At 37.5% G+C, this 144,179-nt stretch overlaps 7 protein-coding genes, 1 long non-coding RNA gene and 1 other non-coding gene across 30 annotated transcripts; 6 read left to right on the top strand and 3 right to left on the bottom strand.

Moving 5' to 3' along the window:
- The first annotated feature begins 18,507 nt into the window (after positions 1–18,507).
- On the top strand, positions 18,508–25,311 carry LOC131328824 (eukaryotic peptide chain release factor subunit 1-3). 3 transcript variants are annotated; one of them, XR_009200545.1, is made up of 3 exons: positions 18,508–18,649; positions 23,132–24,609; positions 25,215–25,311. XR_009200545.1 is itself a non-coding variant. In XM_058361751.1 (2 exons), the coding sequence occupies exon 2, from the start codon at positions 23,176–23,178 to the stop codon at positions 24,484–24,486; it is 1,311 nt and encodes a 436-aa protein (XP_058217734.1). In that variant the 5' UTR covers positions 18,508–18,649; positions 23,132–23,175; the 3' UTR covers positions 24,487–25,268. The 3 variants fall into 3 exon arrangements, 1 of the variants encoding a protein (XP_058217734.1); XR_009200544.1 differs by having other exon boundaries at positions 24,929–25,268; XM_058361751.1 differs by having other exon boundaries at positions 23,132–25,268.
- Positions 25,312–34,760: 9,449 nt separating this feature from the next.
- LOC131329833 (F-box/kelch-repeat protein At1g22040-like) lies at positions 34,761–41,897 on the top strand. 7 transcript variants are annotated; one of them, XM_058363225.1, is made up of 4 exons: positions 34,802–34,913; positions 35,638–35,719; positions 37,428–38,976; positions 41,597–41,897. In XM_058363225.1, the coding sequence occupies exon 3, from the start codon at positions 37,508–37,510 to the stop codon at positions 38,951–38,953; it is 1,446 nt and encodes a 481-aa protein (XP_058219208.1). In that variant the 5' UTR covers positions 34,802–34,913; positions 35,638–35,719; positions 37,428–37,507; the 3' UTR covers positions 38,954–38,976; positions 41,597–41,897. The 7 variants fall into 7 exon arrangements, with proteins under 7 accessions (XP_058219206.1, XP_058219208.1, XP_058219207.1 ...); XM_058363224.1 differs by lacking the exon at positions 41,597–41,897 and adding an exon at positions 40,792–41,145; XM_058363226.1 differs by lacking the exon at positions 41,597–41,897 and having other exon boundaries at positions 34,803–34,913; positions 37,410–39,312.
- Positions 41,898–47,697: 5,800 nt separating this feature from the next.
- LOC131330162 (membrane-anchored ubiquitin-fold protein 6) lies at positions 47,698–51,114 on the top strand. 2 transcript variants are annotated; one of them, XR_009200987.1, is made up of 3 exons: positions 47,698–48,347; positions 49,171–49,780; positions 50,432–50,575. XR_009200987.1 is itself a non-coding variant. In XM_058363655.1 (3 exons), exons 1-3 carry the CDS (start codon positions 48,218–48,220, stop codon positions 50,485–50,487), a joined length of 351 nt encoding a protein of 116 aa, XP_058219638.1. In that variant the 5' UTR covers positions 47,698–48,217; the 3' UTR covers positions 50,488–51,114. The 2 variants fall into 2 exon arrangements, 1 of the variants encoding a protein (XP_058219638.1); XM_058363655.1 differs by having other exon boundaries at positions 49,171–49,335; positions 50,432–51,114.
- Positions 49,582–49,689, top strand: LOC131331625 (small nucleolar RNA snoR100). Its single transcript, XR_009201435.1, has one exon. It is a non-coding gene; the product is annotated as a small nucleolar RNA snoR100 (small nucleolar RNA).
- Positions 51,115–61,542: 10,428 nt separating the features above from the next.
- LOC131330747 (uncharacterized) lies at positions 61,543–79,811 on the bottom strand. 10 transcript variants are annotated; one of them, XM_058364431.1, is made up of 12 exons: positions 79,090–79,367; positions 77,563–77,737; positions 77,341–77,488; positions 75,384–75,584; positions 75,039–75,161; positions 73,091–73,128; positions 72,881–73,010; positions 66,191–70,837; positions 65,528–65,686; positions 65,274–65,372; positions 64,839–64,981; positions 61,543–62,208 (listed from the first exon to the last, which is right to left on the bottom strand). In XM_058364431.1, exons 3-12 carry the CDS (start codon positions 77,416–77,418, stop codon positions 61,926–61,928), a joined length of 5,901 nt encoding a protein of 1,966 aa, XP_058220414.1. In that variant the 5' UTR covers positions 77,419–77,488; positions 77,563–77,737; positions 79,090–79,367; the 3' UTR covers positions 61,543–61,925. The 10 variants fall into 10 exon arrangements, with proteins under 10 accessions (XP_058220414.1, XP_058220421.1, XP_058220417.1 ...); XM_058364438.1 differs by lacking the exons at positions 77,563–77,737; positions 79,090–79,367 and adding an exon at positions 79,593–79,811 and having other exon boundaries at positions 65,528–65,683; positions 77,341–77,499; XM_058364434.1 differs by lacking the exons at positions 77,563–77,737; positions 79,090–79,367 and adding an exon at positions 79,593–79,811 and having other exon boundaries at positions 77,341–77,499.
- Positions 79,812–85,511: 5,700 nt separating this feature from the next.
- LOC131329331 (uncharacterized) lies at positions 85,512–93,232 on the bottom strand. Of its 2 annotated transcripts, XM_058362421.1 has the most exons (8): positions 92,992–93,225; positions 92,411–92,466; positions 90,081–91,638; positions 88,225–88,280; positions 87,834–88,067; positions 87,424–87,715; positions 86,659–86,855; positions 85,512–85,934 (listed from the first exon to the last, which is right to left on the bottom strand). In XM_058362421.1, the coding sequence occupies exons 3-8, from the start codon at positions 91,488–91,490 to the stop codon at positions 85,781–85,783; spliced, it is 2,343 nt and encodes a 780-aa protein (XP_058218404.1). In that variant the 5' UTR covers positions 91,491–91,638; positions 92,411–92,466; positions 92,992–93,225; the 3' UTR covers positions 85,512–85,780. The 2 variants fall into 2 exon arrangements, with proteins under 2 accessions (XP_058218404.1, XP_058218403.1); XM_058362420.1 differs by lacking the exon at positions 92,411–92,466 and having other exon boundaries at positions 92,992–93,232.
- A 9,914-nt stretch (positions 93,233–103,146) lies between these two features.
- Positions 103,147–108,597, bottom strand: LOC131329384 (pentatricopeptide repeat-containing protein At4g18520, chloroplastic-like). The gene is given in 9 exon segments (XM_058362480.1): positions 103,147–103,971; positions 103,974–104,329; positions 106,118–106,206; positions 107,208–107,279; positions 107,282–107,550; positions 107,553–107,703; positions 107,705–107,785; positions 107,787–107,871; positions 107,873–108,597. Coding segments are annotated over 9 exon segments (1,836 nt in total). The 5' UTR covers positions 108,436–108,597; the 3' UTR covers positions 103,147–103,801.
- Positions 108,598–127,687: 19,090 nt separating this feature from the next.
- On the top strand, positions 127,688–137,945 carry LOC131329258 (uncharacterized protein At4g37920). Of its 3 annotated transcripts, none has more exons than XM_058362359.1 (7): positions 127,688–128,004; positions 132,085–132,497; positions 133,329–133,497; positions 134,501–134,742; positions 135,178–135,365; positions 137,110–137,282; positions 137,737–137,945. In XM_058362359.1, exons 1-6 carry the CDS (start codon positions 127,890–127,892, stop codon positions 137,264–137,266), a joined length of 1,284 nt encoding a protein of 427 aa, XP_058218342.1. In that variant the 5' UTR covers positions 127,688–127,889; the 3' UTR covers positions 137,267–137,282; positions 137,737–137,945. The 3 variants fall into 3 exon arrangements, with proteins under 3 accessions (XP_058218342.1, XP_058218341.1, XP_058218340.1); XM_058362358.1 differs by lacking the exon at positions 137,737–137,945 and adding an exon at positions 137,370–137,668; XM_058362357.1 differs by lacking the exon at positions 137,737–137,945 and having other exon boundaries at positions 137,110–137,668.
- Positions 133,504–134,383, top strand: LOC131329259 (uncharacterized). The gene is made up of 2 exons (XR_009200693.1): positions 133,504–133,859; positions 133,909–134,383. It is a non-coding gene; the product is annotated as an uncharacterized LOC131329259 (long non-coding RNA).
- Positions 137,946–144,179: the final 6,234 nt, after the last annotated feature.

Below are 144,179 nucleotides of genomic sequence, written 5' to 3' on the forward strand. Positions count from 1 at the left end.
TATAGAGACATGAGATTTAACCGATAAAAACTGAAATAAACGTGATATTACTAAGGATCTAGTCCGTAGTTACAATATTAATAAATGACAAAACATCAATCTAAGAAAGCTTACTTGAGTTCTTGAAGATAGTAACTTGAACAATAATGGAGTTTTTTAAATCGTAGGGAGAAGACTTAAAGCATAAAGTAGTTAGATATGAGAGGGAGAGAGAAGGGCCTATTTATACAAGGTTGCATCTCTCTTAACCAAATATTTAATAAAGTTGCCATAAAAAAAAAGTTTCTACTTATGGAAGATTGAAAAAGCTATCAAAAGCAGTATGAAACTAAGTTGCACTGATACACTATACAAGGAGTATTGATACCCTTCTATTAAGAAACCCAGGAAAAACCTACGTAAAGCTATTATATCGATACACCACCAACAGGTGTATCGATACCATGCTCTCTGTAGGGGTTCATTTCAGGAGGAGGGACCTTGGCCTGAACTAGTACTTCTCTTCCGTTGCTCTGTTCCTCCGTCGCTGAACCTGCAACAAGTCACTAAGGCTGGAATAGCCTAGTGACCCTTCGACGATCAAGTTAGATGTAAGGAGAGATGCTTTTAGGTCTAGGGTTAGGGAAAGATGGCATACCTCTCGAAGATGAATATCCCTTTATACTTATAGACCTAGGTTAACTTGGGCTCCAAGCTAGCGCGTAAAGGATACGCCCTGGTAACCGCCTTGGATGACATCACAGATGATGCATTGGATAAGGCGGTTTCGAAGCACATGGCCAAACCTGGCCTAGATGATCCTTTCCGCCACGTGTCGCTCTTGGTCCCCTCTTGCTATGGTACATTCCTTCAAGAGGCCTTAACGGAATGCTTGTACTTCGGTAATAACAGAAACGCCAACAGGAGACTTGATACCGAGCGAGTAAAGAGGAGAATATACGTTGTCCTGCCTGATATGAGACTTCGGTTAATGATGGTCCGGTTACATAACTGAGGCCATCACCGAAGCACCCACACTCTCTGTTCAGAAATTAACTTTTAAGTATCCATACACCACCAGAGGGTGTAGCGATACTAGACTGCTTCCCCTGCATCTTCAATCTAGCTTCCCAATCTTGACATCCAACGGCCCCGAACACACTTCAGTGCTTTGTTTCTTCAATAATGGCCATTGGTGGCGGCGTGCCATGTGACCTCGGGGCCTTGAAATCAAAACTCGGCCTTAAAGTAGGCCTCTTTATTGCACTTAACCTCTAAATGCCAAAAATGCATCTATCGCGCAATATCAAATAGGAACCATAAATTATGCCCGTTTGCGTGACAAAAATGAGACATTGAGGCACTAATATTTACAATATCATGTGCCTATCCGGTGGTGGTGATGGTTCGTGATGGAGGAGGAAAAAATGGTGGTGGTTCGGGTGTGAGAGAGAGAGAGTGTGTGCGCCCACGCGCACGCGCAAAGAGAAAATAAGGGAGGTGAAGGAGATAGATAAGCTATCATAGCAACTTCGGCAGCAGCCGCGCACGGCGGCGGCTGGTTCAAGGCTCCGCGGCATAGTTTTAAATATCGGCCGATACGGTACGTATCGGCCAGTTCGTACCGGAATTTTCGACTCCCGGTTTGGATATAGGCCGATATATCGGTGAGATTGAAATTCACAAGCGTATCGGCCGGTTCCCGATACGTATCGGTCTGTAACCGATTTTTGGACCGGTACGTATCGGTTCTGGAAAAAAAAAAAACCAGAAAAAACCAAAAAACAGAGCTAAAAAAAAAACAGAAAAAATCAAAAAACAGAACTCCTTCCACACATATGTATATATTTGCTTCCACGTCATTCATGTACGTATCGGTACCTCCACGTCATTCATTCTGGCATTGAAGTTGTATTAGCAAAATTATGTTTGACTTAAAAGCTATGAGCTTGAAACTAGTTGTGGCTAGCGATTATGTAATGTAAAACTTCTATGGTGTGTTTATTTTAATGTCTTCATCTTATTTTTGCTATTTATGTCAATTATATCGAAACTTATAATGTTGCATTTTTCTCATATTTGTAAAATCTTATTGACTTGCGAGTTTTGATAAATTATCGGATATTTCACATGAAGAGAATGGGCTATTACATGTCTTAAATTAATTAAAATGTGATAATTTAAGCTAATGTTTGGGGCAAAAGTATATTTTTCAAGTTTTATACATGTTGCTGATGATTTTTAAAAATTCACGACCGCGACAACCGATTCCCGTGACGTATCACCGATATGTCCCGATACCGATATACCGCGACCGATACCGCGACGGCGACCGATACCGCGATTTAAAACTATGCTCCGCGGTAATCTTTTTCGAGAAGGAAAAAAGAGAAAGGAAAGGAGGGAACGGAGGAGGGGAAATGGAGAGGAGAGAAGAGAAAAGAAAGAGGGAGGTAGAGGTGAGGAAGAGAGAGGTGAGCAGTGGGCGGCCGGCGGGTGGTTTCCAGTTGACCGTGGCTTGCGAGCTAGACAATGGTGGTGGTGGAGTTTAAGTTGGAGAAATTTCTGAGAAAAAAGAAGATTAATGGAAGATGAAGTTCGAAAAGGCAAATAGTTCTCTTATGGCATCTCGTGGTTGCTGTTGGGGTCGGATTTCGCAGCCGCGGGCGATGGGATTTCGATCAGTTTTAATGGTAGAAATGGTTTATGATGATGGGTCAGTCTTTTTTAGTGGTGAATCTTGGTGCTACTTGTGGTTGCTCTTGATCGGTTTGTATGGTGAGTCATTGTCGTCGGCGCCCATGGCGGTGGCGACCATGGCGGCAGCATGCTCTCGCTTTGTTCTTCTTGTTTTTTTTCGTTTTTCTTTGACAGGAATTTGATAGTGACAAAATGACGAAGATGCCCCTCGTTTTCATTGTTTGTACTTACGATGTTAGACTTGGGGACTTAATTGGTACAAAATTAAAACATTGAGGTTGGGGATGAAAATGAGACGAAAACAATACTTCGGAGATCAAAAAGGTTACTAAGCCTCCTTTTGCTCGGTAACATATAGGGAATGACTTCGGTGTCTTCACCTATTTTGGAAACACCGTAATTTTTGACTTAAACATTCAAAATAAGTTCACGAATATGGGATAATTACAAAGGAGCCCACTCTAATTACAGCTAGCGGAACCTCAGGTAGTTATACATAGTATTTTTTAACAGTCCTCATGTATTTAGAGTACTACTTCTTTTACTTGTCAATTGCCACTTCAGGGGCTTTTTGGACTAAATAAGTCAATTGTTTTTTTTATATCTTTATTTAAAAAAAATTCGCATTTGTTAATTTTCAATTTTTTGTCAATTTTTGTTTTAAATTATTGCACTATGACAAGAGAAATTTAAAAAGTAAAAAATTACTAATACAATCGAAACTTAATTTTTTTGAATAAAGACAAAAGTAAGCCAATAACAAGCCAAATTTTTCGTCTTTATTCAAAAAAATTAAGTTTTGATTCTAATTTTTTACTTTTTTTATTCCTCCTGTTGAATTGAATTAATAATCCACAAAAAATTGACGCGAAACTAACAAATAAAAAAATATTTAAATAAAAACAAAAAAGAGTCAATTGACTAATTTAGCCCCAGAGTTGTTCTGAATTCTAACCAATTATTACCTTTTCTGGAATCTACTAGGTGTCACCCGCAAGAGGTAGGGCGAAATATGTGTCAGACTTTCGGTTTGCCACTTAGCGGTACGTGTTAGTGAAATCCATTTGCATTACTTTCCTTTGTTTGGTTTGGAATTTGAAATTTTTTTTAAAAAATAGTAGAAATAATAAGTAGAGAGATAGAGAGAGAAAATGTTAAAAATAGAAAGAATTTACGAAAAAAATTTTGAAAAATTCTTTTTAAATTGCAAAGAGAACAAAGCAGTACGACACTTTACACAATTTCCATGCAATGCAATGTTGGTAGGGGGGGCCGGCCGGCCTTTGAATTTTGTTTTCTAATTACTAGTAATTGACATGTATCACATGGGGAGATTACAGTTGTAAATTTTGTTTTGCCCATACATATTGTAACCGTTTGTCTTTAAAGCGCACTTTGATTGGATATTTAATTTGTAAAGAGATTTATCAAAAACAATAAAAAAAAAAAAAAAAGAAGGAAAAAAAGATCAATGACAAGATTTATATTAATGCACATGTTTAGCTTCTTTCTCTGGATGATTTATTTAATAAATTTATGATCCAAACACAAGTTGAGTTCAAAGGACAAAAAAATGACTGCTTAGCCTTTCATTCATCGATCAAATAAAAAAAAAAAAAAGCATTGCATTTAGATGATGACACATCACAGGAGCGGCGGGCGTGGACAATAGCTTCTAAAAGTCCATATAATCTTTCTTTTTTTTATGTCATTTTTAAAATTTATCGTAAACTTTAAAATTGAATAGTTTTACCACCTTCCCTCCAAATTCTAAATAATTTTGAATTGGGGGTGGTGGGACCTCTTTGATTATAAAATTCTTGTATCGGTCTCCTATTCAATTTACCTAATTTCTTTTGTTTTTATCTAATTAAAGAGCTAGACGTCAGGTTAAAACTTAAAACCACTCCAAACCCTAGACCTCGGCCTATAAATTGAGCACAAAAATGTAGAGAAGAGGATAGAATTCTGTTTCCCTTGTGGGGTGTGAGAGAGTGGAGTTGAATATATTTCCTTTCACAAGGAAATTTTTGTGCATCCTCTCTCTCTCTCTCTCTCTCTCTCTCTCTCTCTCTTCAGCCTGCACAGCGCTCTCCTCCTATCTCTTCCCTTAAATTGGGATTTCAGATAGTCACATTTTAGGTCTTCTAAATCTACACTGAAGGTGGAGGGTAAGATTTCTCATCCCCTAAAATGGAAATTAATTTCAATAATTTAACATAGTAATTAATGTTTTCTTGCTTCTATACATGTTAATTTTGCTTCTTTTTTTTTTTTTTGCTCGGCATGTTAATTTTGCTATTTAGTTTGCACATAATTTAAATATGCATATATATTTCTATTTAAAAATAGTAATTGTGGCATTGAAGGTTCTTAATATATCTTGCAACATTGTTGTTTCGTATCTTTTCATGTTGCATAAGATCTCCTTGGGGTCCACCCCATGTCAAACAGTTGCCGTAGGTAATGAATCTAGATTTTTTTTTATCCGAAAATTTATTTAAAAAATGTCAAACGACACTTACAGCGAATCCATCCAAATACAACGAAAAAGAATATACGAACTACACATCACAGAAAAAATACATGAAAACACAAGGACAAAGAGACAAGCTAATGTTTAGATCTTATGCCGAGCCTAGCTCAATCCACACCGCTTCAAAGGGTCGGGTCATATGGTGCAATAATCTCTCCACCAAGCCACCTCGGACAGGCATAGAAATCCAAACAAAGACAGCAACCAAGCTCAGATGGAATCTAGATTATTTGATCCACAAAATTAAACTTGTTGGCTATTTGTTCTCTCTTGTTAATTCAATTTTGTTCCAAAAACGGAAGAGGAAGAAAATTAAACATTTCAGAATGAATCCGTTACTCAAAATTGAGAGAGAATTAATTCCTTCTTAATTTTAGTACTCCTCATGTACTTGCATAATATATAGAGTACTCAACTCATTAGATGAAATTTACGTTTACACGTATATGAGCAACCGATATATACCCATATGTATTTAGTGTATATATGTAACATAAAGATACATACATATATAGATAGTCGACGAAATTGTCTGTACATAGATCGAAGAGCATATTCTTCTAATATTCCATGTTACCACTGCATGCAGCTTTGTCATACATGATCTGTGTTTGTTTGTAATACAATAAATAAATGATCTGTAAATTAAAATGGAATCAATCCATAAAATAAAGACAAATTTAACAGTTTTTGGTTTTTGGTACGTACTGCAATCTCCCTCAAACACATCGATCCATCCATGACAGAGAGTGTGTGATGCCATTGCCAGATATGTACGAGTACGAGTGTTATTTCCCCCAACGTACGGCTAGGTGGCTGCTAGTTTTGACTGACAACCACCACATTACCCGGCCCCATGCACAACCATCTCGATCTTCCAAATTCCAATTCATTCTCCTAATTTTTTTAGAGATATATATATATATATATATATATATATATATATAGAGAGAGAGAGAGAGAGAGAGAGAGAGAGAGTCCTATTTTCCTAAGTACCACCTTAACTTAATAAAATAAGGAGCTTCTTTTTCCGATCGAATTTTCAAGATCCGAGCCGCTCAATGTGTTCAGAGTGTGATTTTAAGGGTACAAACGCAAAATCAGCAAAAAAAAAGATTGGGAAGGGCTTCATCCGAGCAGTTTTTGTTTATTTTTTATCAAACGGTTCAAATTAAAACCGCTCGGATGAAGAACTTCCTGGTCTTTTTTTTGCCGATTCCTCGCGGATACCCTTAAAATCACGTTCTGAACACATTGAGCGGCTTGGATCATCAAAATTCAAACGGAAGTAGATTATAACTTTAAGGTATAATGATCGAGGTCATAACTTTAATTTCTCCGCGGAGAGATCGGAATTTGATAACACTTGTTTGTTGGTTGAGTTGGGCTTACGATCCATAGTGTAAATTTTTTTGACATGTCAAAAAAAGAAAAGAAAAAGAAAAGTATTGTATTGCATGATATATAAACTACCCAAGTTTAGAGTAGGAAGTAGATTTCTAAAGGTAATTTTCAACTTCAGGGTCCATTTTCAAAAATATTGAATTCAGGAACTACAAATTTATCTGATTTAGAGTCCTACGGGAACTTGGGGTGCATGCAGCATGCGTGTTGATCCAATCCAAGCCGTTCATGCTTGGCGATATGGATGGCTCAAATTTTATCTCGGTTGGACAGCTAATTAGATATCTGTTCCGTCAAATGAAATCTAAGTTGTTCATTGCCGAGTATGGACGGCTCAGATGGAGCCAACACCCAGCAAGGTCTCCCAATTCATACTAATCACGATTTTTTATTTTTTTATTTTTTTATTCTGGTTGGCAGTTTGAAGTTATTAGATGAGGTATGTATGCATATCCACATTGCGGGTATTAACTTCTTTTTAGAAAGAGAAGGCGTACACAATCATTGGCAATATATGCATTTAACTTGCTAGTTTATCTAATGTAATGCATCTTATTGCCCTTAGCAATTTTTTTCAAAACATTCAATAGGATGTTAGTATATTAGTAGAGGTAGATTACTACGGCGCCAAACCAACGTCTTTCAATCGACATGAATCTAAAACTTAACAAACTGGCACTAATGTGTGCACTCATAACAGCTTGAGCTACAGCTCTAGGTCAAGATTCTTGCATTTATGTAGCAAGTTTTTTGTCTTTCCCATTTCTTAAAAAAACATTTGCAAGAAAAAACACTACTTATGAATAGTCTTATTTCATGTAGAGGGCGATACAAATAGTGACCAAAAAAAAAATGGTGCCGGTAGCAAATTTTTTTATTTTAAGAAGAACGTCGGTCAATGCATAAAACAAAATTACAAAAGAAGAGTTTATTAATTTGGGTTCTGTTTCTATTTTCTTTTCTTTTGCAGGTTACGATAACTACATTGCAAAAGGTGATCAAATAGCCAAAAGTCACCGCTAACTTTTGCAACAAAATACACAAGAAGAGCCATTCTTATACACATCTAGGGTTTGAAGATTTAAGCTTAGACATACATATATACACATACCTCGATCCATTCAACTAAACCTATCGGCAAAGCATGAGATACATGAAAGAAGGTCTACTTAGCAAGGTTAAATCACTGATTTCAATTATCTATGGTGTGTTCTTGTGGTTGACTAGATTATCTTCCCATCACCATTTCCAACTTGACCTTGATGCCCTAATTTTCTCAACTGCTAGAAACTTGAACCGTGTCGCGTACATTATCCATTTTTTTACCGTAGCACCACCACCATCTTCTGCTTCTTCATTGTCATCGCCATCATCATCTTTTTCTTCATCGTCCTCTTCTTGGTTGTCAGTGACCGGAGATTTGATAGGGACGGAGAGTGGGGTATACATGAGCTCGAATGAAGAAACATTACCAGGAGTAATAGTGAAAACAGCCAAATCGTCAACAAGTTTTCCTAGGAAGTTAAATCCAAGGATTGAAAATAGGAGTCGGGAGTATCCACCACCGATGCCTTCACTAGCAAGGACGACGAATTTGACTAGTCGAACGCCTTGGGTTCTCACTAGGCACTATGTTAATGGAAGGCTAATCCTAAGAAATGAAAGAGTGAAAAATTATGAATACTTCGAAGCAGAGAGAGATAATGGTCGTTTCATTTTGAATCTTATACCTCTCGACGATACCCATAAGTGTTCGCACATGGATGATGATCTGGAACAGGCAAAACTCCAATTCGTTGAAGAAGAAGATGACGAGGACAGTGACGACAAAGATGACGATATATACTGAAGTTGAAAGCAGAAAAAGAGAGCGAGAACGAGAACGAAGGGTTTCAGTTTTGATACCACAACCATCTATTTGGTTGTTTACCTTTTTAGTTTCTGAGTAAGTGTGGAAGTATGCGCCGCATGCCTTGTTTTGTTCTTTAGATTTCAAGTCCTATTTTGCATATGGTCTTGTTCTTAGAATAGAGCCATGGGTATTGTCTTTTTGTTTGTTTATGACTTCATTCTCTCTATTTGCAATACAAGGTAGGGTTGCTTGCAGTCCAGTTCAGTTCAAATTGACCGAATCACTAGTCACAATTTTTACAAAATGAAATTCGTCTCCGTACCAACAGAAAATTGGTCAAAAGTCCAAATGTAGATGCCTATTGGCACATTTAGTCTACGCTAGGTTTTAACAAGGTTTAGGCTTTGTACATTTTGTAACTTTAAGTATTTTAGTTTTGATAGTGAATGAAAAGAAAAATAGGGTAATGATTGAAGATATGAATAATAAGTAAAGAGAGAAATAAATTTTATAATTAAAAAAAAAGTAATGATTGAAAAATAAAAATAAAATAAAGTAAAATTTGAAAACGAATAAGGCCTTAGAGCCCATGGATTTAAAAGTGTTACTGTATGAGGTCCTTTAATTGACAAAAATGTCCACCTTAGCTTTTTACAAGTCATGGTAAAAGAAAAATGGGTTTACGAGTCAATTTTTCGATCCTCCGTTCTAACCATTGTAACTCTCTCTCTCTCTCTCTCTCTCTCTCTCTCTCTCTCTCTCTCTCTCTCTCTCCCTGTTGTGCGTATTAGCTGCTGCTATGGTGATTTTATGGGCTTCCAATCGCAGCCATGGTGATGTGAGAGGAAGATTTATTCAATAAGGAGGGCAGAGGTGAGAGAGAGAAAGAGAACGCATCGATTCGGATGAAAAACGGAGTTTTAACTATGGAGATATGAGAGAGAGATCCAAAACCCAGTTTTTTTACCAAAATTGCTATGGGTACATGGTGTACACCAAATGTACACTGTCTTCTATAGAACCTACTTAGAGATTTTATCTAAATAATCGGAGCCGCTCAACTTTTTCAAAATATTTTTTTAAGCATCCTTGTTAAAAATCAACTCCATTGGATATCGGTAAATGCTTGATCGATTCTACGCCTGATTTGCTGACAAGAAATTGAGCATAGAATCGATCAAGTCTTTACCGATATCTAACGGAACTGAATTTTTACAGCACTGCTTAAAAAAATGTTTTAAAAATATTAAACAGATCTGATCATTAGTGTGGGACCCTTAAGTGGGTCACATAGAAGGCGGTGTACACTTGGTGTACACCAAATGGTGTACCCATAGCAGGTCTCTTTGTTTACACGTACTGCATGAGAGGTTGAGGAACGACTTGAAATTATCCAGTGTGGTTGAACCCTCGGAGTCAACGGTGAACTCTACTAACTTTAGCTTAATCGGACTTGTCTTTGAACTCAGATGTGACCCTACCCATCATTTCTCGACCTGTAGAATCAATTTTTACCTCTGTTTTTCCGCATTCTAGTTTAAGAGAAGTGTTATTGGTACCGACCAATAATATAAAAAAAATGTACCGACGATCGCGCCGGGCCATATCCAGTGTGATTGAACCCTCAGAGTCAACGGTGAACCCTACTAACTTTAGCTTAATTAGACTAGTCTTTGACCTCAGATGTGACCCTACCCATCATTTCTCGACGTGTAGAATCAATTTTACCTCTGTTTTTCCGCATTCTAGTTTAAGAGAAATGTTATTGATATCGACCAATAACGTAGGAAAAATGTACCGACGGCCGCGTCGGGCTATCTCCGGTCATTGGATGATTGATCCGAGTCGTCCAAAAATTTATAAAATAAAATAAAAACCCGAGTAGGCCTATGCGAGAATCAACGTCATCCGACGTGCGTAGGTGCTCGATCCAAACACCTTTTTTTTTACATACATGTATATATATGTATACACGAAAAAAGGGGTGTTTGGATCGAGTACCTACGAATGTCGGATGCCGTTGATTCTCGCGCAGTCCACTCAGTTTTTTTTTTTTAAATTTTTGGACGGATCGGCCGTCTGATAGTCCGAGACGGCCCGACGCGGCCGTCGGTGCATTTTCCCAATATCATTTTCGCTAGTTTAAACACCAAACATTTTTTTATCGGCAGCATTCCAAACTTAAACGAGTAGTCTTATCTTAAACCAATAAATTGGTAGAGATAATATTATTTGTTGTTCTTTTTTCTCACATACTACATTATTCTTTGTTTTTCTTACAACACACACACACAAAAAATTATCTGTTACATTAATAAATAATAAAATTTTATTGTATTTCAAGTCGTCAACTACTCTTATATATATTTGATCCGACCAACTACTCTATAAAGATGACATTATTTGTTACTTTAGTTTTGGAAGATACAAGGAATACACAGGTAAGAAGGTTATTTGACTTTATTTTGGAGAGATAAAAGGGATAAATTGACAGAGATGACATTATTTATTGACGTTTGAAAATGGTGTGTTACCTATCTATGTAGATTTAGGATTGTAGAAACTAGCAATACATGCAAGAGAATTGTATTGTTGAAGGTTTTGAAGAAAAAAAGTGATAACTAGAACATATTTTCAGTAGACAATTGAGATTTGGGGTTTGTTCTTTTTCTCATATTCGCTGAATTGCTAGTTGGTGAAAGAAATTAAAATCAAAACAGATTTTTTTTTTATAGAAAGTGAGTGTAATTTGAACATATATTTCAGAATTGTGGTCAACAAATAGAGATAATATAATCTATTGATTTATTTTGGAATGATAAAATGTAAAAATTGATGAAGATAATGTTATCTGTTATTTATTTTGAAAGACACAGAGGATAAATTAGCAAATATAAGGTTATCTGTGTTTTTTAAAAATACATAAAATAAATTAGCATAGATAAAGTTATATGTTGCTAAATTTTACTCCCTCCGTCCCAATTTATTAGTCCTCTTTGGGAGTATATACGTGTCATTTTTCAATTGATTATGTCTTATAATCTATAATCTTTTAGGTGATTTTAAAAAAACTTTGTATAAAAGAGCTCATTAAGATCTATCAAACAAGATTAATATTTAATATAAAAAAATATTATAAATTAAGAGATATAACCAATTTTTTGAGACTTTCAAAAAAGGAAAGAGGACCAAGAACTTGGGACGAAGGGAGTAAAATATATAGAATAAATTAGCACATATAAGATTAGGCAGTTAATTTTGCCACTCTCCTATTTGTTAACGTCACTTCTCTTCTTGTTTTTATTAGGTGAATTTACTAAAACACCATTTCACTTTATGATACCAAATAAAGTGCAAGGGTGCTTTAGTGAATTCACCTAATAAAGTGTAAGGATGTTTTAGTAAAATCGCCTAATAAAAACAAGAAAGGAAATGGCGTTAACAAATTGGTAAGTGGTAAAATCACTTGCCTAAGATTATCTATTGCTTTATTTTGAAGAGATAAAAATATAAATCGATATAGATAACGTTATTTGTTGTTTTAATAGAGATTGTGGTCATAGAGTTGACGTTATTTGTTGCTTTATTTTAAAAATTCAAAAAATAAATTAGCTCATATAAGATTATCTATTGCTTTATTTTGAAATAGACAAAGATTAAATTAGCGCATATTATGTTATCTATTGCTTTATTTTCATAACAAAGAATAAATTATCACAGATAAGATTATCAATTACTTTACTTTAAGAAAATACAGATAATAAATTAGAACAGATAAGGTTACCTGTTGCTTTATTTTAGAGACATAAAAAGAATAGATTGGTAGAGAGAACGTTAACTGTCGTTCTTTTTTTTGACATGTACAACATTTTATTTGTTGTTTTTCTTACAACACAAAAAAAAACTTTAGTATAGATAAGGTTGCCAACTACTTTATTTTGTAAGAAGTCCCGAACACATCTCTCTAAAATCAGTCTCCCTCTCTCTCTACTAACTGCAAATATGGTTTCCATTTGGGGGGGCGGCACCCGCCGCTAGCTGCTCCCCCCTGCCTCTCTCTCCCTTCTCTTCTCTCATCTCTCTTTGTCCATCTTCCTTCCTTCCCCTTTCCCTTCTGATCTATTCCCGTTCTTTTATTCACAAAATGATTGGCGTTGCAACCGAGTTGGGCGGCGATGGTGGCGGCTGGGCGATGTTGTGTTCGATTCTCGGCGTTTGGTTCCTCCAATCGTTTTTGGGAGTCCTTTGGCATCGCTTCACGGCGGTTGGGTCCCGATTTTTGGCGTTGATGGCGGCTGGTATGGCTTCTCCTCCTCTATCTTCTCTCTTTCCTCTCTGTTTTTTCGAACCCCTACCCTAACCTCCGATCCCGCCTTTCGCCTTCTTTGATCTCAGTCGTGATTCTCTTGTTCGATTCTCCGGTTGGCGGGTTGTTGGACTCGCTGACTTTTGCCTAACGGCAGGGGCTTCCTGAGGGTGTTTGCAACCAGCGTGGCTCCCGCATGGGTCTTTGTCGGTGGACCTGGGCTTTGCTTAGCGGCTTGGTTGTTGCTTCCGCGGTTGCAGAGGTTCGTTGGGTTCCGTTTTGCTCTGTCGTTGGGTGACCAGTGGTGGTTTGGTGGTGGACGATGGTGGCTGATGGGTGGTGTGCATCCTGATCGGATGGGCGGCGGTGGGCGGTGGTCTGATCTTTTGTGGTTGTGCTTAGGTGCAGGTTGCAGCTCTGTTAGGTGGCCAGTGGTGGCTTGGTGGTTGGCGGAGTTGTTGTCCGGCGGTGGGGGCGAGCTGAGATCTGGGGTAGGTTTTGGTTTTCTTTTGGGCTGGGCCGTAATGTTTTATATGGGCTTTCTGGCTCTTTGGGTGTTTGTTCTTCATTGTATTATCTGGGCTTTCGGCCCTTTAGTGTTTGGGCTTCGGCCCTTTGGGTGTTTTTCCAACTTTTGGTTGGAATCATCTTTTCTTCTAATAAAATGTTTGCTTCGCCTTTCAAAAAAAACTACTTTATTTTGTAGAAATAAAAAATAAATTAAGGCTGCTGATTTTGTCACTCCCTTCTTGTTAACGCCACTCCTCCTGCGAGTATATTTTTTCACAAAAAATACACTTGCAGTGGAGTGGTATTAACAAAAAAAGAAGTGGCAAAATTATTTCTCTAAATTACTATAAAAAAAATGGAGGTATTAATTAAATAGATCTGTAACGGTAGGTCGACATATTTAGGTGGTAAAAATAACATATTCAAATTTTACAATATTCCGTTAAGGTTCAACTGTTGATCTAAATAAATGACTATTGGAAAAAGACTACTCATTTATTTATGAAAAAAAATTAAACTAGAATCTGTAAAAATAGATGTTAAAAACGGATTCTAATACTAGTGGGTAGGGTCAAATCCGAGGTAGAGACTTTGTTCAATTAAGATTAAGCTCGTAGTATTTTGCACCATTGATTCCGAGAATTCAACCACACTGGATAATTTCAACTCTTTCTTCACCCACTGTACGTGTTAGAAAACTGGTTTTTTGGGTCTCTTTCTCTACACTATCTCACTCGTTTTTACTCCGTTTTCCGTTCAAATCGGTGCGTTTCTCTTCCTCTTCTCACCCCTACTCCCTTCGTAGCATATATCTACCCCTCGCATCACCATGGTCGTAGATCCGACACGTGACGTCGATCCGACATTTCTCCATTATGATTCCGGTGGCGAAGTTTTGCTCGTGGGAGTTGGGGCGGCAAGCAAGGATGCAGTACACAGATGGCAGCGGCGTTGCCGATGATGAAGTTGAGCATCGTAGCGGACTGGTGTTCGAGGCTGTTCTGGTGTTTGAGGGTATTTTAAGAAAGTTGGGGCTATAAGGACCTCCGGCGTTAAAAACAGTGTGAATGGACTAAAATTGTACCTTAGCCCCTGTAACTATGGATTGTTCGCCGAAGCTCTCAAAGAATCTAAACACTAATAAATTATCGGTCTTTCTATTGTCAACCCAGTGGGTTGACAATAAGTACACAAGAGAATAAAAAAAACATTTATTTCTATATTTTTTTACACTTTTTAATACACATTCATACTTCTTATTGTTAGCCCAGTGAGCTGATTTTAGATTTTTCCATAAATTATATATCATTATAGTAAATAACATAGAAAAAATTTGGAAAATACATGACCTACTGAAACTGAATTAAGGTTATCCATAATTTATAAAAAAAACTACGATTTACCTCTTATATTTTATATGCATCTGCACTATATCTCATTATTAAGATAAAATACTACAATTGGTAGAAAAAAAATTTAGCATTACTAACAATTAATTATATAAATAAACACACACATATGTGTGTGTGTGTGTGTGTGTATATATATATATATATATATATAATAAATATCTCAAGGTCCAATTCTATTAATCCACGGTTTCGTAATGAAAATCCGTGGACTGAACCTCGAGTCACGGTTTTCTAATTTTTCAATTCATGTTCGGACCATTAATCCACGGACAAAATCCGAAAGGTACGGATCAGTTCAATCCGGACCGGTTTCATGATTCACCGAATTTTTTGTGCAGCCCTAGTACAAGGTTATACATACAAGTAGCAAAGTGGAGTGATAGTCAAAAGGTAACTATCATGTACTCTCATACATTTAACAGGGTATAAATCTCACAAATTATAACTAACAATACTGACTTTTGTCACATGGAAAAAAAAAAAAGAGTTGTACAAGTAATTCCAAAACTAGTTTTTCGACCTTCTTCACTCAATCGATCAATAACTCGAATCTAGGTTGTCTTATTGGAGTTCATACAAATGTTTTAAAAATCGAACAGGATCGGCCGATTAAACCAGTTGAACGGTCAACCAAGCCATGGTCTGGTCCGGACTGATTGCAAAACAGTTTTTCAAAACCGGCCTCCATTAAAACCGCAGTTTTTCAAAACTGGCCTCCATTATTGAAACCGCTTGAACCGAACGGTTGAACTGTCAAACTAGTCAACTTGATACTGGGTCAACCGAACCGAGAGATGAAAAACTTGAACTTGTCGTTTAAAAGAAACTTAACAACGCCTAATAAATGCCATTGAGCTGGCAGTAGGGGTGTAAACGAGGCGAGCTCGAGCTCGGCTCGTTTACTTAACGAACCAAGAACTCAAGCTCAAGCTCGGCTCGAGTCTTAACGAGCCAAGCTTAGCCATTTCCTAAATGAGCCTCTTTAATCGAGCCAAGCCTCCCTTAGCGAGCCGAGCTTTTGTCGAACGAGCCATGCTCCACTCGGCTCGTTTAGTAAACGAGTCGAATACTCGAGCTCGAGCTCGTGAGTAGCTCGACTTACTTACAGCCCTGGCTGGCAAGTAAGGTGCAAATGGTACTCTATTTGGGAAGCACAAGCCTTTAACCTTTTCCTCTACTCAAAAAGAACCTTAGGGTATGTTTAGTTCGATAGAATGTAATTGACAATGGAATAGAATTGATGTTGAAATAGACTTGGAAGAAATGAGATTGGAGTATCCGTTCTCATTCTCAAGTTTGTTATGTTTATGAATAGTTATTCTCATCCGCAATGGAATAGGAATATGGTATGGCAATAGTAATTTTTTGATTGACAATAATGAATTTTGGTGTGGCACTAGTAATTTTGGTGTGGTAAAGAAATAGAATGCCAATTCTTTTATTTTTTTAGTGAAATGACAATTCTTTTACTAAGGTAAATAGTGGTTCCATTTGGGGTGATCATTTCATTACTTAGGGTATGTTTGATTCGATTATCGAATCAAAGTTGAAATGGAATGATCATTTAATGGCATACTTATTTTCATATTTGGTTCAACACCATTAACGAAACAAGCATCCTACCTATGTTATGCACGAGAGCAAGAAAAAAGTTGTATTGTATTTAATGTTATTTATAGCTACAGGTAAGTCTTGTTATATTATTTATCCCTCAATGTTTGAGGATGGAAGAAAGTTTGAAAGCTTTTTTGCAAATTTGTTGTATTTTGAAAAGTGTAGGAAAAGAAAGAGAAGAAAATGATTATTAATAAGAGTATGCCACATAGTAGAGAGAATTAAGGAGAAAACTTGATTTTATTTATAGATGTTAGGATCCAGGAAAAGTTTACCCGAAAATGTCTGAAAAAATGAAATTAATAATTGAGGTTTACTTTGATGTGTAGGATCCAAACGTCAAATGAATATGAACAATTTATTTCTCTTTCCCGAACATGTTCGGAGAAACTTTTCCTTTACCCTAACAAGGGAACGATATTCTCTACTTATATTTTTTGTGTTAATATCTAAATGCACAAGTGATAATCATAAGCTACACACTGCCTTAAGAACAATTTTCATTAATGTTAACTTCTTCAATTGTTTTACTTTTTTTTTTTTGAAAAATGCTAACTTTAGCCCTTAGGGTGGAGGATAATGTGTAGAAAAATTATCGATATCCGAAAACGTTATTGATATCCGTAAAATGTGTATTAATATCTGAATTTGTTTGTTATTGTCTGCATATTATCCTCTGCCTAATGGCCGAAGGTTAGCAAGACCCTTAAATTTTTTGTTTGTTATGATCCATTGAAAATTTGACTGCGCACAGAAACTGTGATGCAATCTAATAGGAAGATGGAGAGATGTGAAAAGTAAAAGGTCCTTAATATAGTAAAAACTTTATAGTGAGAATGTTGATATTTGTAAAAAATGTATTGATCCGAACTTGTTTTTCCTTGTCTCCCTATTATCCTCCAGCCATTCGGGGAACATTAGCAGGACCTATTTTCAAGCACAGGCAAGGCGCTAGTGTATTTATATAGAGACAAATATTATAATAATCTATATCTATATATCTGCTCCATCCGTTCCAAAATGAGTGACCTTTTTGAGACTCCGTGTCATTTTCAAATTCTTATATCTTTCGATTTATGAAGTTTTATGTGATTTTGAAAACTTTATTTAATAAAACTAATTATAATCTATCAAACAAGATTCATATTGAAAGATATAAATAATTGAAAATGACACGCTTCTCTAAAAATGTCACTCATTTTGGAAAGGAGTGAGTATTATAAAAGAGGGAATTGCAAGTTATGAAAAGACCACTTTGCCCTTAATCTTTCTTGAACCTTCATCTTGTGTCCTTATTATTTTACGAGACCGACAACAATAAAATTCTAAACCGGAAATGGGACCCACAACATTTTAATAAGTAGGAACTCGTGAGCACCCTCTTACGATAATATTCAACATTAATTTTTGAGCTATTATAATAAATAGAAAAAGGTAATTTAATGCAGGCCATAAGTGCCCACTAAGTGATCATTATGCCTAAATTAAAATTGAAAATTTCTTAAACCACACACAATAATACAGTCACAAATTAAAAAACGAACCATGCTATTGGTACAGACAATCTATGCACAAACTGTGCACAGATTTTGTGGTGGGGCCCACCAAGGGTCCCACACAAATGATCCGAGCCGGTCATTAAATGTAAAATATTTTTTCAAGAGTCCCTTTAAAAAATCAGCTCAATCTAATACCTATAAGTACTCGATCCAATTATCTAAATTTTCATTCAGATTTCCGGGTAATGAAAAGTTAGATGATTAGATCAAGCACCTATAGGTATTGGATTGAGCTGATTTTTTATAGAAACCCTTGAAAAAATATTTTACATTTAATGAACGGCTCGAATCATTTGTGTGGGACCCATGGTGGGCCCCATCACAAAATCTGTGCACAGATTGTATGTACCAGTAGCATTTCGGTTAAAAAACACTCACATTTACCAAGTGGTCAAAAGATTTAATATTCGTTTGGCGAATGTGAGTGTGTGCGCAGTTTAGTGTATGGGACCCCTTAATAAATGTGAGTGTGTGTGTTTTGTACCTGACCCAAGTATTGTTGCTAGAAATTTTTAAGTAGTCCATAGAATTTATCCTACAAACCAAAAAAAAAAAAATAGAATTCATCCTTAAAAAAAAAAAATTTTCCTTACGAGTTAAGTCCTTCAAGATCAAGACTGTATCGTAATTAACCCAAAAAAGAATATAGGGGGAGTAATTTGTGACATAGATCAAGTTCTAGGGTTCTCTATGTGATTGTCGCAGTATATATTCAACTCCTTCGGGGTCTAGGGTTTTCTGCGAAATCAGCAACAGCCCAAATCGTAAGTCTAACAGGTATCTATCTCTCTCTCTCTCCCTCTCCCTCTCCCTCTCCCTCTCCCTCTCTGGGTTCGTCTCCCTCTGTCTCTCCATCGTGTTTCTCTCTCTGTTTGCTTTTGTTTCTTTATAGCATTTTTTTGGCGGGGCTGAAGCAGTGGCTTTCTAGGTTACTGCCCAGGCCCGGCCCTGATCTTTTATAGAGCTTACCCTAAGTTTGTGCTGCAACTTGATCTGCTGTTGTACCTAGATATTCAGATCTGTTCGATAGTATCGTCTGTCAATAGGTCCCAAAAACAATTTACTGCGTATGTACACATAGGTAACTGGGGTCTGTCAGTTTATATACTACTGCTCTTTGATGTGATTTCTTTTGATGCTTACGGTAACTCAAGCAGATTTACCTGAAATTTGAAAGTTATTTCATTCAAGTTTTGTGAAATTTTGAATCGTTATGACTTATTGTTCCAGTGGCAGGCTTGTATTCGTATATGTTATCTTCTCTTATCTTCAAGTGTAACATGGTTATGGCTTTGGTAGAGGGCTGGGATTTCAATGCCTGGATACAAATATCTGTGGAGTTCAGTTTTGTGTTTGATGGTTATTTGATCTTCTTGACATCTGGTCTTTTAGAGCATTTGTATCTCAACACGACCATAGGGTTTAAAGGATTCCTTGGGGACGGAGCTTACAATTGGTTTCAATGGTTCTTGTCTGGGTTTAGTATGGATGCTTGCTCTATGCTACCTGGACTCGGGTATTGGAATCGTGTGTGGGTACATGTCCAGGAAGTGAACCTACTGAATCCATTAGCTTTGGACACAAAGATAGTATCCCATTTTTAGTTATGGGTACATGGATATGCAGCGTATGCCACAAACATCTGTTACATTGTGTATTCTTTAGTATGTTGGCACAAGACTGTTTCACCTAGGAATATGAGATCTGGCAAGCAAGGGAACTTCTATCTTCCACCTTTATGAGAGGCTTACATTTTTTTTTTATCAGTTGTAAGTTTTTTCTTGGTCCAAGTCCAAGGTTCCACTCTGATATGGGTGTGTCAAACTCAAAACATAGGGGTGTTCAAGAAAACCGCCCAAACCGTAAAACCGGTCCAATCCGGACCGACCCGTCCTATTTGGTCTGGTTCTGTGGTTCTGCGGTCAGGTTATGGTTCCAAAAAAATAAGAACCGTTAATTTTGGTTCGATTACTGGTTCTCAATTAAAGAACCGTGGTTAGAACCGGACCGGACCGTTTAAAACTAATATATATAATTATATAAAATAAATATATGTGTGTAATTTGGTAGGTTAATCTCTTTCTTTCTAAACTTACTTTATTTGGAGATGAAATCTCATTTGTTAGGAAAGTTTTTATTTTCTTTCTTCTTTTTCTATTCTAATAGATTACCTTCCTATTCTTTCAATTTTTTGTAACCTTATTTAACGGATTAGTTTTTATAATTTCAATCTCACGTCTCTTTTTCTCACACACCGGTGATAGGTTTGGATGTTAATTGGATAGAATCGGAACCGGAACCGAACCAAAACCGGACCAGTTTTGCGGTTTGGTTCTGGTTCGGTTTCACTCATATATTGGTTAGGTTCTGGTTCTTAATTACCTAGAACCGTTTGAAATGTTTCGATTACTGATTTTCTAGAGAACCGGACCAATCCGGACCGTGTACACCCCTATCAAAACATATCCTATTACTTACCCTTACCATGTATGGTGATTCGTTGGAATTTGAAGAATTAATGGAGCATTTTATGTGCTATGCCTCGACATCCAAGAGTTGTTACAGGTTGGAAGGGTCTAGTTATCATCCTTGGGTTTCAAACTCTCTCAGTTGCAGGAGGTAGCACAAGCACTTTAGATAAGAGATGGAATCTGCTCTGCACGTTATGCAGCCAATCCCAGATGCATGTGCTTTAATAGACGTAGAGAGCCCTCTATGCCTGCACATGCATCTAGCGAGTAGTAGTTTGAAAAATGTTTTAGGGCACATTACAAAATTCTACTGCCTATGGAAATACTTTGTGGGAGTTTTTGGACTCTATTGCATGGTTTTATCTACTCATTAATTGATTTTTTTACTCAGCATTTTGCACATGCTTTGTGGCAATGTTTGTTACTGGAATCCACGAAATTGTCCTTATATCCAATATTCACTATTGCTTTAAGCTTTGCATGAATGTTGTGTTCTATGTTCTATAGAAATTGAGCGAATACAATTGCTGTGGTATATTTCGTGTATAATTGGGAACTCTTTTCCCTTTTGTATAAAGTAGTTTGTTTTTTCTGAGCAATTTACAGTAATTAAATGTTTCATCTTGAGTACTCAAACATTCCACCAATTGTTAGAAGTAATCACTTTGGCTGGTCAAAATTTTGAACTAGTTACAAAAAATGGAAACTAATTAAGTAGAATTTACGTCGATCAAAAAAAGTTAAGTAGAATTTACTTCGAATGGCTATAAGCTTTTTTTTTCTTATCTGGGAGTTATTGGAACGTTGTGAATGACATGCACTCTTTTGGTTTGTGTGCCAAGTAGAAACAGATTTCCAAAGTTTGGTTTACAGATAGTGTATATTTTGTGGACTTTATAACTTTGGTATTGAAGACTGTCAAGTACTTTGTGTTTTAGATGTTCCATATATTCTGTTTTGTACTATGAAAATGGTAACACATATAATCCTTCTACTAGTTGTCTAAGAAGCATGGCCACTTCAAAATTGGGTTACTTTTAATTTGACTTCTACTGGTTGGCTAAGAAGCATGGACACTTAAAAGATAGATTATTTGTCACGGATTTTATAACTTTGTTTTTAAAACTGTTATATGCTTTGCACTTTAAGACTATTGTATTCTTTGTACTTGAAGATATATGCTTTGCACTTTAGATGATCCCCATGTTCTGATTCTGACTATGAAAATAGTTACATATATATTAGAGTTTCTCATCTTAAAAATTGAGTTACTTTTGTTTTTGACTTATACCAGTTGGCTAAGAAGCACGAATACTTTAAAGATAACAGTATTTGTTGTGGACTTTATTACTTCGGTATTGGAGACTGTTATATACAATGCGTTTTAGATGTTCCATATGTTCTGTTTCTGAGTAGAAAATGTTAGCAGATACATTAGATTTCCGCATCTCAAAATTTGAGTTACTTTTATTTTGACTTGAACTAGTTACTTTTATTTTGTTGTGTGTTTTAGATGTTCAATACAGGGCCGGCAATGTATTTGGGGGCCCTAGCCAAAATCTTGGTTTGGGGCCCTACCTATTTTTACAAATAAAAACACCCATATAAAATTTATATAAATATTTATGTTCATATTGAACATAGTAAATTCTTTGGTTCTAGTGGTTTAGGTTGTGCCTTCTATTTTCTCTACACAGGTTCAAACCATAGTAGCTCAAATTGTCTTGTTTAAATTATTTTTGACAAATAAACACACTTCAAAAAAAAAAAAGAGCATTGCTGTCCCAAATTGTTGCAACATTACGGGAATTCTCCCATTTTTTTTGATTTGAAGGTTGTGTTGAAAAGTGTATAGATTTCCAAAAATTACCCTTTAAAACAATACTAGTACTTTAATACTTGTTAGAATCTTACACTAAAAGGGTATAATTGGAACTTTTCCCTTTTGGTGGTTTCTTAAAATAGAGTATTGCAGCAATTTGGGACAGCCCAAAAAGGAAACCTGAGCAAACAAAATGGGATGGAGGGAGTATTAGATTTCGGCATCTTGAAAATTGAGTTACTCTTATCTTGACTTGATCTAGTTTGCTTAGAACCACGGACACCAACATTCCTTGGACACTTGTCAGATACTTTTTTTTTTCAGCGTGCATCATTAGAAAATAGAAGTTTTAATTCCGATACGTGTCGGCCTCTTCTTTGATTATGTGATTGACACTTCCGAGACACTTGCTAACATGTGTTTACCAAAGATTTTGGAATTTGACATTTCACTATGACATGCAAAGTAAGAAGAATAGTATTTCTTACCGCTAATCATATTTAATTTAATGGGACATTTTTTGAGGATTCCTAAAGAATATTCAACAAAACAGTATAGTGTGTAGTCATAGCACTATTTGTTTTTATTCTGATAGTCAACCCTCCTAGTATCGTTCCATCAGTGGATAATATTCTTCTGTTTTTCTGCTTCTTGAAAGCCAGAAGAGAATCTGGAACGAGGCCTAAATCAGTTTCAATGGAAGTAGCATGTCTTCAGTAAAACATCTGTGTTTTGTTCCAAATGGACCAAATGAAATGGATAATGTCTGAACCAATGGGTTGTCATATGTCTGATTTGCGTGCTCATTATGTGGAACTTGCCTTTCTTCGAGGTTTATTTTCCGCTTGTATTGATGTGACTATCCTTTATGTGTGTCTAGCTTTTTTTGGTTGTAATCTTCATCCTACTTTAGCCCCCTTTTCCCTCCTTCCATTGGATGAGTTATTTCTTCTTCTTTTTTGGCAGGTGCACTTGCTTTTCTTATTTATCTGTTTTCTGTGCCCCTTGCAATGGCGGATGGTGAAACTGACAAGAACATTGAGATATGGAAGATCAAGAAGTTGATTAAGGCGCTGGAAGCTGCTAGAGGCAATGGCACGAGCATGATCTCTCTTATTATGCCTCCACGTGATCAGATATCTCGGGTTACAAAGATGCTTGGTGATGAATTCGGAACTGCTTCAAACATTAAAAGTAGGGTAAATCGTCAATCCGTTCTAGGTGCAATCACTTCTGCTCAGCAGAGGCTGAAGCTTTACAATAAAGTTCCTCCCAATGGTCTTGTTCTTTATACTGGGACAATTGTGACCGATGATGGGAAGGAAAAGAAGGTCACTATTGACTTTGAGCCTTTTAAGCCCATAAATGCATCTCTATACCTTTGTGATAACAAGTTCCATACTGAAGCTCTCAATGAACTTTTAGAATCGGATGACAAGTTTGGTTTTATTGTGATGGATGGAAATGGAACCCTTTTTGGGACATTGAGTGGAAACACAAGAGAGGTTCTTCACAAGTTTTCTGTTGACCTCCCAAAGAAACATGGAAGAGGAGGGCAATCAGCTCTCCGATTTGCTCGTCTTCGAATGGAGAAGCGTCACAACTATGTGAGGAAGACAGCAGAGCTTGCCACACAATTTTATATTAACCCTGCCACCAGTCAGCCTAATGTTTCTGGACTAATACTTGCTGGATCAGCAGATTTCAAGACTGAGTTGAGTCAGTCTGATATGTTTGATCCCCGTTTACAGGCAAAAATCCTGAATGTAGTGGATGTGTCTTACGGAGGTGAAAATGGCTTCAATCAGGCAATCGAGCTGTCCTCTGAGATTCTATCTAATGTGAAGTTTATACAGGAGAAACGATTAATAGGCAAGTATTTTGAGGAAATCAGTCAGGATACTGGGAAGTATGTTTTTGGCGTGGACGACACGTTAAAAGCTCTTGATATGGGTGCAGTTGAGATACTTATTGTTTGGGAAAATCTGGATATTCAAAGGTATGAACTGAAAAATAGCTCTACTGGAGAACTTGTTATAAAACACTTGAACAAGGAGCAAGAGGCTGATCAGAGTAACTTCAGAGATCCGGTCACCTCTGCTGAATTGGAGGTTCAGGACAAGAAGTCGCTTCTAGAGTGGTTTGCTAATGAGTATAAAAAGTTTGGTTGCTCTTTGGAGTTTGTTACAAACAAATCACAAGAGGGATCACAGTTTTGCAGAGGTTTTGGTGGAATTGGTGGAATCCTACGTTACCAGCTTGATATGCGATCATTGGATGAGCTTTCTGATGATGGAGAAGTGTATGAAGACTCCGATTAGCAATCAATGGAAAATCAACCAGATCCGGTGCAGGAGGATGGGGCAAAGGCCTGCACTGGGTGCTCGAGCTCGCGCCTTTGTTTCTATTGCTCCATTGTCAAGGTTCTAGTAGTCCTAATTAAGGTTAGTCCTTGGATTTCTGAAGGGTAGTAATTTAGCACTCCCCCTTTTGATGCCCGCACTCTTATTTTATTTTGTTCTTATTCATGTGATATTCATCTTTTTTACTCCTGAAAGGATAATATTATTAATTCCGATGAATATAGACACATAAGGTAGTGCGGGTAGTAAAAAAATAGAGTGTGAAAATCAATTACCATATTTGAACAAATTAGATTATTGTAGTGATATATATGGCTTAATTACCTTGGGTGGATCTTGTTGGACAATCTTTAGTTGTTTTTCCAATGTTCATGACCTTTCTTTCCTCTTCACCTTGAAGGAGATCACTGTTAGTGGTAATGCGGAGAAATTGAGGTAAATCATCTTGGAGAGTGGAGAGCTCTTCTACTGTTCATGGGATTTCCATAGGAAGCTTTTGCTTTTGCATCACCATGGTGTTTGACTAGATTAAGACGCTGAACATATTGTTATAGATGTGTAGGCAACTTTTTATTTGCGGCTTGTGGAGAACCTTTGTATAATTGTCTTGTTATTTGAAAAAGTTGGCATCTTTTAAGATTTATTAAGTTTGTTTTATATAGTTGAAGTGGACATCATTTATGCAGAAGTTTTCTGCTGAATGCTTGTGGCATATGATTTATGGGTGTCCTGTTCTGGCAGTCCTTGGTTGTTCTATGATAATTGATGCGGTTTACCTTTTTACCTTGTTCGGATGAGGTACTGTTCAGCATTTTTGTGGTGCGATGTCGACATATATTCTGTATTTGTTCTTTCTGTTATAGGATTGTTGTCGTTAGTTCACATTTGTCGTCTTTTTTTGCTTGGGGAGTTTTTGGCTGAGGTACCTCTTGATCAGGTGTAGGCGCCTCCTATAGTTGTGTTATTTTATGGTCTGTCTTCAAATTTTGGTACCTTTTAGTAAAATGAAAGGAGGCAATATTGAATATGGTTTCTTGGTTGGTAGATATGTTTGTTTGATATCAGCTTCTGTTTAATTGTTTCCACTCAGATTGGAAGTTCTGGAAAGTGGTTTGTGAGAATTTTTGTAAATGGGAGCTAGTTTTTTCTTGGTCATGCTATATAATATGGCACAGAGCTGCTACCCATATAGCAATAATACACAGATTTTGTACATAGATCTGGTGTGGGGCCCATTACGGGTCTCACACAAACAATCCGAGCCGTTCATTAAATGTTAAAACAATTTTTCAAGGGCCTCCTCAAAAAATCAGCTCAATCCGATACGTATAGGTGCTTGATCCAATCATCTAGTGACTTTTTATTCGAATTTCAAGATAATGAAAAGTTATATTGTATGATTTGATCAAGCACCTTCAGGTATTGGATTGAGCTGATTTTTCGAGGAGGCTCTTGAAAAATTGTTTTACATTTGATGAATGGTTCGGATAGTTTGTTTGGGACCCTTAGAGGGCCCCACACCAGATCTGTGTTCGAAAAGTATTGTGTCAACAGACTTTTTGTAGGTGAAATCATGGGAGCTAGTTTTTTGGGGTAGGGTAATCTATGGAATCTAACATTTTAGAAATTTAGACAGCAGGTGTGCATGATGTGTTAGAAAAGTATGTGTCAACAGACTTTTTGTAGGTGAAATCATGGGAGCTAGTTTTTTTGGGTAGGGTAATCTATGGAATCTAACATTTTAGAAATTTAGACAGCAGGTCAACCGTGGTTGGTGGTTGTTTTACACTTAATACTTGTGTTTCTATCGCCTATTCACCACTTTTTCTTTTTCTTTTTTCATTCAAGGGGTCATCTTCCCTGATTTATCCTTGTGCCATTTTGGTTTCACGAGTTTTGGTTTTTATGTTTATTTTTTCGTACGTGGCATGTTTGATTTTCCTTTGGATCTTTTTTAGAATGGTCATCATATTAATCAAAAGTTCATGTGAGATAAATTAGATCAAGCTGCTAATGTGGTAAATGGGCAACGTAAGTGGATGTTTGGGATTTAGGGCTATGGATTGTCTTTGAAATTCACTCTCGGCTTTCCTACTAACTCTCAGCTAACCCTCGCTGAATGTATGCAATATTGGCCAAAAGAAAGATGACTATGGATACAAGCGAGAATGTTTGTCCTTTTTAGCATGTTATGGAACTTGAAAATGAGAATGTTGCGTTGCGTAAAATAATGGCTGAGAAATCTGCTGGAGCCAACCCTACTCAAGTAGGAAATGCCCCCTCTTCTTGTAAGGATCGTCTGGGGTGTTAGCAGGGTTGATTGAACCCAGAATATATTCCTCCTCTCAGGTCTTGGAAGATTGGATTGTGGTGTCTCCTCATGTTGAGGTGGAAGAGCAGGGGTTGATGAATTGCAGAACTGTTTAGTTTGGTATTTTCTTGGCCAAAAACTTATGTTTCTGGCTCGTAATATTGTTCTGAAAATATGGAAGAAATTTGGCTTAAGGGAGGTTTTAGCCATATGAACCAATGACCACCATGGCTTTCTTTCGTCTGTTTGAGAATGATGCTGTGTTGGGGGAGGGTGCTCAGAGTGGCACCTTTAATGTGATTGATCAATGAGAAGATGCAATCTGAAACAGTGGCATCCTCAAATGGAATTGAGACCAAGAAAGCTTAATCCAACATAAAAAATTGGAGTGTATTTATTTTTCCCATATTTCGAAGTTGTAAATTTTCGAGAACTGGGATCCTATAGTGTAAGGGTGCACTATAGGAGTGTAATACACAATTTAAGCCGTCCAAAATTGTTTTTGACGATCTATATTTGTTAAAAGTATCCTATAGGTAAGACAAGTTGGATACTTTCTACTAACAATTAAGGTTACAAATTTTACCTTTTCGAGATTCCAAAATCATTTAAGGCAATTCTTACTTTTGATTGACTTCGTCGAGATATAAACCACGAATCCACGGGACCATGTGTTGCACCTCTGGACTACAGGAATGTAAAGCACGATTTGAGCTGCTTATTCCTACAACTTAATGGTCCCTAAAACCAAGTCGGTGAAACAGTAAGGTTGGCTTTATTTATTTTATTTTTTAGGAAAGGCTTTATTATTTCAAGATAATTGATAAAGTTGTTTCTGGTTTGAAAATCTGTAGCATTTATGGATGATTGATATTTTCTCTTTATTTCAGCATTTTAAACTGCTTTGAAAAATCATTACAATGTAAATGATTTTGGAACTCCATTTTTTTATGATGGCACTCCAAAGTGTCTTTTAGTGTGTCTTGTTATGTATAATTTTTACACTAAAAGACTAGTTTTAGAGTGCTATCATAAAAAAAAAAGGGTGGAGTGCCAAAATCATTTGCCTTTTTGTTTTCATTTTCATCACAATGGTATAATTGTTCTCCATAAGTTTCCTCTGTTTCTCGTGTGCCGTCACCGAAACAAATTAGAATTAAATGGTTCCTACGAAAAATCATGTGATTTTTGGATAAAAATAAAGTAATTTTTACACTATTTTTTTCAATTTTGGTGCAAAAAAATTTTAAAACTATGCACGTAAGTTTTTTTTTTTTTTTTTTTGAAAATTGTTGGTCTTTCCATAAGAGGCACTTAAAGAGAGAATGAGTGGATACCATTTTCAAGAGAAATTTGAAGTCTATCTCTCACATGTCCATAATTTCGCCACGGCAATGGGGATAGGTGGGGTGGGTGATCTCGATCGGGTAATTCTTGGGTGCTCCTGTCTCCGCCTTAATCTGAGAATGGGTATACCCGCCCGATCCCACCCTGTAAGAAATGAGAAAAGAAAAACTAAAAAAATGGAAGAAAATAGTTATAGATATGGTGGTATTTTTGTATAATTGTGAAATTAAAAGGGTAATTTTTTTTTTTTTTTTGCACAATGATAATACGGTCTTGCTATTGTCAGCCCACTGGGCTGACGATAAACACATTAGAAGACAAGAAAAATACGTATTTTTGTGTACTTTTTATACCATTTAATACACATTCACATACTTATTATTGTCGGCCCATTGGGCTGATTTTAGAATTTTCCATGATAATATTAGGTTAAGTATGTTTTTAAGTATAACGATAAGTATATATTAGGGTAGAATATAATTGTATATATAAAATATTCCGGGATTCGGAGCGGGTAATGGGACAGGGTAATATCAACCCAATTCCAATCGGGTTTTTATAAACCTGTACTAATCGAGTTGGGACGAGTTCAGAGCGGGGGCAGGTTCAGATTCCATCTAACAGATATGCATTTCTTTTCACGGACACTTTCATGGATCACTTTCATGGATCAAGTTTCATGTATCCTACTCCCTTCGTCCCTTTTTAAATGTTCACTACGATTCTGCGTGTCATTTTCAATTGTCTATATCTTTCAATGTATATTGCTAAAAATATACAATATAAATCTTATTTGATAGATTTCAATAATTTCTATAAGACAGTGATTTTAAAACATAAAATATACGGAGTACTTAATATATATCGAGAGGTATTGAAAATGACACGAAGAACTATAGTGAAGTATTACTTTTGAAAGAATTTTAGTACTTTTATATATATATATATATATATATATATATATATATATATATTTATATATATATCGCGCAGTTACAATCACGATTTGGAAGTGTATTCCACAATAATCACTAAAAGTACAAGATGCCAAGGAAGTGGTATTTTCTTTGAATAATTTATTTCTCTATTGACTCGATCTAAGCCTCGTTATCTACCTAATAAAACACAAGGGTGTGGGCCTCCACACAAACACAAAAATTGATCCAATGGTTGAGATTCATTTAATCTAATGGTGGAGAGGCATTCTTCTCATTTAATTAAAGTGCCCACATTTATTACAATAGTGCCATCAGAGAAAATGAAATTCCCCCACAATCCATCTTACTTACACATTCATACAATACGTTCTTTTGTTTTTTTTTTTTTAAATTACCGTGCATTAAAAAATTAAAACTATTTAAAGCATATTCTGCTAAGGAATTTCTGGAATTTTGGATTTTTGTTTTTTTTGTTTTGGATTATTAATTTGTCTCGACGAGAGGAATTAAAAAAATATTACAAGATAAAGCCCCAAGCCGGCTTTAACTTGGATATTTAAAAAAAAAATTTGAGTACAAGTCATAATTTTATACTTTTTTGATTCCATAAAAATTAGGCTCAAAAATACTTTTTTGGGTATTTTGGAAATCTTTTTGAAAGAGTTTTTGATGCAGCAATGATTTCCACACAGATATTTTTGCACATATATTTTTGTGGGACCCATATCGGGGTCCCAGAAAAAGATCCGAACTGCTATTTTTTGAAAATATTTTTTAGAGGGTTTCTATAAAAAATAAGTTCTAACTGATATCGGTAAGGGCTTTCTCAAAAATCATAGGGCAAAAGCTCCTCACTCCCCCTCTCTCTCTCTCTCTCTCTGATGTGTGTTTGTGTGTGATGCCATTTCTTCTATTTGATTTATGTGTATTTTTTTTTGGGTATTTCAGAAATCTTTTTGAAAGAGTTTTTGATACAGCAATGATTGTCACATAGATATTTTTGCACATATCTTGCAATACATTTTTTTGGAGTCCATATCGAGGTTCCACAAAATGATTTGAATTGCTCATCTTTTTGAAAAATATTTTTTAGAGGGTTCTTGTAAAAAATCAGCTCCAACAAATATTGGTAAGGGCTTTCTCAGAAATCGTAGGGCAAAACAGAATGATTCACCCTACGATTTCTGAGAAAGCCCCTACCGGTATCCGTTGGAACTGATTTTTTACAGGAACCCTCCAAAAAATATTTTAAAAAAGATGAGCGGTTCGGATCATTTTGTGGGACCCTGATATGAACCCTACAAAAATGTATGTGCATGATATGTGCAAAAACATCTGTGCAAGTAGCACGGTTGTTTTTTATGCACATGCAAGGGGGGTCTATGAATTAGTGGAGAAGTTGGCTTAGTTATAGCTATGATTGATCAAATTATCTCTCTCAAGTAATTTCTTTCGTGAATCGATTTAGTGTTTGAGCTACTATGAAGATTCAAAAGGTAATTCCAATCGAATGGGTAGTGCCGTAGGCACGGGCAATTCGCTAGTTTTAAAAAAAACATCAGAAAGTAAATAAATAGGAAGTTGGAAGGCTAATGTTGATTCTTAAAGCTTTATTTTATTTATCCTTTTGTCAATTGTTGTTTATATATGTATTTTTTTTATTCTACTATATATTTTTTGTCTCCATACTATCGTGTAATTGGCATAGCATTGATGTAAATTTGTAATCTAGACCAATAAACTCGGTATAGAGGACGTATAATATGTATACCATTTGGTTTGAGGTATTTTAAAAGAGATTTGGTTAGTTATAAATTTATAATTCACTTAGACCAATTGCCAAAAAAATTTATTTTGAAGAATGACTGTTGATGGTTTTTACCAAAATTAAATGTTGAGCCAACAAATCAAACCACGAGAACACACATAGATTGTGTTTGGATTGTTGTGTGAGTAACATTGTTAGAAAACAAAAACTGCACGAATCAAGCTCTTCTTGATATTGTTTTGAGTTGATTTCTCGCGGGTACGCTTAAAATCACGTTTTAAACACATTGAACGGTTCAGATCATCAAAATTTTATCAAAAAATGAAAGGTGCGGACCGTAAGGGGTGTGGATAGGAAAAGGACTCCATATATATATATATATATATATATATTATCTAATTATTTACTTATAGTCTTGAGACACTACTTTGTGTAATTATTTTGTTCAATTATTTGTTTGAAGGAGTTTTTAAATATCCATCCTCAAACTTCATCCCTCGTAAGTTTTCATTCGGCACTTTTTGAACAATTATATTTCCATCCCCACGTTTAATAATCCCCGGATTGCCCTTTACATATATAATATATGTATATATAGGCAGGGATTTTGGGGACTACAAAATAATCTTAAAGGTCCTCTAGCCTAATTTTAGGATAATCATCCCTAATTTGAATACCAAAAATCTCGGCATTGAATTAAAACCAACCCACCCCTAATTAGAATCCCAAAATTTTGGCACAATTAATCCCTCCCCCCCTTCAATTTGCAGCGGCACCCATTTCAATTTGCAGCGGCGAGAGGCGAGCGGGACCCCTTCGCATCCCCCGGCGACCTCCGTCTCTCACTCCTCCCATTACCACGTCGCCGATTAACTAGTCGTCATTGCTGCTGTTGTTGTACACCCTTCCTTGATCTGTTTTTCATCGCCGATTCGGATCCAGTCGTGTCGACACCACGCCACCGCCGTCAATTTGATCTGCCTGTCGCCTGCCTTCCTCAATGGGGTATATCTAGTGCTTCCAAATGTAAAGAACAGAGAGAAGAGAAACTATTCAGTGCTTCCATGTATATAAGTAACTTATTTGTCATGTTTTGTCGTAAATTCTTCATGTGTACAATAATACTGTTGTGGTAAAAAATAATCTTGGGATTCAAATAAGGGGCTGTGAATCATGAAAAAAATGGTGTATTTATGTGTTTTCATAATTTCCATGATTTTCATGTTTTTTCTATTTTCATGGATAAAACATGGTGTATTCATGGTTTTCATGGTGTATTCATGAAAAACATGGCCGATTAATTCATTTATGTTTTTCATGGCCAATTAAAAAGATGTTTGTATTCATGTTTTTCCGTGTTTTTCAATTAATTTATTCATGTGTTTCAAGAATAAAAATGGTGTATTCATATTTTAAAAATAAATCACGAATTTTCGTGAAATTGGTCGAACCATATTCGCATAAGTTTATAATATAATACGACCAATTTACCAAAACTCATGAAAATTAAGGATTTAAAAATTCACAAAATTAAGGAGGAATAATGGTTTAGAATATATCCATTAAAGATTTTAAAATTTGAAAATTCCCCCCATTTTTATCCATTAATCAACCCATGATTTTAGGTAACTATAATTATTAGAATCCCACTAATTTAGGAAGGAAATAGACACCTACATATGAATATCTTATTAAAAGGGTAATAAAGGTAATTCACTATCTAAAAGGATGAAAACATAACTGTTCAAAAAGTGCCGGATGAAAACTTACACAGAGTAGAACCCGAGGACTATTCTTTAATTCTCCCTTGTTTGAATTCAAATTTGTCACTTGGTAGTTTGAATGGGGATGTTGTTGATGAATCTTTATAATCAATAAATTTTGTATTTAAAGGAGGATGACTACAAGTTATAGTAGTGTTATCAGACTTTTTCTAATACACATATATCAACCTTCACATAAGGGTGCCCTTAACTTGCTAAAATGCGAAACTCTCTTTTTTGATCAAAATTTGATGATTCGAGCCATTCAATGTGACCAAAACGTTTTTTTAAGGGTCCCTGCGAGAAATCAACAAAAATATGATCGAAAAGTGCTTCATCTAAGCAGTGTTTATGAAAGTGATTTTAGGGATACCCGCAAGAAAACAGTTTTTATTGAACGATTCAAAAAAACTTTCTCAAATCAAGTTCTTTCATGTCATTTTTTTGCCGATTTCTCGTAGATACCCTTAAAATCACGTTTTGAACACATTGAGTGGCTCGGATCATTGAAATTCGATCGGAAAAGGAGAATACGCATTTTAAGAGGTCCACATGTGAAACATTTTGTGTGTGTGTGTGTGTATATATATATATATATATATATATATATATATATATAGAGAGAGAGAGAGAGAGAGAGAGAGAGAGAGAGAGAGAGAGAGAGAGAGAGAGAGAGAGAGAGAGAGAGAGAGAGAGAGAGAACACCAACACTTATTTGCAGCCTTCAGGGAATTTGAAAAATAATAGTAGCAAATAAATTCTATTTTACGGCCGGTGTAAAATTCTACTTTTCCACCACAATCCATTATGGGCTCCACCAAGTGTTTATTATTGTAATCTGAACTGTTCATATTATAAGATCCACAGTATAGTATTGTCATGCAAAAAAAATATCAGCTTCATCGAAAGTCGCTAGTAGATATGTCAAAAATTGAATTTTGGTTTACAAAATGGAAGATCTGATTTCTGGCAATAATTATAAAGATAAACTGTCCATTTTACTAAGCAAAATTCAATTTTTGATATATCTACTAGCGACTTTCTATGAAGCTGATTTTTTTTTGCATGGATACACTATTATGTAGGGTCTACAAAATGAACGATTCAGATCAACAATAAGTACACGATAGGACCGAAAAAAGCGGTGATAGAAAAATGAAAATTTTCACTGCCGGTAAAAAGAAATTAATTTCATGCAGATTATATATATACCCCACCATGCCCTCACACACATTCTTAAAACAGTAATGCTACACGCACAGCAAATGTGCATAGATTTTGTGCACAGATTTTTTATGGGGCCCACTACGGGTCCCATACAAATAATCCGAGCCGTTCATTAAATGTAAAACATTTTTTCAAGGGCCCCCGCAAAAAATCAGCTCAATCCGATATCTATAAGTGTTTGATTCAATCATTTAACTTTTCATTATCCTGAGATTCGAATGAAAAGTTAAATGATTGAATCAAGCATCTATGAGTATCGGATTGAGCTGATTTTTTGAGGGGGCCCTTGAAAAAATGTTTTACATTTAATGAACGGCTCGGATTATTTGTGTGGAACCCGTAGTGGGCCCCACAAAAAATCTGTGCACAAAATCTGTGCACATTTGCTGTACGTGTAGCATTACTGTTCTTAAAATGGGTCACCGACACCGCGCAATTTCCATTCACTAATTTCTATCAAAATAAATCACGATTTTATTATTAGAATATAGGAGTATATATATACTATAAAATTACTGTACATTCCATTATGGTAGGACAAAAATATATTATTGATACTAGTAGTAGACAACTAAACAATTAATCAGGGCTGCAATTATCCTTTTGTCGTGTGTTTCTTTTTCCTCTATTTTGAGGGAATTGAAACACTTGTTAATTAGAATTTCTTTTAGCACTGTGATTGCCATTTGGCTTAGGCGTAGTCAATTTTAATGTAAATTTTAATTGTTTTGTTTTTCTTCTGGGGTATGTTTCTTGTACGTTGTATATTCGCTTAGCTTTTTTTTTTTTTCTATTTCAAGTCGGCTAATCAAAAATAATTAATGGAGAACTTAGCCCGAATTTGGGAATCTTTTGACGTTGGCATCTCTTTTCTGTAACTCCGAATTCACATTGCCAAAAACAAAACAAATAATCACATGGTCCACTTTGGAGGCGCCTTAAGACGAAGAACGACATATTCCATACACATGTCTGTCTGTATGTATCTTCTTCTGTACTAGCAACTTTCTCCTCCGATCATTACCAGGTATGTATGTTCATTATCACCATCAATTCAGGATCTATTCCCTTTCTACAAGGCTACTGTGATTTCAATTTCAAGTTTCTGCAAATATTATAGTATCTGTTTTGCGCTATTCATCTGTTTTTTTTTTTCAATCGATAGGATAGGAGGGAATGAGAGAAGGGATCCTGCAATTCGCAGTGATAAGAACCCAGGCATTTTACTTGGTTAAGGAGTGCTGCAACCACTAGGCCAACCCCTTGGTCTTATTCGTCTGTTTGTTTGCTAAGAAAATGCAGGAAAAAAGAAGAGAAAAGGCGGTAAAAGAAGAGAGAATTATGTTTTCTAATCCTTGATTGTTATGACTTGGGGCATGAGGAGACTCAGAGTTTCCCGATTCAAATTAGATTAGATTAACAGGAAGTCAAAATAGTTATGGCTCCATTTTCACTTGTCTTACCTTGTGTGACTTGGAACACGGATCCTACCAGTACGAGAAACGAGAACCGGAACGGGACATGTCTAAATTCTGGTACACTAAGGGTAGATTTCTACAAATAACAATTTTAGAACATACCCTTCCAAGCGATAATCATCTCATAAAACTAAATACCATTTTCAAAATTATTCACACAAAGACACATTTTTAGGAACGCAATGACCAAATTTTTTCAATGTCCCTCACCAAAATTTCATTATCTCTAGATTTTACCTTCATGAGTTGTTTTTTTTTGGAAATACTTTGCGGATAGCTTTGGATCACCAGATTTATGGTTTCAAAAATGAGAGTGTACGATGTTTTGGAACATTCGTGCCGAAACGTTATTCGCTAAGGTAGTAGCGGTTCCTTGGTAACATGGATCTTACCTTGATTTTCCAATTCTCTAGAAAATTTCCTTTAACAGTGATCAGTTGATCATTGCAAGTTGTATAATTGCGAAATTCCTGCAGAGTTTGGTACTATTTTGGAATCAATGGTTGATTTTTTCTCCCCTTGAACAATGAGAGGTGGGAGGAGCAATTAGTTGTGTCGGGAGAGGTGGCAAACTTTGTTGCCAAATTTAGCGTCAAACATGACTTTGCTAAACTTTGGCAGCAAGTTTGGCATCCCATGGAGGACCTGTTGCCATACTATTTTGCCTAATATTGGCAATGGCAGGTGATTTGGCATGCCGGTGGACCAGTATCAAAATGCAAAGGTTTAGGAATGTTAAAACTTCCCGCGAGTGCATATGTCATATTAGTGGTACTATAGTTATCTTTCTAACTACCATTGATCTTTCATAACTCGCTTTCTTAGGTAACAAATGGCATTGCCAAATCTTGTGCTAGATCTGGTTTGGCAATGACATTTTTGGCAAGACTGTAAGTGGATCCACTGAGATAAATTTTGGGGTCATATCGCTATAAACCGGTTTTGGCAAAGCTTTTAGGAATTCATTGTCAATACTCTTGCACACCGACCAAGTTAATAGAACTAAAGTTAGGCCGTTCGTTGTGTGAGCAAAAGTTGAAGGACTTTCATAGGAAATTGTCACTACTATTAATTGCGAAATAGCATATCACCATAATATTTATTTAGCTTCATGAGCATGATAATACATGAATAATAAAGGTGTATGTAGGGAGGCATACGGTTTCTCTGGCAGTATTTTCCCTGATTACTTCAACAACAAAAGGAGTATGTATTTACTTTTAAATGTATATGTTAACAACCTGCTATTGGTTGCTCTGAAGATCTTGGTATTGGTATCTCAACCTTTTAGCTGCAAGAGTTTAGTTACGTTCATATAATGCTTACTTTACATTTGTCTTCATTGCATTTGAGCACTCTTCTGCATTGATTTCTCTTTTTTATAGTACAAGGTTCTGGTTTTTTTATTTAGCTTGATCATGAGCAAAAAAACTGTCAAACTGCGAATCGAGTCAAAAACAATCCAAACCGAATGATTTGGTTTGTTTTTTAATTAGTAGTGTCATTGGTCCCGGTTTTAAAAGTTTTAAACATTAAAAAACCGAGTAAAATGGTTTGGTCATTGGATTAGGTTAACGGTTCTAGTTCCAAACCCGATCCGATCCGATCCGTATATATATGTATGCATAATTTAATTAAGTTTAGATACACCAAATAACTTAGGCTAAGCCATAGTCAATTAAATTCCTAAGATAATACTCCAGTTCACTGCCCTACTCCTTCACTGCCAAGGCTAATTATCCTAAATTTCAATAGAGTTTTTCTTGATTTAGTTGATGTTAGTGAGTTTTGGTGATTTTAACAGAATTAGTTTTAATATAAGTTTTGGTTTAATTCATCCCTCCAATTTTAAGTATTTTAAATAGTTTATGAAGATGATATCTCAGTTTCAAGCTAACCGTGGTTCAAAACCATATTGGAACCAATCCGATTGGTTTGGTTCTATGAATTTTATCGGTTGGTTTGGTTTTCCAAATTCATAATCCATAGGTATTGGTTTGGTTTTTGGTTTAGTATAAAACTGAACCATCCATGCTCACCCCTAAATAGTCTGTTGTAACTGTGCAGCATGAGAGCTAAAGGTCTTACTCAAAAGCCTGCACAGCTTTCTTGTTCCTCCTGCTATTGATAGGATACGATAAACTTTTATGGGGGCTTTTTGGAGCATGTCACGTACCCCTGACACCACCAGCATGTACATGGAGGTTTCTTCAGCTAAAACCTTCAAGAGGCAAATGATTTCATCTGTCTACTGCGAGGAGAACTTAAGATTGATTCCTACTCTTCCTGACGAGATATCAATCCGCATTTTTGCTAGAGTTCCAAGAATTTGGTACTTCAACATGAGGCTGGTGGCGCGTAACTGGAAGGCAGTCATGGTGAGCCCTGAGTTATTCAATTTGAGAAAAGAACTTGGCACGACAGAGGAGTGGCTATACTTGCTTACCAAGTTTGAAGATGACAAGCTCTTCTGGCATGCTCTTGATCCTCGGTCAAAAAAATGGCAAAAATTGCCGCCAATACTAAATGGTTTTTATCAAGATGATTACAAGAAGGGTCTGTACGGACTTTTGATGCGGAGCATGGCGGGGCAAAGTAGTAACTTTACCAACATAATTAGGGGATGGGTTGGTCGAAAGCATGCATCCGGGCTGGTACCTTTAACTGGTTGTGCTACCGGAATGGCTAATGGATGCCTTTATGTCCTAGGAGGATTCTCAAAAGCTTGTGCTATGAGATGTGTTTGGCGATATGATCCGATTATGAATGTGTGGAGTGAAGCGACTCCCATGTCTGTAGGTAGGGCATATTGCAAGACAAGCATTTTGAACAATAAGCTTTATGTTGTTGGTGGGGTTAGTCATCGGAGCCTTGGTGGATTGGCTCCTTTGCAATCGGCTGAAGTTTTTGATCCTTGCACGGGTAACTGGTCCGAGTTACCAAGCATGCCCTTCTCAAAAGTTCAGGTTGCACCAGCTGCCTTTTTGGCTGACATGCTAAAGCTGATTGCCACTGGGATGACTTCGTACAAGGGGAGATTATGTGTTCCTCAGAGTTTGTGTTCTTGGCCATTCTTTGTCGATGTTGGAGGAGATGTTTATGATCCAGAAACGAATTGTTGGGGTGAAATGCCGATCGGGATGGGGGAAGGGTGGCCTGTGAGGCAGGCAGGGACCAAATTGAGTGTTGTGGTAGATGGGGAGTTGTACGCATTGGACCCTTGTACTTCACTCTGTAGTGGGAAAATAAAGGTGTATGATGAGAAAGAGGATGCTTGGAAAGTGGTTATTGGAAAAGTTCCTATGTGTGATTTTTTGGAGTCAGAATATCCATATTTACTCACGGGTTTTCATGGGAAGCTTCATGTCATCATGAAAGATGAAAATCGTAAAGTTGTAGTTATGCAAGCTGATCTATGCAATAATACTGCTTATTCTTCTGCTTCATCCTCATCAACTTCTCTAGCTTGTGCTAGATCCTCTGTTGAACATTCGAATTCAATGGCAGAATCAGAAACGGTTGTTTGGAAGGTCATTGCTCCAACAAATTTTGGGTCTGCTGAACTAGTGAGCTGTCAAGTTGTTGATATTTAGCATTGGATTTGTTGGATGGCTAGGTAATCTGCTTATTCATAGATTACTTCTTTTAAATCAAGTAGCAGTGGCAAGTTTATCATTTCCAAATTACTGGTTTTTGACGTTCCGTTCATCTGCAAAAACACGGGATGTTGGACCAGCAGCAGTTCATTTCAAGGGCTGGTACCTTGGTAGACATGATTGGTAGTCCCGAAATTGATAATGTATACTTTTTCGGTTTCCTCCCGTGATATGTTTTACTGGTACAAACTACCAACAATAGAAAAAAGATACAACATTTCGATTATTTGGATGTAAAACTTCGGTGCCTTACAACATCCATTCTTGATGACTTAATCCCATCATCTTCGTAAGTATGTCTTATTTATGTTAAAGAGTTGCACGAACAAATTAAATGTATTCAAATGTACTTTAAAAAAGATAGCCTTTAATAATCTCTATTAATACTATTATGGTCATTAATTGATAGAATGTTGAGGTGGATGTGTGGTAAGACTAGACGAGATAGGATTAGAAATGAAACGGTTCATGAGATGGTAGGTGCAGCACCTATAGAGGAGAGGTTGAGGGAAAATAGGCTAAGGTGGTTTGGGCATGTTTATCGTAGACCGGGAGATGCAGTAGTTGAGAGAGTGGATATGATAGCTTTGGGTAGCAATGCTACAGGGATGGGTAGACCTAAATTGACATTAGATGCTGTTGTGCGCAAAGATATGAGTATAATGGGTTTGTGTGAACAAGTGGCCATTGACAAAGCTCAATAGAGGAAAATGATTCATGTAACCGATTCCAAGTGATTGGGACATAAGGCTTGGTTTGGTTTTGTCATTAATTGATATCCGCTGCTTATTCTGAAGTCTTAGTACCATAAGCAAAATATAAGCTTAGTTTTACGTTAACCAATTCACAATCTTCCTTAATTTGAGTCATACTGCTAGAGATTATATTACCCATGATTATAGTCCATGTTAGACTCTTCTGAATGTATAAGGTACTTGTGGTGCAAAACCGACACTCCCACAAGGAACCAATGACTTGTCATGGTTGATTGCTTCAGTAAGCCTCCTGACTATTTCCTTGTTCTATTGAGCAATATTAGTGGTCGGTCTCAAGAACAATGCTCCTTTCCATCTATTAGGACAAAGAAATACTGAAAAAGCCGAAAAAATTCCTCGGTAGATAAAACTATATATGATTTTCATATGAGAGGTTTGTTTGATTTTGTTTATTATGCAATTGATGCATATATACAAGATGGAAAAACAATTTGTTGTTGCCGTTGATTATAGATGAGATGATATCATAGCAGATGAAAAAATGTCTCCATGTTTTTCCTAAGCATGGGCACATCTACCAGCCTCACGTATCCATGCCCAACACGTGTCAAACACGGACACAACACGAAGGACACTCTTTGGAAATGTGTCAACCATGCCTAAATACGTGTCCTGTGTTCATTATATTTTTTAGCAAGACTGGTCTTGTTCGTTTGGGGGTTTTGAGGGAAGTTTTTGAGAGTAAGGAGTGGAGAGAGATAGAGAAATTTTATTGGAGACCGTGCCCAGGGGTTTTGAGTCCCCCAAACGAACAAGGTCATGGATACTCTAAATCTTGGTGTCAGAATTTTTGAATCTATGACGTGTCTGCATGTCTTTGTTCCGTGTCTGTGTCCATATCCATGTTTCTTAGCTTTTTTTATTAGGTTGGGCAAAATCACCTAATGTGGAGAAGCTCCTCGATCTGGAAATGGATAAGATGGCCCTTCAAATTGGCTCTGGCTCGTCAGCTTCTGACTTAGGAACCCTTTTTTAATTCATTTTTTGTTTATTATGCAGCCTTTCTTGGAGATCGATTATTTCTTTGCAAAAAGGAAAAGGAGAATCAGATTCAGATAGTATATTTATTTCGTGTTTGGTATTCAAGTTAGGTGGTGTTAAGCTTTCCTCTGCTCTCTTTACATTGTTGATGATGTGATCTTTTTCTTCCAAGTTTCAAATTCTACCAGATGAAGAACAAGAAACCAGCTAAGTTTCCCATAAGCGCTTCGAGGAACAGTTTTCTTTTTTTTAAAGTATATCTTTTGGAAAGAACCTACGACCTTTGGTAATATGTACTAGCAGATTCTATCGACATATTGACCTAACATAGTAGAATAAGCATCATGATAAATAAATCTTATTATTCCAGTACTGAGATATTCTAGACTTTCTAGTGGTGGATGTCATCTGCAGGAGGCAACTGTATTAACAGTTCTAATTTATCAACAGCAAAATTATTGCTATTGCTTGTTGTTAGACCTGGACAGAGCAACTATGAACTAGATTTGACAAATCATATCTGAAAAAAAACAAGGATATCTAGATTTTGGTACTATATTTTCTATCTGTTTAGGTGGTTTTAAGTTTCCTCTTCTGTTTATTATTCAAATATAGTCAGTTTCCATTCAGGTATCGGTGCTCGATACGTGTCGGACACCCACACAACACTACACGCCGCTCTCTGGACACATGCAGGCACACCTAAGTACCAATATTTGTATTAAATTCTTTTGGCCAGACAATCGAGAACACGTGTCAACACAAATTGGCTCTGGCTCGTTGGCTGCTAATTCCCTTCTCTCTCTTTTTCCTTGTTATGCAGCCGTTCACGGAGATAGATTGTTTCTTTGCAAAAATGAAAAGGAGAATCAGATTCAGGTAGTATAGTTATAACTTGTTTGGTATTCAATTTAGGTGGTGTTAAGCTTTCCTCTGGTCTTTACATTATTTGGGATATGGTTTTTACTTTGAAGTTCTAAATTCTACACGATGAAGAGCAAAGAAACCAGCTAAGTTTCCCCTAAGTCCCACAAGGAACCTTCTTTAATTTGTGGCGGGGGGGGATATATCTTTTGAAAAGAACCTATGACCTTTGATAATATCAATATGTATCAGATTCTTTATATAACATATACTATATCATAGTTGAATAAGCATCGTGGTTATCTCATTATTCCAGTACTAAACAAAACAGTTTTAGTGGTGGATCTCATCTATACCTCTCCATTTTCATCTGCTGGAGAAAACTGTGTGCACCTACCTCACCTGGCTACCCAATTATCTCCAGCATTTTTCAAGGGAAATTGTTTTCCACTTTTCTTTTCTCCTTTTCCTTGCGGTTTTCCAGCACCAAGCAGGATTGAAGGCACTGTGTTTTTTTTTTTTGGCTATACAATTGAAGGAACTGATCTATTCATTCACATTTAAACATACAATCATGTTGATGGTGATGGAATAGTTATTAGCATCCCGGGGCAGACCCAAGGGGTACTCGGGTGTCTGGGCCTTTGCACAACTCCAAATACTCAAATTAATTATATCATTTTTTAAGGATAATTTTGAAAAGTTCTATAGGATCGGCCGGCCCTGCAAATCTCTCGAGTGAAAAAAATATCATAAAGTATAGCCATATACATTATGGACTATATCTTTTATTCTTAATGTACATGTACATGTGATTTGGGCCCTTGCTAATTGCAAATTCTCCGGCCGCCACTGTTACCATTATTGTCAATTTCTTCTGTGTCATCTTACATAAGCATAAAAATGTGAGCCCGCATTGAGTAGACTTAACTAATTATATGTGGCCCGTGAGATGGTTTTGGTTTATATTATTATTAGGGTTTTTTTGCCTAATCGGAAAATTGGAATAAAAAATATTTGTGTTATTAGGTTTTTGTAGCCATGTTATTGTCATCAGTAGTTGCATTTCCTAACAAAAAGAGTGGATCAAGTTATCTAGTAAACATTCATATTTAAATTGATAAAAGGGAATAAGATGGTTCATAAAATGATGTTTTGGGCCTTGAGAATCAATACATGTACACTTTCTATTATGTTTTCTTTACAACACTAATAGTACCCATTTAATCTTGAATCAATGGGGTATGAGCGGAAGAGACTGAAAACAGGCCTAATCTTTGGCAATATATGCGCAAAGTGGTTGCTCTCAGATTGTTTTATCTATGAAACAATGGTCCTTTGAACCTCCAAAAATCGAGGAACTCAAGTCAAGAAACCTTGTACCATTAAAAAAAGAAGAAGAAAGAAATATACCACATATGTTATCCCGTGGAAAGAAAACATTCTACTTCTTTTTTCAAATTTTCCTTTTTGTAACCTAATTGCTTGGTCATGTATTAGGGGATCAAATCCAAATGGAAGAACAATGCCGCCTTCATTCCAGAGAATGAACTTCCCAGTCATTAACTAAGAATCAAAGCAAAACCTAGCTCGAAACTGTTCATGAAAATCGATTATTGTAATGAAAATTAGGTGGTGTTAATGTTATATATGGGTCTAATGTCGCCATCAAACAGCCAATTTGTCCAACAATACAAAACAGGGTAATACCAAGTAGTATAATTCTTCAAGAAATTAGTATATATATGTCAATTCCTCCTCTACTGATTACTAGCTACTCCAGTAAACACGCAACAACTCAAAAGTGATGTTGAAGTGTCAAAACAAGCCAAGAATTCAATTCGGATATTCAAGAAGGAAAAATAAAAAAATAAAAGAAAGAAACCCAAGGTGGTCTAACTTAATTACCAGTACCCCCACTACTCCATAAAACATGATAATGAACAAATGAGAAGTTTTCTACGGTTCAGCTCCAAACTAGCTACCATTAATGTAGGTTTAAAATTTCATTTTCGAAAACCAAGAAGTGCTCACAGGCTCACAGCTGGAACAATTTTCTAGAATATGAAAATTTAAACATCTTATCAAATGTTTCCTTGAAAATTGGTTCTTTTAAAAAAAAAATTCAACAAGTTTCTTGATTACTCCCTCTGTCCCCATTTGTTAGTCTCGGTTAGCATTTTTTACTGTCTCAAAAAGATTGTCCCACTTCTAAACTAAATGGGCATCATCTAGTGAATTTTCTCTTTTACCCTTCTCTTTTTAAATTAGTACTCCTGCGTACTAAACAAAGTAAGACAAGATAATGACCAGAGGGTAAAAATGAGAAACTAAAATGATAAAGACATGCAATGTTTTGTGTTCCCTTGTTAAGTTGAAATTCCCAAAAAAGACCAACAAATGTAAAAACTTTTAACAATGCTTTTTCTTTCTATTCCGGAAAGAAGAAAGTGGGAAACTAAATTTGAATACTTCTACCAAACATTTTCAAAGCTACTACTCTATTTTGAACTATCATGTAAAGAAAATGACATTCAAAACTTTAGAAAGACTCTTGGTGTGACTCAAAAGAGGCAGCTAATATGAGTTGTTGACCCGTCAACCAAACAACTCTCTCTCTCTCTCTCTCTCTCTCTCTCTCATTGTTTAGAAAGGTGTGCGATTGTGATATACTTGTATGATAGAAGGGGTGGTTGATTGAAAGCCAACTTGCATAAATGCTGTGCCGGTATGTGAGAAGAAACTAATGTACTCCACTATAAAACTGACCATGGACCAAGTCTTCTTTATTCCATTCCACGTGTGCCATTACATCATCATCATCCCTTGATTTGTTTTTGTTTTTTCTTTTGGCAATTACTATGGTGTCCCGTACCCAAGGGAACACCTGTTATGCCACCCAGAGGTTTAATGTTATGTTCTTGAGTGATTATGTGATATCATTTTTTGTAATAATGACATAACACTTTTTTTTTAATCCGACATAACACTTATTATGTCATTTTTAAAAAGTGTTATGTCTTTGAGTGGTTATATTATGTCATTTTTAAAAAAGTGTTATGACCTAAAATAATAATAATACTAAGAAGAAGAAGAAGAAGAAGAAGAAGAAGTTTTATGCCATTTTAAAAAATGATCCACACAATGACATAACATGTTATATTATTTTGTGGTTTGTTATACCGGTATCTCAAAAAAGGAGGAAACACCATAGCATTATCCTTTTCTTTTGGCTATTTACCGGCCGCTCCACTTCCTCATATGTATTTCTCGCCAACTCCGGGCCCAATCCAAAATATTGATCATACTTAGGGGTATATTTCACTAACTAAAATAAATATTGTTAAGAAATGCTCTGTCTCGTAAAATTAAAAATATGTACTTAAAAAATAAATTTTTTAGCAAAACATGACCTAAGTCCCGTACAGATTCTGACAATACTATCCCTCCCCGCGTCCCCCCCTCCCACACGGAGGTGACACCTAAGAATTAGAGCACTTCGGTGGGTGCATGTTTAACACATGTCAATTTTGAATGATGCTATGGTGTCTACCCTCCATTAGGGGAACTGCAATTTTTGACATAACCGGACCATTACAAGCATAATCAAAGACAGTGATATGTATAACTAAGACCTTACAAAGACATAACCTCCAAAATCCCTATAATTTTCCGTCAATTTTTGCCTCCACCGTACACTTTTGGTCTCTTCCACTGTAATTTAGGAGCAACTGAATGGGCATGTGCAAAGTGATTGGGATTTATCCCAAGCACGCCACGTCTAAGTTCCAGTAAAATTCACAAACTCTACTATTTTGTTATGTTTTGAAACCCAGATAAATTTACAAATTCAGAGTTTATGAAATTTACAAGCTCAAAACTAATAAAATGGTGGTTGTGTTTTGAAACTTAGTGAAATTCACGACCTCGAAGCCAAGTTTGTGAAATTTCAGAATTAGTGAATTTTACTAATTATTTGTGAATAGTGAAAATTTGCCGGCCGGAAAAGGTCGCCGACCGAAGGTGGTCACTGGCTGGAAGTGGTTGCTAGGTGAAGATGAGAGGGGTGATGAAAAAATAGTAAGATATGAAATTATATTTATTGAAGGGTAAAAGGGATCTTCGTAAAGAAGAGCATCTCCAACCAAGGATATCGAAAATGACATGACATGCTAAGTGAAAGAATTAGCATGTGAAGAAACTCTAACCCAAATGTCAAATGCCTAATAGGTGTCATTTGACATTCCCTCTCTCATTTCAAATTTGACAAAATTTATTTTTTAGCATCGACAATGTAACAATCAAAACCAAATGATTGCTAAGGTTAGCAATGTTAGCTCAAAAAAATGCTCACATTATAATAATTAATTCTTAACAACCTCTTAGCAACTAACCAAATTTTGGCTATTGAATAACCAAAATTAGCAACCTTTTGTCAATAACCAAACTTAGTAGACCCCACATTTTCTCAATTAAGTACCCTCAACAATACGCAAAAACCTTCTCTCTCCTTCTTTCTCCCAACAATGTTTTCAAAAATAATTTTAAAAAACTGTTTTTCAAAAAGTTGTACTTACACAAAACTGTTTTTTTTTAACATAAACTGTTTTTTAATATAAACTGTTTTTTATTTTCAAAAAATGCTTTTTCACTAAACTTTTTTTTTAATTATTATTTTTCCAAAAACAAATATTTAAATTATTATCACAGTTTTTAAAATTTTGTAGTTTAAAAAAGTGATGTGACAGGTTTTGGTTATCCAATTTTGATTATTATATTATGGACTTCTACATTGCTAACTTTAGCAATATCTTAAATGGATGACCAAAAGGTTATGTGGTAACTTTTTAGAACAACTCCGCATAGATATTTGCACAAATTTTGTGCATAGATCACAGTGTGGGAGTGGGGCGGGCCCCACACAAACAATCCGAGCCATTCATTAAATGTAAAATATTTTTTCAAAGGCCTTTGCAAAAAATCAGCTCAATTCGATTCCTATAGGTGCTCGATCGAATCATCTAACTTTTCATTAAAATTTCTGGATAATGATAAGCTAGATGATTAGATCGAGCACTTATAGATATTAGATTGAGCTGATATTTCATGGGAGACCTTGAAAATTTGTTTTACATTTAATGAACGGCTCGAATCGTTTGTGTGAGACCCGTAGTAGGCTCCTCACCGTTATCTGTGTATGATTTTTGTGCACAATTGTTGTGTGTGTAGACTTACTGTTTCCAAAAAGAAACGACTTCTCTGCCGTTTGGGGGAGAACTACACCCTTGTGGTTTGGCTTGTATTGACCCCATTTCGCGTTTATTTCGATGGTCGAATTTGTTGGCATTGTAGATCTCGCTGAATACTTTATTTGCGTAAAAATTCAAGTCAATCATAAGCCGAAAAATTTCTAATTAGAGCACAGTTATCCTGAAAATATTGGGCTCTTGAAGTTGTAATCCAATGTGCCCAACTTATTTTGTTTCCATATAAATGTGTTCCGATCAAATATCATTCGGGTTCTGCTTGAGTTGATTTTTTATGTGAGTTTTGAAATTAGCTAGCTCTAAAATGTGCACTTAATCATTAAAATGTACACGAAATGGGATGTGTAGTGGGTGTGAAGTCAACAAACTTATGAATGTAGGTGTACAAATGAGAGCGTGAATTGGACGTGGTTCTAGCATTTTAGGATGAGGATAAGTTAAAAAGCACAAAATAGGGGTATAAATGAGCCAAGTCGAGCCAAACTTTGTAGTGTTCGAACTGGGCTCGTTTACTAAACAGGCTAAAAACTCGAGCTTGGCTCCTTTGTAAATGAGTCGAGTCCTTAACGAGCCCAACTTGGCTATTTACTTTCCTCTTTAAACGAGTCGAGCTTAAACAAACGAGTCGAGCTTTTAAGTGCCGAGCTTAACTCACTTAGTAAATAAATCTAAAACTCGAGCTCATATTCGGCTCAATTACTAAACTAGTCAACCAGAACCGAGTCGCGAGCAGCGCGATTCATCAGCCCTGCACACAAGGTGCAGTTGTCCCCCAAGCAGCAAAGCCGTTGCCTTCCTAATAAATATCCAAACATTTTGAGGCCGTAGTTATATAAAAGGGTTAGCTTCCAAATCATTGGGGTATTCATTACATTCAGATTAAAAAATCTCACTTTGGAGAAGGTTTCAAACCCGGGTAGTTTTCTTTTCTTCATTTCTACATCAAGCAATTGCAAGAACTTTCTCATCCTTTCTTCTTACAGCTATCGAATCCCTCACCCTTTTCAACCCTCCCACCAAATCCTAAGCTGTTTTCTAATGCCTTCTCAATAAACTGATTTCGTGAATAGAATAATTAGTTGTAGGGCTCTTGGATTGAAATCAAGAACTCGTAGTGAGAACTGATCTGGGTTCTTCCAGATTTTGCCTAAATGATTGATTTTTTGCAGTAGATTGTGAAAAGATTTCTGGTGATGATATTTGTCTGGATAAGGGAAAGATAGAGATTTTTATCAGGTCTTGGTATAGTTTGTGCTGATCTGGGTCTGTGATTATAAGAAGTTGAGGTGGGTTTTTGGGTGGGAGGTTATTGAATGGCTGAAGAAGATTTGGTTGAGCTTAAATTCAGGCTTGCTGATGGGACCGACATCGGGCCAACGAATTGTAGGCCCAGCACCTCTGTGGGATCTCTCAAAGAAAGAATAGTTGCACAATGGCCTAAAGGTTAACTTCTTTAACTACCATTACGTTTTGAATTATGAATTTGGATGTGTTTCAGAATGTTTGTATTGCTATCTTATGTGTTTGTGGAATCAAATTATTCTTGTGTACTGTTTTTTTGTGGTGTTGTTTAGTTTAGTGTTTGGATTTGCTTCATTATGGTGTAGTCGAACTTAATTCAAGATTTTCTCTTGCAAGTTGGCCCACTGCGTATTCAAAAGCTTCCTGTCAAACCGGCTCAATCAGTACTAAGAATATATTGAAGTATTTATGTTTTATGCGAACATGTGGGGTTCTAGATGATAAATTTCTTTTCCCATTAGAAGCTATTGAAGCCATCACTTCTTTCCTATAGCCAAACAAAAACAGGAAAATAAAGAGGGCATTAATCATATGTCATACTGACTGACTTTTGATTGCTACTTCCTCTATCTACGTTACAATCTAAAGTTTTATCAACAAATTTGGTCAATTTCATTTGAAAGATGCAATATGTTGGTTAAACTTGGAAATTTTTGTGTCTGACTAGTAATAAAACAGCCAGATTTTCTTCTTGTAATTCTTATGTCAACCATTTGAGGAACTTCATGAAGTCTTAATACCCTTGTCATGGAGAAGTTCTATTAGTGCAAGCTTATATTGTCAAGATATATGTGTGTGAGGTAATATACTGTATATACATTTGTGGCAATTATTTATGAAGCTAGAACTCAAATTGTTTGAGGTTGACTGCATGTACAACTTTCAGCAGCTCTTCTCTTCAATACTCGTGTGGCTTCTATTTCATTTTTTGTTATATCCTCATGAAAGCTTCCTCATTGGACAGATAAAGAAAATGCTCCCAAAACTGTCAATGACGTGAAGCTTATTAATGCGGGAAAGATATTGGAAAACAATAAGACACTTGCTGAGTCCAGACTCCCAATTGGGGAACTACCGGGAGGGGTCATCACTATGCATGTTGTCGTGCGTCCTCCAATTTCAGACAACGGTAATTCACAAAGCACGTTGTATTTATGCATTTTTATTGGGTGATGAGTGGATATGTTCGTAGATGCTTATAGAGGTATCATGTTAGTGCACATTGTATGCCTTCTTCAGATGGTAACATAGTTTTAACAGAGTATTCTTTTCATGGCCTAATCACAATTGATATGGACCATGTTCTTTCCTTGTATACTTGTTTTAGTAATTTGAGTTCTTTAAATAGACCATACTTTCCGATGCTCTGGACTATGAATGAAGGAAGCATGTTAATGTGCACAGAAATTGATTTGGGTCTCTAGGTCTATCCTCTCTGATGCCTTTCAGCTTTGATTTAGGGGCATGGTTCCGCAGCAAACGTCCCTTTAGCTCCTTAGTTCTCTTGGAGGTATAGGGGGCCACTATTCTAGTGGTATTCTGCGAGCAGCCACTTTGTGCAAATATTGCCAAAGGTAAGGTCTATCTCCAATCCTCCCCCTCCCATACTCCCGATGATTGGGGAGGTTAGGTCTATCTCCAATCCTCCCATGCCCATACCCCCAATGAATGGAGACTAGATGAGTTTTGTTATTATTGTTGTTGTAAATAGACCATACTTGTTTCAAGGTTTCTCCAAATTACTTCCATTTATTTACCTTTTCTGGCCTTCTCATTGCGCTTTATTTCATCAAAACCTCATGATAGATCTTCTTAAGATTTCTGACCCCAGTCGTTATAAAGCAGCACCTGCCTTCTTAGTTGAGCTTCCTATGTAGTATGACTATACCTTGATGCCAACGTCATTTACTGTTTTGCTTAAATGGTTCCCATTCTCTGATGGCAATTTTTGTAAATTTATAGATTTATTACTTCCATACTCTGATGACAATTTCCAATTTTGTAAATTTACATTAGGATGTGTACATCCATCTTGCATGTAGTTTCTAATTCCTCTTCCTCTTTAACCCATGAACGAAAAGTATTAATGTACTGGACAAATTTTGTTTTTCTCCTTTTACTTCCACACACTTATTGATAAAATCACAGGCTATGCACGTAAAGGGCAAAACCGAATAACTGTGGGTCGAAATCTGAAGCACTAATTCTCAATGCGTTTGTCACAGAAAAATTGAAGGATGACCTCCCAAAGAAAAACAGGTGTTTGTGCACCATTCTGTAAACCCTAGTATGTTATCCGCAATGATTCTTCTGTTGGCATCTGTCTCTCTGTGTGTCGGTCAGATGGTTGCCCGGAAACATTTCCGAAGCCCTCTGGATTTCAGGTGTTGTTGCAGAAACAAGGTTCCTAGACTTGTCGTTTGCTTCAGTAGCTGTTTTTGTTGCTTTGATGTTGCTTCTCACAGCAAATGTTCATAGCACGAAAAGTTCAAGTATGAGAGAAGGAATTAGATGCATTGCTCGAAGAGAAGCTTTATGGATCAAGAAACCTTTCTCAGTTCCCGGTGAGGATACAAAGTGTGACAAGGATAAAACCGAAAACAAAAAGAGCAAAAGTATGTATTGCAGAAGGAATTCGTTGTTGGTTTCAAGTTGGGATTTATAGTTGTCAGTAGAGTTTTCAAACGAGTCAACGTGCCATATGTACCATGCAGTCACCAGAGTGGTGACTCTCTCTCAGAGTAACAAATTTGTTCCCAGCATAAGAATTATACTGGCCAGGTTCCTCTGGAAGAAAACTGTGCAGTTCATTGAATTCAACAAGAAACTTAATCCAAGGGTTGTACACATTGAGGAATTATGTAATTCCTGTTTTAAGAAAGAATTATGTACTGTAATTCCAAAATAATTATGCTGGGCTAACAATAACTGTTTTATGAAATATGAATAATTACTGCTTTGACGTTATGACACATACGGAAACAAGAGAATTAACAAACTTTTTTTCATTAAAACTCAGACATCTGACCCTTGGATCATCCAGTACTGTCCAATGGAAGCCAATTTAAGCCATGACAAAGTTCTTTATGGAACCATGCAAGTGGTAGTTTAACTCTACCAAGAGGGGGCCAGGGCTATGGATAGTCTCTGGACCCCCATGTGCTAACTCTAACACCCCTACTAACCCCCACTAATAAATACAATATTGGCAACAACAAAAAACTATGGACCAAAGGCTTCCAGAAGCCTTTGATTTGCAGGTAACTGCCACTGCACATGCTATAAGAGCAAGTGCAGCAATATCTATATGTTTTTGCTAGGCAAAATCTCAAAATATTAGTTTAGCTACTCATTTTCTATCAAGGACTACAACAACAATAGTTATTTACCCATCTCTCTTTAACCAATTAATTTTTCCTCGTTTCTTTCCTTTACTAGCATTTACCAATGCACACGTGAATACAACCCGGACAGACCCTGCTTCAAAGATCCACCACTGGCAACCCAATTGGATTGGGAAATGATCTCTGCCCGTTGAGTTCCGAATCCAAACGAGCAACCAAGTACTAGAAGCAGCAACAAGATCTGGGGCGTTATCGAAGGAACATCATCTCTACTTGTCGATTGAAACTCCAACAATCTAGTGATTATACATATTCTCATTTATTAGTGGCAAAATTTTCGAATTTCAAGGTACAACCCTCCATTCAAGGAACTAAGACAGACATGATCCATTAGTACATTGCTGCTGAGGTAAAGCTCCTTTCCTCAACCAGCTTTCCTCAATTACATTTACATATAGAGTTGAACGAATCCCAATGGATTCTAGTTTTTTACCTGTTCAGCTACCCAACCATCGGAAGTTGTGGGCTTTATGACCGGAAAAATTCCCCATCTCTCTTTTTGTATTTTTAGTGTTACAAAAAAGGGGAAATGGTTCGTTCGTTTGAGAGTCGCCACCCGGATTTTGAAAAGGATTAACCCCGAGAAACCATTTATTTAAAAATGTGACTCTTTTGCCCTTTTAAAAAGATTTTGGTCTATTGAAAATAGAGAGTTTTGGGTTCGGGAGCCAGGTTATGATAGGGGAAAGTTTGTTTGGAAAAGCACCCCCCTCGCCCGATAAAATCGGTCTTTACTAATACTTGTGGGATTTGAAAAGTCATTTTATTGCTTAACTTTTAATGCCACATAAACAGTTTATAGCATGTAAACAATTCAATTGCAGCAAATATAAGTATGAACATACATGCTTGGAATGTAAACATTTAATTGCAGAAAATAACCAGGATTAGCATTCTGTTCCACAAGAACACTACCGTACGGTAGAAGGGTGTGCCGTACATCACTGGATTTGGTGGTTAATATTGCACAAAGGACAGCTTTAGCATGTGGACAGGTTATATCAGAAAACAAGTATTGGTAAGCATGCTTTGATTAAACACTTAACAGAAAGAAGTAAATAAAGAATATTTTCCACCGCAAACACCACCGTACGGCTGATAGATGCACCGTATGGCACTGATTCTCATGGTCCACAATTTGAAAACAAGGTTAAACAAGATTATCTGGCATGTGATCATTACAGAATGCATGCATGGTTTATACATGAAATAACTAATGCTTATTTCAAAAGGGAATATAAAACTAAAATGCTTTGTTAATCCAAAAACAACCTAGCACGGCATATGTTACTATTAAAGCATAAAATAGTACTTCATTGCATATTAATAGTCATGAAAAGGAGAAAGGATGAGATGGAAAACAGAACTTGTCCCCTTAAGAGTTTCTGCCGTACGGTAGTAATATGTGCCGTGCGGTAGAGATATATGGGGTGTCAGACTTTATTTTCTTGTGATTGCTTAAATTATTTAGGCCCAGAACTGGTACGAGGAATCAGTCTATACCTAGTGGTTTTTCTTCAGATTACAGAGACAAGTAGTGGACAAAAGATTTATACCTCTTGAAGCGAAACTTTTCTTTGGAAAACTGTGATAGTTGCAAAGTCTTTTGACACGAGCTTGAACAAATTTGTGGACTTTAGTATGCTGTGATGACAAGGTGTGAGACCTAAACCGCGGGTTGCCTTCGAAGAATGATTTTTGGACTTGGCTTTTGAAAGAGGATGATGCTTTTGGTGTTTGAAAGAAGTATGAAAACAAGTATGGATTTTTCAAAGCATTTTGGAACTGTTTTTGATTGATAAAACTGAATTTCTCTCTTCTTCTCTAGAGAAAAATGTTCTCTCTCTCTCTCTCTCTCTCTCTCTCTCTCTCTCTCTCTTCAAAAATGTTGTATATCTTGTCTAATGAATGAGGAGGTATTTATAGGGTAAAAATGGCTTGGAAATCAAGCAAACTTAGCTTGCAAGCCAAGCATTTTGGCCTTCAACTGATTATCGCCTTCCTGATATTTTTGACCAAAAGTTAGTCCATCGTACGACACTAGGGTCCACCGTACGGCACATCCCAACCGACTTAAGTTAAGGCGTTTAAAAACTCTACCGTACGGTAGAAATATGTCCACCGTACGGCACAGTTGACCGCCGTACGGTACAGTTGACTGCTCAACAGACCAAACTTTGCAAGGCCGCCATGGACACTCCCGAACTCGGTTTTAGGTGTTCTTTGAACCGTTGGAAAGCTCATTAAGTCTACTTTCTAACCCAAGCGGTTTGGATAAAAATAATTTTGTACATCAAAAGATATGATGATTTTACCCTCAGGTGGTCGAAAAAGAAGTCGTTTAGGCAAAATCCTTATATCTCCCTCCTTTCAAATTGGATTAAGACTTATTATATATTGATGAAGAGGGTTTTGAATGTACTAGAAGATGGTGGACTCTAACCATAAAAATAAGGAAGTTTAATTTGTGAAAAATGGGCTGAAAGCATACTAAACCAAAGACCGTTGGTGCCACGATGGCCAAAACACGTACTCACTCATTTTAAGTATTACTTGGCACTCTCATACCTAGTTCTAAGGTGTTTTCTCACTCCTTTGAGTACAAAGAGCATTGTTTAAAGCTTTCAAGGCACATTTTCATCATTGGGAAGCTAATCGGCCACTGGTCTATGGTTTTCGAAAGGTAGCGCTCCAAAAGGCTTAAATCAATCCAAAGGTATAAATCATTATTTGTTTATCATCATTGGGAGCTTAAAAGGTGTCTGACATTTCCAAATTGGGGTGTCAACAGAAGTATATCCTTCTGGCAACAAAAGATCAGAGGAATATTCTGGAGGATAAATCTAATTAAATGCCGTATGTGCCAGATAAACCAATATTGCTAATTTGTTAAAACAGACACTTATGGTATAAACATCTACTAAATACCATAAAAGGTTGTAGGCTTCCTTCTTGAAATAAAAGACATTACAGTCATATATTTCAAACTGGGTGAGAAAGGGGTAGACATGATGGAAAGGTAAACCTCCTATGGGACCTTCATCAAGACCATACTTGAAAATGCAGAGATATTGAAGATTTTGACACATTTGGACACACCTGGAAAGAAGGGTTAACTCTAAAATATGACACTGGAGGGGGACAGGAAGATTAACTGGGTGGAAACAAGAAATCATTGGAAAACAACCAGAAACAAATGAATGTGGTTTTGTTTTTGAAAATTGGTTAATTTCCCTTTTGAGTCTTAACAGAAAATTTTGGAGGACATTTGTTTTTCTTTTTATGTGAATAGCATCAAAACTCCAATTGAAAAACCAATTTGCCCATCTGAGCAACTGTGCCTTTGGAATGTGCTTCTGTTTGAATTTGAACATGCTGGAAAAACTCATCATATCAGTCTCAATTAAAAAATGATGACCGATTAGATGAAATTCAAACTTCTCAATACTCATTTTAATTGCCAAAATTTCTTTATAAGTAGAGTGGTAATGGAGCTCTGCAGGAGAGAATGCACCATTCTTGTATCCACAGATTTTGCGCTTTTGATTTGTGTTTTCTTCCAAAAGAACTGCTCTCCAATATAGATCAGAGGCATCTGTCTGAAGTACTCTTTTTCCATCTAAAGGTATGGTTAATGGAGGAAGGGTTTTGGCTATAGCTTTGAGGTTTTTGACGGCATTGGTACAATGGGCTGACCAAGGAGGAGGGTTTTTTTTTAGTAGAGCTGAGAGAGGAGTACGGTATTGGGCAATGTTGGAGATGAAATCAGCCATATAGTTAATAATTCCAAGGAATTGTTGAACTTATTTGACTGCGAAATTTTCATCCGGAAAATGATCAAGCTGGGAGGCTATATGAGACTAGAGGGTATATTGACCTTTAGAGATATGCATCCCTAAAAAATCAATCTCTGGTTGGGCAAGAAGCATCTTTTTCTCTAAGAGCATGATACCATGAGTTTGAACTAATGAATGGAAAGTTTGTAGTATGATAGCATAAGACTCAATATCTGGAGAAAAAAGCAGAATATTATCAATGTAGACGAGTGCTGAGGATAGAATGGGGGCAAATACCCAAATCATGGCCTTTTGAAATAAGGATGGAGCTATTTTTAATCCAAAATGCATGACTGACCACTAAAAGTGGTGATTTGAAATGCAAAAACCAGTTTTGGGATCATCATCTGGATGGATGCCCAGTTGCCAAAAACCTGCTTTCAAGTCAAAATTTGAGAAAATCTGAGCTTTAGGCAAGTTTGCAAAAAAGAACACTTCTCCGAGGAAGAAGGAATTTGTTATCTTGTAGAAAATAATTCAGAGGCTGGTAATTGATGACCAAGCGAAGCTTTCCTCTTATTTGTTATGTCCTTTTGTTTACATAAAATGCTTCGCATGCCCACTGAGAGGTTGTGGGCTTGATCAAACCTTCTGATTGGAGTTGCTGGAGCTCTTGAAGAGCAAGTTGGTAGTGTTCTGGGTTCATTCCATGATTGGTAGCTTTTATGGGGTTGATGTCTTCATTTTTCTTAAAGAGAAGAGAAATGAAGAATTTTGGGTTTTTCCATAGTGGGTTGGAGCATTTGGTGAGGAATTGGGAATGAGATTCAGCACAAGAAGTTTGGATTATGGCTTATTTGATGGAGGAGAAATTTTCCATGGAAAAGAGATTTGGTTGAGTGGTTCAGGGTAACAGGTAGTTTTTGTATTTCAAGCCTTTTTTGAGCTAGGAGATTTTGCTGAGATTTTGGAGAATATCAAAACCTAACAATAAATATTTTCCTGGGAGGTCAGAACCATAGATTTGGTGTTTTATGGTGTATCCAGGGAAAAGTTGGATGATAATAGACTTACTGATTAAAGTGATGACAAAAGTTTCTCCATTGGCTGTTGTAAAGGGTCTGAAACATGACTGCTAGTAGGATCTAGGGAGAATTGATGGGTTAAGGATGGAGGCTGCAGCACCAGTATCAAAGAAGGCGATAACTGGTATGGGTTTTTCATATTTTCCAAGCAAGATTTTGACTTTGGCTAAGGGTTGAGCCAGCATGATGTTTGAGAATTCAAATGTTTGGATTTCAAATGAGAATGAGTCAGAATCATTAGAAGAGTCATCTGATTCTGACGAATCATCTGAATCATCAAAAGTAAATGCTAGCACTGCTTCGGCTGTTGCTTCATCATCAATAGAAAATAGGGATTCGATATCACCATCTTCAAGATCATCGTCAATGAGAGCCAAAGAACTCACCATTTTGTCTATTGCTGTTTTATTTGGACACTATTTGGCATAGTGTCCCTTCTTTCTGCATATGTAGCAGCGATCAGACTTTCGTTGCCCTTTGAACTTTTTTTCTTGAAAAGTTTCGATTTTTTCTGGCGTGAAAACTTGCCAAATTTAGAAAACTTTGGAAACTTGCCAGGAGATTGGAACTTCCATTTCTGAAAGTGTTTGGATTTCTGATATAAAGGACGGCAAGTGCACTTCTTGTCTTTACACTTTATAGATAAGTCTAGCCGGTCACATGCTTTGCCAAGAAGCTTTCTCTGTTCTTCAAGAGTTTTAAGGAATTTCTGGTGATTGCACAGCTTTTCCAAAGCAATCAAAGAGTGCTGGTAAATACTGCCAAGAGATGTTGCATTCAACGTCAATCCTTTTGTTTGAAGTAACCTTGTTATTTCATTTCCCAATGGTTCAGGAAGGGAATTAAGAAAAACTTGTTTGAGGTTGCATCATCCATGCTGTTGAGAAGAATCTCCGAGACATACGATCATAATGAATCTCCAAATCTTTTCCTTTGAATGAACAACACTTCATGTTAAGATATTCTTCTCGAACAAACTCCTTGGTGTTGTTATGATCTCCAAGAAACTCAATATGTAAGATTGAGATGAATTGATCAAGTGTTGGCAGTTGTTTAAGTTGTAACTATCGGTACTCACCAAGAGCCATGTACCATTGACGAAAACGGCCAAGAAATTTGTTGTACACTTAGTAATAACGATACTTAGCGTAGTGTTTGGGGAGAGCATAGTAGCAGTGCACCAAGCATGAATTTCATAAAACTTATCTAACCATTTTGATGGAGAAATATTATCAAAAGAGAAACATTGGGTATGAATATTGGAATGTAAGAAGGAATCAAATGTTGAAATTTCAGGAGGTGTGTCAAACTCGGGACCTTCTTCAATGATCGGATTTTCAACATGTTCCTCTAGATTTTCTGGGTTTATCATAAAAATATGAGGAATTGGCATAGAATCAGTGGATTCAGTATCCGAATTATACTCAATGGTTGATTCAGGAGATGGGGTTTCGGGTATAGTGGCTAAGGTATGTAGAAGAGCGGAGATTAGATTTTTGGAAGGGCTAAAAGTTAACTGAACCATTAACTGGGGTGACTTTGAATTTGGATCAGATGGTTTAAAATGAGTGAAGGTAGTTGGAGCAAAGGTAGATGTGGATGGTGGACGCAGAACGGTTAGAGGTCGGATAGGTTTTATTTTGGGCTTTGGGAAATGAGGTTTTGGTGGAGATGGTCTTTTTGGTAGAGGAAGGAAAGTTGATGAGCTCTCAAAGATATTGGAGCTTGACTCACCAAATTCTGAGGTAGGATTTATAGAAAAGGGTTGAGACATTTGAGGAATACCCAAAAAAAATTTGGTGAGAGGAAGATGCTACATGTCAAATGGGCTTTTTGCTGAGAATACTGCTAAGCTTGAAGATGTTGAAGCTGGTTCTTTAGATGCTTCATTTCAGCATCCTTTTGGTAAAAGGCTGCTAAAAATGCCTGGTTGGCATATGCCATTTGGAGAAGTTCCTGATGAACATTTTGAATCTTCTGTTGCAGATCTCTGATAAGAAGTTCAAAAGATGATAACTTCTTATGGACAACAATCTTCAAATTTTGCTGAGAATGAGCAATTTTCTGAAGAATTTTGTTTTGAGCCAAAGAATTCGCTGACTGCCAATTTATTGCTACTTCTACTGCTGACACTACTTTGGTGCTACCATCAAGGAGAATGGTAGTAGAATCTGAAATTTTATGACGGTGGGTCATCCTTTCTTGAGAATTATGGAACTCTAAAGGAGGAAAATCCGCTTCAGTCCAAGGAGAAGATGGGGTGAACATAAAACACCCACTGGGTTGAGCTGAAAGACCATCATTAGATGGAGGTTGAGAAGGAGGTGGAGATTTACAAGGAGTGAGAGGTAAAGGAGAGCATAGTGGACATGGATCTTTAGAATCTTCTTCATCTTCTAGAAGATTGTCTTCTAGACACTTATCACAGTCACAGGCATCAAAATAACAATGGTCTGTTTCTGAATTTTTGAAATAGAAAACTGGGAGGCCATTGGGTCCAAAATATTTAATTGGAGGGTCAGATCCATAACCATCTACAAACATATCAATCCTTGAGGGAAAAATGACAGGATGTGTGGAAGATGAGCCAAATGTTTCTTTTGGAAACAAGATCTTCATCGTACCATCAGGTTTTGGGATGAAAAGTGAATTTGAGGATTGAATAGGTATGTGCTTTTGTTGGTTTTTCTCATAAACTGTAACTCAAGATTCTAGGAGAAGCTTGAGAAGCTCAGATCGAGAAATCTATCGTGAAACATGGACACAGGAAGCTTGGTGAGGTGCGTTGACAGTTAGAAAAATGGCTTCATTTGTGGAGGAAGGTAATGACATGTCTAAGGCATGGTTCTGAAGGCGATAAGTCATTTGGTAGTAAAGGATTGCTGCGTATGTGGTGAAAATTTGGGAGGCACCACCTATTTAAACTTGCACCTTTAAAGCTGTTAGCAGATGACGATCTACTAATGACATGTTGAAATTAGGATAAAAGGTAAGACTACAATTCCAGCAATTAAAGTGGTTTGAACTGTAACAATACACGCATGCTGGTACTGTAAAAACCTGATATCTACCAGAGCAAGTCTGGAAGTAACAGATAAACCTTTTCTGCCAAGAAAAGTAATTTATTCCAAAGTGAAGATAAGTAAATTCTTCTTGTTGTCAAATGCGAGGCAAATCAACTGAGATTTCTAAGGGTAAAAGTTGTTCAGCTTCTGTAGCTAGTATAAAACACTGATCAAACTTGGAGGCTTGAACATACTCTTTTACAGAAGTTGGTCGTTTGTGGAGAAGAATTGGGTGACGGTCTTTTTTCACAGAGGTTTGTGGTCTAACAAAGGCATTATAGGGATTTAAAAAAAGGAGATCAGTAAGGGGAACCTTACTATCATTAAGAAGATATTCAAATTCATACAAGTACTCAAGATTAGAAGCAGAGGAAGAAGAGGAATTTCTACTGGAGGACGATCTTGAGGTAACAAGAGATGAGGTGGCAGAGGAATGGGTAGAAAACAAATAATTCATTCTCTAGGTAAAAATCTGGATTCTTCGTTTCCTCATTCAGCAAATCTTTTTCTTTTCAATGTGAGATTTTTAACTAATTTTATCAATGAAATTTTGTATACTAGGGTAGATAAACCAAGACACACTGCTTACACAAAAGCCAAAGTCTCAAGGTATTTTTAACCTACTGATACAAAAATTTCAACCAAAATAGTTAATGAAGTTTCTGATGTGGATGATCCTTAGAAGGCAACCACAGAGCACATGCTTCAATTTTTTTTTTTTTTTAGAAAAGATTTAGAATAGTTTTGGAAAAGAAATTCTCAGAAGGTGTTTAAGTTAGAATGGACAACATGGCTCTGATACCAAATTGAGCAGATACGAAGTGAGTACAAACACAAAGTATGTTAGGATCAAGAGAGAACACTAGAGAATACACAACACAAGGAATATATTGCTTAAGTCTGAGAATACATTGGTGGAGGCCTCCTCTTTTTATAGAGTGAAGAGAGGCCTAGGCTGAGAAGGTTCCCAGAAAGTAACTATTACAAACATTTACTATTACACATGTGATACATCATGACATCTTTGAAAACCTATTACTCCCTCCGTCCCTTTTTTTGTGTCCAGTATTCCATTTTGGGCTGTCCCTTAATAAGTATCCATTTTGTAAAGTTAGGGGGGTAAAAGTTGGTGTATTATCTATTTTGTCCCTAAAAGTAGATTTTATTTTGAAAAGTTAGTGAGTAAAAGTGTAATGATGATGGGTAAGTAAGGAAAGTGGAGGAAAAAGTTGATGTGAAAGGTGTAATGATGATGTCTTTTTAATAAGTTGGAGTTACGAAGCAGGACACTTAAAAAGGGACGGAGGGAGTAATACAAACACTTTTGGTGGAATCTCTCAGACCAGTACATCACGCCTAACTACATTACACATATGGACACATATGAACAATATATTTCACCACTTCCTAAAAGAATGACATGACTAAAAGTAAAACAACAATTATCTTGTTACTTTTACTTTATTTCATTTCACACTTTACATTACATCACACAGAAGGAAATAAATATACACCACACAAAAGAAACAATTGGCATGAGCACGTGATTGTCACTCTGTATCATCTGAATCACTCTCTCTAGAATAGCCTTCAATTTTATCAGTCAAATAATAATGATCCAAAAGATAGTGAATTTTTTGGCGTCACTCTTCTGAATATATATCATTGAATTTTCAATTTGCAATTTCATAACGTAGGAGAGATGAGCGAACTTCTGCAGGCGTCAATCCATTGAGTGAACATAGTGATTGAGTCATGACAAGATAATTCCCACTGTCAATCTGGATTCTCTAAGGCTCTGAATATGCAGAGAGGAATATAGTGTGATACTCCTTCCGCCAAGTGATAAAACTATCTGGATTAGAAAGACTCCTAATCTTGCAGCGCAAAACGTAAAATACAAGAAAGAGAACTAGAAAGTCATGCTAACCATTCTGTTCCATATCTCACAACTCGAACAATTGACCTCAACTTGTCAACAAAAAACCGAGCAAATTCAAAGGAAATGAAGAGAGGAAGAAAGACATTCATAGTGTTTGTTGTACGGCCTTCTGAGTAAGAAAGACAATGTCAATACAAAAAGAATATATTTTCCTATACACAGAAATTACAAAAGCAATGGCAAAAGAAAAAGGAAAAGGAAATAGAAATAGAAATAGAAATAGAAATAGAAAGTGGGGAATAGGTCCAAATGTTCCAGCATCATCTACATCTTATAAGCTGTTGAAGGAATTTATTATATACAAGGGAACTTTCTTACAGCTTCTGAGATCCCTCAAGCTTTGTTGTACAGGTCATCCTTCATATTGCACAAGGTCAGCAGCCCCTATAAGCTGAAGTCAATGCATAAGTTAACCATTCTGAAAATCATTGAAAGATAACACTCAGCCTACAAGGGATGGTCCCCATCAGTAGCCGATGAGGAGCGACTCAGGTGATTAAAACTCTTGGGTGTTCGGGCATTCTTGAGTGTCATAGAGAGTCTCTGTCTCTCTCCTTCAACCTCAGCAAATTGGAGACTCAGTCGAGAGTAACGATCATGCATGTCCTTCAGCTCATTCTCCACAGCTGCATACCTTCCCTTGAGTTCCAACATCTCTTCGATCAGCTCATTGATATCTCTAAAGCTTTGAAATATTGCTTGCTCATCAGTGTGTTGCTTCAGGAATGAACTAGAACATGGAGGAAAGGGATGTCTTAATAAATTAAAAAAGTGGTTGAATATTTATTAAAGCTACCAATCAGTGGAAGTTTGATTGATTTGTTTGGAAAATGCAAGTTTGATTGGTGTTCCAGTTGCCATGACTAAGAGAAGAGCAGACCACTGCACTGTTCCTGTGGACCCATTTTGCAGCAGCAGGAGGTTAGAAGGACTGAAAAACAAAAATGCTTACAAACCTAGAAAATAAAGAACAGAATTAGGGAGATTTGAACACTAAGATATATATATACACACACACACACACACACACACCACGGATCCAGTGAGGGATCCCTTACCAGTCTACCGCGCGGACCTCCCCTTTCCCGATCGAATTGCGACGATCCGAGCTGCTCAATGTGTTCAGAACGTGATTTTAAGGGTACCCGCGAGAAATCAACAAAAAAAATGATCGGGAAGGGTTTGATCCGAGCAGTTTTTACTGAATCGTTCAATAAAAAACTGCTCGGATCAAGCCCTTCCCGATCATTTTTTTTGCTGATTTCTTGCGGGTACCCTTAAAATCATGTTCTAATCACTTTGAGCGGCTTGGATCGTCCCAATTCGATCGGGAAATGGGAGTCCCGCACGGTAAGCCCGTGCGGGACTATATATATATATATATATAGAGAGAGAGAGAGAGAGAGAGTAGGTATGCTCCTCCTAAGGAAACTGTATTGAAACCTGTTAAAGCATCCAACTCAATCAATTGGCAATGAGTGGAGAGGCTGGTCAGGCTCATATACTAGTTTTAGAGGAGATAATTAATGATGCGGGACAAGCTCAAACACTCCCCCGCACGTGCAACCCCTGACTTGCACTTGAAGATCAGGTGAACAATGAATCCATAACATAAGAACCACCAGAAACAATGAAACAAGGTGCACTTAAGGCACAAACAACGAAGCAAACAATCAAGAGAGTCATTTCCATAAGCCTCCGAAAGCCTAGCTCTGATACCATGTTAAAGCATCCTACTCAAAACTAATTGGCAATAAGTGGAAAGGCTGCCCAGGCTCATAGACTAGTTTTGGAGGACATAATTACCGATATGGGACAAGCTCTAACAACCAAGAAATGGTAATTCTTACGTCGTATTCCCCTGGATCTAAATACCAAATGACCATTGTTACTCCAGTTCTTAGATCATACTATAATGTTTACTTCAGTAACCATAAATACAGGTTACTCTTCCAGGAAAACCACCCGACATGACATGACATGACAGGAGTCAGTACGCATTAGGTCCTCAAAACAATAATGGTGTAAGGTCCGCAGTTTTTTGGGGGATCCATTAGGGTGTATTTGGATCCTGGATTCGTGGAGGGATGGGAAAATCCATAAGATGAGATGATAATATGAAGCAAGGAACTTCTTTCTCTGGTTTCCCTGTTAATTTCCTTTGCTTTGGTGAAGCCCTCAAATCCATAATCCACAAACAGGTGTAACAGTCCAACAGAAATACGAAACAAGATAAAAGAAACAATTTTAAAAAATCTCTTAAGGTATCACTACTAGTTAACATTGGCAAGGTGAAGCAAAAATGACTTGACATTTTTGTCTTGTGCAGGGAAAACACCCTAAAATAACCAGTAAGCAATTAAATTAAATGTGAAGCACAGAAATAGAGACGGTTGCAAAACATCCAGAACTCAAAGCAGAGAAAAACAACAAAACTCAAAGCAGAGAAAAACACAAAACCTTGAGCATATATATCTATTCTAATATATAAAGGGAGAGCACAACTTGGTGTCTCACTTTTTTGAGGCTTTGTCATGCTTTTTCCTTTACCAAAATGCCCGCAAATCTGTGTGAACGCATGCTAGGAAAAGCAAGGGCGATTCTGGCAGTTGCCAACATCCTTCTCCTATAACCTCGCCCATGTCCCACAACAGTTCTTAATAACTGTTAACCGTCCTAGGAATTGAATTCCATAGCTCAATTCAATTACATGTTGCTGCCCAAATTATAATTCTCTTTTGATCTATAATTCCCTAATTTTTTTCTCCAAAGCATATAAATCTATTATTATTTTTAACTGTAATTTTTTCCAGATTAAAGAAACACTGAATGCAGGGAAAGGAATAGCGGATTTAAAGTTTGTGGAGAATATTGAAATGTAGGATTTTGGTTTCCACATTGTGTTTTGTTAGATATGAAGTATATGTTACTTACTTCGATGGGTTTTTTCGGTAATTGCACACGCATCGTGTGTGCCCAACCTCTATACCGATAAATGGACTAAAAGCATGATCACGTGTTTTCTGTATGTTAACACAACTATGCCTCAAGGCATGAAAATGTACCTCGTAGGTTGAGGTGCAGGCCCTGAAAGGCAAAGCCCTAAGCTCTAGGAGCCCAAAATGCAGGGTTTGACTTTCGAGCCTTGTGTTTGCAGCTCAGGCAAAGCCATAATGTTGTTAAACTTATCTGAGCTTTAAATAGACAAAATGAAATGAATTTACCCATTTTGTTTCAATTTTTTGAGATACCACTCTATTGACACAAAGAGGGAGAAGTTCAGTTTTCTGTCTGAACTGACACTGCCCCCAACCCCTTTGCAGCTGTTAAATTTGTGGTTAAACGAAAAGGACGAAATACCTCTGAAAAAGAGTGTTTGATTTCTGCTTTGTCCGCAGTGCTTCAGCAAGTTCAATTTCCAAAGCAAGTAACCTCTCTAATGCATTCCCACTGCCCGGAAATTCATTAAAAAGAGGGAATATGCCTCTCAACTCTTCATTTGCCTTATACAAGCCCATGAGGAAGAAATAAGGGTCTCAGAAAAGTGAACTGACACACTGTAAGACAGTCTTTGATTCACCAGAATGATGCCTGGAATGCAATGGTTATGCATTTGGAGTGCTCATTCCAGATTTAGATTACGGAAAGTAAATAGCAAATGGTGTCATCATTCACCAATTCTGGAGGATGACCATTCCACTGGAAGGCCAAGGAATGACCAATGACCACTCCATTGCTTCACAAAATCATTCCAATGAACCAAACACTCCCTGAGGGGCTTAAGAATCACATTACCTTGTGTAGCTGCACCAGTTCTGTTTGTAAACCTCGAGAATTTGGATCAAAATGAAGATCATCCAGTGGAAGGGAGTTCTCGCTTTTCATTCTCTCCAACTGCAAATCAAAAGTCAAGCAATCATATTGGGTTGCATCACAAAGTCTTTAGACAGACAGGAGTTCATTACTCATGCACTCATGCCTTCGAACATTTATGGTGGGTGACATGATCAGCAAGAGATTTCTCACTTGCTTCAGACAAAAATATGTACCTCTTTCTGTAGATTGTCCATGCTACACTTTAACCTCTGGGTCTTGAAATGGCAATTGATAACAGCTAAATGCTTTGCATCATTCTGCAGCAAGGCCCCTTGTTCTAGGAATGAATGCTTTGTAATTCCATCTTCACTTTGTGTTACAAGATCACCCTGCTGAATGATTGCATGTATAAACCTTCTTAGAAACCACAGTTCAATGTGAAACTGAAACATATTCTATCAAGCCATAAAGGTAAATGTGGAGTAAATGCAAGGCTTGGGACTAAATTACACCATTGTAGTAGATTTCTAATCTTTTTATACAGACTAATGAAATGCTAGAATGAGAGATGACAGAGAGTGCTGAAAATATGGAAATCGAAGGTATAATGTTCATTAATCTCAGTTGCTTCAATAAATTTCCATCAGGCACACGAAGTATGGGTCCAAAGCCTTCCATGTACACAGAGCACAAAGTTATTACTCTTAGTGGAGGGACCCCACTAATATTCCCTAGGTATGCTATCTCAAGAATGTTACATAGAACTTGTATGTCATTGTTTCAGCAGACCTCAAAAGTCAACGCAGAACAGTAATGCTGTCATATAATAATAAATGTTCAATTAATTGCAGGCAATTAGGCATCAATGCACCACCAACAAAGAGAAATTTGGTTACCTCGAAAGTTTGCATGTTTGCTGGAACAGTTCGCTCACCTCCAATTCTTGGAGTTGTGCTTGCACTTTCTAGTTCTTCACAGTTCCTTAACCTATGTTGGTTCATGCAGTTAAGGCAAGGCTTCCCGGTTGAGCCATTCCCATCAGCGTATACATTTTCCTCATAAGTCTTTCGTAAAACTGTATCACCAGATACATGGCCAAGCTCATCTGATCTGTTGATTTCTTCCTTCTGATTACTCATAGTAGATGCAATATTTTCCAGCTGTCCCTGAGTCAGGGTAAGTTCAGCTGCAATTCTATTATTCTCCTCATTGCACTCTTTCAAAGAATCTTCAACCATTTGCTTTTCTTCCCTGCAGCATTCAAGGCTCAATAGTGCACATTCCAATTCCGCCTTCATACGGTCATAACCCTTCATTTTTTCACGTTTTTCAGAAACTACAGACTGTAACTCAGCCTCCAACTCCAAGATCTTCAGTGATAGCTCTTCATTTGTCTTCAAGTGAGAAGCTTCAGATTTCTTCCTTTTCTCGAGTTCATCAACGGAATCTTGCAATTTCCAAAGCATCTCTTCTCCATGCTTTTTGCAAACAGAAAGCTGTTGCCTCAGTTCCTGCAGCCTGTTTTCATACTGTTCCTTGATAAAAGCGATTCTCAGTGTGTCCTGCATAGCAACTGATTGGCCTTCAAATTCTTTTTTTTCACGAGCTTTGGCACATTCAGCTTCGGCCTCTTCTTTAAGATCCCGCAAATGAATAGACAAGTTTTTGAACTCTTCCGTCTTCAGAATCTGTTCAGAAAGCCTCTGGGTGAGCTCATCATTATATTCATCTTGTGAGGCCATATGAACATGCACTTCATCCAGTTTGGCTTTGAAAAGTTTTACTGTGATTTCCAACTCTTCCTTTGAGGACATCAGGTTATCAATCTCCTCTTCAGAAAGGTCCAGTATGTGCTTCAACTGTTGTACCTCCAGACTACGCTCACTCTTCTCTTTGAAAGAATGAAATGCTAAAGTTTCCAACTTCTCCTTGTATTCCTCCAGTTGAGTCGTCATAAAGCGGTTTAAATCTGAAAGGACTCCATGTTGAGCGACAGACTCTTTCAACTCTAATCTAAGGGTATCAATATCTTCTTCATATAGCAACAGCTTGTGCTTCAACTGTTCTACCTCCAGGCTATGCTCACTTTTATCTTTGGAAAAACCAACCTCCACATTTGCTAACATGTTCTTGTATTCCTCCAGATGAGATGCCATAGTGCTGTTCAAATCTGAAAGGACTCCATGTCGAGTGACATAGTCTTTCAACTCCAATCTCAGGGTATCAATCTCTTCTTTAGAAAGTACCAGCATGTTTTTCAACTGTTGTACCTCCAGATTATGCTCACTTTTATCGTTGGATAACTGAACTTCCGAAGTTGCCACCTTTTTATTGTATTCCTCCAGTTGAACCGACATAATGCTGTTTAAATCTGAAATGACCCTGTATTGAGCAGCAGACTCTCTCAAATCAGATCTCAGGGTATCCATCTCTTGTTGGGAAAGCACCAGCATGTGCTTCAATTGCTGCACCTCCAGACCATGCTCACTTTTATCTTTCGAAAACCCAGCCTCCATATTTGCCACATTTTTCTTGCACTCCTCCAATTGAACTGACATATTGCTGTTTAAATTGGAAAGGTGTTCATGTTGAGCAACAGAGTCTTTCAACTCCAATCTCAGGGACTCAACACTATTCACTAACATTGCATTTTCTTCAATCCAATGTGCTTCACCACCAAGAGAGCGATTCAGCATTACCTCAACGTCAAAAAGCATCTTGCGAAGCTCCTCAGTTTGGGTTTCACACTGGGTTCTAAGAAAGATGACCTTAACATCTGCAGCAATTACATATCCATCCATTTTTGATAACTCACTGTCCACTTCAGCAAGACGGGAAATTTCTTTGTGAAGCTTTTCTATACATTCCTCATGCTTTTGCTGCAAAATAAGGCAGTCTCTAGATTTCTCTTCTTGCAAATCTGATGCCAGTTGTCTGAAATGTTGATTCTCATCCAATCGGGAAGTTAGATCCGCAATAGTACCCTCTAGGTTACCTCTGAAGCTTCTCTCAACATGCAACTCATCTTGCAAAAATCTCAAACTCTCTTTCAAACTATCAAGCTCAGATGCCAGCTTGACAGATTCCTCAGTTTTATCCTTTAAAGACATCCTCAGATCTTGGGTTTCCTGTGTCAACTCAGCAATTTTCAATTTACTCTTTCCAACTTCCTCAGTGACAGTGTCCAAGTCCAAAATCTCTTTTGAAAGATCCAAATTCTTGGAAGTCAGTTTCTCCAGCTCCAATTCCAACAGCACTAGATCAGCCAAAAGCTCTTCATTCTGGTGCACATATTTTTCTTCAGCATCAGAAGAGCTAATATGGAATTTATTAGCAAGCGTCTCAAGTTCCAACTGAAGCTTTTCTGCAAGGGCATTGAGCATCTCCACTCTAGAACCCATATTATGTATGTCATGCTTGAACTTCTGCTTCACAGCCATGATTTCCGAGTTGGCAGCGCTCGAGGACACTTGAGCAAGGTCTCTTTCAGATTTGACAGTTTTCAAATCTTCTGTCAAAGAGGATATCTCTTTTTGAAGATTCCCATTTTCTAGTGTTTCCTGCTTTAACAAATTTGCCAGATCTGCTTTCTCAGTAGAGCAAAAAATGTATTTGCTTTCATAACTTCTGCATTCCCTCATTAGTGCGTCCCATTCTGTAACCTTCTGAGTAAGGAGACAATTTTCACGGGAAACACTTTCTAACTTTGCTTCCAAAACTTGATTCTTTAAAGCCATATCACTACAGTTCGCGGTGCAACTAGCTTTGTACTCATTCAGGACCTCAACATCATCCATTGCAGTTTGCAGCTGAAGCATTAAATAATTCTTGGACTTATTTGAAAGATCCAACTCCCGTGCAAGTTCAACTATTTTCCCTTCCATAAACATGGTGTCAATGCTTGCTTCAAGCAATGTCTCTTGTAAAATCTTTGAAAAAACATCCAAGTTCAAGTTTACCACATGCATTTCAGAGAGTTCTTCTTCAACCTTCAGGTAAAGCCCTTCCTGCAAAAGGATGGATTTCTTCATGTCCTCCAAAAGAATATCACTACCAAAGGCTTGTTTATTTTGGCCCCCATTTTGATTCTTACACTGCACAACTTTATTGGAATCAGATCCTTCAGGACTACAATTTGCATCTGGATGCCCTAGAAAGCACGGTTGTGAAGTTTCTGACAACGCTTGTTTGATAAGGTTCTCATTTGTCTCAAACATGGATACAACCTGGAAAGATAGCAGATCAAGGTCCTTTTGTAACTGATCCACTGCAATAGAGTAATTCAAGCGGGCCCTCCTCAGCGCGGCTTCTGATGTAATAGCCCTCCTTTCAAGCTCCCTGTTAATGGAATCCAATTCACGTCTCTCTTCAGCGAATCTTAAGATCTGCCCATTCATGTCTTCCCGCATTGATTCCATGTCAGAACTTGTGGTGGCAATAGTGTAAAGGCAAGTAGAGTGCTCATTTCTGAGATTCTGCAACTCTACAAGCATTTGCTTCTGATTTTCCTCCAGCTCCTGAACAAGAGCCTCATAGTAACACTCCATCTGGTCCATTTTCCTTGAAAGGATTTCTCTTTCGGCTTTAGCTTCATCCAACTCCCTTAGAAGTTCAAAGATTTTGCCTTTCATTTCACTGGTGCTAACACCAGTAGAATTAGGTTCTATGCTTAAACAGTGAAGCATATCTGGTGGCTGATACAGGTCCAGATCTAACCCATTTCCCAGGATAGACTTTTCGCTTCCCAGTGAAATTTGACTGAACTCCATATTTGCTATTTCTGAAGGGAAATTTAGCTTACAACTTGTTCCCTCAGTTCCTTGTTTGAGTCCCTGTAGAAAAACAAGCAATGCCTCCATATCTGAGTGAAGAAACCTCAAGTCTCTATCATGGAATCCAAGGTATAACTTGTGTTGAAGCTCTCTTATTTTATCCTCCACGATTGAAAGCCCCTTCAATGTTGGACTTCTAAGCTGTTCAAGATCACCTTTTAACTTTGAACACTCTGACCGCATGAGAGAAACCTCTTTCGCTAGTTCTTCTCCTGAACTGATCTCAGAAGCAAGTTGATGGGCAAACTTTTGTGTTTCAATGCCTATTTCATCTGCATTGCTTTGTAAAGAGCTTATTTCCAACTTAAGCTCAAGAATAGAAGACTCGGCCAGTTCCAAACTACTCCTGAGTCTACTACTCTCCTCATAAGCAACTGCCAAGTCATTATCCATGGAATAGTCTGAACTCCAGCCGTGTACCCAATCACTGCTTCCCTGTGCCAGATGCCGATGACCAGAAGTATGCCCTTTCTCTTCCCTAGGGCTTTGACAATGGGAAAGTCCGTTTAGATCGCCAGAAACCGTACTTTTCAGGCTTTCAATCTCATGCGTGCTAGAGGCGTCGTGCTTTTCAGCGTATAAACTTTCCGAAGTATTGGATGAACCATCGAATCCCACTGCTGAGTCAGCATAATCTTCATTTAACCCCACCTCTTGTTCGAGAGATGGAAGGTCTCTAGATTCTGGCCTGATTCTAACTCTTGCATTGACCTATATATTCAAAGGGAAACAACAAAGATAGGAAAAAAAAAATATCACGATCGGGGCTAGAAAAAATATAGGTTGATTACGTGAAAAGACCCAAAAAAGCATTTGACAGGATTAACTGAATTTTTTAATTTTGTTTTCACATAACACAATGATCTGTTTTTTTTTTTTTTTTTCCATATATTTAACTCAGGACATGGATGATCTAAATAATCGTTAGAGAAACAAAAATCCGTTGAGGAAAGCCAATGGCATGATTGTCTCAGCAGACACAGCAACTTTAGTCAATCCATATATCTCTTTAGTCAGTCCCCAACTTATATAATATACGTGGCTGAAGTTTTAGGAGGGTCACACAACTAATTGGTTACACATGTGACATTGGATATATTGGTTCTCGATTTCCCCTATTATGTGTTTCATTGTCTACAATGAAAGAAGCAGTCTGTCAAAACTGATATAAGAAGCGCACACCAATGAGACAGCAAAAGGAATACTACCCAACACGAGGTACTTGACGAAAATAATTTTTCTCACCCAACTAAATCACAGCACTCTCTTGATATTCTGTTTACTCCACTCTCCGGAAATATTTTTTTTCCAGTTTGGCTATGTTGAGAGTGTCTAAACAACCTGGCCTTTCATTGAAAATCTTTTTCCATTTTTCTACACTTTTTCAGCCTTTTGTACAAAAAATGTTACTTTCCTGGTTCATCCCGGTGAGGAACAGGAAAAGTGAAAAATAAAGACCAATTTTGGAAAAGAAAAAGACCAGCAAACACAAAAACCAAAGGCCAATTTTTCTAGCTTTTTGGCCTTTTTTTGTCTTTTGTGGACATTCTTAAAGTTTACTCCATATCCATCCGGTTCCTCTAGCCGAGACGAACCAGAAAACTTGAAGTTTGAACCAAAAGCAGAAAGAAGTTGACTAAAGACGAACAGATTTCAAAAGAACCCCAATCCTAACCTTATTTCAAGATGCACCATATGTCACACAAGTAACATCCCATTAGGGCGCTGCTGCTCTTTTTCGTTATTAATAGGTAAGCTAACAAGACTTGAATTTTTTCGGGGAGGGTGACTAAGCTGCCAGGGTGTCCGGAGGAATAGGGCGTCCTAAAGTAATGTTACTTGTGGGAAACATGACACATCTTGAATATGGCTCGGTTTTTCTTCAGATTCTTTAAGAAATATTCAAGCATAAGTAGATACGCTTTCCGAAGGTAAATTCTTTATGTTGCTCATATGTTTTGCTTTCAATAATCTACGTGGTGACAGCAGATATACCACCATTGCCCAACCCACTATTTTAAGTTTTGCAAAGTGAAGCATAAATAAAGAAGCTGCTGCTCAAGAATCATAACACGGGACTTCAAGTTCATTAAATAACCAATAGTAAATTTGATTGCAGATAACACTTGTGTGCTTTGAGGAGTTGATTCTGAGAGTCCTTCCCATTTATTTTTCAATGTGGTTTTGCTACCCAGATCTGGGATAGCTTGTTAAGGTGTACTGTTATCAAAAGTCCCTCTGGCTTGGATCAAGAAGTTGAGTAAGCTTGTCTTTACAGGAATGGAGCAACCTTACAACATTCTATATACAAGTTGGCTTTTGCTGCAGCTATTTAACATGTATGGTTTGAAAGGAATGCAAGGATTTTTCGAAATGTGCGAAGGCATGTGGATGAAGTCCTTGGTTTGGTGGTTGCAGACTTAAGGGCTTGCTTTAGTTGATGGTGTGTTAAGCAGAGCCCTAGGAGCCAGATGCTGTACTCTGATTGGTATATTTCTCCTTGCATTTTTCAAGATGATGTCAGTGTTTGCTGGTTTCTGCTTCTTTGTAAGCTAGGTTGTTTAGGTCCTGTTTCTCCGCATTTCCATGTAGTAGTGGGTGGTTAGGGCTATTGTCCGGCTCTTTTGTTGCTTTGTACTCCAACTTGGTTGGTTTTGTTTTAATAAGATTTAACTTACCCAAAAAAATAATAATAAAGGTCAAGCAAAAGAAGATCACTCGACTGAAGTTGTTACAGACAAAACAAAAGCCAACCTTGTCCATCTGATCATTGCCGTACTCTACTGAAGATGATACTTTACCAGGACCAACTTCATCATGGCTGTTTAGCTCGATGCCTGTTTGCAGCCCCCTCTCTCTAAGTTCCCTTTGCTGCTCAAATTCTCTGTAAGCACATAAACCATGTGGTTAATTGCTCAGTTGAAAAAGAATGTACTAGAACTGTTACGAGCAGTGATGTGATACCTGAATCCAGTTTTCGAAGTTAGCAGCTGAACTGTGACCTGGCAACAAAAACCATAGTCAACCACGATAATCTATGGAATAACGACAAAGTATTGACAAAAAAGGGGAGAAACCCTTGCAGAAGATTACAATATGGTGGCGAGCGGAAAGAGGAAGAAGAAATGTAGCGTAACAAAAGTTCGCAGAAGCTAGCTGCAACGAATTCAATACTATGAAGTGTTGGGTTTTGCCCATGTGGTTTGGAAAAAGAAAAGGCCGGTTTGTTGGGTGTTGGCCGAGAAAATTAAATGATCAAGGAAACTAAGTGAACAAGTCAATTGTGCTTTGTTCCAAGGAGGAGAATCTGTGGTTAGTTCCAGATTCTTCTGGCAGTTCAAGGGTCATTTTGTGCTAGTCTAGTCATGCCTATTTATTGGGTCTCCTGTACCGTGTGTGGGTAAGAGAAGAGTAAAAAAGTGGTATCAGAGCTAATGGTTAACAATCCTGGAGCAGTCGATAGTTGCAGATCCGGACTGTGGTTGCTGAAGAGAACACACGCAGAAAAAAAAAAATTAACAAAATTGGAGCAGAGGCAGAGGCTAAGAAGCTCACACGGAGGCTTTCTTTCACATAGTGGCAGTGAAAGGTTTTTGCTAGCAGTGATGGCATGTGTGCATGTGGCAATGAGATGCCGTGCATGTGTGTATGTGTATGTCCATGGATTTTGTGAAGAGTGCATCAGCGGGTTTGGGCTGGCAGACCGAGGAGAAGAAAAAGGAAATTCCAAGGTCACTCTCGGTGGAGCAAGGATACATTCGAGGGAATGACACAGGCGCTTTACCAAAGTGGCAATGGAAATGGTGCTAAGTCTTAAGATTGAAGCAGGTGAATAGGCAAGTCGCGGGTGACTAGACGTTCACGTGATAGCTCCGGGTGCAAGTGAATAGGCAAGTCACGGATGACTAGATGTTCACGCAGTGATGGGGGTGCGAGCGACCCGAGCAAAAGGGGGTGCATTTCCTGTGGGAAAAGGGGGTGTTTGTTGGGTTTTCCCACATTAAATGCAGTTTGAAAAAGAAAAAATAGATTTTAATGGAATTAGTTGGCTGAGGAAGTAAATGTGTTATTTGAATGTTCTCTTGAGCTGGTGGCCGGCTGTGCATTAAGAGCAATTGTGGCATTGGGCTCTAGATTCTTCTTGGGCAGTTGAAGAGGTTTTTTGTGTTTGCCAATGTCATGAGGGTATAAAAGGGGCTTGTGAGAAGTGCAGAAATAGTGTGTGCCGAGTGTGAGAAAAAGGAGAGGGCAGCCCCTTTGAGGGTTGCCAGATACACCGGCCGTGAGGTGAGAGGAGAGTAGATGTGAAGAAAAAATAGAGATGTTCGGGTTGAGTGTAAAACATTGTATAGAGCTGTGTGTTAGGAGCTCGGGAGGGTTTTACATCTCACATTGTAATCTCTATTTTTCATATAGTGGAAGATTTCTCTCTCTCCCGTGGACGTACCCGAGTTTGGGGAACCACGTATTTTGGTTGTGTGTGATTTCATTTTTGTTTGTTGCGCTTCCGTTGCAGGTGGGATTACCGGGCATAATCCCAACATGAAGATCTGGTTACACGATAGATGCCGATGTGTCTATCCTTGTATTTCCAACCACCCAATCTCAGGTTATGGTACCATGAATTATGGATGGATAATTACTCATTCCAAGAAATCAACATAATGAATAATTAAAAATGACATTGCCCAACAAAAATTGAGTGATTTAAGAATAGCTTCCTCATTTCATAGAACATACCGAGCGAGCAGCACCAGTTAGGCATGTGAAAAGTAATATTTGTTACATAGTATTCATGTACCGTAGGGTATGACTAATCCTACCATCGTCAAATACATTCCACTTGGCCGTTTTTCTAGTCCGGGGTGGCAATCAAAAGGTCATCAAAAATATAGGGTTCAAAGGGTCTTACATGTAAAATTGTTCCAGAGTCACATCCATGAAGAGGCAGTGCAACAATGGAAGGCTTCAACGCATCGGCATAATCAGCAAGATTGATACAAGCTTCACCAAGGATACTAGACCGTGAAGAACCCTGATCTCAACAAATTGGCATCAATAAATTCAGGAAAACGTTATAGCAAAAGTCGGTTCAAAGAGATGGTGTGTGTAGTAATGCTGGTCCAATGTTGGCAAGAGCCAACAAAAACTTATGCGCAAATAACAAGCCTCAATAGTTTTTGTACATAATATGAGCAATATATCAAATCCACACAAAGGCTCGAGATTGAAATGAAGAACTGGTAAATAATACTACCATGGCCACAACAAATTTGTATATCTTTTCTTCATATTGTTTGCTTTTGGAGTCTTGGAGAAGTCTTGTTGTTTCATAAATAGGATCTCCCCATTTGCATGCCCCATTTCTCACATTCGCTTTTGTTGTCTTTGCCGTTGCCTTTCCAGAATCAGCAGGAATGAAAGATATAAACAGCTTATCGCATCCAGCTTGTGGAATCTGAAATAATGACGGGAAAGAATCAACTACCCAATTCTGATACCATACATTCTACACTGATTTTTTTTATCAAAAGAAAATAAACTTCAATTTCAATTTCAATTCCACATAATACTTCTAATTTTCCAACTGGTGCAGCAACCAGAGAAGAACAATCAGTCCAAATACCTATAAAAGTTAAAATGACCATAACGTATAGTGAATGAAAAGATTTACACGATTGGTTAACTTTCTTGATTGTAATTTGTATCAGATTGTTTCCTTTAGTTGAATTAGATTTCCCTTCTCCTTCAACTGCCAAATAAAGTTGTGTTGCCTCTTGAATCTTGTCTTGTGCTGAAGCTTAGTAAACGGCCAAGTGATAAACAGGTTGGTATGGGAAGGAAATGAATGTCAAGATTAAGCACGCTTTGGCCAAGCAAAAAAAAAAAAGATTAAGCACGCTTTGGAGAGGGACAAGAGGTAGATGAATCAAGTCCCGAGTTCGTCTCTAAGAAGGGCAGAGTAGGCTCAGTGATTCCACTGTTATTGCATAGCAATAGCATTGTCATCCATAAGGCCTCAATTATGTCATGAGGCTCAAAAAGACTTGTCTAAGTGAATTATCACATTAGGTTGTACGCAGGAAACGAGATTAAGAAACTTAGAAACTGAGTCTGACATTTTCATGACCCCTAATTGGTAGACGAAGAGCAGTTTCTTTTACCATGCAACAACATTAGACTTAGGTCCCACCACGAGTCAATTTCAAATTTGGGGCATCTTACCCTTCTTGGTTCATATTCTTGCAAGTTTCAGAGGCATCAAAAATATGTTGGGGACACAAGGCTTGGTTTGATTTAGTTTGATCATATTTAGTTAACAGGGGGAGCAATCTCAAACATTACAAGATACTCTTCCCGTCAGCATAGTTTGGTAAAAATGCAAATCACAATATGCAGATATGCTGCAATATATGGTATCCAATCTTAATTGAATCATTTTAGTCTGGAAAGGACAATGTACAATTCACGTTTAGATTATCCTATAGTAGGATGAACCCGAAATTTAGTTACCTTGAATTTCATGTATCCTGAAGGCTGAAACTGTGACATGTCTGATAAATAGGACTTGAGCTAAAGGAAAGCAACTCTGAGCTACCAGTCCTTAGTCCATGTTTTCAATTGATATCAGATATGAAGTATTGCTGGTTAATGCAGCAACTTGTTCTGTATCCATAAAATCTTTTTGTATGCACACTGCACAGTTATTCAATTTCCTTAGGTTCTAATCGGTTTATTTTTCCAAAGCTTGTATTGTTTCCCTCGTTTATTGAGTTAAACCTTGATGTTACCATTACACCAAGCTAAGAGCAAAACTTAGACTTCACCACAACAGTACTTGGCAAAATAAAGTTGTTCAGATGCTTAATAATGAACTACGACTAGCAAAACTACTCAATAGACAAAAGACTAATACACTTTTATGGAGCTTCTTTGATGAATCCTGTAAAGGAGGTTTCTGTAGGCCCCCACATTACATGATAGGATTTAACCATTGGAAGATAAACTCATAAATGCATGCACATACATGTGTGTCTATATATGGAGATTTCCGTAACACATAGAATTCAGTAACCAACAAAGCACGTCAAAGCAACAAGTAAACAAATCATTTGACAAGAATATATCCATAAATCAACCAAGGAATGGATATATACACGTGAGGGCAACAACCATGGAATATAATATCTTAATTAGCAAACAATAACACATACATGTGTAGCATGAAACTGCAGCCGAAAGACCACTTTTACTTTAGTCTTTTCAAGCTTCCACTTTGCAACCCTCGACATTGCTGCAACCTCAATCCACCATCACTTCAAATTTCTATCTCAGACTCATTCAGAATCCATCTCAAAATCCCTGCACCATTTCTAAAATAAATAAACAACTTTATTACAATGCTAATAAAACAACTTTCAGTAGCAAATGCTTACTCTAAGATTAGAGACGACAAATCATGGAAACAAGGCACAGTTTCATGAGCTTATCAATGCACAACATTATCACATGAACATAGTCGCTCAATAAAATAACGAATGGCGCATTGAGAATTTTGTGCCCCTGGTTCTTAAACAAGTTAAAAGTATTTCGCAGTTCCCCAACTAGGACCTGCACGAAGTATGGAATAGAATCCAATTCAAAATCATGACCATCAAAAATTGCGCATTCACTTATTTTAGCCTCTCCCGCCCCCCAACCCAATCCTGAGCAAAATAAAAGAAATTGAAGAACATAACAATCTCCCGCCCCCCAACCCAATCCAGAGCAAAATAAAAGAAATTGAAGAACATAACAAAGAAAGGGAACTACATAATTCAGAAACGACGACGAAGAACCCTTAAAAGAGTATCTTTCATATTGACACTTTCAGGAGTGCAGAAAACAGATGATGTCCATGACTTGTCACAAGTAGGAATGTCAAAGAGCCCTTGCATGCAGCACAATTTGGAAGAGTGTGTGCATGAAAAATAATTACTCTTTTCTTCGTTAGTTAATCACATAAGTTACTTATACACCATTTTAGGAGGTAAAATTACTCAGGGTTTACCTTACCTGACATAATATCCATGATTTGGCTGCCAAGTCAGAGGCATACATCCTTAACAGTTAATAACCATCTTAAGGGCAGGCTAAGAGGAAAGGAATATATTTACCACAAACAGAACCAAAATTTTAGGGCATGACCAATACCTAGGATAAAAATAATCATGCTGCAGCACATATTGTGAGCAGATACCTGGATGCTCATGGGGTAAACTCAAATCAATTTAAGCAACACATGCTAAAGCATTTTCTGGGTGGGAATCTGGGTGGGAAGAGCAACTATAAACTTCAGGCACATAGATTTCCCAAGCATTCATGTCAAAAGTACGTCAAATACCTGACATTTGGGAAAGAAAAGAGCAGGTTGGGGTGGGGAAGGGCATATCCATTATTCTTTCCACCCACGCGGCATTAGTCCTTTTAACCCATAAAAAGTTGATGGTTGTTTGGTTTACTTCTAGATACATAGTAATGAGGATCGGAGAAACTGATAAAGTAAAAAGGATCCCTAGAAACAAAATGCAAAACAAAAAATAAAAAAGAACTCAAAGTAAAAGCCACATGCAGATGCACCGAACACAAGGAGAATGAGAAGTGTGATTTGAACATTTCTTGCAGAATGAATATCCTCGAAAGTCCAAATCAAATTTAGAAAAACGACAGTGATGGGAAATAACTAGTAATGTGCTGGTTCAGGTGTCAGATACAATGCTACATTTTCCAAATTCAAAGGCCAAAATAAAAAATTTTAAAAAAATGTTAAAACTAGCATCTGACAGATAGAGTAACACAGCAGAGCACAAAAACAGCAAAAACACCCACATTTTTTCAACACAAAACAATCAGATCTTATAATTGAATCAAACAAACACCCAGCACTAAGCGAGCGAGATTAAGCATCCCATCAGTAAACATACCTTCCTTGAATACCCCAAAAAATGGCTAATATCAGAAGAATCTCCCCTGATCCAAACCCTAAGCGGACAAAAAAAATCCCCAAAAACTATTCCTCCAAACGATGCCAGTTCCGACTACAAAGACAAACCCAAAAACAAAAAAGACGTCACCTACCCAGAAGACCCTTTTCCCTCTATAGCAAAATCGGAAGTGCAAATCTGAAACCAAATGTCTAGCCAAATATAGACAAAATGTACTACACCCAAAGGTAGAAAACTGAGAGCCAAAAAAACGAAAACAGTACTGTTTTTGCTTGGCCTTATAGGAGTATAATTATTTCCCCTGTTTCAGAAAACGTCAAAAACAACCCCAAAATTATTAATTACTACCAAGCTCCATTGACGTCACTTGAGAAATGAGTAAAACCAACACATTCCCAATATTCAAACATCACATTCAATCATTATAGTCATATCATATCATATCTCATATATAAATACAAGGAGGTGTGGAGTTGTCTTACCTAATCCCGGATCTGGGGGAGCTTAAAGTGGAAGCAAAAATGGGGTGACTTCTCGAGGAAGAAGAGAGTGATGTAGTCAGAGTTGCGTAAGGATACAGTAAAATTAGGGTTTGCGCCATTAAAATGGGGGTTGAGATTACAGCTCAAATATCAATTTTTATTGTCGGAAATGTAGAGAGAAACATGTCTGGTTTTAGATGGCTGAGATTACTACTCCTAGTCCTAGTAGCTGATTAAAGTAAAGAGTTGTAATAAAGTAAAGTGATATCCCGCCAAAAGACTGTAATTTGTAGTAGTAATTAATTAATTAAACTCTAGTTATTCTTCGAATCTTGGTATTTGGATTTACTAGAATGCCCCTATGGGTTGATAGATTGAGGGCCATCAGGCAGAGATCACGCAATGTTACGGGGGCGACTATTCGCAGTCCCGTATTTTCTCCTTTAGCCCGTTAAAAATTTCTAACTAATTACAACATGACCCCTAATACAAAATGACCTACTTAACCTTATATCTATACATGAAATGACTTATATGCCCCTATGCCTAAAACCCCTAAATTATCTACCTCCCCTTTCCCCCTCCTTCCTAAATCATCATTCACATTTTTTTTTTTTAAAACACACACCAGGCGACCTCCCCCTGTTCTTCTCTTCTCCTCCCCCTGTTCTTCATCATTCTCCTATTCTTTGTTGTTGTGGCGTCTGGATTTACAAAATCCAATTTTTCGATGTGTCTGGTCTGAATAGAATAAAGTAAGTAATTTGGGTAGCTAACTACTGTAAAATATTACCATACTCGACAGTTAGTTACCAAAATTGAGATACATTTTTAGCATCCAATTACAGAAATATATGTTTCTTATTTTTGTTGTATGCATTTTCAACATGTAGTTACCGAAACATAATCTTATTTTTAACAGTTATTTACCGAAATGTATGTATGATTTTCGTATATAGTAGTTTGGCAGTTGTTTACCGAAGGTTGAACATATTTTCAACATGTAGTTACCGAAATATAATTTTGTTTTCAACAGCTATTTACCGAAAATGTTATGTATGATTTTTGTATATATAGTTTGACAGTTGGTTACCGAATTTTGTACATATTTTTCGACATGTTGTTACGGAAAGTGATTTAATTGCTGTTATTGCGTGTGTGTGTGTATATATGTATGTATATACTCAGAGAGAGAGAGAGAGGCTGACGAATAGAAAGAGAGAATGACACCTTGAAGAGAGGCGGTGGTGTTCTGGCAGGAGTGGTGGTGGTGCAGTGGTGGCTATGGAGGTGGTGGCTGTGGATAGGGTGAGAGTTAAAGTGTATTTTTTGAGAAGGGAATGGTATAATGTGAGGATCAGGTACATTTAATGGGTTCTATAGAGAATTTTTTTTTAAAATATTAAAAATGGGCTATGTGAAGTAGTGGGTTAAGAGAAAAAATACGGGGCTGCGAATAATCGCCCCCCAATATTATTTGTCTTCAATCAGATAGATGCCAAAATAACACTTATTCAATTGAAAATATTATTTAGACAACGGAATTTAAAAATAAAAAATCATTCTAAATAATGAGTATTTTTTAACTAAAAATATCAAAAATACCATTTAAATAGTAGAGTCAACTCACCTTTAATTGGATTTGATGGAGGAGACATGCCGCAGATTGTGTAGACTTTTGAGAATATTCATTCCATCTTAATTTACTTGCTCCAGTTTTATTATAATCGTATAAAAAAATTAATTTTATCTTTAAAATAGTAATAAATTTTATATCCAATATAGATCTTATTTGATAGATCTCGATTTGTTCTACAGGGGAACTCCTGTTCAATCCCTTGTTTTTGTCGTTATGCATAACATAAAAATAAAAAAAAAAAATTTGAATTGCTTTTCTCATTTACTAGTATTTTGGAAGAAAAATCATTACATCTCGTCGACTTATACAAGGCACCTGCCACAACTTTGGAAAATTAAGAAAGACTTTAAAACTGGTCCCTATAGTTTACCAATAGATTAGTCCCCTGAATATCAATTGTACCTAATTTAATCTTTAATTTTCATTCGTGTTCTATTTTTGTCCCTGTGATGACCTCCCATAGTATCAAAGCCAAAATCCCTGTGATGACCTCCCATAGTATCAAAGCCAAAATGAAGGTGTGATTGGGGGAAATTCCTCGTACAGGGACGGAAATAAAAATGTATGGTAAAGTACAGGGACCGTTTCTAAATTTTTCTCAAACTTTTTGCCTTGTGTTTTCAAAAATAAAAAAAGAGCCCAAATTTTTTGTAACATTTTATCAAAAAAAAAGTAAACAAAATAAACCCATCAAATTTGATTTTCTTCAGATTATTGTTTTACATGGGGGACCCATTAACAAGCTTCGATATTTTTTTTTAAACTACGAAAAGATATGTCAAAGGAACATAAGTGAACATCAATAAATATTTTCGAAAGCAAAAGAGACCCATGCATTTATTGGTTCATAAGATATTCCTGTATTCAAACCTCTAACATTTATTTGTGTCTTTTTAATCAATGTTTTGTATAATAGACGTTGGCCAATCAAGGAGCTAATGATACATGATCAATTTAATGCTTTTTTTCTTTCTGGATAATCTACACAACGAACTTGACAAACTGAACGATTTAGATCATATGATGAGATTAAGGTAAAATTTACCACACTCATGTAGTGCATTAGCGCACTATGCATTTCATGTCATAAATTATAGAATCCACAAAACTAGGAGCTTTGACAGGAAGCTCAAGACAACTCGAAAACTAACAACACCGTCGGAGATTCTTTTTTATACTACAACATTGGAATAAAAAAAATTAATTTGGTGTGAAACGTACAGCTCTAATTTTGGGCTATGTTATCCCAAACGCTACATCACCAAAACAAAGTAAGATATTCCAGTACATGAATGAGGATATTATCAACATGCATCCAAAGGAAAAATGATGATATTTCTGAATATAATGGACTTGTAGGGTCACTCACCCTTTAGTGCTCTGCACCCTTAAGCCAGCACCATCCACATGGGTTTGTTGTAGGAAGTGAAAGCGTTTTTTTTATTTTTTATTTTATTTTTTTCCAAATTAAAGTCAGAAGAAGTGAAGTGCCATATGATCATTTTCAGATTTTGTCAATGGAAGCCCCACTACTTTTTAGCCATTTACCAACTTTATCACATGATGTGTTTTCCCCGTCACGTGCATCCGCACGTGATTCTCTTTTGATTCCTTACATACTGTACTTATATGATTTACTACTACTAATTGGCCTTTCCTTTTTTGTATTTTGAGCAATCGTAGAAACTAGACTAGAGAAGAGGCTCGATGATGGTTGTGAGTCACGAGTGGTGAGTTTGGATCTTCTCAAATCATGATCCCTACGGTTTCATTTGATTCATTTTATAAAACTCAATGAGATTATCATGTATTCAACGCATTAAGTTCACGAGATATCGATATTCATCCGAATAAATAAAAAATTAGACAGTTCATTTCTCTTTTGCATTCAGTCAAACATTCATCGATATTCAACGAATCTTAGTTTTTGCATAGATAATAACTCATTGAGTCCTACGTATGAATGACTCGAATCATTAGATAGAAATTTTATAGGTTTCATTTTGCGTCACGCGTGGAATCTTTTCGTAAAGGATTTTGATTCACGAATAGTATGGCACTCCTTGATACTAATATTTTGCTTGCTACATTTTGGGTATCATGTGATTTGTCATAGATGCATAGCAGAACGGTTCTATTTGTCATGTAATTTAGCACATTCTACCAATGTGAAAACATCCACAATGGGTTTAGTAACTAGTGTTTTAATCATGTTTATTACCACTTAGCAAACAAAAATGTATTTTTTTGCTATAATACTTGTATTAGTTTGTGTGCTAGAGTGTAGCAAATCTTGTAGTATGCTAGCATGTGTGTCAACTTTGGCAAAGATGCTAGCAAACAATAACTGGGTTCCATCTCTATAAATTCAAACTCAAACCATAAAACATAAATGCCCACCACTCCTAATACACACTTGTGAGACTCATTTTTTATCTTAACAAACATTTAAATACACAAATTTATCAAACTCATTTGCGGATGTTTCAACACACTCCTACGTTAGCAATGTCTAACACATACTTGTGGAACTCATTTTAAATCATGATACACATTTTAACACATAAATATATCAAACTCATTGTGGATACTACAAGGTTACACATCACTGGTTACTAAAATATGGTTCACTGTCCGTAGCAACAAGAATGCTTCCAACTGTCTTCAGCGCTGCTGTTTCCAAAATTCAAAACACAAACCAATTTTCTCGTTGCAAAATAGTAGGAGTGATTCTGAATCTCGAATTCGTTGTGATGAACATAACATGGGTCAGCCCATCGAGACCCCAAGTCTAAGAAAGAAGGACGGCATTGCTGTTGTTAGAGATCAACTGGGTCAGCCCAAATCATCTCAAGAATGTGGGAAATAGAGTTTTTTTTTTTTTAATATCTCCAAACTATGCACATTTCCTCTACTTAGTCCCTAAACTATCAATTTGAATATTTCATTTCCTCAACTATCATACCGTTACCTATTTAGTCCAATAGATAACAGAAATTAGAAATTTAGAGGGAAAATGTTGCGTAAGGCCCTGTTTGGAACCCTGTAGAGCAGATACTTGATTATGAGAGTATTAGAGATAAAAAATTAACTATGACTCTTTAGGATAAAATGATCAGAAAAATAAGATCTTTGCACCGGTTCAAACAGATTGAAAATTAGAGCACTTCATTTTTTTACAAAGTTCATATATCAAAATCTTGCGAGGCATTTTATAGAGACTGACACGTACATATTTTTTTTTAAAAGACTGAGTTCTTTATATAGAATTTAGACTGTTTATATATTAAAAATATGTTTAAAAATTAAGCACTCTAATTTTTAATCCGTGTAAACAGGTATGAAGATCTTATTTTTTTAATCATTTTATCCTGAAGGTCATAATTAATTTTTATTTTTAAAGCTCTCATAATCAAGTATCGCCTTACATGACTTTTTCCGTCCAAATTCCTAACTTCCATTATCTATTGGACAAAGTAGATAACGGTATGATAGTTGAGGGGATGAAATCGTCAAATTGATAGTTTATGAACTAAGTAAAGAAAATGTGCATAGTTTGGGAGATAAAAAGGAAAAAAAAAACTCTGGGAAATATACTTCTACTTGTTTAGCCTGAAAAAAAAAAAAAAACCGCAAATTTTTGGCCGTTCATAAACTTTCAACTTATTTTTGGTCACGCTGCATTTTTCCAATTTCGCTCCCTTCTGAAAACAAATTCAATTCATGCTTTGACATTTACATGGATTGGCATACTGTTTTTTCTTAACCTGGCAAAGATTTCAATCTCGAAACAGGATAAAATTTAAGCTTGGATTTTGTAGATCATATATCGATCTTTGATGTCAAGGATTCATAGCAACGCTTGGTGATTGAGCATTCCCATCCGAATGCATCGACAGAAAATGGAAGAAAATTAGAGAGGGAAAAAAAAATTATAAGGAGAGATCAATGCAAACAACAAAATTATCGAGTTACAGTCATATTCATCTTTCATCCTTTTACTCTGAGTCTCTGACTCTCCCCTCAAATTTTTCTACAAATTCAAAATCCAAACATCACCTAAAGAATCTAACTCTGATTAATCCACCAACCAAAATGCCACATTAGGGCGATACCCTCTGACCCGAAGAAGCTAAAGCAGGCACCAAGGTTTATCACATGGAAGTTCTGGGGAACAAAACAATTTTACCACAGGCTCCGGGGTGAACATACTCTAACCTAGCAGAGCATCCCACTTTGGTTATAGAAAATCCAGAATGCTTTGTGAATACAACCCCAAAAACAAAAGCAATATTATCGTATATATGGATTGAAATCCCGGGAATGTCTATGAGAATACTTGAAAGTTTGCTTTAGTAGTAAACCTACCCCATAAGAACCAATTCCATGTAGCATTACACAAATTCGCAATCAAAATGCACATACCTTTAGTTGGGCTATTGGGGGAATGTGAATAAGTTATATTTTACGACTAACACTACTTTGTCATGTGTGTTTCCAAAGAGCCAATGGAAGATGTATAAAGCTGTGTAATGCTATAATAGGAGACTTAATAGTTGAGACCCCAATCGTAAGGCTGGTATACCACCTTCAACTGAGTGGTAGCAATCAGCTCCAGGAATGCTTCGGACACGTCTGGTTCCAGGTAGTTTGCTGCGTGCTTCAATACCTCCACCTCATTCTTCCCAAAGTCAATACTGTACCTGAGTGTTCATAGCATTAAATAGCACAAGTTAGAAGCAAAAATGTGAATGCAAGCATCTTCCGTAAATTTGCAAGCTACGGTCACATATGTTCACCTTTCAGCATACATGCAAAACATGGATCCACCAAACCACGTCTTTGAGTTTTTGATCTTCTAGTATAAAACAAAATTTCACCAGAATATTCCCCGAGTCTCCAATTGAAACACACTTTAGTACTTGAATATCTACAGAAAGTGTGATTTTCAGATGTTCATCTTTGTTGAACTCTGGTGGATTCGTGGGAGTTAGTAATCAAGTCATATGTTCCTGGACTACATAACAGGTGATGTGTGCAGGTATATATCAAGGACAAGTTCAAGTTTCTGTTCATATACTTATCTTTCTTGGATAAAAGGTCTTTACTCTCATACAAATTGTTCAACACTAAACTTAAAATACTAAATATGCTTCTTACTTCTTAGATGTATGTCCAACTAAAATGTCAAACACCTATGCAATATTGATACCCAAGTGTCAAGTGAGAGACCCGGGTACTTAAAGGTTACTTAAATACATTCGGGAGAGTTTCATGGAACATAGACCCTGTAATAGACTAATACAAGCTTGTGTGCATGAGAGAGAGAGAGAGAGAGAGAGAGAGAGAGAGAGAGCAATGAATTTGAGACTTTGAGGAAAAAGACAGTTCAATGCACGTCTACGACCCTAAACTATAAAAACCTACCATTTTAGTATCTTACTGACTGATGCAACCTTCGCATTTAGATCAACGATGAGCCCTCCATTCCTTAAGAAATTACAAGCTGCCTCCGTTAATTCTTTATCAATGTTTCCAGGTGAGTAGCATCTAAGAGCAGGCCCGGATCGATTTCCACAGACCAGGGCAAAGTGGATAAGAGGCTCTGAGTAAGGAAGAGCAACCTGACCCAAGAGAAAAGATAAAAGAATATAAAAATAAAAATAAAACGTTTGTTACAAACAACAGCCAATCAAACCATACAAATTACTACTGGTAGCCAAAATACTGTCAACTCTGACTTTTTTGAGTCAAGCAAGAATCACCCTTCATCTCAGACATGCACAACTCGGCACTTAACTCAGAGAAAAATATCAATCCTACAAAATACGAATCGCTTGGGCAGCAAATTGAATCAGTTCTTGTTTATTGGAAAGCAATTATAGTGTTCAGTTTGTCTTCTATTTTTTCCTTTCTTGCATGTGCTACCTAGATGCAATAGAAAGACAAATCTGCAAGAAAGAAGTTTCAAGCAACTTGCAACGAAAACATGTCAGATTTTAAGTTTAGCACCGTACCAATAATCCGTGTGACTGTAACAAACTTGGTTGGCCACCCAACACATTACACATGACATTATTACAAAATATAATAATTTCTACAACGATGTTGTTGTTGATATAGGAGTAACTTTCGTGCTGTTAAAATCATCACATGCATCCACAAGCAGACGAGGTAAAGTCACTCTCTCACCTTAAAACGTTTATCTTTCACACCAAAAGGCTTAATGAGATTGTACGGTGGTCTCTGATTGCTCCTTAAAATGCCATTCTGAATAGCTGAAAGGGTATACGTGCACCCACCAATAACATACTTAAAATCCCCCAGCAATTTCCTGCGCTCTAGTGCTCCAGCAGGGTGACCCCACACCAATATCACATGAATGGCCATCATATTAAAGAGATTGATGAAAAATGCTAGCTTCTCCTCCCTTGGCATGTCCTGCATATCTACTCTCTGGAGCTCCTCAACTATTCTTAAATATCTACAAACAAATTTTGCAATTCACGGAAACAAGTCATTAAATATCAGTCCGTGTTCATTAAAAGCACAAAAGGTATCTACACTAAGTTTATCTGTCTATATCAAAGGTTTGAGCAAACCTTGCGAATTCCTCACTCCCATGGATACTTCTATAATCAACATGTTTTCCATCTTCGGATGTGTAAGCTTCAAAAATTGCATAAGACAAAAACCTAAGCCTTGATGAAATTTCGGTTATGGGCTTTGGCTTGACTTCAGTTATACCCCTTGGAATGTTGTGACATTGAGACATCACAACAGGATCATGATCCAAGAACCGGTACAAGTGGTTGCCATCTTCAAATACATTCTCACTAAAACAATGAAACCATCAAATAAGAAAAAAGCAATAAATTTCTACAAAAATTAAGCAATTATGCTTGTTTTTCTTGGTAAGTGTGTGCACATGTGTTTGCGTGAGAGAGTGAAAGACTAGTTAACATGTAGAAGAAAGTTCAATCCAGCACTCACTCAAGAACATGTTGGAAGAAGAGTTTGCTTCCAAGCTTCCGACCAAATTCTACAGCCTATTTGCAACACAAAAACAGTATAAAAATGGTTAGCTACGATATCATGAAAGCAGAAAAAGCAGCAGGTACACTTCTTTCTTTCTTTATGTAAGTCTGCATTTGCTAGTTTTTCCAGTTGTCCTTCATTCATTAGAAGTTCCAACTCTTCTAAAAGAAGATTGGGGATAGAAAACCGTAGTTACACGACTATTTTACATTATAAGTCTACCTTTTATACCATATTCTGTGCACAAGCAGAGATAATTTAATTGGTCTGGAGTACAGTATCCTTAAGCCATTTAAGCAGAGATAATTTAATTGGTCTAGAGTACAGTATCCTTGAGCCATTCAAGCAGAGATAATTTAATTGGTCTAGAGTACAGTATCCTTGAGCCATTCATTTCCTAAATCATCAAAATGAAATTAGCCCATTAAGGGGCACCGATGTTCTAAAAGTCGACCTAGGCAGCCACCCAACGCCTAGATTTTAAGGTATAGACGTTGATTAGGCATTTTGTACATTAGTCGGGATTAGTTGGCTAGGCAGCGACTAGAAGGAGGGTCTATTTCTTAATCTTTAAAAGTTTTTGGAGTAAATGTGTTATGTGTAACATTAAAAATTATAGCGGGAAGTGTTACTTTAACAAAACAAAATACTCCCTCCATCTTAATTTATTGGTCCTTTTTGGGGATTACAACTTATTAGGGGAACATTATCATTGCACTTGTTATATTTTTTCTTTTCTCTTTTTACCCTTGAAAACATCATTATTGCATGTACTTACTTTCAAAATGAAAGGGTAAAAGAGTAAACTTGTCACTTTTTGCCTATTACTTCGCAACTGGGACAGTTTTTTTAGGACACTAAAAAGTGCTAACTAGAACAAAAAATTCAGGACGGAGGTTGTATATATGTGTGGGTGTGTTTATACCAAGTTCTATGCGTTATTGAATATTAAAGACATGCAGTACGAGTGCTCCGTTCGTCAGCTTCTTGTTGAGATTGAAACAGTGTCACGTGAATTAAATCGCGACACTTAATATAAATATTTGCTCGGGGAAAGATAAGTTTTTTAAATGAAAAATGCCGTGTTAGCCGGAACTTTGACTCTTTCTCCGCTTAAAATCGTCGTTGTGGAGAAGGATGATCCTCTTCAGAACAACTTTTAGGTTTTGGTGGAGTTTCCTGGACTGCCTAATCTTTTTTTTTCTATTTATGTCGAGCCCGAAGATGAGCGCACTTAATTTTCTCCGCCCTAGGCGCTAGGTGCCTCTCTTCCTCCCGACTAGCGCCTAGTAATTTGAAGAACATTGGGTTCACGGAAATATACATAAGAAATCTATAGACGAGGTCTAGAGTCACACCCTCAAATAGTAATTGGCATATGAGATTGGGCTCTTCCAGAGCCTAGTTCATGACAACAACAAACCTGGAGAATTTTAACATAACATAGCATCACTCCAGCTAAACTATGCACGCTGTCTACAATTGTCCTCCAATTTAGGTTTTTTTGACTTTGAAGTAAAGGTAAACCCCTCCACAATAAAATTACTTGTGTATCAACAGAAAGCTTAAGTTAGAGACTTCCAGTCACCAAAATGGCACACTAAAAGACATGTCGTCTAAAACCACAAAAGAATATGACTAATGATAGTGTAGTCATTAGACTTGGGTTTGCCTTGGGTTGTGTCCACGATTGCATAGGAATCTATAGATGTTTAGGACTAAGCAGGACGTGAAACATCACCCAAATAAAATAAAATAAAATAAAATAAAAATTTATTCAGAAAGATTAACAAGATGCACATGCAACTAACCTCTTCCCTTTCCAAGTATTGATCCTCCGACAAGAAATTCACAGCTTCTGAACCAAGAAAACAGTTGGTGAACCTGCGCATTTTGTAGAACCTGTCTTTAATCGGAATAGATTCTTTCATTTTTCGGACTATGACAGCTAGCTCATCTATAGCCCCAGAAGTGGACATATCATCCTCACCAGAAAGTGGGGGTAAAGGAGCTTCAAATGGAGGCACTTCTGCAATGACATACTCGATCTTCTCATCGAGTTTGCCACCCTCATCGAAACCCTTTAGCTCACGCAATCCTCCAATATTGATTTCATTAAAGAACACTCGAGGAACAGAAGGAGACCCAGCAATCTTTTCAAGCTCCAGTTTTCTGCTGGGGTACACATCAATGTTAATCTCAATGTATCTCAGCTTTTTTCCATGTAAAAATAATCTAGCCTCTCTGGAGTCCTGGCATCCTAGCCTTGTATAAAGTAGGATTCTTCCCTTCATTACAAGTGGTTGTAACGATTCTTCAATTAACTCATCCTTCCTATTTTCTGCATCACCGTCACGTGAAATCTTAATTAGGCTAAGGGGATTCCACCCAGATTTCTCTCCTGTTTTCTGAGAGGCTTCTTGGGCTTCACTTTCCTTCGAAGAATCTGAAACTTCTTTCGTACTTTTATCAAAATTTTCATCCTTGCCCTCATCATCAGGAATGTCTTGTCCACCATCATCGCTTTTTCCTGAAAGGCGACGAAGAACACTGGAGACAGCAACGACACTCTTCTCTCTCACAAAGTTCTTAAGAGCTACTGCTTTCTCAGGCCAAACAGACCCTTGAGTCTCTGTGTCAAGATCCAAAGAACGGGTGGACATACTCCTGTTAGCTTCCATCCCAGGAACTTCTGTTCCATCAAATACAGGTTCTGCCTCCTCACGGTTTGCATCCTCAAGATCCCCATTTGTTCCTTCTTCTGTTCCAGAAGCCAATTCTTTACTTTGATCCATCTTGTCCTCCAATTCATCTGTTACATTGAAGATCTTATTACCTTCCTCTCTAAACTTAGGTGATGTCACTTCCCTAGCATCTTCCACTATATCATCTTTTTTAACATCAACATCAGCTTCCTCCAGCTTTTCAGCAGTTGAAATATCCGACACAATAATCGGGGTGGAGTGTTCCTTTTCCTGTTTTTCTTTCTGAGAATTAGGTGTACACTCCTCCTTTTTAGCAGCTAAAGCCTCCATGTTTTTCTTTTCCTCGTCTTCTTTCTGAACATCAGTTGTGTTTCCCTCCATTTCATCAGATGCAGTAATCTCCAAGTTTCTCTTGGTATAATCTTCCTTTTCATGTTCTTCCTTCTGAATAGGCATATCTCCGTTCTCCTTGGCAATTGGAGAATTATTCATCACAGTGCTGTCTTGCTGCTCCATGCCCGCAATATGTTCTGCCTTTGATTATAGTACCGGACCCCCTAAAACATGTCCCTCTGATAACACTTGAGTAAGATTTGGCACTGATGTGATAATTTCCCTTCTGATACTTGATTACAATCTGAGGATTTTCTGATTGCCCTGCTGCCTGCATAAAAGCATAAACACATGTTCTATAAGCCAATCTACTATTAACATTTACTTTCTCACACCAATAAGCATTAAACTAGTCAATCTTGGAAGGTAACAAAAGACGTGACATTAGTAAACCATGGGCCATAAATCAAGAGATATGTTTGTTATTTTAAGAAGTAAGAAATATTTTGCTTCAGATGACTGTGCAAGTAGTTGGCCAACAGGAGTGGATTGGCACTGTGGGATATGTCTTCTATAAATCACAATCTGGTTTCAACAAGGGTTAAACAATACAAGGGGGCAAACAACAGGGACATACGCACACAAATAACAGGGACTCCAATGTTTAGACCACCTTTGTGGTATCTAATAAAGAGTGGAATGTTCTTCACCACATACAATGTTTGGGACTACGGTTTGTCTTTTATTTGAAACAACGCTGTATGATTGCCTTGGTGAACGAACTGGTGCTGTCTGGTTCGTGCTTAGTGCTTACATTGTCCTAGACTTTGTGATGTGGTTATTAAATTGCATCAAGTGTTGTAAGACTTAGACATGGACATTCATATATAAAGCAACACTAGATTAAAGAGTGGGATTGTTAAGAGTAAGTGCAAACGAACACAACAGCCGGAGTTAAACCGATGACAACACCCCGGGAGCTACTGCATAAAATGACCTCTCATTGAATGATAAATGATATCATATTCAATAGAAAGCAGTTAAAAGCAAAAACCCTAAAAACTAGAATGTGACCATTTTCAATTCAAATTCAAGCCAATGACCTTCCCAAAAGCTTCTTCCACTTCATGCCGTGAATCCTCTTGAAAGAGAGGGGTGCCTTCAGGAATGCAGACATGTAGCAGAAAAGTATGGAGGCCTAAGGATTATATACAGAGAGAAAGATATAGAACTATACAAGTATGTCTGACTTGTCAAGTTGAACTTCTCCAACAGATAAAGCATAGGGGAAACATATAACGCATGTAATCGCCAAACAAATTCGTAAAAGAAATACAAACAACCAAATGGGTAATCATCTATACCCCGGAAGTTGTCATAACTCGTAACACAAGCACATAAGGACATGTGATTCGAAAACAAAAATGATATGCAGTCCAACCTCATTAAACCGATGTTGCGTGTAAGTTGGTCCGGATAAGTTAGTTATTAAAAAACTTGAAGTAATGGTGGCGTAAACAAGTTACGAATCACAATTGCCCCCCAAAAAGTTAATAATCATCAATCAAATTGAAGCAAGAAATCGCAAAATATCTTCAAACAGGCATAAACGAATCCATGAATATGAAAGAAAAATATACAGGCGTGGGTATTTCATATTGATGCGGAAGAGGGGATAACTTACAGATCTGAAATCGAGAAGAGAGAGACGGGGGAAGAGAGAGAGAGAGAGAGAGAGAGAGAGAGAGAGAGAGAGAGAGAAGGAAAGAGGAAATGAGGGAGGAAGGTAGCGATGTGAAATATGGAATGGCAATGAATGAATGTGGTAAGTACGTAATTTGAAATTATTAGGACTGGGGATTTGAAACCGTCGGGAAAATTGACAATGGAGACCAACGCGAGAAGCGGGAAGTTTCCCGTCTTTTCCTTTTACTCTTTGTTATTCACTGGTTTTTTTTTTTTTGAGCCGTGCTACTCGCTCGCACTGACCAAACCCATATTGACGGGGTATCGAAAAGAACGCGGGGTCCATTCTAGATCATGCGCTGATGATTCGAGTTATTCAATAATTTAAAACAAAATAAGTGAGCTCGTGAAAAATCAGTCCAATTTGATTTGTGTACATATTCAATCCAATCTTCTATTTTTTCATTCAAATTTCAAGGTCCTATAATCTGAATGAAATATAGAAAGATCGGATCAAACACTTACATATATGGGGTTTAGCTGATTCTTCTCAACCCAACTCAATTTTTTTTAAAAAGGAGAATTTTTAGGCCGGCCCTGTTTTCTAGGTTCGGACTTGATTTAGTCCTGACAAAAATATTTTCTTTTTATTTCAATCATTTTTTTTGACTTTTCATACAATTTTACTATTTTGTCCATTCTTTTTAACTTTTTGTGTACATGTTCATTTTTTGTAAAATTTATATTTTTAGAATCAACTCCTGATCCATATTATTTCGGACAAAAATACCCTTGGCTATGTGAACTGGCTATGAGAACTGTCAATTCTCATAACCAGTTAACATAATATTTCGGACAAAAATATCCCCGCCAATTCACATAGCCCGAGTTAACATATTATTTTGGACAAAAATACCTTTGAACTATGATTATGAGTATTGGGGCTATGAGAGCTCTATTTTTAGAATCAATTCCTGAATCATATTATTTTGGACAAAAATACCATTAACTATGTGACCTGGCTATGAGAACTGACAAGTCTCATAGTCAGTTCTATGAGAACTGGCTACGTGAACTACCAATTTTCATAGCCATTTCTATGAGAATTGACAGTTTTCATAGAGAACTAACTTTGTAAATTGGTTATGAGAACTGGACTATGTGAACTGAAAAATACACAGTTCACATAGTCTTACCATATACTGAAATACATAGTTCTCATAAAAAATACAGTATATAATTCTCATAGAAAATACACGGCTGTAATAGACAGTTCTCATGGATAATACACAGTTCTCATAGAAAAATACGCAGTTATCATAGAAAATACACAGTTCTCATAGAAAAATACGCAGTTATCATAGAAAATACACAGTTCTCATGAACAGTTGTCATGGATAATACACAGTTCTCATAGAAAAATACGCAATTATCATAGAAAATACACAGTTCTCATGAACAACACACAGTTCTTATAGAAAAATACACAGTTCTCATAGAAAATACACATATGAACAAAAATTGAACAAAAATAAAAAAAGATAATCAAAATCAAATATAGTTATAAATTTTTTTACCGCTATGTCTTAAAAAAATAATCAAAGTAAAAAAATAATAGTTCCCATAAGAAATAAATTGATTTAGAATTGAATTTTTAACTGCCAAGTCTTATAATCAGTTCTATGAGAACTGCTTAGTTCTCATAGAGCACTAGTTATGTGAACTGGGCTATGTGAACTGTCAATTCTCATAGTCAGTTCTATGAGAACTGCCAGTTTTCATCATCAATTCTATGAGAATTGGCTATGAGAACTGACTATTCTCATAAATAACTAGCTTTGTAAACTGGTTATGAGAACTGGACTATGTAAACTGAAAAATACATAGTTCACATAGTTTCACCACACGCTAAAATACACAGTTCTCATAATCAATTCTATGAGAACTACCAGTTTTCATAATCAATTCTTTGATAATTGACTATGAGAAATGACTGTTCTCATAGAGAACTAGCTTTATGAACTGGTTATGAGAAATGGAATATGTGAACTGGCTATTTGAACTGAAAAATACATAGTTCACATAAAAAATATATAGTTCTTATAGACAATACACAGTTCTCATAAAAAAATACACAGTCTTCATAGACAGTTCTTATGAACAATACACAGTTTTCATCTAAAATACGCAGTTCTCGTAGAAAAAAACACATAAAAATATAGTCAGTTCACGTAAGCCTAACACATACTAAAAATGCATAGTTCACCTAAACTCTGACAAAATTCACTACTTTTTTTTGATAATCCACAAAATCCACTACTTAACTAACATAAACATCAAATTAAGTAACAAAAAAGGTTAAAATATCTTAGCCGAACCTCTTTTTTTTGGGTAAGTAAACTATTAAGATCAAGGGGTAACTTTGGACCCAAACTTCATTACTCTCTCTTTCCCTGCGCCGTCATCATCATCTTCATCTTCTTCTTCCTATCAACTTTTTATTTTTTATTTGCAAAATTCCAGAGAGAGAGAACTAGTGAAGGGAATTGGCGATGGGCAAAAACGTCACTCCGACATAACCCAGCTCATTGATCAATTGGAGTGCCACTGCTTGGCCCCGATAACGAATGACATAGTGCCGTCGCCGGTACGATCGATAAAATTACAGGAAAAATCAATCAGGCCGAAAAATCAATCAGGCTCGACTGATCCTCTCCTTGCCGCCATACTCAGATGAAGATTTTTACCCTCGCTCCGGCATTTCCGGCGTGGATCGGTCCCCCTTCACACAGCCTCACCACCCGTCATCGTGAATCGACTGCCACTAGTGGAGGAACATGCTTCCGTCGCTGCCGTCGTGCTAGAGGTGGTTGTCTTGTTGGAGAATAACGCTGTTCAGCCACATTTGGAGCTGCGTCCTCCATGGATGGCTGTTTTCCGATGACGAAGGATCCGTCGGAGGAGAGAGAAGGATTTGACAGCGTCGGGGATGTCGTAGATGTCTGCGATTGTTGGTTTTCTGGTCGTAGGTGTCGTGGTTGAGAGAGAGAAAGATTGGCATCGGTGGGAAGATTGGCGTCGGAGGGTGAGGTAGCGCTGGTTTTGAAGGAGCGTGGTTGGATTGAGGGGTATAAAAGTCAGGATGCAAACAACCGAGCCTGTGCAGGTTCGGAAAAATATTTTAGGGTTGGGTTCAAATCGAACCTAAAAAATAGGGGCAGCCTCTAATTTTTTATAAAAAAAATTATTGAACGACTCGAGTCACCCGTGAAAAACTCAGAATAAGCCCCACATACCCGTCAGTACCCAACGGTATGAATTTCATCGTTTCTCGATTACACTTTTTTGGGCTTGGCATGGGCATATAAATTGACTAGTCTTCTTGTTCTAAATACCACGGATATGGATTCTTTAACCCCAAATTGTACGCAAATGTATTGTGGGCTTACTTTTGAATTTTAAACAAATTATCCGAGTCGTTATTAACTTCCAAATATTTTTTCAGGTGACTCTGAAAAAAAATTAGCTCAATCAAATAACTATAAATGGTTGATCTAAGCTTTCAATTTTCATTTAGAATGCAAAATCTGAATTTTGATTGAAAAATTGGACAACTAGTAATCACTGTTATACAATTGAGTTGATTTTTTGGAAAGGGCCACTTAAAAAAATATTTTGAAATTAATGAACTACTCAAATAATTTGTGTAGAACCCGAAAGCGAGCTCAAAATTTGTACACATAGTTGCTCTTAGATAAGAGTTTATATTTCATTGGCTAGCAGTGAAAACTCTTTCCGCCACCGCCATTGTGGCCCCACCATGCATGCATATAATGTTATAATTTAAATTGTTCATCTTGTATAGCACGTAGAGGATTTAACCACACAAAAAACAAAATCAACTTGATTGGACATTAATAGTTATAGATATGTAAAATGAATGGTTTGATTTCATCAATACTTTTAAAGTTAAGTTATCTATGACCGTCGATTTTATACGTCAATTTTATAAGCCAAATTTTAATTTTTTATATCCCCATTAATGTCCAATCAAGCTAACTTTTTGCATTGTTATACTATTTTATGGGCCCTAAAAGATGAACGATTCAGATTACCGAAATGTGGCCCACAATGACGGTAGTGAAAAACGCACAGCTTCCACTGCCAACAGAGATAAACTCTCCAAATAAACCCCTTACTGGGAACCAACAAACCAAAAATAAAATTTAACAAACAAATTTTTGAATTTTTTGTCTTATTCAAAATTTTAAAGTTTTAGTTATAATTATTTACTTTTCAGTCATCTCTCGTCGAGACGAATTCATAATTCATTAAAAAAAAATTAACTCAAAACTTACAAATGCGAAATATTTTTTGAATAAAGACAAAAAAAAATTCTTTTGAATTATTAAGCCAACACCCCTTAATAATCCAGAAAACCAAAACACCCCTTATTTTTTTTGCAGTTCACGAAATAACCGCCCATGGATTAATGACTATTTCTTTGGCGCAGTGATAACATTAGGTCAATGATTATATGCGACCTACTAGAGCCCTTGGTTGGATTTGGGATTATATTGGGACAATGATTTTTCTCCCTAAATGGTACTTTAATTTTGCCCTTAAATTTTAAAGTTTTTCAATATAAACCTCAAATGATATGACCTTTTTGCCAATATACCTCTATTGCATGGTTAGGGCCGTCTAAATAAGAAAATCACAAGGAAATAATACACCACACAATTAGTGCGGCGCGTCCGGATGATTAGAATACAAAGAGTTGCAAAAAATGGATCACTATATACTTAGGGAGGTGACGTGCTAACCCACATTGTCAATTTATGTACACAATTACAATAAGTTGCATTGTTGACATGGCAGTTTGTATATACTAATGATTTTTTAAGAGTACTTATATTCTTTGAGGAAATAAATGATACAAATTAAAGTTTAAGAAAATTTTGGCCTATCCTTTTGAAGGTGCAACATGTAGTTTACACCAAGCTTAGTTGTGTTTATTTCAATTTAATAACATGTGCTAAAACAATTACCTCTTTCGTCCTTGATTTTAGTCTATTACAGTAGTATTTTATTTTTGAACTTTCCATATATGCGTGGCATATATTAAGTGTCAATGCGCACATTTTGAAACACTTCTCATTTTACCCTTCTTCTTTTTTTGAATTGAGGTGTGTTCTTGAAAGTTACTCCCAGTAAAATTTTAAGTTACGCCCCTTTAATGGTTAGGTGCAAAAAAGAGATCAACATTAAACGACGGAGGAAGTCTTTTTAGTATTGAGAATTCAGCCTTCAAAGTTAAAACATCCCACTACACAAATCACAAGCCTCGCAGCTTAGCTCAAGGACGTCGTCACACGGGTATCTCGTTTTCATATGCTATTGCATATAGAGAAAGAGCGACAGCAAGAATAATGCTTGAGTTAGCCGGGCCGGGTGGTAAGTGGACACGGCCTCGTACTCCATTCTTTTTTCTCCAATTAAAAAGTTCGAGATGCATTAATTAATTAAAGATGCCCCTCAAACCTGCCGTCCAGTCTCCTGTGTACTGCCCCCTTGTCTTGGATGGGGTATTGGTTTCTTAGTTGTTATGGCTATCTGATCCCTTTCAAGATTCGCCGCAAGTCTAGAGTCCTTATAGTCACGTATAGGAGATCGGACTTATGCATCATGTTGTGCCCATCCAACCTTTATGATTAACAAAAAAAGAATTAGCTAGTGTGGTGAATAAGGTGCTCGCACTTAATTTCTACTATATAGTGTGATGTCTGGGCTCAAGTCTCACGGTTACAAATTATGCCCTCCCCTCTCTATTTTCACCTCCCAGTCCCAATGGTTGAAAGAGAGAAAGAAAACAATAAAAACCATGAAAAGAGAGTGATGGGTGATATCAGGACTCAACTACCTGGAGAAGGATGTATCAGTATCACGATTCACAGTGCATGCAGGTGCAATATTGTACGGGTCAACGAGCAGAAGCCCTAAAACAGTCAACCATCTTTTTGAATATAGTAGCAATTTTCCAAAGCACAAGGCTCATCCAATTGCCAAGGTCCAAATATTTAAATGCATCTGGGTGTGTTAGATCTCCTTAAACATACATTTAATCTTACATTATGATCTGATCTCGAATAAGATGAAGGAAATGGGAAATAGAATACAAATTTATAAAGAAAAAGAAAGGAGATAAATGAACGACGAAGCATTTCTCCAAAAAGAAATAAATAAATAAATACAACTTTTCTATGAGTCAACAGGTGGAAGTGTATCATATTCTTTTCCATTACTCTATAGAATCGAAGATCCAAAATACTATCATAAAGATTTTGAGATGTTGTGCTTATAAGATACTTATTAGTTTTAAAGTTATCAATAACGGGAACAAATCAAGCCATGCATTTTTTAACATCACCGCAACGAACAATTTATTCACATATGTCACGAGAATTGGGTTCATTAGCACAATCATCAAATATCAATGCCTGCAGGGAAATAACATTTTTTAATGACCCAATCCTAATTTTGAGAAAGGTAAAGATGAGAGTCGAGAGTTAGCTGAATGTGCCATTTGCTTATCAAATTTTGAGAAAGGTGAAGATGTAAAAAAAATAAAAAATGCAATGCGAGCACTTGTACCGCAAGGATTGCCCGGACAGATGGCTAGAATATCTTACGGCGGCATGCCCACTTTACCAGAAACTGGTTCTACCTGAAATTGTTGTAATAGAAAATCCTCGAACACAAAGTGATCAAGAATATCAGATTAGAAGGGAGGGACTTGTTAGCCTACTATCTGCCCTTGGTTGTGGCAGTTACCTGGGTTCTCATAGATAGCAGGAGTAAATATCAACTTGATTAACCTGGAATCAGTTCTTTCCTCTGTATCTGAAATGCAAATTACAAATGCTAGATTCCTTGGATTAACAATGACAGGGCTAAAAAAACTATTTGCAAAATAGCCTTGACTTAAAACAAGAAGAGCCATGTGAAATGGTTATGCATAAGATACTTTTTTAATTCGAAAGAACCTAGGGAGTTTACCTTTTCGAACAGAATTCACAAATGGCTCCTGCATTCGGCAAAGTGATGTCCAATGGTTTTGTAATCGAAAGGTTCCTATCTTTCCCAGCATTGCTTATAGTCATGTAAGTTTAACAAACAACATCTTTTCTTTTTCTTTTTTTTCAGAAAGTTGGATATTGAAAATCGAAACTGTTAGTAATTTATTTAATCAACGGGTATCTGTAATCTTAACGTGAGGAGATCAATAAGTATTTAATATCATAGAGCTCGTAATATAATTAAGATAGGGACGAGAGTGTAATTATAATTCTGTAGTGTGGTGAATTATAATTAGTGAAATAAGAAATAGAATCCTGGTGGGATTAGGTTTTCTTATTTACATTGGGAGTCCAAACTTATTACTCATTAGGTCTCTATCGTAGCCCTGTAAATACACATTATGCTCTCTAGGTCAGATAAACGTTTTTCTATTATTCACGAAATAGAGGCAGGTTTAGAGAGAGTGAGCAGATCACGAAAGAGTTCACACTCAGTTCGTGTTCTAGACGTGCAGGGAATACGATAGAAGATTGTAAGGTACGGTCGAGCAGTATTCGTGGTTTATAGCAAGGTGTGCTATAACAAGTTCAACCAGCGTTTATGTCGCAGGGAGTTGAGGTAAAACCCTAATTCCGCCTTGTAGGGTTTTACAATTTTTGTTGTCTAATCTGTACGCGTCATTACTGTTTTCTGGGAATTGTTTTCCAACAGAAACCACCCAAAAATAATAGCCTTGGAATCCCCAAAATACAGACTCAAAGCCAAAGTCTCAAACATAAAAAGCAAACATCAGGCTCCTACCCAAAAAATAAAAAAATAAAAAATTCTCGTAGCCCTAAGTAACTAGATCAAGAACAAATTAGAAGGCAAATCCCAGACATCTCTAATTCTCTCAGACTCAGCACAAGGCTTGACTACCTTCCAGGAGCATAAGCAGGCCCTAAGATCTTCTGAAATTCTAAGAATCACCACATCTGAATTGGTGCCCTTAGCCTGAAGAATACTACAGTTCTTTTCTCTCCACAAGTGAGAAATGGCAGCAACTAAACCCAGCTTAAGCAATGTGACTGAAACATAAGCTTTGGCACCAAATGACAAACGCTTCATGATCTTATTCTCATTCCCTATGCTCTGAGGGGAACCACGACCACCCCACTTACTCAGAATCTGACCCCAAACTAATTTCAAGTATTGACATTCAAAGAAAATGGGGTTATGAGACTCATTACCCCCATGACAAAGCACACAGTTATCATCAGCAGAAATCCTCCATTGCAAGATTTTGTCAGTCCTTAGTATTGACCCTACCGTGGCATACCAACCATTCAATGAAATCCTCCCCGGGAACATGGCCTATGAACCAAAATGCCAACTAATAGAAGGAAGCAACTCTTTAATGGCCGCCAAGCAGATTTTGCAGAGAAATCCCCAGAGAGGAGTTATAGACCAAATGACCATATCCTCTCTCTCTTGCATAGGAACAAAAGCAGCAGGCGTAGCTTGCAAAATTTCTTGAGTGACAGATCTTCTTATTCTAGGCCGGAGAACCCTCCATTTTCAACAACAATGCACACTCTAGCATGAAGATTCCTTCCCATATTTCAACAAACAGCTTTTAAGTATCTTAGACGTAATGAAACTTATGTCCTTCTTCATCCAAACTTGATTTGCTCGTAAAGAGACGAAAATTAGTCCAAAGGTATTGACTATCATTAAGAAATTTCATCAGAAATACCACAATTTGTCCAAGTTTTTATCTCACCAACTGATCAATTCTCACTCTAGGACTCTGCGTTCAGCAAGTTTAGCAATTTGTGTTGCTTACATTTGCTAATCAATTTTTTGTCATTTATGTGATACCATAATTTTGAATGACATAATTATTGATGAAAAAAAAAGTTTTCAGTGGGATTTACATGTAATAAGAAAAATGGTTAGTATAAGAGGGATTAGATTAAAATATCTAATTTTATAAAAGATATGTGTCAATCATTGTGGAATGTGTGTGCACGCGAAGTAGTGATGTAGGGTGTGTGCAATGGATTTACCAAAACATAAATTGGATATGCTTGCATCTTGTGAGAGGAGATAAAGGAACAAAATAAAGAGAAGACGAAAGAAAATTAACAGGGAAAGACAAGAGTTAGCCTCTTGGACCTTGGACCCAGTGGCAGAAGCAATGTACAAGCAGTGGGGGCATGCGCCCCCACTGCAATTTCTAATAATACCAGTTTTACCCCCCGAATTACAAAGGCTATGACAAATTTGTATCCAAAATTATACACCTTTTTCCCCTTATAACACTTACATCCCCTAATATCTTTGTCAAGTTTCGAAAAAAGTTTATTTTACGCATTTGTTTTTCATGAAGACTTGTTATCTACATGTATATTGTAGCAAATTTTACATTCTAGTTTCATTTCTTTTATAATACAGTTTTTTACTATGAAGGATAGAAAATTCTAAGATAATGTTAATTAATGGTGCCCCACCGAGCTAAATTCCTGACTACGCCATTGCTTGGACCTCTTTTGAATCGACTCTTTAACAGTTTCTTTAAAAAGGGAGAGAGGGAAGAGAAAGAAGGGGGAACAACTAGTAATAAAAATGGGTGCCTGAGGTTTAATCTTGGCAGCAAAAGGACTTAGAGGAGGGGGAGCTGGTCTGGGAAAAAGAGGTAACACGAACAATAGGGAAAGATAGGGTAAGATGAGAGGAAGAGAGTGAGGTGCAGAGACAAGGGTATGTGGGAAAGTGTCCATGAATTTTTTTGTAAGTACTTAAGGAAGTGGGGAGTGACTTTTCAATAATTGTTTTGTTGTTTATTTTCAGCTAGTGGCGGATAACACTCAATTTTATTGTCTTGGGTTATGGTACTTGAGGATCTGGGTCGTTACAGTTTATGGTACATCATTAAGTTAGAAGGGTGAGAAATTTAACGTTCACAAAGTAAGTGAATACCTTGAGCAAATTGTAACAGTAAGTACTAAGTTCCCTCTCTAAACAAACACCATATGTGTGGAAGTAAAGAGCAACGTGACATTAGCAAAATGCATGAGATACATATAGATTAAGGGTTAATTAAATAAAATAACTTTGACATATCATCAAAGCTCAAAAGGCTAACTTAACGAAAAAGAAAAACCAATTAAGATCTGTTTCCCCTACTAGTAAAAATATACCTAAAGAAACTTTAATGCTATGCACTCACATTTCATCGAGTATATAAGAACATAGGTCAAATAGCCATAAAACAATCTCTATGTAGCCATACAACAATCCTTACGTTACAACTTACAAGCGACTCTGGCATTCAAAATCCTAGATGCCAATCATGCCACAAGATTCTTGAGAATCAATGTAGGACAAAATTACCGCAACAAATGAAGACAACTAAACACGACTTTTACCTTCTTTTTGTCATTCTTCTCCTATGAAGGACAGATTGGCAGAGGTCCGCGAAAAACCTCAATCGGGCATGAATGCTAGACGAAGATTGGCAAAGGTTCACAGAAAATCTCAATCTGGCGCGAATTCTGGATGAAGAAATTGCTTCTACTAAGGATACAACTTCTATATTTATCCCATATTCCTGTGCATGGCACGTGATTTTCATTTCAATTTGGTCCATATTCCACAATTTATTCAATAGATCTTGATATGAAAGGCAATCAAGATTCCGTAAAAAGAGTTCCAAATTTAAATTGGAATCTTATTAGGATGCAAGATCAAGTTGACTGCAAGAAATGTTCCGGTAAACTATTTATATTCCAGTCAACATCTCCACATGCACTAAGAACTTTGGGAAGTAAGAAGGTATCCACCTCTATGCCTTGTGCTTGCATTTGACAGATGAGCTTCAAAGCCTTTTGGCAGAACTCATTCTTTGTGTAAGCACAACCAAATTCTGCTCCAGCACGCTATCGAAAACTCGGATTGCCTCTGCAATTGACGCACATTCCGCATAGATAAAAACTAATGTATGGCCCACATACACATTAGAGCAGGCTGGTGTCCTGTTTACATAGGAGTGAATCAATCTCCCATGCCGTATATTTTGTTGTCTGCCACAAGCTTTCAAAGCAAATGAATACGTGAAAGGGTTTGGCTGGCTACATTCCCTTGGCATCTCTTCTAAGAATTCAATAGCCTCGGTCTCATGTCCAAGACTAACAGAACCAGAAATCATCGTAGTCCACGACACAACATCTTTAAAAGGCATTTCTCTAAGTACCTTGGATGCGGTAGAGTAGTCCCTGTGTAGACATCTCAATCTGGGTCTCCGAATAATCCTTAAGTTCCTCGATGATGAAATAAGAAAAAATATACCTTCAAAGCTTGGATTGTTGCTCATTTGTTACTCCTTCTCTAAACCTCAAGAAAACCCCTTTTCTAAACATGTAGGGTGGCCCCCGGTTCAATTGCAAAGAGAAAACGCGTTTGTTTGGTCAAAAACAACTTTTTCCATGACACACTGATGGTAAAATGGTCACACATTTCAATGTATAAAACATATTTGAGTGAAACCAATTGGGTTAGAAAGAGGACTCAACAAGCTTTTCAATGCTTTGAACCGCGCTCAAATCCGAGTTTGGGAGTATCCGGGCCACCCCCGCGAAGTTTAGTGTGCTGTCTCAAAATACTGCGCGGCATTCCAAAAAAAAATCAAAAAATCACTCCATCGTGCGGCATTTTGAAACACCGTCAGAAGGAGCGTCTGACAGATTCCCATTCCTATCAGTAGAGCAGTTAGAACACATTTTTCTCTTTTTTTGCCTTTGGGTGCACTCCAAGCATATTTTGGCCTATATATACACCCATTTTGAGCCATTTCACATCACCATAGACAACTTTTTCTCTCTCAACGTCAATCCACAAGCTGGGCTATTACAAAATCAGTTTCAAACTAATTTCTCTTCTTATTCTCTCTACAAAAGCTCATCAAATCTTCACAAAGTACAATCAAATCTCCCAAAATTCAGAAACCCAACTGATTTTAGGAGTTTCCAGTCCAAATCAACCTCCCTTCCTCCATTTTCAAGCACATCCAAGCCTATAAGAAGGTATAATTGATTTCCTTGAGCTAAACCACGTTTAGTTTTGAGGGGAGGCCTTCCGAGGCCTACCCCGGTCTTTTCTATACTAGGTTTAGACTTCAAATAAGCCGTATATTCAAAAGTACAAAAAATCCAGAAACTGCACTGGATACATTACACCGTGCGGTGTAATGGAATCCACCGTACGGCATTTTGCTTTATTATTATTCAGTTCATACTCTTTTTTATTTTGTTGTTCTGTTCAATTTATTTAGTATATTTCTCTCATTTACTTCGGCTAATGTTATCTAAAAGCTATGTAGGAACATTCCAAAATCGATTTTCAAGTTAAAAGTCACTTTTGACATCTCAAAATGGCTTTTAGCAAGGTTTTGCATAATAAAATGAATCGGAAGGCTTTACAATCTATTTTTCAGAAACTCAAAATGCAAAAAAGTCCTTTTTTAGAGGCTGAGACTTCATTTTATGATGCAAACTTGAATCATTCTAGAATGCGCAGAAAGATATACCGCATGACATTCCTAGTACACCGTGCGGTGTATTTTTCTGCCGCATTGCATTTGTTTTGATAGTAGTAGTTTTTGATTCTGTATAGCTTTCTGTTATTCATACATTGTACATCCATTTCATACTGTACAGCGAGCACACCAAGCACATTTATATGTCATATTAAATCTCATATCCCTTTCCTATACTTGTTTTTCAAAAGTTAAAATTTTCAAATGAGATTAAATTCCCCATTTAAAATGCTTAATAGAGACCGATTTTTACGGATGAGAGAGGTGCTTTTTCAACAAAACCTTTCCCTCTTGTAACCCGGCTCCCGAACCCAAGATTTTCAAAGTTTTTGCTAGACCAAAGGCCTTATAACCAAACCAAACCAAACAAAGGCCTTATCATTTTTCTAAAACAAACTCTCGGTTTTTCGGATAATCCATCTCAAAAATTCGGGTGGCGACTCTCGGGCGTGCCGGTCGAGGAGCCCACACCCTGCATTTGCAATAGAGCCACACAAGAGTGCGTCCTATGTATATATTGCTGTGAAAAAAACTCTTGACTAATTGCGCATGAACTTCCTTAGCCAACCGTAGACAGTGCCGGCCCCGACAATTGGGTTGCCCTAGCCCAACATCATGCTTTGTTGCCCACATTCAATTAAGTCATACAAAATAAAGAAATATACAACTACAAAAAAAAATAAAAATTACATTGTTATTTTAGCTTGAATAACATCAAAATGAAAACCTGGTTATAGTGCTTTGTGATTAGCACAATCCAATTCAAAGAAAATAAATTCGCCTCACATTTTTTGAAGCAAAATTTTCAATTGAGTCATCGTACTTTATTTATCCAAGAACTTGGGGTCGTTCTACTAATTTTTTGTTTTTGGGCTTTTTAGTTGATATATGTGAGAAGAATTAAACTATCTCGAAAAGCGTAAAAAATTAAAAAAAATCCAAAATGTCCAAAAATGCTCTTAGTGGAATAGCAGCTCATTTTCAATTAAGATCATAACCAATGTCTTTAATATCTCTTGTGAAATGATAGTTCAAAGGTAAAAATAAAATTCATGTTAGCTTGCTCGATTTGTTTTATTTATAACTTCTTTTAATCAAATGTAAGAACATATCACTTATACATAACTTTTGGAAGTAAAAATTAAAAAGAAAAGGGAAGGTGTTGCCTTCCGTTATCTCCATCTGTTACAAATTGACTGAATGAGACAAGTGGGGCCTAATTGTTGAAGGAATAACAAGTTCATGTGTCTTTTTGTCATAAGTTAAAGTCCATGCGTTGTTTTGAGAATTCGTGACAAGTTTAAGGACGTTTTTGAAATTTCTGGAAAACAAAAGGAAGTAGAACAAAAATGGATAAAAAGAAAGGGACACGGGGGTACTGGGGATCGAACTCCGTTCTTTGAGATCGAAACAGCTTGCTGCCTCGCCAAACTAAGCCAGCCGTTTGTGCCATTATAGAAAACTTTTTTATATTTGTATGTAACTCAAAATTATTATTTTTGGTTGCCCCAGCCCCGGGATTGCCCGAGACCGAGGGCTTGCGGGGCTTACCCCGGGGCCGGCCCTAACCATAGATCTCCAACCAAGCCACGTCCCTAGACGATGCTTACCATCATCAAGTCGTTAGCATACATATATTGCACCTTTTCATTACCATAAAGGTACTTATGGCCTCCTCACCAAGCCCATTCCGAGCATACCCTGCTATAATGAAAGTCCATGTAACTATATTTCTCTTCCTCATTCCATCAAACACCTTCCTAGAATCTGCAATCTCACCACATTTTGCATACATGTCCACTAATGAAGTCCCTACAAACACATCATTTTTAAACATCTTCTTAACTATGACCTCGTGTAACTGTCTCCCATATTTCAACGCCTCTTCATCTCCGCAAGCATCACCACACTACAAATCGTGTACTCATTAGGAGCAAATCCTCCTAATACCATATTCGAGTACAATGAAAAAGCCTTCTCTCCCCACCCAACTTGTGAGCAAGCTGTGATCATTGTTGTCCAACTAACCACATCATGAGTTGGCATCTTGTCAAAGATATACGCGAAATGCAGCAGATAGGTTGCCGCATTGCGCGTACATACAAACCACGGCACTATCTACAACTAAATTACTGTAGTCAGTAGTTACCTTCAATTACAAATGCATGAATTTGTTGCCCAAGTTGATGATCTAATCTCCTACTGCATAGATTTAACACACAAAAAAGTCTTCGAATTCGCCCAGACTTGACTCTCAACAAATTCCTTGAACACCCATAAGGCTTCATCTTCTAACCCAAACCTTACATACCCAGTAAGAATAGCAATCCAAGATACAACATTTCGTTGCGACATTTTATCAAACACATTGCGCATGTCAGTTAAGTCACCCACTCTCACATAAGCACTAGTCAAGTTATTGTCAACAAAGCTGACTAGGCTCTCCAAACACTTAATAACAATCGTATGCAACTTTTTAATTTCTTTTGTTGCATAATACTTCTAAAGCTTAGAAGCAAGGAAATTCGAGTCCACCAACTTATGGCTCGATGAATTATTATCAAAGAAAGTGGCACCTGGGTGGTTGTGGGAGCTTGATGCACGCAAATAAATTGAAAAATGGGGGGTTGATGAAAAAGAATGAAGATTGTGGGGGTAAATTCTGCCAAAATTCTCTGTCTTTATGAAGTTTACTTTTTTCAGTGTTGATGATGACAGGGGTAGTTGAATATCATGAAGAGAAAGTGGGTTGACCAGAGTGATTTGAGATGGTGTTGGTGAGAGCATTTCACTCACTGGTCGCAGTATGAGGAGCGAGAGTGAATTTTTGATTAGGTTTTCTTCCGCGCCAAATTGTGCTAACCGTTGACCCAGGAAAACAAGTTTACACTTGTTTGGATTTTTGGAATCTTGGGGAAAGAAATGAAATTGAAAGGGAAATTTTCCTCTCTTCTCTGAAAGGGTCGTAAAAGGAAAACATTAATTTAGGAATTACTCTAGGAGGAAGGTGAAGCAGTAATTAAGGAATTAGGAGGGAAAAATAAGTTAGGATAAAAATGGAAGGAAGTGGTTTATGTTAGGTTTTAGATATTTTTTCACGTTAGGTTTAAGATTATGATTGCATATTTTAAAAATTACATTTATAATTTATATAAATGCTTGGATGATGATGCGATTACATAGAAGGATAATGTGTTGTAATTAAAATCCAAAAGGTTTCTCTAGAGTCTGGAGGTTATTTCTACGCAAGGATAATAAGAAGAAGAATTCAAAAGGCGTCTATGGAGTTTGGAGGTTATTTCTAAAAATTATGCATTTTTGAGCTCATTTTTCAGAATACATTTTGGCATAACTTGTTTTAATTGACTCATATACACAAAAAAAAAACACACACACAATGTATTAACCAAACTCTTAGAGCAAGTCTAATGGTAAATGGAAAATGGCTACAACAATTTTTGTAATTTGGCACCAAATAGTGGTTTTGTGCCGAATCAAACTCTTGGAGCAAGTCTAATGGTAAATGGAAAATGGCTACAACCATTTCTGTAATTTGGCACCAAATAGAAGTTTTGTGCCGAATTTTGGCACTCCTCCAATGGTTGGTTCTTTTTTAACACCAAAAAGTGGTTTTGTGCCAAATTTTGGCACCATAAAAAGTGATTTTGTGCCAAATCAATTCTGATTTGTGAGGTGACAAGAATGACTATAGCCATACTTGAATACAGATATGGAACCAACCAACTTTTGAACTTTGGCCTTTTAGAAAAAAATTTGATTTTTCATTGGAGCATGAAGTTGTATAATCTAGTTCTAAATTACATGTATAGAACCACATTTGGCAACCATTGGACATGGTAGCAGGAGTATTTTATTTTGCTTTTTTTCCCTCGATCTTTCTTCCAAAACCAAATAATGGAGGAGATTCTTTTATTTATTTAAAAAAAATACATTGTGCATATTGGATTGGACCTATTTGTTTTAAAATAAATATGTTCCTATCAATCATTGATGGGTATAAACTGAACTTGATTTTTCTTGTGCTTGAAGAACTTGATGACAATTACGAAATGAGTAGTTTCAATTATTGTTGTGCGTTCGAAACTGGTCCAACAAAATCAAACTGGACCAAACTGCATTGGAGGACATAGAATTGAACCCAAGTCCTTGCTCAGGCAAAACAATTAACTTTTTTTTGTGTGTGTGGTAGAAATGAGATAATTGTATTAATCTGAAGGCCGAAGGGCGAAGAAACTCCTAAACATCAGAAAGGATAGAACCCCATAGGGGCGGAGTAGTTGTCCATAACTCGAATGGACCATAACAATAGCTTCCGCATCAGATTCAACCACAACCTTGGAGAGATTCACAAGACCCATGTACAGACCTTCCCGAATGGTGAGTGCCTCTGCTATTCTGGAAGAGCTAATACCAATATGAGTTGTAATTGATTCACCCACCCCGAATGGCGAGTGCCTCTGCTATTCTGGAGGAGCTAATACTGACATGAGTTGTAATTGATTCACCCAATAAAACCCATCTGCTCCCCTAGCTATGGCATCAGTTCCTACACCATAATTAGCTCCTTAGAAACCGTGACATCAACATCAATCTTGATCTTGTCTTCCTCCGGACGATTCCAATTACTTGCATCAAAATTATGCTCCTTGGAGGTAGTTAAAGAAACTTTTCATTCGCCTTTAAAACTCATGAAAATCAACTTGAGCTTTCCCACTAACCACGTCCGTTGCCCATCTTTTGTCGTTGAAAACAAGATCATTTCTAGCCCGCCAAATCCACCAACAGTAAACTAAACCCAGCCCCATTGTCGAAGATGGGAAACCCGCTTGCTTTTTTCGATCTTGAATAATCCCAGCTTGAACTTGTTCATACTTTTCAAGTTAGCTAGCTTCAATTGGGCGAAGTCAGGGAATTCTATTTGGTAGGTCTGGAGACTCTCTCTCTAGAACTTCCCAGCCCAAATCGCCTCCCCCCCCTACGATTTTCACCCTATGATTCGGGGGGCGGGGGTTGTTTTCCATTAACGTTTCCTCCGCCTCCCCTTTTATATCTCCATCGACCTCCTCCGTCGTCCTCTTTTCATCGCCTCCCTCCAGCCGCCATTGAATAGATCTTCGTGCGCGACTTCTTCCCCGATCGCCTCGACTGGCCAAAGCCATCCACAGCTGGAACCCCATCCAGATCTAGCTACGATGCCTTACTATAAATGTTCTGGCGACCAAGGGGCGAGTTATAGAGTCTGGAATTAAGAGGTTGGAGAATAAAGTCTGATTTGGAGTTGATTTGGAAAAGGGAAGGTTGGGTCGTCTGATCTAGCACCGCCGGTGGTTTTCTTTCTTTTTTCTAGTTTTCTATTGTGATGTCTTGCTTGTGGGTGTTTCTCCCCTTCGGAGGTCTTCCTAACCCTTTCGTGTGTAGTGTGTTTTTCTTTCTTTGATGTTGGTGGTGTGAGTTTTGTGTAAGGTATTGTATCTTGGTGGCCTTTGTAAGGAGGTTGGGGTGTAGGTGTTTCCTCGTTGGAGACTATCCGCCTGGTTGGCTATTCTCTCCTTGTCCAAGGAAGAATATGCCCTTTGATGTACTCTCTTGGTTATCAATGAAATTTCTAAACTTTTGAAAAAAAGAGAGAAGAAGTTAGCTAGCTTCTTCAAGTTTAAATTAATTCCATGTATTTCTCGTTCTTCTCTTTTCTTTTCCGACCCAACAACTGATGGAATGTAGCGATTGGGTACTGACCACTTATGTTGGGCCCATTTTGAAATAACTATTTATATGTCCTAGAAAAAAATAGGTTTATTCTGAATAGTGGTAATTCCTTGATCAGTTCGTTTAATTTTTAATCCAAAACTCTTCCCTACAAACTCTAAATCAAAATTAAATGAACTGATCAAACACTTATTAATATACGAATAAATTGATGTTTCACATAGCACATTGAAAAATTATTCCGTACAAAATAAACATCTCGGATTATTTGTGTGATACGTGAAAAAGAGATGCTAGAAGCACATCAATTTGTCACACCTCAACCACACCCCTCATACATTGATATAGAGAAATTGTTTGATCAATGAAGCTATTAATTGTGAAAATGAAGCTTTTCTTGACTTTGTAGGATTTGAACATTTCCCTTCCCCCTTTTTTTTTTGAAAATTTGGACATTAGAGTTTTAGTTATCTTAAGTTCCAGAATTTTAAATGATATGGGTAATTTACTTGAAGATTTTCATGATGAAGTGCTATGAATTTCCAAAAATGGGAATTAATGTTGTAGTTTTATTTTAAGCTGCTTTCTCTCCTATGTTGCGGGTTTGCTTATTACTTAATTAGAGCAGTCTCCACTCCTTACTCAAATTTTTACTCAAATTTGCATAAAAATCTGAGTAAAAGCTTTGATTTGGTATGGGCTTCTCTAGCCCTTAACTCTTGACAACTCTCACACACACACACACACACACACACACACACACTCTCTCTCTCTCTCTCTCTCTCTCTCTCTCTCTCTCAATCTCTGCTACCCTAGCTCGCCTCATGAACTCCTTCCGAGGACAAACCCAACAACGATGAACTCCTCCCGGTGAAACACCGCCACCAAATAGCCGGTTGAAATTTGGTATAGAGTTTGGGTCTCACCAAACTTGGTAAAGAAATTAAGTAAAAACCAAATTTGATGAGTTTGTGTAAGGAGTGGAGTTCCAATTTGGGTGGTTTTTACTTAAATTTGGGTTTTGTTGTAACGAATGCTATGAATGCAAGTTAAGAATGAGAAATTGAAAACTAAACAAGAAATCACAAAGACACAAGTTATACGTGGTTCCCCAAGATGGGTACGTCCACGGGCGATGAGAGAGAAGATTCACTAACCAACGTGAAGAAAAAATACAAAGAGCCGGCTGTAATCCGTAACTCTAGAAAGGCCACAATATGAGAGCCCAAAACATAATTCCTAGAAGTTTCCCAAAAGCTCTATTTATAATAGGCTACAAAAATGGGAATAACATAATTAACCAATGTGAGATAAAAGAATACAAGGCATTCCCAACAATTATCCACCTTGACTTGAATTTCACTTAACCAAATCACCAAATATAGCTCTCCTTTTCTAACCTCTCACTTGCCAAATGCCCTCGAGGGGCGATCAACTGCAAATACCAAGTAAGCCCAAGCAATGCTTAAACTTGGCAACCGAAACCGGTTTAGTCAACATATCTGCTGGGTTATCTACCGTACCCACTTTCTTCACCTCAACTTGCTTCTGTGAGATGATATCCTGAATGAAGTGATACCTGACATCGATATGCTTGGTCCTCTCATGATATATCAGATTTTTAGTCAAATGTATAGCACTCTGCGAATCATAAAATACTGAACTCACACCCTGTGCAAGACCAAGCTCACAAAGCAAACCTCTCATCCACAATGCATTCTTCACAGCTTCAACAATGGCCATATACTCTGCTTCTGTTGTAGACAGCGCGACTGTAGCCTGTAAAGTAGCTTTCCAACTAATTGCACTTCCGGAGAGAGTAAAGACATAACTTGTCAGCGACCTCCTCTTATCATGGTCACCCGCAAAATCCAAATCAACATAACCAACAACATGATCACCAAAATTGGCAACCCCAAACAATAGACCAACACCTGTAGTTCCGCACAAATACTGTAGTATCCATTTCACAGCCTCCCAATGTGCCTTTCTTGGACGCCCCATATAACGACTAACAACACTAACTACATGTGAGATATCAGGACGAGTACATACCATGGCGTACATAAGGCTCCCAACTGCGCACGAATATGGAACCTAAAACATATACTTCTCCTCATCCTCCGATTGTGGTGATAACTCAGCTGAAATTCGAAAGTGTGCTGCCTTAGAGTTTTGCATGGCAAAGCGCTCAAGCACTTTAAGAACATAAGACTTCTGATTCAAAAATAATTTGCTAGCTACTCGATCTCTACAAATCTCCATACCAAAAATACGTTTTGCCGCACCCAGATCTTTCATCTCAAATTCACCATCAAACTATTGCTTCAACCTATTGATTTCTAATACACTCTTGGCAGCAATAAGCATATCATTAACATATAACAGTAGATAAACAAATGAACCATCTGAAAGTTTTCGAAAATACACACAACTGTCATACTCACTTCTTGAATAGGACTGGCTTATTATAAAAGTATCAAACCACTTATACCACTGCCTAGGGAATTGTTTGAGGCCATACAAAGACTTATGAAGTAAACAAGCGTGATCCTCCTTACCAAAAACAACAAATCCATCAAGCTGACGCATATAAATCTGTTCCTCAAACTCGCCATGCAAAAACGCAGTTTTGACATCAAGTTGCTCTAACTCAAGATCATAATATGCAACAATAGCAAGTAAAGTGTGAATGGAACTATGTTTTACAACTTGTGAAAATACCTCATTGTAGTCAACACCCTCCTTTTGGCTGTACCCTTTCGCCACTAGCCAAGCTTTGAACTAAGCGTTTTCTACCTCTGGAATACCTATTTGCGCTTGAAGACCCACTTGCACCCAACAATCCTCTTCCCTTTCAGCGGTTCTACTAACTCCCATGTCTGATTCTTCTGAAGAGACTCAATTTCCTCATTCATAGCAACAGACCACTCTGTAGACTCAGTGCTCGAAACAACATCCGTATAGCTGGAAGGCTCCTCATACTCAACTATTTTAGCAACTGATAAAGCATAGGCCACCATCTCAGAATAAGCCAAATACCTTTCAGGAGGCCGAATCCCCCCCTTGGCCTATCTTTAGCACTAGTGCGTGGTTGCTCAACTTATGCATCAATCTCTCTGTCTGAACTCTTAAACTCCTCTTTAATTGGTTGCTCAATGTCTGTCTTCCCTGAGTTGGAAGATTCACTCAAAAACTCTACCTGCTTTGGAACACTCTGTTTCTGAACTGTATCCTTAACATGCTTAGACCCTTTAATCATAGAGTTTTCATCAAAAGTAACATCTCTACTGATCAAAAACTTTGAAACTTCAGGATAGTACAATCTGTACCCTTTCACACCTGCCTGATAACCCAAGAAAATACACTTCTTGGCCCGTGGTTCTAACATACCCTCATTCACATGAGTATAAGCTGGACACCCAAACACACGCAGCATAGAGTTATCAGCTTGATGACTTAACTATACCTCAAAAGGAGTCTTACACTCAATAGCAGTCGACGAAGACCTGTTCACCAAATAGCAAGTTGTTGAAATGGCTTCAGCCCAAAATTCTTTGCCCAATCTGGAATTGGACAACATACATCGTGCCTTCTTTAAAAGAGTCCTGTTCATTCGTTCAGCCACACCATTCTGCTGAGGGGTTTTTCTCACTGTGTGATTCCTCACAATGCCCTCATCACTGCAAAACCTATCAAACTCGCCAAGACAAAACTCCATACCATTGTTAGTTCTCAAACATTTTATTTTCTTACCAGTTTGATTCTCAATCAAAGTTTTAAACTGTTTGAATGTAATAAAGGCGTCACTTTTATGTTTCAACATATACACCCAAACCTTACGAGAGAAATCATCGATAATACTCATAAAATAGCAAAAACCACCTTTAGAAGTTACCTTGCGGGACCCCAAAGATCCGACTGAAAATAATCCTCCGTGCCTTTGGTGCGATGAACAGCTATACTGAATTTTACCTTGCACTGCTTGCCGTAGACACAATGCTCACAGAAATCCAGCTTCTCAATTTTCTGGCCACATAGCAAACCTTGTTTGCTTAAAACTGTCATCCCTCTCTCGCTTATATGCGCAAGGCGCATATGCCACAAACGAGTCAAGTCTGAATCTGAAACCTTGGATGAAGCAACTGTTGTTGCAGCACCTAGAATTGTACTACCTTGGAGTATATAGAGGTTACCATGCTTCTGACCCTTCATCAGTACCAATGCACCCTTCGAGACTTTCAAAACTCCACCTCCACCGAGGAATTTGCAACCATGAGAATCAAGAGCACCCAAGGATATAAGATTTTTCTTCAAATCCGGAACATGTCGAACCTCAGATAAAGTCCTAACAATACCATCATGCATTCTAAGTTGAATCGTTCCTGAACCAATTGTCTTACAGGCCATGTTGTTGCCCATTAAAACTGTACCATCATTGACCGCCTCATAAGTAGAAATCACTCTCTATGTGGGCACATGTGGTATGAACATCCATAATCTAGAACCAACTCGGTATTAGAGCGAGAATCGCCATCTGTAACTGATAACACGTTATCTGACTCATATGAACTTTCAGCAATTCTAGCAATTACTTTACGCCCTTTCTGGTCTTCTTTTTCTTTCTTCTTGAGTTTTAAATAGTCTTTTTTTCAGTGCCCGGGCTTTTTGAAGTAATTGCACTTTCCCTTCTTCTTACCTGATGACCTGGATCTTCCCCTATTACTCGACTCCTCCTTTTATGTTGTTCTTCCCCTAACAAACAAACCCTTCGCATGTGCATCACCCTCACCTGGCACTTTTTTCCTCAATTCTTTCGAATAAAGACTGGCCTTAACATCCTCCATGGATATTGTGTCTTTACCATGCAATATGGTTGTAACAAAGTGCTCATACGAAAGCGGTAAAGAACATAACAAAATTAGGGCTTGGTCCTCATCCTCAATTTCACTATCAATATTTTTCAGATCCATAATAATACGATTGAACTTGTTTAAATGATCCTTAACAGGTATACCTTCTCGCATACGAAACGTATAAAGATGTTGTTTGAGATGTAACTTGTTGGGGAGCGACTTCGTCATATATATGCCTTCCAACTTCAACCAAATTCTTGCTGCTGAAGTTTCTTCTTCCACCTCGCGAAGAACGTCATCTGCCAGACTCAACTGAATAGAACTTAGAGCTTTGGCATCCGTATCATCCCTATCTTCTTATTTGATTCCAGAACTAGTCTTGCCTAACAAAGCCTTGTGCAATCCTTGTTGGGTTAACAAAGCCTTCATCTTTACTCTTCAAAGATGGAAACTGCTGCTCCGCCCATCAAACTTCGCAATCTCAAATTTAGCCGCCCTAGCCACAATCTGAAATGAAACCCTATTTGCAACCTAAGGCTCTGATACTAGTTTGTTGTAACGAACACTATGAATGCAAGCTAGGAACAAGAAATTGAATATCAAACAAGAAATCACAAAGACACAAGATATACATGGTTCCCCAAGATGAGTACTGTAGAGACTCGTATTTTTGAAAATTGTTTAAAGGTTTTATTAATGTTAGAGTATGGAATAAATGAGGGATTTATTGAATTATTTGATTTGGGGTCAATGTGGGAAGGTTGTTTGTAGAGGAGTGCATGTGCAATTTGTGATTGTGTGAGTATATATGTGTGGGTTTGCGTAGGGGAGAGAATTCCCCAATTCTCTCTCTTTCTCTCTTCCCCGATCTCTCTCTTTCACTCCCTTGCTCTCTCACCCAAAACTTCACCAAAACACCACCAAGATCCACCTCCATTCCACCCCTCAACAGTAGTCTTGAGCTTGAATTTCGCGAATTTCGCGCCGAGGAGGAGTATTCGGTTGATTTCAAAGTTTAGAGAGCTAGGGCTTGCTCAAATCGCTTGGGTTTTGATCCTTGACTTGAGGTAGGGATTTCTTACTCTTGTTATGCGTTTATGAGATGATTATGTGCCTAAATAGTGTCTTAGTTTGTTGGATTCGAGTTTGTGTTCATTCTTGATTTTCTGCAAATCGCCCGCTGTAATGCATTGGTACCGATACCTACTTTTTGAGGTACCGGTACCTTGATCTCTGAATGCTCTTTGGATTGGTTTGGTACCAATACCTATATTTTGTGGTATCGGTACCCAGTGCTTAGAAAATAGTTTTGAAAATGTTGAATCCCCTTTGATTGTATTGATTCCCGACCACCTTTAACACACTCTAAACATTGTTAAACCATCCCTAAACTTGATTACTTGGGTTCCAATGATTCGTTGATTGTTCCAATCTCTTCAATACTCGTTAAGCGTAATTTTAGCATCGTTATGAATGGAAAATGTACCGTAAGATTGATAGGAGTACCGTGGACTATAAGGGGTAATGTGATGAGTGTTATGGAGAGACATAAACTTGTCTAGTGATTCGATGGGTAGTATTGTGACTTTTATCCTCATGCCTCGCCTTGTTGAGCTCCCTAGGTTCTTTTGACACTCGTTTTTATAAGATTTCTCATTTAGAATCTAGCGGGTGGTGTGCCATGGAGTCATTGTGGGTTCGGTGCGCGACGAAGGATGTCATGATTGACTTTGAGGAATAGCGTGAACTTATAGTCTTTACCAATGTATAGTGGGACGTGTTTACGAGTTTGGAATACATTATGTGATGATGAATGAAAGAATGTGACCTTGAGAAATGTTGTCTTCTTATATATGGATTGATAATGGATGTGTGTATATGTGAGTTGATAATTTGAATTGAGGGTCCTGCAACGCAAGGTGTGGTAATGCGGAGACTCTAGAGGGCTCGTAATGCAATGTGTGGAAATGCGGAAACCCAGGTGGAGAGAATTCAATGTGACGCAAGAGGTGGTAACACAATTGAATGTCTCGCGTGATGAAGATAATTTTGATTGACTTTAGAAGTCTATGTTGATGTTTGGATTGCTTGTTGCTTAGGATTGTGGTTGTCGAAAACGAGAATGAAAGGTTGGTTCTATCAAGGTTTTATTAAAGAACAAAATTTGAGTTTTGAATAGAGGATTTTTATGAAAAATTCTCTGGTATTCTTGAGCAAATCAACGGATTTGGTATTTGGGCACAAATCAACGGATTCCGGCATTCAAGCTCGAATCAACGGAGTTTGACCCGTAATGGTCTTGAGTTCTCTCTAAATTGTTTTGGAAATCAAAAGGCAAAGTTTTATGAAATGAGGTTCTATGGTGAATGATATGAGTTGAATAGTTGTTGTAGTTTGTTAGATTGATATGAGTTTAAATATTTCTTCTAGTTTGACACACGAATGGTTAGTGATATCTCTAGACGTATGAAAATCTCATAGTAGTAGTCCGCCTGTTCTTTGTGGAGCCTCTTTGTATCTCATGTCCATTTATTGAAATTCATTCACTCTTGTTGCATGCTTCATAGCATTTCATATAACTTGAGTATAGATTTCTGCATGCTTCATTTTCATATAACTTGAGTATAGATTTCTCTACTGGGCTAGTGTAGCTCAGCCTATCATTTTCAGGTAAAAAGCAAGAACGTTAGCATGGCGTGCGTCTCGCGCTTGTTGATCATTTGTCTTAGAAGTATAAAGGAGGAGTTAAATTTGCATTTTATTTGAAAGTAGAATTCGAAAGAATGATTAATGAAATCTGTAATATTATTTGGGTCCTGATAATGCCACGACTATATTTTATACAACCACGACAATTTATGTTGGCTGACTACTATACCCTCAAGATCTTCTTGACTCTTCAATTACCATTGTTTCACTGAATCACTACAGACCCATTTTGCCGTTTCACTCTCCTTTCTCTCCACTGCAATTGAGGAGGTGGCAAATCCAAGGTTAGGTCACCAATCTCACTCTTGTTTTGCAAATCTCACCCAATACGGACTGAACCTCTTCTTCCCACACAAGACTGACCAGATTGTTCACGTCTTGCCTCCATTCACCCATCACATCGACAGAGTAAACTTTGACCTAATCGAGCGAAACCTTAGTATCATTTTCTCAATTTTTATCTTTGTTTGAATGTGTGGGGAGAGAAAAATAAAAATTGCAGATTTTCTACCTCTTCTTCATCTTATGGTCTTTATTAGGAGTGAAGAAATATGTTTTTTTGGGTGACTAAATCCATTAACAAATGCAATTACTGTTTGCAGTTTGGTCCATATGGATTTGTTAAAAAAAATTGCGGATTAGGAATTATCATCTAGATGGGTTACGACGGAGGGATGGAAAACAAGAGTGGCAAAGGCTGATTTGTAGTGAGAGAGAATAACAAAGAGGAGTGGGTCTTAGCTGCAGAAAAGGGAGGAGGAAAGAACTCATAAAGTAACAGAGAGGAGTGGTGTACTGTTGTGTGATGCTGATAAGTAGTAAAGCCAAGGAAATGGGCCAACGGAGAGGTGGACCAACGTAGAGGTTGCTCTGTTCATGAACGAGAGGGAGAACATTGAATTGATTGGCAGTGACGTTGACTAACGAGGGCTGAATAGTCAATTACACAAAAACTGTCGTGGCCCTAACAAAATGTGTCGTGGCATTAGGGCCACCCTATTATTTTAGTGTGTGTGTGTATATATATATATAACTTGGGGTTTCGAGCCTGGATTATAACTTTGAATTTAACTTTGAGAACTGGGGAAAATCAGTCATTTGGGTATTATCGGTATTTCTGTAATGATTTTATTTGTTGAAAATGATTATTATTTATGTTGAAAATCGAGGGCGTGATAGGTACGTCCATGGACTATGAGAGAGAGGATTCACTAACCAACGTGAAGAAGAGATATAAAGAGCTGGCTGTAATTTGTAACTCTAGAAAGACCACAATATGAGAGCCCAAAAGATAATTCCTAGAAGTCCCCCAAAGTCATATTTATAATATTTTACAAAAACGAGAACAACATAATTAACCAATGTGGAACAAAAGAATACAAGGCATTCCCAAATGAATTTAAATTTGAGTATGGAGTGGAGTAAAAAGGATATTGGGATTCATAAGATTTCATCCATATATCAAAGTTAATAGGAGGAAGAAAACTATGGGGTGGGGGATAGAAGAAAACAATTTTGCTATCAGTTACGACTAAAATACCGACTCTTGTAATGATCCTACGTGGAAAGCTCTAAGGGTCCCACTTTTCTACTTCTCCAGCTTTCAAAACGACGAGTGAGGTCAAAATTTTGGGAAAGTTAATTTTGGTATACACAGTCTCTCTCCCTGCCTCCAAAAAGGATCCTGCAACGCCACCACCATAGCTTCTCACATACGCCAAACCATCACCGATCGACCACCACCAGAGCCTCGCACATACACCGGCCCACCACCACCGAAGCTCCCACTGATCAACCGGCCCACCACCACAGACGCCGCACCACGAGTTGTCCTAAACCACTGATCCACCACCAAAGTCGCAACCAAAGTCGCCCCACCACCACCAACTCCTCTCTCCGACCGATTTCTCTGTCACAGGTTTGGGTCACTTAAAAAAAATTCGTAACTTTGGGTTTTCTCCTTCCCTTTATTTATTAGCTAGTGAATACCCTCGCAACTTATGGGCTTAGATCCTCAAATAACTTTGATGTTAGATGTTGATCACAAGCATAAAGTATGGAAATGCTGTCTGCGATTTACAATTCCCTTGTTTAACTCCATATTCAAAGAGTCTTGAATGGAAAGGATGATTGTTTAAAGTATGTGGGTACCTTGTATGTGGTGCCTCCCTTTTGTTAGATGTTTGTTTCCACCATTACTCGACATGGAAAAAGAAGACAAATGGAATATTGAATGTTTGTTTAAAAAATATGTGGGGACCTCACATTGGGATATTGAATGTTTGTTTCCACCAATTTATTATTCTATAATAGTATGAATGTTTAATGTTTCAGTGCATTGTAAATGTGGACTAGTTCAACTCTTTTTTAAAAATAGTTGTGTGTGTGTTCTTAAGCCCTTGTATTTCTTATTTGTAGAATCATGGAAATACAAGATCCGAATTTGGAGGAAGGTCAGAATTTGGAGGTGGTATTGGAACCTAAGGTTGGAACAATATTTGATTCTGAATACGAAGCCCAGGAATGTTACGCTACTTATGCGAAAGCAAAAGGTTTTTGTTTACTCACAAAAACCTCTAAGAAGCATGACAATGTAAAGTCAAATATAACTTATGGTTGTCATCGGGGTGGAAAGCCTAGGCCAACGGGTTTGAATCCCGTTAAATCCCATCCAACACCAAAAATAGATTGTAAAGCCCATATGAATATCTCTTTGCAAGTTGATGGGAAGTGGATGTTGAATTCGATTGAACTGAAGCACAATCATGAAATGGACCCGGAAAAAGTGAAATATCTTCGGTGCTATCGGACTATCCCACCACATACGAAGAGGACAATTAAATTGAACTCGGCAGCCGAAATCACAATGAACAAAATCATTGCCTCATGTGTGATCGAGCCAGGGGGGCCTAATAATATAACATGGATAGAAAAGGATGGAAGGAATTACAAGGATAAACAAAGGCGTTTATAGCTCAAAGAAGGGGATGCCGAGGCAATGCATAAGTACTTTGTTAAAATGCAAAAAGATAACAATGACTTTTTCTATGCCATCGATCTTGATGAAGATGACCGATTAGTGAATGTCTTTTGGGCTGATGCGTACAGTAGAGAGTTATACAAAGAATTTGGCAATGTGGTCACCTTTGACACAACTTACCTTGTTAACACGTACAATACGCCTTTCGCAACATTTGTAGGGGTCAACCATCATGGACAATCGATTTTGTTTGGATGTGGTTTGATATTACGGGCGGACACCGCTTCATTTGTATGGTTGTTTGAGACTTGGCTTTCTTGCATGTCTGATTCCCCTTCTAATGCCATCATCACAGACCAATGTAGGGCAATGCAAAACGCGATAAGTGAAGTCTTTCCAAATGCACGACATCGTTGGTGTTTGTGGCATATCATGAAAAAAATTCATGATAAATCGAAGAGTTGCAACGAGTATAAGGCGATAAAAACATCCCTCAAGAGTGCTGTATATGATTCCTTGTATCCAGTGGACTTTGAATGAAATTGGGCATATCTCATCAAACAATTTAATTTGCAAAGTAATTATTGGCTAGCTGGATTGTACAAGGAGAGGCATCGATGGGTACCAACATTTGTTAAGGATACCTTTTGGGCGGGGATGTCAACAACCCAACGAAGCGAGAGCATGAATGCCTTTTTTGATGGTTACGTTCATTCCAATACCACCTTGAAGGAATTTGTGGGGCAATATGAGAATGCCTTGCGTAAGAAGGTGCAAAAAGAAGAAGAGGCAGACCCATTCCTTAAACTTTCAAATTCAAAAAGTGTCCCTTTATGGATTTGAGGACCAATTTCAGCAAGCATATACAATTGGGAAATGCAAGCAATTCCGAGAGCAAGTAGCCCAAACGATTGGGTGCAATTTGACTATTGGGCCGGTAGTAAATGGTATTTCACAATTCTACATTGAACAAGACATCCTAGTTGGAAAGAAAAAAAAATATTTAAAACTTGCTCTTTCCTTGTTCATTTTAATGAGGAGTCAGCAGAAACTAATTGCAATTGTCGGTTGTTTGAGAGTAAGGGAATGGTGTGCTTGCATATGATCTCAGTTTGGTCAAAAAAGAAGCTTGAAGCAGTGCTCGATAAATATATTCTACGACTTTGGATGAAAAACTTGGTGAGGAGTCACACAAAAATTAAGGTGAGTTATGTTAATTGGGAGCGAAAGCCCGAATTCGCTCGCTATGATAGTTTGTTGGGGTTATTCAATGAGGCAACTGACAATGCAATGTATTCCATTGCCAAGACTGATAGGATGGCGGCTAGGTTGCGAGAAATTAAAGCGGAGAATGACTTATATGATGAGGAGTGTCTAAGCAATATGCCTATGGTTGGAGATGTACAAAATGATTTGGAAAGTTTCTAAGATAAATCATATACCATGGGTGATCCAAGTAAAAGGCCTCAGAAAGGGCAACCATCGACGAAGAGGAAGCAATCAATGAGTGAGCAAATTATTAGGAACAATATGAAATCAAACAAAAAGGTCCAATGTAGTTGCGCCAATGCAAAGAGTATACTGGTATACCAATCATAATGCATTCCTTTCAATTTTATTACATAATTATGTTCATTGGTTTGTATGATTTAGCATTTGACTTTATTCCGCTTTAGGATGTGGAAGTCCGCACTCATGGTGTGGGATTTCATGAGATTGTCATGCAAGAGAGTGAAAACGTTATTGTAAGTATGACTTAATTTGTACTACGTCCAGTCTTTTCAATTTCTATTTTTTTCATGTTACGATAATTTCAATTGGTTATGATTTCAGCCATCTCAGGGAAGTGTAGGATATCTTGGTACGTGGAGCTATGACCTTAAATGAATCTCCATGTGACTTGGGACATGATTATAGTAAGTTTAGCTCTAAGACTTCCTACTTTTATTGATTTATAAGTTTAACTATGACACACACACACACTCTCTCTCTCTCTCTCTCTCTCTCTCTCTCTCTCTCTCTCATTTTGATTTGACTTAGTTTGTTTCTTGTTGTTCTCCCTTTTTCTGTCAGGGATGTAATGATGCTTTTGAGATACTATTGATACAAGACAGGATGTGAAAAAAATGAGTAGCAGCTACTTTTGTGAAATACCATGCTGGTACTTGGAATGTAGAGTTGGTGCTTGCATTTTATTATCATTTAGAGTTGGTGGTTGCATTTTATAATACAGTACTTCAAATTTAATCCTTGCATTTTATAATCCGTGTCTCATATCTGTCCTTTGTTGGGTCTGATAAACTTCATATTCTGATGGTTGTGATGGTTCTTTTGCTGATAAGTCTGAATGTGCTGGTTCTTTTGTTGATCTTATTTGCAGGTGTTGGAGTTGAAAAGCTCACAACCTTAGCTTATTTGCACTTTGTAATGCAATCCGGATTTGAACTTTGTAACTTGGCTAGCTCAAGCATTTTTTTTGATCGGCTAGGCTAGCTCAAGCTTTTGAACTCTTTCTTTTGTGCTAATGGGGAATGTCCCACTTGAACTTTATTTATTTTGCTGATGTGAAGCTGGTTACAGAATATAAAAAGGCAAAAAATTGCTGTTTTGAAGACACCAGAAAAATCTTTTCGAAGTAATATGTATTTTTCTTTCAATTCTAGAACATCAGTTAAGTTAATTTATGGACATGTGTGGAGGTATATGCAAACACAGAGAGAGAGAGAGAGAGAGAGAGAGAGAGGAATCTGTGTCATGTCGGCGTATCTGTGTTGTGTTGGTGTATCCATATTGTGTCAGCGTATCCGAGTCGTGTCGGCATATCTGTATCGTGTCGGTGTATCCGTGTCGTGTCGACATATCCGTATCGTGTCTGTGTATCTGTGTCGTGTTGGCATATCCGTATTATGTTGGTGTATCCATATTGTGAATCAATGACAGAGAGGAATCCGTGTCATGTCTGCGTATCTGTGTTGTGTCGGTGTATCCATATTGTGGCGACGTATCCATGTCGTGTTGGCATATCCGTATCGTGTCGGTGTATTCATGTCGTGTCGGCAAATCCGTATTGTGTTGGTGTATCCGTGTCGTGTCGGTGTATCCATATTGTGTCGGTGTATCCTTCTCAGCCCATAAACATATACTCCATAGCATTTTCCGCTCCAGTAGAGCAATAGAAACCATTGCCTACATTATTTTTGAACTGGTAAAGCAAGCAGTTGACTGACATTAATCAAAGCCTACACTTGACTTTGGTCTTGGTTGATATCTTTTCAGTCATCTCCCAAACTGTTTCCATTTTGTATCCTGTTTCATTTTATGATATACTGTTTTCATTCACAAGGATTCAAGTTCATGTAACTAGAATTCAATTTCAGTGGAGAATATGTTTATAGCAATTGTATTAGCAGAAATTTGCACCATTCTTTCATTCATCAAGAAATTTCTAACTTTAATAGGTAACAAAATCAGGATCTTAAACAAGGTAAAGCAAGATTTAGTTTCCCATAACAGGAGAAACACTTGAAATTCCATAACAAGAGAAACACTTCCATCATGTGAAAACTGAAAATCCCATTACAAAAAAGATAACATCTAATTCCTTAACAGCAAACAATGGGTGATTTTCGGCATGATTGGGCCGAACAAGCTGTTGTGGCTGAAATCAATCTTCGAAAGCTGCTGCAATTGCCCGATTTGAGGCGGGATTGGACCCAAAAACTCGTTCCCATCGAGTAGAAGCTTCTGAACACCCGAGAAGTTTCAGATACAAGCCCATAACAACCCAATGATTCTTATATGAAAAGCCGCACCACTTTCGTTATCATCTGAATGGAAGTCTCAAAAATCAATTCCTCTTATCAAACTAGACTCTCAATGTAGTTTACAAAAAAAAAAAAAAAAACTGGACTATCAGTGCAATGAAACGAACTATTTAATGTCACTCTGGACAGAGGCATTCAAATCCTCCTCAGTGCGCAGCGAACTGTTTCTCTTCACCCTTGTTGTTCACAACAATCATTGGCTTGTCACCAGGACTAGCAATGACCTTGAAGGGTCATAGCTTAATGTCACTTTGCACAGAGGCATCATTAAATCTTCTTCCAATGAGACGTTTTGCATCTGAGAAAAAACAAAGAACCACGAATAAGCATATTTAGCAATCTTGCGTCACAAAAACATGAATCCAATAATCCAGCCAGAAAAATAAAACATTGAAAGAAACCCTCTTTTCAGTAATTCATGGTCATCTATTCACCACAAAACAACATGGATTAATGAAATACTCCATTCATACGCACTCCATCCAACTTCACTCTAGTCATACATATTTATCTTCCAAAAAAATACATTTGTTGGTTGCAAATTTGCAGTTTACTAATATCTCAAATGTTCCAATTGCAGTTCACTTATGACAAAGGGCATATTTTTGTCTCCGTACATTTGAAAGAGGAAGTGAGACACCCATTTGATTCTTCTAGGCATGGAGTGCTGAAACATAACAGGACAATGAAAAGAACCCTAATTGGAAAAAATAATGGGACAACATATTTGCTCAAAACTTGTATAAATCAGAAGGTAGTTACGAAATCTGAAAAAAAGAAAACCTAATTGGAGAGGCTTAGAAAACCCTAATTTTATGAAATCTGAAAAAAAAAAAGGACCTAATTTTTGTGTGTGCACATTAGTGAAAGAATCAAATATAGATTAATGGAGAGGGAAGTGACAGAGATACCTGTGAGAGAGAAGAGATGGTGGTGGTGAGAGAGAAGAGATGGTGGTGGTGTGTCGGTGGTGGTAGGGGTGGCCGTCGGTGGTGGTGCGTCGAGAGGGGAGTGTGTGAGATGGAGGAGAGAAAAGAGGAGATCGTGGTGGTTCTGCGTCGGTGGGGGAGTTTTGGGGTGGCTGTCGATGGTGGTAGTCGAGAGAGGAGATCGTGTTGAGTGGGAGGCTCTTCAGACGTGGGTGGTGCTTTGAAAGAAAGAGAGTAGCTCACCCGATTCAAAAAATTCACAACTTTTGAATTTGGGGGTTTTGTTTTTTTTGAAATCAACCATGCTATAACCACACCCAATTTACACACCTAAATACACACCCACTCATATAATTTGTGGCCCCCACACACATTAGATGTGTAAGTGTGTGTGGGGGCCACAAATCATGTGAGTTGGGTGTGGTTACAACAGAGGAATGGGACCCTTAGAGCTTTCCACATAGGATCATTATAATGGTCGGTATTTCAGTCGTAGCTGAAAGTAAAACAGAAAGTCTACAGTTACCGATCGGGAAATCCCGATCGGAATCCCGACGCCCTGCCGGGCACTCTCCGGCCACCGGATGGCTGATCCGATCTGTCCAATAATTCTAAAAAAAAAACCGAGTGGGCCTACGCGAGAATAAATGGCATCGGACGTGTGTAAGTGGCCGATCCAAGCACTCCTTTTTTGGTCGATCCAAACACAAATTCGCCCTTACTTATCCAAAAGTAATACTTACCGATATCCACTGGAGCTAATTTTTTATAGGGCCCCATAAAATAATATTCAAAAATTTATGGATATTTTTTTAGATTTTTTCGGAATCCAAATAGAGTCAAACGCGTTTGTCCCTGCGGATTGTCCCTGCTCATAGCAGAACTGAACACAGTGACTACTATTTATTATTGTTTCAAGAATAATTTAATTTTTTGGATCATTTTGTAGAATCCGAGTTGGACCCAAAAAAAAAAAATTCATATGCGCATATCTGTGCAAGAGGTCTGTGCGCAAAGCCCTTTCGGTAAGGATCCCGTTTTCCCTACTAGAACGACCGATCCGCCCCCTTCACTCCCTTCCCGTCTTCTGAAAAATCTATCCCCTTTCGGGTTCTCCGTTGCTCCTCAACTCGTCCTCCTTCCATAGCTCTGCTATACACAAATTCTCTGCTGAAACTTCCAACTTCACACATTTTCTGGAGAAAATCTCACATCCATGGAGCTGGCTTCATCGACGCTCATCAGGGGTTTCCGTTGTTTTCCAGCGAGATTTCACACCGCCACTTCTGGGCAACATCAAAGGCTACCATCTCTCCAACACAAATTCACAGGCAAGCCTTTTCTGTTGATGATGACTTATGCTCCGTTGTTTGTTCGCTGAGAAAACGAACAGTCGTATACATTGTTGAACTTTATTACCAGTAAATAGAAATTAAAGTGGTGCCGACTTTGGTTCAGGTTGTTTCTGTTGGAAAAAAAAAATGGTTTGATAAATAACCTGTCAAGTGTGAATGAAAGTTTGAGTTGGATGAGTCGTTGGATTGGGTAGCATTATAGAGTTGTGTCTGTTCGTCGACAGTTATTCAGATGCACAGTGGCCTTGTGTCCGTTCGTCGATAGTTATTCGGATGTGTGGCCTCACTTCCTTGCGTGACTATTCCGAAAAGTTCATTTGTTTTGTATTCAATTTTTAATGGAGTTTAGGTTTGGTTTTTCCACAAGTCTTTTGAGTTAGAGTCTTCTCATATTAGATAGTACAAAACACGAGTCTGTCCACCACTCCACCGATTGTAGTGCTGCTTTGAGGAATTCCGATGGGCATATTCTGAGAGATTGACGTTGAAAGATTCCGTAAGCAACGTAGTGGGGATGAGTTTGTTAAGGACGTAGTGCTGCCATGAAAGTAACATATAAGTATACACACTGCATGGCACTAACACAAAAATATACACACTGCATGACGTTAACACAAAAATTCTTCTCTGTTGGTGGTTGGAATTTCACCGCTTCTATTGATGACTTACGCTACGTTGTATGGTGGCTGAGAAAATGTAACATGTAGAACGAAGAACTTGTATAGACGTGGAAAACGACGTTGTTTGGACTTAATTACCAAGAAAAAGAACCAAAATGACGTTGAACATGGTTCAGTTGATTTCTTCCTACTTTATGGAACGTATTGCACTTCATTTTGCTCAATTCTCTTGGCTGATGAACAAATTGTTTGATCTGGTTTACTTTAATTGTGATGCTAACGCCTGCCCATTGGCAAGTAAATAATGCCAAAGCTTTTGATATCCGGTGCACATTTCATTTGTTTCATCACACTTTCTCATATTTATATATAGTATTTCAATATTCCGATTTCCGACACCTTTTTTTGTTAACATAACAATGCCTAAGATGGCCTGTGGTCAGTGTTACTCTGACTTTAATTTTGGAAGTACCAGAATTAACATTACCTATCTTCATTCTTTTCAATACTTGGCTTCTTACCCTGGGACGGAGTTGCTCGCTTGTTTTCTAGTAGTTGGTTCTTAATTGTTATTAAGAAAAAAACACCATGAACAAAAGGCCAAGAGGATATTTTTCGGAGACTAAAACACCAAAACAAAGGAGCAAAACTCCTAGGAAAGCCAGAACTGGTTTAGAGAAAAAACCAAAACAGCTACTTCCGATGAACCTGCTGGGAGCAATGTAACAAAGCCCCAACAACAACAACTAAGCCCAGCTCCTGGCGGAAACTGGCCAAGAGACAACAACACTGTAACTACTATTCTTGTCAGTTGAGGGGAACATTTCTCCAAAATCGTCCTTCAAATCCCTGTTAAATCCTAGCTAGAACTCCCTCAACATCAAGGCCCTTCAATTAATAAATTCTGCAATTACTTTCATACCAAATGTGGCATACGGTTGGTGTGAAGGCCAGCTTCACCACACCTTCTTTCCTTTGTAGTTCTGGAAAATCCAGTTCATGGCCTTAGGAAATGCTGAAAGCTTGTCAGTACACCACACTTCCCCATATTCTTTTCCAAATCAAGCAAGAGAAATGGCACTCAGACAAAATACGGTTGTCAGACTCTAGGTCATTAGAGCATAGGATGCACCTTTCATCGACAATACTTTGCCACCGCAAAAGCCTATCTCTTGTAGAAACGCTGGTCGCTGCCCTAGATTTCCATCTACAATATTAAGGATTGTGATAAAGTCTTGTAATTGTACTGAAAGTCTTGTGAATAGTGTGGATGAACAATAGATATGTCAAAGTATTGTAACAGTAAATCCTAATTATATGGAGTACTATTACAAGGATGTAATTAGTTAGGCAAGTTAATGTTTGTACGTAAGCCATGATGTAAACATCGGTGTCAGTATTCCCTCCTTACGCCTATAAAAGGTGGGTTCTCCCCTTTGTAAAGATCAGGCTAATGAAGCCAAAGTTCAGTGTTCTTTAATAAAATATCCTTTGTCTTGTGTTCTCTCTTTGATCCTAACCTACTTTGTGTTTGTACCCACTTCGTGTCTGCAAACTTGGCTTTTGTGAACCTATTGCCAGACAAATGTGGCCATGACCACAATAGTATACACTCTGTTAATGCATGAAATAGTTGAACTGCTCTTTGATTTCAGAGGGAAAAAGATAAAAAAATGGAGATCAGCCGTTGAAGAAGAAGAAGATGACGTGTACCTGTTTCGTTTGCTGGATTTGAGACACTAAGGAGATTAGGAGATCGACTGTTGAGGCTTGAGTGCTAGAGGAGATGGCTGATTGAAGGCAGAGAGAGAGTCAAGGCAACTTTTGAAGTTTAACCTAGGGCTGATTCTATTATTGATCCTACGGCTATGATTGGAATTGAAAGCGGCACGCGCCTTGTCGCCTTTCGCTAGGCGTGCACCCTTCGATTACTATGTCTTTATCATCTCTCATCTCTGTGACAGTCTCTCATCTCTCGCAATTGATCCTCTCTCTCTCTTTCTCTGACAGTCTGATATGGAATGTTCACATGAATAATTACTTGATTCCTATATTCGTGTTACATAATTTTTGTGATGTCCTTGCTGTATTCATGCCCCATTTATTTAGAATTGCCGTGTCCCACGTCTGTGTCAGTGTCTATATCCGTATCCATATATGTGCTTCTTAGATTGAGGCTCTTGTCCAATCCTTCAACAATCTAAAGCCAAAGCCCTAGTTCCTTATTGGGGAAGGTTTGTTTTGGCTAGTTGCTAGGTTATTTTTCATTGTCCTTGTCGTTCTTCTAGTTTGCTTTCAATTGGAAATACAATTGAAACATGCGTCAGTTGATTGAGGACTAAGAGAAATGTTGTCATAATTATTATGTTGTCTGGATTCTACGAAGCACAAGGTACTGGTATGACAGTACGCTGAAATCTAAATAATGTAGGGTACCGGGTACAGTTATAACAAACATATTTTTATAATATAGAACAATGTATTACGCATAAAATAAATAAAATAGCAAAAAAACCTTGGCGATTTGGAATCCAACATCAAATAACTGTTTACTGCCAACCTTATGGTGCAAATCAAAGTTTAATGACATTATACTAGAAAAGCTATGGCCTGAAATCTTTATCTTAGAATCATGCTAAGCATGGAGGCATGAACTCTTATCAACTTAGCTTCATCTCTGCATTTGATACAACTATAGCTTTAGATATGTTGGGGTACTTCTAGGGTACGACAAAAAACATAGGGAAAAATATCGGTACGTGTTTTGTATGCCAGGTACGTATTTAGAAGGACCATGCCAAGTACGGGTACCCTGTAGGTTACGAGTACAATGGGTTTTAGAAGAACCCTTGCTTCATAGTATGGGTTTATGTGGCCTTTTAGTCTCACTTCTTCGTGATTATGGATTTGTGTGTAGTTGTTGACTTTTTCTGTCAAGCATTGTAATGGGTTAAGGCATTCTCTTTTGGTAATCCTAGTGGTTTTGAGCAAACATGATTCACCCCCCTTTAAGGTAGTTATTTCTTTATTGACATTTGTGGTTTAAGAATAATTGAAATTCATTACTCTTTTCGCATCCTATATCATTATTAGAAAATTTTCTAGAATTGTGGTCATTGATTGGCAGTAGTTATCTCTCTGCATTTACAGTATTTATGTTCTGTTTTGAAAGGATTTAGTAAGTATAAAAAAGCCGCTTATTTCTCATAGTGGAAAGCCCAAACTGTTTGGTAACCATTTCTTGTCTTGCTAACTGTTGAGAAACTCGGTGGGTGTATAGTATCAAATGAACCTATCTTTGTTGAGTTAACTTATGACTCCCTTTAAGTGCCTGTTCATGCTCTTAAAATTCTATTTGAGTCTTTCTCTCATGTTATTAAAGCCTTATCTTCTTGCACGATGTGGGAAATGACCGATTGTGATTTTGCAATACTAGGTTATAACTTCGCAAGTAATCAAGTTAGGCTGCAGTGGCCTTCTCTTGGAGCTGTAGGCGCTGATACGACTGCAGTACATAATTTTTGTACAGAAGAACGGGTGCCACCTTTTGATGCATCAGATTCCACATCTGAAAATGGAGAGCAGACAAAGAATAGTGAGGAGAGGGATGCGAATGATCACATCAAGGCCTGGGATGATGATAAAATGACTCGAGTTTGTGACAAGCTAATTGATGTTTTTATGGTTGACATGCCCAATCCCGCAGAATGGAGAAAGTTACTAGCATTTTCCAGGGACTGGATTGATATCTGTCCTCACTTCTTCAAGCGTTGCCAGGACCGAGCAGAGAGTGAGGATGATCCTGGGATGAAACATAAGTTATCGCGGCTTCGAAGGAAGCTGAAAGAGGTGCTATTTTTATATATATGATGACGTGTGCACACACATTTTTGTTGTAAATCTAATCAAATAAGCAATTACAATGTATGGTGATCATTCCGATTGCTGCGTTCTATTTCTTTTGTCCTCTACTTGCTCGTTGGCAATTTTTTTTGCTAATGAATTGCTGGATTATCCTTTCAGTGGTGCAGTTTTATCTGGCTTTTGTTGCTGGATAGGCCCCGTTTTGTTGGGGGCAAATTCGTAGTTTCTTTTTGAACGCCCGTTTGGTTTGGACTTTGGAGGCATGGGTTGTCAGTGCCATTTACCACCTCAGTTATGGGAGAGACACCCTTTTCTTTTCTGTTTGGAGTATTGTGGTGTTTTAGCTTTCTAGGACAGTAGTGAGTTTTGTGTTTATTTTCTTCTCTTTCAGGGTGCCTGGGGTATGCCTGTTGACTGTAACTGCTGTACACCTCTGTTGTTTCTTCTTGTATATGAATTGCTTACTCTTGTGTAAAGTTCCTATTTAGTGGAGTAAGAATGATTTTCTGAGGGTGGAGGGAAATGGCTGGGAAGTTCTTCTCTTTTATAGACACCAGATAAATGCATGAGTGCCAGAGAAAAAAGAAGAGAACAAACGAAAGCTAAATAATTGATCATCAGCTTACTCCTTAATACGGAATATATTTAATAAAGATGTTTAAATATGCAATATCCTTTCACCTTTTCTTGCATTTGGAGCCTATTTTAAGCTACATCATTGTGAATCAATCATGCTGAGGCTGGTGTGGCCATTTTAGGTTTGTTTTGTTTGAGCTGTTGTTAGTGGGTATTCACTTGAAATGTTTCTTGCCTCAGGTTGATGAAGATGTCCAAAGACATAATGAACTAATCGAATTGGTCAAGGGGGCACCATCTGAGATTGGAGCGATTGTTTCCAGGCGTCGTAAAGATTTTACTAGTGAATTCTTCGTTCATTTTTATGCTTTAGCAAGTTCCTATTATGAAAATCCAACTGAACAAAATGGTGAGAGACTAACTAAGTACTTCTTGAGCTGTTGGGCCCTTCCCTGTTAAAATATTTTCTCTCAAGTTCTTGTTGTCTCTTTAGTCCGTAGATGGAGTCATTAGTTGTTGGCTGCTGCTGAGTGACCATGTATGGGTTTAACTTTTGTTGCATTCAATAGATGTTAGATTAATAATCATGAAGCGGAAAATTTTATCCCTCTTTCCTTTTCTACTTGAAGCATGAGGTTGCTCCTTTTTCTAATTGGATGTTGGTAAGAGGGTTACAAGAATATAAGTTGAACCTCAACTCGGTCATAACGCATTGGCATCTGCCAACTGAAGCAGACTCCTTGTGATAAAAGTGATTGGGTATGTTTTGTTGTTTATCTTGCTATACAAAGTGATAAAAAGTGATTGGGCATGTTCCCAGTATTTGTCAAGCTTGCAGGAGAAAGTTCTCTAAACTTGGATAGTTTAGGATGACTAGATTTACTGGTGTGAGATCGTAGGATTGAAAAACTTATTGAAGGAAAATTTGCGTTGTAACGTTTCTTACAAAGCTGAGTCAGTTGAACTTTTCTTGAATTGAGAGTCCAGCCACTTGGCCCGTAATCTGCCATGCCTGAGTGTTTTTTTGCGTGAGTTGTAAATGCATGGAACATACGTTATAAATATAGATAATCACTGAAAGCATCTTATGTTAACAGGAATGGGAGTGAAGATAAAGCTAATCTTCATAAATAACTAACTGTAAAAATAATCTCACGCAACAATATGCCCTGATAATAAGACTGATGTAGTCGGCATTTGTAGCTTGATTTCCTATTGTGGGAATAGTTCTGGCCTGATCAGGCGGGCACATAAGCCAGCAATTACCTGGGCTGAGCATTGAACTTCTCTCCACTTTGTGTCGTAATGTTGATGCACGCACTAAGTAGCTGTAGAATGGTATCACTGATTTGTGTCAGAAAGCGGAATGACATTGTTATGCTAATACTATCTCCGTTTTCATGTATGAGTAGATTTGGTAAGACTTGGAGACATGTGCTTGGCTGCGGTAGAAAATTATGATGAGGCATCTGAGAGTATTGAGGCTCTGAATACTGCAGAGTTGACACTTAAAGACATTCTCAATTCTCCTGTAGATGTTGCGTGCCAAAAAATAGACCAATTAGCTCAGAAAAATCAATTTGATTCAGAGTTGGGCCTTATGATGGCAAAAGCTTGGTCAACTGCCCAGGAATCAACCATCGGACATGACGAGGTAAACAGATTTCCTTACGGATGTCAACAATATTAATTGTCTGTTTCCATTTGTTATTTTGCTCTGCGTGGTTCTTTCTTGGGAATGTGAGGTAATTGGTCATGGTTGAAAGTAGCTGGTTTTGCATCTTCATTATCCGGTTGTATGGATATGGCGAAGGATGGAGACTATGCATGCGGATCAAAGTGCTTCCCGGATCAAAGTGCTTCCACAGTTCCAATATGGATTGGTTTTATTATTTAATGATGTCATCGTGAAGGGATATGATACACTGTGGACTTCAATCATTTTAGCCAATAGAATTCGGAAGTAATATAGTGTATGCAAGTAAATTTATTGAATTTGTTTGGTGACAAAGAAATACTCAAAAGAGTCATTTCTCATGCACACATTAAGTTTTCAGCCATCATAATTTGTGTGTCTATTCTGGTGCAGGCCAAAGACATGATGTATCATCTATACATGGACGCACTAGAAAGCAATCAGAGGCGGACTCCCCCGGTGCTTAGGATACTTCAGTATCTTCTTGCGGTTAAGGATCCTGATGAGCTATTGTGTGCTCTAAATGATGCGTTCACCCCAGAAGTTGAAATTGAAGGAGAGGGGTCAGACCCCCTGTACACGTATGTATATCAAATTTAACTTCTTTAAAAGAAAATGCCCTCAAGTCATAAATTTTCTTCTTTAAAAGGTAAAAACCAATGCCTAAAGCTAAGAAGCATGGACGCATCAAAGAAGGTTGTGCGTCGTGGCGGACACCTTAACACCCAGAGTCTTCGGACGCTATTGAACATCGTGCTTGACAGTGTGTCATATTATCTCTTTATGTTTTTAGGACTGGACACTCTTCAAACACTTGGATTTGAGATTAGGGTACTTTTTGGACGCTTGGAAATGCACAATTTTGTCACTTAGGAAATCATGAAATTCCCTCTTCTAGTCTTCCTCCACCAAGACGTACGTTTCCATGCATCACTTGGTCTTTTAGGTTGTGTAACACATGAACTTTTTAGTTTTAGAGTTTACCTAGTGTTGAGTTACATTTTCATGATCTATTGATAGAATAACCATGTGGTTTATATATACCCTAGCTCGTTAGTCTCCCCGTGACAGCGTATCATGTACTTTAAAATCCAATGTGTACTTAGGTCCCAAGCTTCCAGATTTTGCTGTTGAATACCTGGCATACTACAGTTTCTGCTGAAGGGATGTTTTCCGGTCTTGAATATATTCCTTTGGCATATCCATCCTTTCTGAAAACAATAATTCATTGTTTAGTACGTAGGGTTTTCCTGGCTGGATCAGAGGGATGGCAATTGGGCGGGTGTCACTCATCCCATCCCTGCCCCCGAAAATGTAATCATTCCCCATCCCTGCCCCGAATCTCCAATGGGGAATGGTGTCACTCATCCCATCCCTGCCCCCGAAAATGTAATCATTCCCCATCCCTGCCCCGAATCTCCAATGGGGAATGGTTTTGCCCCCTCATTTCCATCCAAGATGGGAAATGAGTTTCTCCGCCCCATACCCAAACCCCGTTTTGCCATTTTCAACTATGTTCTGTTGCCTATTTTGTTTGCCTTTCAAAAAGCATAAACAAAAACACTATAAGTGACAGAAAAATAGTTGAACAATTAGTAAAATTTCACTATTCGAACAATTAGAATTTAATATCACTATTCGAGGTGTTTTCCCATTCACATGAACAATTAGTAAAAATTCTAATAAGTAACCTAATTACCCTAATTACCTAAAAATATAGGGTGGATTTTGTTTGTAGTATAATAAATTTTTTTTTGGATCAAGGTCAAGCAATTTGTAGTATAATATTACTCGGGATAAATTGGTAAGTTGTTACAAAACTATTTTGTTGGGTATGGGCTATGGGGCGGTTAATGGGGCAGGGTTACATAATACCAACCCCAACTCAAACTAAAAAAAAATAAAAATGCTATTACATACGGAAAAAATATTTGGGAACCACCCCAATTGGGGCAGGGTTAACTGTCATCCCTAGCTTGATCAGTGGAATGTTAACTAATCTCTGGGGGGTACTGTAGGTTTCTATGAATATATGCACTGAGGGTGCAAATATGTCGCTGCTTCTTTTGTTTCCCTTGGGGTGTTTTTGGATGTTAAGAAATGATAAGAACAGAAAGAGATGGGAATCTTTCACCTTTTCAGCTGAATACAAGAGTTGATAAGTGGTGAGAAATGAAGAAAAATGGAGGGTTCTTACTGATCCATTTTGCTTCTCACCAAATATCACCAGATTTGGTTAGAAGGTCTAATCCTTCCTCTTCTCCTTTTAGTTTTTGTCCTTTTATCGTTCTTTTCGAATGTCTCACGTGATTGAGATATTAACAGGACACCAGAGGAGTTGCACACCTTGATGAAGACTCTGATAGATGTATATCACAGAGGAAGGGGTAAAATTATGCGGAAAGCTAAGGGCTTGTTGAGACCAAAGACCATAAAAAAGATGGAAGAGTTGAAGATGTTAGTTGAGGAGAAATTTATGTAGCTGTTAGTCGTACTTGGTAAGAGCTTTAACTACATCCTTGGTCTGAAATTCATCCAAGTTGATTTGAGTTTCTTCAACTTCATGCATGTCAACCCCTTGTTAGGCTCCATTCTTTAGACTCTACAATGATTATGGAGACGGCAGAATACCCGGTGCTTGAAGTTCAATAGCTCTAATGATTCTGCTTGTGTTAAGCTTTGTTGGAAATAAATACTAGATACGGAGATACAGTAGAACTTGTATACCCCGTTTGACAGAGTTGCACAATAATCTTAGGTTGATTGTACTTTTAGCTATGCAGAGGTATATGTCAGTTATTGTGTATTAAGCCTATTATCTTATGTATCATGGAATTTGAGTCGTTTGGTCATTAATTTGAGTCGTTTGGTCATTATTATGATGGTGTTGTAATGTTGACTTTTACTTGTTTGGGATCATGTACATGGGCGCACTCGTGCTATATTTTGCAGGTTAATTCCAATATTGGCAGATGTGCATTCTGCAGCGTGAATATTCTGAGGTGACTGATTATTACCTGTCATATGTTTAAATAAGGATAACACACTAGTCTCTATATGCAAGTGTAGCATAGTTTGTTTTTCGTTTCAGTTTCCAAAACTTTCTGGGGTTGATTGATAAACTTGAGCATTAGATTGAAACTACTTTTAATTTATCACCAGAGCCCAGGCACGCTTGCAAGTTTAATTTTGATAAAATATGCACAATAGCTTCCTGCTTATGATTTGGTGTTTTAAATGTTTTGTTAATTCTATGAAAATAACAACACAATTACTAAATTGTAATAACAATGTATGTATAGGAATGTGACAGATTTACGCATCTTAAATTCAATGTACTCCCAGAGAGAGAGAGAGAGAGAGAGAGAGAGTATCACGAACTAATAGAGTTTTGTTTCTATTACTGATCATCCTGAACATCTCGAGTTGAAGTAATTTGAGAGAGAGAGAGAGAGAGAGAGAGAGAGAGAGAGAGACTAATAGAGTTTTGTTTCTATTACTGATCATCTTGGACATCTCGAGTTGAAGTAATTTGCAATTAATCATCAGGTTAAAACTCATCGTGACAAAGGGAAAATACATATGAAATCGTCCACCGTTATTAGAAGATGGTGTACGATTAACATCCTCTTCTTCCAGAGTTATTCACTAGGTCTTAAAACAAAAACAGTAAACTATAGGAGTCTCCCGAAGTATCGGAAGATGAATGTTATCATTTCCTTCATCAGCTTTCATGTCTAAAGTTGGTCAACTCCTCGAGCTAAATTGCAAAAGAGATACCACATGAATGGGGTGATTTTATTTTGCTGAAATAGAGAAAAAAATAATGTAAAACTAAATGGGGCAGTTTCAGGGACAACTAAAAAAACACCCAAACAAACATCCAAAATCTCAAACACATAGTTTCCAATCAAATTTTTAGGATCTAAACCGTTCACCAGAATCCAATGCCGGTGAATTCAGAGAGTTCTATCGCATTTTCTTCAGCGGAATAGAAGAGAAGATGGAATCAAGGTCAATAACAACGAAAGGGAGTTGAATGTATCGTTTATTGACTCTTCTGACACCTGAAGGTACACACCAGAGAGAAAAGGTGCATTTCAACTTCCCCACTCTCCATTATCCAGGCAAGGGAAGGGAATGGGTTTCCGGTGGAAGGAATGAATCAAGTAAGGTGCGAATACTGTTTCAGTGATGTATTTCTCCCTGAAATAGCTCCGCTACTCTACTGACTTCCCGACTGCCCGTTCGGACAAATAAGCCACAGTGGCTTATTTTTTGTCCTTATTCAAATTTTTTTCGTATCACTTGGCTTATTATCATTTTTTTGGGGATTATTGCATTCTCATGACAAGAGGAATCTAAAAAGTTAAAATTTTTGACCGAAATTTAATTTTTTTTGAATAAAAACGAAAAAATTGGCTTATTGATTTTTTTTCGTCTTTATTCAAAAAAAATTGGATTTCGGTCAAAATTTTTTACTTTTTAGATTCCTCTTGTCATGAGGATGCAATAATCCCCCAAAAAATAACAATAAGCCAAGTGATACGAAAAAAATTTGAATAAAGACAAAAAATAAGCCAAAGTGGCTTATTTGTCCGAACACCTTAGTCTTTCTTTCGTATAAGACAGAGAAAGAGTGTGCCCAAATAGAGTAGTAAATTCTTAGTCTTTCATAGGCGCAATCAGTTAATCAATTGGGGAACGGAAAGTGAGGGAAGGAAGTTAATGGCAGTCTTAAAAGAAGGAAAGAATTAGTACAGAACATACGGTAACTCACCGAAGGAAGAAGGACCGAACGAAGGAACGTAGCGAGCCCGGTGAGCATATATTGGTGAGGGAACACAAGACAGTAGCACCCCTGACGTAGCAAAGCGACCTTTTCTTAATTCCTAAAACAAAGCAGTAAAGTGGGAGTGCTGGTTTAAGGGTACCCGCAAGAAATCAGTTTAAAATATGACCGGAAAATAGTTGATCCAAACAATTTTTCATAAGTGTGTGTGTGTATATATATATATTAATTTATGAAAAACAGTTTGGATCGAGCACTTCATGGTCATATTTTGAGCTGATTTCTCGCAATTGCTCTTAAAAACACATTTTAAACACATTGAACGGTTCGGATCATAAAAATTTGATCGAAAACTTTGGGGTATTTTTTTAGTTGTGTTCGGAACCGCCCCGAAAACTAAATACCATAGAAAAAAAGAAGATAGTGAAGCTAAATCCTCTAAATAAACAAATTTTGACCCAAATGAAGGAAAATTTTCATTTCCAAAATAGCACACCTTGTGCCCAGCTTCACTTGCCCATACATCATCATGCTTCAAGAAAACCGCAAGCTCCTCATCTTCAGTAGCCTCTGTCGCAACTGCAACTGTATTTTTGTACTATAAAGGTGTTCTGCTATGAATATTTAGTCCATAAGGTCCTCGCTCATCTAGGATCTGGAAATAAAGTAACAAACATTTCAAAGCTTAAAAGATTCAATCAGTAGCTGAGCAGAGGAAACTTGTCCATTGACAATAAGAAATGCCATCATTACCTTTTTGGGATACACAAGAATCGTAGTACTAATTCCCACTGCAAACCAAAAGAAGGATTCCTATAAATTAGTTATTTGAATTGCCGAATCCCTAGGATTCAATCCATTCTCTTCCTTTCCTTGGTTAATTACCAAATTTACTGTATATTATTTTTTGATAAGCCAAAAGATTATTCGAAACTCGATAATGGATATATTGAGTATAGAAAAGGCTAACCCAAAATACGCCACATGACATGTCATGAGGCTAAATGAAGAGAAAGGGGAAATAAGAGCTTCCAACAAACAATTGGAAAAAAGAGAATAAAAAATAGGAAACAACCCCATCCTACAAAAGTTCAACTTCCAAGCTGAGTTCCACAAGAATACTAATGAACAAAACAAAATTTGGATTCTTGGTATTGATAAAAGAGATCTCAGCAAATATCTTCCAATATCCTCTTCAGGTCTTCCAAATCAGCAGCAGTAACCAAAGGCTTTGACAAGGGCCTTAACACAATCTCTATATCTGTAACGCTCCGAAAATTCGAAGACATTAAAAAAAATAATGAAAAGATTGTTTCCACAAAAGAAATTTATAGATTTATTACTGCATCACCATTTCAAAAGCAAATGTTATTATTTTACAACCGTTTTGAATAAATCAAAATATTACAATTTCCAAATAAACTTAGAAGCTTCCAAAATAGAGTCGACTTAAATTAATCAGAGCGACTATGCGCACGGATACCAAGATTTTAAGCTTCTTCCTCAAAAGGATTGAACTTGATTGAATCGTACGACACTTCTGTTCCGTCTTCGGTACCTGGCGTTCGAGTTACCAGAGCAACATAGTACCATGAGCAATGACGCTCAATAGCCAAAACCCACCCGAACCCATAACTTACAAACAATAGGATAATATAATTGAAATGCATTGACATAACATAAAAAGAGAAAACAATTAATCATTTTATTACTATTCTTCAACGTATGTGAAATCTTGGATTTTATCCACAGATCCGTTCCTACCCTTAACCTCTAGCGTAAGGCATTGGTGTGGTCCGACTCCCCTTTTTCAAATACAGGTGAAAGATACGTAAGTTATGTACTTGGGTAACCCATCCGCGACCATAAGTTCGGATAAAACTTCACTGGCAATGCTTAAGCGCCGTCTAGCCCGGGTTGTGACACAAGCACAATGCCACCCTTATGTCCCGTCTCAACATCCGAGAGCCGACCACCACCATGTCGTAACCAGGGTTCGTAAATCCATACTTTCAACAGATCACCACCAATCATTCATCAACAATACATCACCATGAGTTCCAAACCAGGATTGCTCGGAATCCAAGATCACATCCTCTCACATTATCCATTTTCCATTAAACCTCTTTTTACATCTAATATGTTAAATCCGCACATCGCAACCAACCCCAGAAACCTATTTGTCCAATCTATCAATACAACATTTCACACAATCCACATTTTCACAATACAGGCTAACATGCTAATAATGTTTAATCGAACAATAAAATAAATTTTACTATCGAACTAATCATGTCATAAAAATAATCATGCGATAAAATCAATAATGCCATAAGAATAATCATGCGATAAAATTAATTACTCAGTACACTACCATATGATGAAGTTAATCATTTGGTACACTATTCATACGATAACTAATTATGCAATAAAATTTAGATTGAACCGAAACTAATTAACTTTGACGGCTAACATTATTAGATTTTAATACCCAAGGGTTGGATTTATAGGCTAAACGAACTCGGGGGACCAAACTGTAATTAATCCAAGAAAATTTCAAAATCCAGTGGCTACCATTTTCGGGAAAAACAGTGGGTTTCGGCCGGTGGCATCGGAATCGGAAACTAATTAACCTCGGGGCTTAATATTAACTTTTACTACTCAAGAGTTAGATTTATGAGCTCTTAAATTACAAGGGGCTAAACTGTAATTTATCCAAAAGAAATTTCAAAAGAACAGAAGCATAAAACAGTCGGTCAAAAACAGGGGAGCCGGTTCCGGCCGGGTTTCGACCGGCGTCGTTGGGTTCGAATACAATCATGCCATCCACAAAAATTAATATAAACACGACATATATGTAGGGAGGTGAGTTCCGAACTACTTCTTGTCCGACGAACGGTTTTTCGGAGAGGTTCGGTGGCGGGTCAGAGCGGCGGCGGAGCTCGGTTTTGCCGATACGGACTAATTTTCAATGCGTTTTCCGGAGCTGTTCAGGAACTGACATGCAGCAGGTTTCAGGGGCGGGAACGGGCTATTTTTGCGGCTGTTTGAGACTGGCTTTGGGAGCAGATTTTCTGAGTTGTTTCGGAGCCGATCCGAGGTGGGTACGGGGTTGCTTCGGAGCTGATTTCTGGACTAAAATGGGGCTGGTTTTGTGACTGGTTCGGTGGTGTTTAATGGGTGTTTGAATGGTGGAATGATGGATGAAGATGGTGGCTCCGGCGGTGGAGGTGTGGTGGTGGCTGGCCGAGAGCTAGCTCTCACTCTCTCTCTCTCTCTGGCGAGGGTGGTGTGGGTGTGTTGTGTGTAATGGGAACAAAAGGAGTACAAAGGAAAAGACAAGAAGAAAAAGGGGAAGTAATGGGGATGGGTTGCTGCAAATGGCAGAGGAGAGGGTGGGTTTCGCCTGGAAAAGGGGAAAAAGGAGATGGTGATGGTGGAGTATTGGTTTGGTAATAATTTGGTTAGGATTTTAATTTAGGATTTAGTTAGGTTAAGGTTTGGGTAAAATGATCCATTGTACACACACGTACAAAATAAAGAAATAACTTGTTGGACACACACACGCACAACTAATTATGTAATAAAATTTTGGTGTGACGTTGAAAATAATTTTTCGCATTAAATAAACTAACAAGCAAAATAATATTTTTGGTTTTGATATCTATTAATATTTATTAAAAATACCGGGTCTTTACAATCTATCTCCCTTAAAACAATTTCGTCCTCGAAATTAAGATGTAGCTTTGATTTGAAACAGCTGTGGATAGTTGCCATTCATTGTGTCCTCACGTTCCCAAGTTGATTCCTCTAGTCCTCGGTGCCTCCATAAGACTCTAACTAGTTCAATTGTTTGCCCTCGGGTAACCTTTTCTCCACGATTTTGAATTTCCACCGGCTGCTCTTCAAAAGTAGTATCCTCATCCAGTACTATGACTTCCTCCCAATTGAGCACGTGGGTGGGATGGGCCATATATTTCCGTAGCATAGAAACATGAAAGACCTCGTGAACTTTGGCGATCTGTGGCCGTAAAGCGAGGCGATAGGTTACTTCTCCAATTTGCTCCAAGATTTTCGAACGGACCAATGTAGTGATGCGATAATTTCCCTTTCTTGCCAAATCGGATGATCCCACAGCGCGGCTTGGTTTTCAAGAACACATGATCTCCCATATTAAACTTCAAAGGCCTTACTCTCTTGTACAAGCTTTGAGTGATCGTATGTCGTCAATGTATCTCCATCCTTGGTCAGTTCTTGAAAGTTTGGTTCTTGTCTCTTACTTGATGGATTGTACTTTTCTCCAAATGAAACGAGAAGGCGAGAATTTCCAAGAGATTTCAAACATGACTTAAATGCTTGAAGGTCATAGAACCAAATAGAAAGTACGACCAGATCCTCCTCCACGAGTCCAAGGTATGAGTAGTTTTGAGTTGAGTTGGAACACGAGGACAACAAGAATTAAGTTAACCGAAGTCAAACTCAATGATTTGGATTTTAAAAAATTTCATCATTGGAATAGTGCTGATAAAAAGTCGAACATGCGAATGGAACACACAAATACATGGGCTTCCAAATATTGCTATGGAATTAGACAAGGAGTTCA

The sequence above is a fragment of the Rhododendron vialii genome, chromosome 6a (genome assembly GCF_030253575.1).
Source record: "Rhododendron vialii isolate Sample 1 chromosome 6a, ASM3025357v1".
Taxonomy (NCBI): Eukaryota; Viridiplantae; Streptophyta; class Magnoliopsida; order Ericales; family Ericaceae; genus Rhododendron; species Rhododendron vialii.

Coding starts and splice junctions, on each gene's coding strand:
- LOC131328824 (XM_058361751.1), top strand. CDS start 23,176: ATGGCGGATGGTGAAACTGACAAGAACATTGAGATATGGAAGATCAAG.
- LOC131329833 (XM_058363223.1), top strand. CDS start 37,508: ATGGGGGCTTTTTGGAGCATGTCACGTACCCCTGACACCACCAGCATG.
- LOC131330162 (XM_058363655.1), top strand. CDS start 48,218: ATGGCTGAAGAAGATTTGGTTGAGCTTAAATTCAGGCTTGCTGATGGG. Junction 48,348..49,170: donor AGTTGCACAATGGCCTAAAG/GTTAACTTCTTT, acceptor CTCATTGGACAG/ATAAAGAAAATGCTCCCAAA. Junction 49,336..50,431: donor TCCTCCAATTTCAGACAACG/GTAATTCACAAA, acceptor CGTTTGTCACAG/AAAAATTGAAGGATGACCTC.
- LOC131330747 (XM_058364428.1), bottom strand. CDS start 77,418: ATGTCGAGGGTTGCAAAGTGGAAGCTTGAAAAGACTAAAGTAAAAGTG. Junction 65,687..66,190: donor CAAACATGCAAACTTTCGAG/GTAACCAAATTT, acceptor GCAATCATTCAG/CAGGGTGATCTTGTAACACA. Junction 64,982..65,273: donor AACTGGTGCAGCTACACAAG/GTAATGTGATTC, acceptor GGCTTGTATAAG/GCAAATGAAGAGTTGAGAGG.
- LOC131329331 (XM_058362420.1), bottom strand. CDS start 91,490: ATGGAGCAGCAAGACAGCACTGTGATGAATAATTCTCCAATTGCCAAG. Junction 87,716..87,833: donor GGGAGTGAGGAATTCGCAAG/GTTTGCTCAAAC, acceptor ATTTGTTTGTAG/ATATTTAAGAATAGTTGAGG. Junction 86,856..87,423: donor TGAAAGATAAACGTTTTAAG/GTGAGAGAGTGA, acceptor CTCTTGGGTCAG/GTTGCTCTTCCTTACTCAGA.
- LOC131329258 (XM_058362359.1), top strand. CDS start 127,890: ATGGAGCTGGCTTCATCGACGCTCATCAGGGGTTTCCGTTGTTTTCCA. Junction 128,005..132,084: donor TCTCCAACACAAATTCACAG/GCAAGCCTTTTC, acceptor TTGCAATACTAG/GTTATAACTTCGCAAGTAAT. Junction 132,498..133,328: donor TTCGAAGGAAGCTGAAAGAG/GTGCTATTTTTA, acceptor TTCTTGCCTCAG/GTTGATGAAGATGTCCAAAG.